Below are 144179 nucleotides of genomic sequence, written 5' to 3'. Positions count from 1 at the left end.
CTGCAGAGACCCATGTCAAGTTGATGGAGTAAGATTCATTGAGCAATTTATGGCTGCGACTATGCAGCGCACAACAAGGCAATCCAATACCGGTCTGTTGTTATTGCCTATACGGCTGGGTGATTGTATATTTAGCAGGCGTGGCCACAAACTCTTACAGATAGGCCCGTTTAAATTCACCAACACACACTCGGACACACTACATAGATGTTGGAAATGGTTGCATTGACTTGTTCAGACAAACTGTAGCAGCAAAAATACAACATATTTTTTGGAAACTAGCGTTCGTGGCAGATGATTTTCTGCACTGCTGTGACCTTTCTGGTGGTCTGAATCTCCACCCTCAAGGTCACCGTCACCCTCACATATCATTTGTGACAACTGTGATGAAAGAGATAGTATACGAGCCCAGCTGAAATACCACTGATCCGACTGCCTTTTAGGCTTGACTATAACACAAAAAGACGTTTCTTTTTTTCTTCTTCACTGTGTGAATTTGCCAGGAGCTGTTTTGAACTTGAGCATCACGCTGCTGAGAAGTCTTTGATGGAAGGACGCGTGAGACAAGCTGCTGGCTCTGTATATTCAGCCTCGATTTGAGCAAACCTAAAAAGCGATCTCAAATGCAAACCACTGGAGGTAGGAAAATATTCCTTTTTTTGGGTGGGAGTCTGACCGTCTTATGTGAAGCTTCACTTAACTCCGGCAGGTCTCAGCACTTCCAACACCATCAGTCTTAAGAGAGTTCAAAATGCCTTTTTTATTCAGTGGTGTCCAATCCTGTGCCGTGGAAAATGACTGCAGGTTGTTATTCCAACTAAACACCGCTTCACACTCTGTGATTTCACTGATTTTATTTCATCTCCACTTCAAGGTACTTATGTGAATAAAGAGCGTCAACTGCTCAATTATAGATGCCACACATCATCGCGAAGACCTTTGAATTACTGCCAAATATGTGAGTACTTTTTGGGACGTGTCTTTGATGTGCCTTCGCCACCATAATGGGGGTTAAGTGAGGGCCTAGGTTGGGTTTCAGAAGTGGAGAAGGACTCATTGCATTCCTAGGTCTTCAGACAAAGATTGAATTCAAGTGAATGCTATGTTCTGTGTTAATTATCTATCTAGGAAATAATGCTGAAATGTGACATTGGGCTTTTCCATAATAATGGTAGTAACATTATCATTTATTTAAATTAGATATTTGTCAGTGTAAATGACACCCTTGAAAATAGCTACTGTATGTTCCCCAAATCCATATGGTTGCAAATGTCGGTCAAGTAGCGTGTAATATTTATTCTTTGTAATGAGGTCTGACTAAAGGAAAAGCTGGCAGTGAACACTGTATTTGTTGGTTAGTTAAATGCAAAAAGCTGGAAAATTACTGCACTATTGCTACATTAAGTATAACTAATTAATTTGTTGGAGGAGAGAACCTGAGCAGCACTGTTCCACGGAATCTCAGAACTAATTATTTCCATTTGTCTTTAACTTACTCGGGCTCCATGGCATTTTCCCAAGGATATGTTTCATCACGGTGAGTCTAGCCTCAGGCATTTCCTTTCTCCAGTCAAGTGTACTCAGAGCAAGCAGTTTGTGCAATGGAATTTGAGCGGTGGAGAGAGAGGCTTTTTTACGGTCAGCTCATAAGGCCTCAATACCTCCCATCCAATACTACTCATCCCTCTTTGGTACAGCTGAGAGTGGAAATTATATAAATTATGATACTTATGAGTATATTGCAGTATGTTTGTCACTCAGAGGGTAGGAAAAAGACACGGCGATGCCAAGGCGAGTAGGTCTTCTGCCAGTAGCAAAATAATCACATTAGTCTCTTTTCATCTCTCCTCCCACCACGTCCGTCTCTGTCTTTTTCACCAGTCATTACGTCTCAATGATCTCCTCACGTTCCAATTCTCCCCCTATCTCGCCCTCCCTGCCAAAGTGACTCTTTCAATGCAACAGTAATTCTCATGAATTATCACTGCAGGCATGCTGCGGTGTCAGAGTGGCAAGACTCGCTCTAACCTCCCCGTTCCTGTAGGGGAGAGTTGGGCTTTGCTGGAACAGGCAGGAGGTCAGAGAGCTTTACCACCCATGAGCTCAGTTGAGAGATGGAGGCAGATCAATTTATTGTGGAGATAAATGTATTGTGGAGATAAAGTGTGATTTTGAAGGACAAAGTTGGTTATATTTGGATTTAAGATTCCGACATCCTCCAACATTATTGTCTTGTCAGGGTAGAAAATCCAATCACTTTTTATTTAAAGTATTAATTAAAAAAAGATTCCTGATTTAAAATTGCATGCATGTGAATTTCCTAAATTGATGTTGATGTCAACACTGGCAGGTATCAATCAATCACCAATCCATGTCAAATATAGTTTGATTTCACTATTAATCTCTTTCAGTCACTGAAAAAAAGTGTATTGTTTTAAAATGCCTATGTTACGCCCACCTGACTTAATTCCTCCCTCTTCCTAGAAGAGGGCTGTCTATCTGTTTCAGGTCTGCCACGCCTGGAGCACCACTGCCTGAGAGACATCACTCAATCAGTGGGCTGGAGATGTATACTCCCAGATTCTCTGTTTTCTCCTCCAAGCTGCGAACAGTCCGACATGCTGTGGTCTGGTGCCTGAGTGAGGCTACCTATACAGGGAGCTCAGTATTGTTTTTCCTTTTGCTACGGTAGGCCAGTGTGACCTGTATGTTCTAGTTAGCGTGGGGGTTTTGGTTTATTGTGTTGGCCTTAGAGACCCTGATGCTTTTTTGTTTCCGTTTTAGTTTTACATCTGTTAATCCATAAACTGTCAATAAATCTTCCTTATTGCTGCGTAAGCATTTCACCTGACTTATTGTTTGCCTCCTTTGTTCCACCCTTGCCGAGGCTGTCTCTCTTATACATGTACCCTGTGTACCCCTAGGCACCCTAGAGAGGCCGTAACAGCCTACTTCCGACAAACGACATTATCATTTTTTTAATACATCTTTCTTCCACGATCATAATCACTTAACACAAACTTCTGCAAATCTGTAGACCATAATCTGTATTTGGCTCCGTCCAAGTTTTTATTGAGCTAATTACTTTCTTTTTATTGTCCATGACTTGATAAACCATGTTATATACTGTACCTTGTTTATAATTTGTATTGCTCTTTTCTGTAGTGTACATCATCAACTTTAACTTTATTGTCAAATTCATCTTGCAGCCAGGTAAAACTCACACAGAAACACAGGCATAAGGAATCAGGTAAATAAAATACATGAATACAGCAAGAGATAACAGGAAACCTTGAGTATGCCGTCACTAAAACCATTATCATCGGCCCCCAGGAAATTAATGGAAAACAATTCATCAGTTGGGTCATCGTGAGCATTTCAAAGTTTGGTGGCTAGTCGACTACGGTGCTTGATAATCCAACGTAATTTGCTTTGTTCCAGTGCCCATTCGGAACGATTGCTTGGGCCCTGGAAGCGCTTCTCGCAGCCTGCGTGAAGGACACTTACCCCTTGTTTATTCCAGGAGTGCTGGACCAGTACTGTACCTCTCAATTCATGCAGCACCGCATTATCAAATAAATTATTCAATAATAGATGTGTGTGTTCAAATGTGTACCGGCACATCCTCCCACACAATGTAGGTTTCCCCCATGGACTAGAACAGAATCTCCCTCCAGGACAAATGGTGTCACAGCAGATACGAGTGGGATTACACGAACTACAAGGATCAGACAATCGCTCCCTCTGGACACAATGGGAGATAACGGGGGAAACAGCCTTGGAGGATAAGAAAAGTGTTCTCTCTGCCGACGAAACTCTGGATAATAGAGGAATCCAATCTGCATCGGCACAGCTTCATAATCCGCCACCTTTTTGGCCCCTGTCCCAGCAGGTGGGGGTGCTTTCCTCATCGCTATGACAACAGTACATCACCTATATACAAGACATGCCTGAGAGGCCATGGTGTCTCATTAACAGATAATGAAACACCTGGTTGAGGGCATAGTGTTGTAGTTCACATTTCCTACTACTGTACATCCATGACACTTTTTCCACTAAGGATGGTTCGGTTGTACCACGAGTCATTTCCGTCTGCCAACTTCTCCCCATAACTTCATTAAATATAGACCTCCATGCCAGCTATGCAGCCTGATCTACTCTGATGGAGCTCAGCAACGGTGTGTCCATTCGACACAAAACCACCTCCAGCCACCAAAGAGAATATCATCTAGCAAAATGAGATTTTAATCTAAACCCAGCCGTCCACTTGATATGCAGCAGCAGATAATAATTCAGTTTTGCATATGAAAAAAAAATAAAATCACGGCTCGGAGCAGACAATCTCATCTTGTGAAACTATTAGTAGCATTGATAAGCAACAGAAGTACGTGATTATGAGATGACGTAACGCGTGCAGCTGTGTGTACCGTAGAACAGCGGCAGTTAGACGGAATTATGATATGAAGAATATGGCAGACACTGTCACATAGGTCGGAGTTGAAATGTTTTTATTTTTAATGATTTAGAATGAATTGAAGTGTGGGGAGGGAATGATAATCTATTTATAATCTATATAGTGTATCATTCAACACCGTGAAATGAGCCATTCTGCATACTTTTACTTTTGATACTTTAAATAACTTTTGCCGATAACACCTCTGTACTTTTATTTGAGTGACATTTTGAATGCAGGACTTGTACTTGTAGTATTTTTAGATGATGGCATTTATACTTTAATTTAGCTTTTAATGTATTATACAGGTTAAGATAAGAGAAGATACATGGTGTGTGTAGCAGTGTATAAAGTAGTTTGAATCAGCTACAACATTAAAGTGATGTATTAATATATCAATAATTATGATCCAACACGTCGTGTACATTAGTCTGAAGTTGAACATTCTGCATAATGAGTGCTTTCAATTGGTGCTTTAAGTATTTTTTGATGGTTGTGCTTTTCAAGTATTTTTCCCTCCTGGAAAGCAACTGGATTACAGTTTCTAAGGGTCCTCAAATGGGTTTTTATGTTAAAATAATATATACAGTGTCGACGCTTAGTTATTTAACTCATTTTACTTATAGTGCACATCCAGTAAGCATCCCATTTCTATATGTTAAAAAATGGGCTGCAAACAACTGTATACATGAAACAAACAGCAACATCCACCAATGACTAGATGATTATTGTTTAGCATAAACCCTACTTTAAGAGAATGCACTTGTTTACCTGCATGTTGTTTTTAAGGTACTTCAGGAGGGAGGACGTGAGCCCAAACCAGGCTGAGACTCTCAACTCTTACTGGCTACTCTTTTCATTCAACAACCCTTTTAGACAAGGACAAGAAGATTGAAAGGAACGTTCGACGTGAGGCAATAGATTAAAGTTGGAAGTATTGCACATTTTCCATAGACAGATTGTGTGGATTCAGGAATTAGAAACGATTTGGGCTAAAAATCAGCACAAATAAAAAGAAAAAAGCAATCAAATAAAGGAGCGACTTCAAAGAAAGTACATTTTTTATACATTGTAATGACTATTTTTCAACCACAATTGTTTCAACACCAACAGCAAAAGTGACGATAAACCTTAAATGCAAAAAGCATAATCTGGATGCTTTTCTTAATACTTTTTCCTACTACATGATAAGTCACGTCGTCCTGCCAGCGTGACAGTAACCTACATACTGTCACGTCTTCAGGACAAAAACTAAGCAGTTACTTAAGCTCCCTGTGAAATAGACTGACAAAATGGAGCTACATTGAAAACGTAATCAGCCATATACCCCGGGGGTGCATTACTGCAAAGGGTTATTAAAACACTCGACAGCCACAGGAACAAATCACATCTTAAATCATTCTGTGGAACAGATTGACAACATACTCCAACAGCACCACAAGTTTTGACGGATTTGGGTGATTTAACAGGACACGCAGCTGACAAATGTATCGCGGGAATTCTGAACCACGGATATATTGTCTCTTATTATTTACAGAAGCTTAGAAAAGGATGACTTGAATGGATATCCAGGGCTATTATGGAACATCTACTGGTTGAGATTCTAGCTGAATTGTTTCCCATCCACAAGTCCTCTATTTTGGAGAGGGAACCCTGAAGGTCGAAGCAAATGTATTTCCGTGGCCCAATCTGAAACTGAACCCCCGCTTGATCAAGTTGACATTTAGCTTGAACACAGAGGTCACTCCACTGCCTTTGTGGATTGGAATTAAATGAGTTTTAGGATGGTGTATATACTCCATTTCTCTGTGGTAATCTGGTAGAGTGCAATTGTGAACAACAAAGCGCCTGAAGAGATTGGACTGGTTTCTCAGTGACAGTCTGTATGCTGGCATCCAAACAAAAAGAGGTCCTTTCACTGATTAATAAGAGAGCCAGAGAACAGGGTTTTGAAATTATATGGTGTAGTCCGTGATCGCCATTTACCTTAAAAGGAAAATGGAACCCTCCGATTTTCTTTCGCTATAAGATATCTTTAGTTTGTGCTGTCCAAATCTTCTATCTCAGCACTTATTAACAATAAGTTGAGTGGCCGCATTGCATTATGGTTTACTGAGACAGCTGCATGAAAATTGATTGGTGACTTTCCATTTTCTGTGGTGGATTCAGTTCTGCACAGTTGTTGAATATCAACTCATTTTGGTGAACCCAGAGAGGGTTGACAAGAAAAGTTAAATTGTTCCTTATGAAACTACAATGTAGCGCACTGGAAATGTGAGTGAGTATGTTTTAAAGGCCGTATATAACTAACAATGTGAGTGAGTGTGTTTTAAAGGCCATATATAACTAACAATGTGAGTATGTTTTAAAGGCCGTATATAACTAACAATGTGAGTGTTTTAAAGGCCGTATATAACTAACAATGTGATTGTGTTTTAAAGCCAGTATATAACTAACAATGTGAGTGAGTGTGTTTTAAAGCCAGTATATAACTAACAATGTGAGTGAGTGTGTTTTAAAGGCGGTATATAACTAACAATGTGAGTGAGTGTGTTTTAAAGGCCATATATAACTAACAATGTGAGTATGTTTTAAAGGCCGTATATAACTAACAATGTGAGTGAGTGTGTTTTAAAGGCCATATATAACTAACAATGTGAGTGAGTGTGTTTTAAAGGCCATATATAACTAACAATGTGAGTGAGTGTGTTTTAAAGGCCGTATATAACTAACAATGTGAGTGAGTGTGTTTTAAAGGCCGTATATAACTAACAATGTGAGTATGTTTTAAAGGCCGTATATAACTAACAATGTGATTGTGTTTTAAAGCCAGTATATAACTAACAATGTGAGTGAGTGTGTTTTAAAGCCAGTATATAACTAACAATGTGAGTGAGTGTGTTTTAAAGGCGGTATATAACTAACAATGTGAGTGAGTTTAAAACAGTAGTTTGACAAAGAAGAATCTTGCCTAAGATCTGAAAACTTTTAAATGGACATGACTAAAGAAAACAGTGAGTGTAATTTAATGCTCAGCAAGTGGACCTTGTATTAAAAATGAATTAATTTTGCAGCCTCAAATTCGACATTGCGGCCGTCGCCATCTTGGTTTTTTGCAATCGAAGTGGGACGAGAGGTTGGAGCAACGAGAGGAAGTACAACCGAACACTAAACAAGACATTTTAAAGCGACCAAAAATGTTACATTTAACTTTAATGAAAACACAGTGTGAAAGGGTTAAAGTTGAAAAGTAAAAACACAGACAACTCCCAAAGCGGACAACTAAATGGACATGCCCTTCACTTCCACCACTACCTTTTCTTCTTACATTTTACAGTTGACATTACAATCATGTTTTTCAGTTTTCAGTGCATCACAAATAGCTATTATTTTGCATTCCTTGTTGTGAATTAAAAAATAGAGAGGTAGTGAGAAACACCATCTCTGTTGACCTCTATAAGAGAAGAGGGCTACACATAACATTACATGGTGACTCAGACCATATGGCAGTTACATAAATGTGTAAATCTCCGGGATGTTGTTGCAGCTTCTCATTTGCAGAAGTTGAGACATTTATTCGCCCTGACAGTATATTGTATGTACGATGAAAACCAAAAGTAAACAGAACTTTGCAAGAGAAAAGAGTTATGTTCACGTAGGTGGATATCTCCCTAATGAATATGACACACTGGACTGGAGACACTTGCTTACCCGTCTTACTTTATCGAGGCAGACATGCGTGATGGCAGCACATCTCACATATCTCATATCTATTGTTTTTCCTCAACAAACCACAGTGGCGATCGCCTTTTTAAAAGTGGGTCGCCTCGCGATATTATATTTAGGTAGAGACAGCCACGCTGTGGACAGATGGTCATCGGTTCTTGTTGCATTGCAGTGCTATAAAAGCAGTGTCACCTTAATCTACTGCACATACTCCCCAGACTCGGATCAAACACACAGGCTCAGTTTTGTTTTTGCACATTGTTTCTTCATTCATTTATAAAGCTTCTGTCTGCAATGTGTCCTAATACTTGTGTGTGATGAACCGTGTTACTAGCAACAAGAAAGTTGTCAACAGATGCCGATGAAACCTCGTTAAGTATCTGCTAAGGAAGAGCTGATTTCATTTGAGGCAAACTGCACCATTTTGGGCCCATTTATAAAGCATTGTTCCGCTTTTGTTCAAATGTTACTAAAATGTCACAAAGACTTGTATGTTTGTGTTGCGTTAGGCCAGTCTTGATCTTGCTCTAAGAATAGTCGAATGCCAGTCGACAAATATAACTAGTGCTTTATTTTTAAATCTATAGGTTCAGTCATCCTACCCCCAGGAGGAAAATGTATACCTTATAACTTGTGGTTTGCTATCAATATGTTTAGAGACAGTTGGGACAACAGCAGTTTTCCTGGTGAAGTATAAGCCTGTCTTTGATGCTCCATCGACGATGGGACTAAATATGTGTAGGTATCATGTCAGATGTCTGACTATTAGTTACGTCTGACCCTGAACCATCCCTTTTTTTCTGAATTCCTTGGTCAGCAAAGACCAAATCCATTTCTGCCACGAGAGGCAAAGAGCTTTTTCTTTTCACAACCCAGTCGACGGAAAGAAACAACGTCCGTGAGACACATTGATGCCTACTCTTCGGAATTGAAACATATATGTGTCGTGAATGGGGTTCTTATCAGCCTCCTTTCAGGCTGGCAGAAACTCAAATGCATACTGGTTTGACAAGGGGACAGGAACATGCGTGGAAGTCCTGCGTGTGTTTGTTTGACCCTTTTTATATCCCGTTCTCATATTCTGAGCCGATTTATCCGGCTCATCTTAAACCTCACCTTATCGCTCTCCTTTTCACGCTGGTCGTTCCCGTGTGCTATTTGTTGCAGACAAGTCTGGTTGGCGATGTGGCTGCGTGGCAGTCACACATACAGTGCATCCGGAAAGTATTCACAGCGCTTCACTTTTTCCACATTTTGTTATGTTACAGCCTTATTCCAAAATGGATTGAATTCATTATTTTCCTCAACATTCTACACACAACAACCCATAATGACAAAGTGAAAACTGTTTTTTGCAAATTTTTGCAAATCTATTAAAAATAAAGAACGAAAACATAACATGTACATAAGTATTCACAGCCTTTGCCATGACACTCAACATTTAGCTCATGTGCATCCTGTTTCCACTGATCATCCTTGAGATGTTTCTACAACTTCATTGGAGTCCACTTGTGCTAAATTCAGTTGATTGGACATGATTTAGAAAGGCACACACCTGTCTATATAAAGGTACCACAGTTGACACTGCATATCAGAGCATAAACCAAGCCATGAAGTCCAAGGAATTATCTGTAGACCTCCGAGACAGAATTGTATTGAGGCACAGATCTGGCGAAGGGTACAGAAAAATGTCTGCAGCATTGAAAGTCCCAATGAGCACAGTGGCCTCCATCATCTGGAAATGGAAGAAGTTTGGAACCACCAGGACTCTTCCTAGAGTTGGACACCCAGGCAGACTGAGTGATCGGGGAGAAGGGCCTTAGTCAGGGAGGTGACCAGGAACCCGATGGTCACTCTGACAGAGCTCCAGTGTTGTTCTATGAAGAGAGGAGAACCTTCCAGAAGGACAACCATCTCTGCAGCACTCCACAAATCAGGCCTGTTTGGTAGCATGGCCAGACGGAAGCCACTCCTCAGTAAAAAGCACATGACAGCTTGGAGTTTGCAAAAAGGCACCTGAAGGACTCTCAGACCATGAGAAACAACATTCTTTGGTCTGATGAAACAAAGATTGAACTCTTTGGCCTGCTTGCCAAGCGTCATGTCTGAAGGAAACCAGGCACTGCTCATCACCTGGCCAATACCATCCCTACAGTGAAGCATGGTGGTGGCAGCATCATGCTGTGGGGAAGTTTTTCAGCAGGAGGAACTGGGAGATTAGTCAGGATTGAGGGAAAGATGAATGCAGCAATGTACAGAGACATCCTCGATGAAAACATGCTCCAGAGCGCTCTGGACCTCAGACTGGGGTGACGGGTCATCTTCCAACAGGACAACGACCTGAAGCACACAGCCAAGATAACAAAGGAGTGGCTTCGGGGCAACTCTGTGAATGTCCTTGAGTGGCCCAGCCAGAGCCCTGACTTGAACCCGATTGAACATCTCTGGAGAGATCTGAAAATGGCTGTGCACCGACGCTGCCCATCCAACCTGATGGAACTTGAGAGGTTCTGCAAAGAAGAATGGGAGAAACTGCCCAGAAATAGGTGTGCCAAGCTTGTGGAATCATACCCAAGAAGACTTGAGGCTGTAATTCCTGCCAAAGGTGCTTCAACAAAGTATTGAGCAAAGGCTGTGAATACTTATGTACATGTTATGTTTTCGTTCTTTATTTTTAATAAATTTGCAAAAATTTGCAAAAAACAGTTTTCACTTTGTCATTATGGGTTGTTGTGTGTAGAATGTTGAGGAAAATAATGAATTTAATCCATTTTGGAATAAGGCTGTAACATAACAAAATGTGGAAAAAGTGAAGCGCTGTGAATACTTTCTGGATGCACTGTATCAAGCAACTGTGGCCATTTTAAAGCCTTCATGCCCATGTTGTGATTACTGAGAGTATTGTCATAGAGAGGCATGTCACTCCAGCTTAGGCGGCTTGCAGGGAGCCCAGATCGCTGTGTAGCTGGACGGCCTCATGCCTGAGTCATTCCTCTGCTGAGTGCACCGCCAGGTTACATCATACCGGCATCACAGCAGCTCTGCTCTGGTGTCTCTCTCTCTCTCTCGCTCTCTCTCTCTCTCGCTCTCTCGCTCTCTCTCTCTCAAACCGCCCCGCTGTAAATGAGAGCACCCACAGCTAGCTTGATACTGAATTACGAAAGAGACAGAGCTTTGTGCATTTGTTGCCATTGCACTTCAATAGCTTTCATTCTAACATAAAAGTATTGGGGACGTAAATGAGTATTAATGATTCAACGGTTTGCTCCTTCCGGCTCAATTTGTCACCTTCAGTGCTAAACTAAAACTGAAGTTTCAAATCTTTTCAAAACCTTCACGTCAACTGATTTCTTCATTTAGTGCTCACACTTAAACCTTCAGTTCAACTTCATTTAGTGCTCACACTTAAACCTTCAGTTCAACTTCATTTAGTGCTAACACTTAAACCTTTAGTGCTCACACTTAAACCTTCAGTTCAACTTCATTTAGTGCTCACACTTAAACCATCAGTTCAACTTCATTTAGTGCTAATACTTAAACCTTTAGTGCTCACACTTAAACCTTCAGTTCAACTTAATTTAGTGCTCACACTTAAACCTTCAGTTCAACTTCATTTAGTGCTAATACTTAAACCTTTAGTGCTCACACTTAAACCTTCAGTTGAACTTCATTTAGTGCTCACACTTAAACCTTCAGTTCAACTTCATTTAGTGCTCACACTTAAACCTTCAGTTCAACTTCATTTAGTACTAACACTTAAACCTTTAGTGCTCACACTTAAACCTTCAGTTCAACTTCATTTAGTGCTAACACTTAAACATTCAGTCCAGCTTCATTTAGTGCTCACACTTAAACCTTCAGTTCAACTTCATTTAGTGCTAACACTTAAACGTTCAGTCCAGCTTCATTCAGTGCTCACACTTAAACCTTCAGTTCTTCTTCATTTAGTGCTCACACTTAAACCTTCAGTTCTTCTTCATTTAGTGCTCACACTTAAACCTCCAGTTCTTCTTCATTTAGTGCTCACACTTAAATCTTCAGTTCTTCTTCATTTAGTGCTCACACTTAAACCTTCAGTTCTTCTTCATTTAGTGCTCACACTTAAACCTTCATTGCTCACACTTAAATCTTCAGTTCTTCTTCATTTAGTGCTCACACTTACATCTTCAGTTCTTCTTCATTTAGTGTTCACACTTAAATCTTCAGTTCTTCTTCATTCAGTGCTCACACTTAAACATTCAGTTCTTCTTCATTTAGTGCTCACACTTAACTCTTCAGTTCTTCTTCATTCAGTGCTCACACTTAAACCTTCAGTGTTCAGACTTAAATCTTCAGTTCTTCTTCATTCAGTGCTCACACTTAAACCTTCAGTTCTTCTTCATTTAGTGCTCACACTTAAACCTTCAGTTCTTCTTCATTTAGTGCTCACACTTAAACCTTCAGTTCTTCTTCATTCAGTGCTCACACTTAAACCTTCAGTGTTCAGACTTAAATCTTCAGTTCTTCTTCATTCAGTGCTCACACTTAAACCTTCAGTTCTTCTTCATTTAGTGCTCACACTTAAACCTTCAGTTCTTCTTCATTTAGTGCTCACACTTAAATCTTCAGTTCTTCTTCATTCAGTGCTCACACTTAAACCTTCAGTGTTCAGACTTAAATCTTCAGTTCTTCTTCATTCAGTGCTCACACTTAAACCTTCAGTGTTCAGACTTAAACCTTCAGTTCTTCTTCATTTAGTGCTCACACTTAAATCTTCAGTTCTTCTTCATTCAGTGCTAACACTTAAACCTTCAGTTCAGCTTCATTCAGCGCTCACACTTAAACTGACACTTCAGCTTGTTTAATTCTTTCAATTTGAATCAGTGTTTTTGGTATTACTCAATAGTTGTGTTTCCGCTGCCACTGCAACTTCTTTCGGTGTTTCGAAGGTTTCGAGATTCTCTTTTCCTTTTCTTTTTTTTCTAGTTATTTTCTTCTTCCGCCCTGGTTGTTGATGATTTCATGAACAATGGATCCCCGAGGCTTCATCTTTGTGATGCCTTGACTTTGGCCTGAGTATGAAACTTTAAAGCAGTTAAATTAAAGCATGCTGGTTTAAATGCCAAAGAAATCCTCTTTGCTCAAAGAGGCAACATGCTGCTTTTGACATTAGGTAATACTTGTTTATAAAAAGAGAAGAAAAGGGAGAAGATAAACAGCTTGAGCTTCACATCGACAGGCTAGCATACGTAGAAGGATTAGCTTCACTAATGGTTCTGTATATTTCATATCAAATGTGATAGTTTTTTCAAACATCCAACACTTTCATTCAAATGACGTTCACCTCTCAGCTTGATAGCGACTATGTGGTTGCAGCCAATAACTAATTTTACGCCCAGCCTATTTCTCCACCAATTGTTTTCTTGTCTTGCCAATGTCGAACAAATTTATTTGTCTACACAGAAAATGTAATTACTCTGTAATTGTCGCGTCTCATTAGATGTATTTTTCAATAATTTCCCAGACCTGTTGTCCTTCTTGCCAGTTAAAAACGAATGGATTCATTAATACAGTGGCTGACAAACTTAATTTAGTTGTAATAATAGTTGAGCAGCTTGAACAGATCATCACATTTCCTAATGCGGGACCACTGTGTTGCATTTCACTTTATCATTCAGGCGTTTATGTGTGTGTGTGTGTGTGTGTGTGTGTGTGTGTGTGTGTGTGTGTCTGCCTCCTGGATCCCCGTAAAGGATGGGGAAATACAAAACTGTCACCTCTCCCCTTGGTGGTGAATGCATTCCAATAAAAGTCAAAAGTAAAATACATGCTCATTTGCTCGTGTCAAATGATCAGAAAGAACTAAATCACATTTATTGACAGACGGAGAAAGGGAGCACGTTTACAGGCTTTGTTATTTTCAAGCTTGACAACCGCAATTACCATTCTGCGTTGCTTATTCCCCGCCCATTACCCTTGGAGACTGAAAGGCGTCACAAAGCTTGACACATGGTGAATGCGAGCCAAAAAATAAATAAATAAATACCTGGAGTGCAAGCAGCTGTGCGAGCTCTACTGTGTTGAAAGCTTGATGAAAACAGTGCTGCACTTGACTACCAATCTACCACACTTGGGAAGGGGTGTCGATTTTGAATGAGCTTGATATCCACTGAATGTGAACTAAATGCATCTCTTGAGTACCTGTCAGCAATGCGAGCAGCAGCAGCTGTGTTACGCTTCACTCAAAGCTTTTTAGAGCATCTCTGACTGGATGTAGAGGTTATTGAATAAGCTCATCAAAAAGTAAATGCTCACATAAATACGCCACAGATTACATTTTCATTTGACACTCCAGACGCTTAGCTGACACTAATCATGAGGAATTTAAAGTAGAGTAGAGTAGAGTCACCCACAAACAAAAAGAATCAGGATGTAATGGTGGTTCATTGATTTTACGATGCACATAGATGGAATGCACGTGGCACCTTTTTAGAGAACATATAAGTGAAGGGTAAAATCTGAAACAGACAACAAACAACTTGTTCTGAATCATTACAACTTGAACTGAACCTCTTTTTTTTGTGAGGTGGGTTAACAGAGTTGGGCTTTTGGAAAAGCAAAGTTCATGTGAGTCCTTCAACAAGACTAAGAGTCTACAGACATGTTTTTGGGGAGTTTTTCCTGATCCGATGTGAGGTCCTGGGACAGGGATGTCTTATGTGTACAGATTGTAAAGCCCTCTGAGGCAAATTTGTAATTTGTGATATTGGGCTATACAAAATAAACTGAATTCAATTGAATTGAATGTTAGAGGGCGAAATGCAAATGGCAGCAATGGCATCCATGATGCTAATATGCTCATAATGTTGTTTTTAGGTATAAAGTTCACAGAAATTATTTTACAATTTGCAATAAACCAAATTTAAGTTGAAATTTAGACCAGATGATGGCGGTCACAGAGATCACAGAGGTGTGCTCACTGTACAAGCATTTTCCAGAGATTTGCTGATGAAGATTATCGAAAATATCGAACTGACAAACAATTATCACTGTTTGTAGATTTAGTTTGTCTGTCTACCAAACACAATGTCACTCAGCAGATACCTAGAAAGCTAGGTCACCAGTCAGCCAGCTTCAGCAGTATTTTGAGATGAATGCAAATACAGCATGCAAAAATGCTGAATGCAAATCCTCCAACTCAAAAAGAGTCACATGAGTGTTTTCTGATCCATCATCTCTTTGGTTGAGGTTTGGTTTAGTAACAGTGCTATGAATTCATAATCGTAATCTACTGAGCCTGCACGTCATCTACAGTCAACAAAGGTCCCACACATAGTTTCGGATTCAAGCTCGGTGCCCTGAGCCCCGACAAATATATATTTTACACTAAAATATCGAACTGACAAATGATCACTGTTTTTACGACAAAATTAAAATAGTTCTAATAATATTTACTATTTCATAACAAGATACCCACTCATCATTCACCAATGTAAAAACATATACACAGGCAGAACCTGTCAGGACGCTCACACTTAGCTGTCGGGACAAAGAGAACGTCTCTCTTCTCTAAAGAGCTCCACGGAGGCTTTCTCGTTCCCTCGTGATGAAATAATTCTGCTCTGTGCGTAAACTTTAAGCGTACATTTTCAGTCCTGCACTGTGGAAACATCGCTTTTTAAATCGCATTAAAACGGCCAAACATAACGTGCAATACACTCGTGGGTCACGGTTTGCCGTTTTTTTGAAAATGTGGTCATCCTAATTTCATCAGATCCATTGCAAGGACAGCTGAGCAGTGAACAGACCTTGAGTTTGGATTCCTTATCAACTGGGTTGTGTGAATGTAGAAACTAGCTATAAAAAATACAACAAATACACATAATAATAGCATCAGTTCCCAAAAAACAACAACTGTTTGTGGTCAAGTGACGCAGCCCTCTAGTGGTGGCCGTAGGAACTATAGCTCCTGCCCATCTGCAGCAAAAGGCCCTCAAGGCTTAATGTTTCCTTCAAGTTAACCAATAAGTTATTTAAACCCAAACCACAACCTTTCCCCAGCTCTAAGCAAATCGTTCACGTGCCTACTCAAACATTAACCATGGCGGTGTGAGATCAGAACACGGTGACATTCACGGACACAATGAACCTCGCTTCACATCAATTTCTTAAACTCAACCTGAGCAGGAACAGAGGCGGAGAGAACAGAGAGAACTTTGCCTGCTCTTTCACATTTAACAGTTTCAAAGTGTGGACACCTTCTTGTCATGTGGAGGATTCCTCATACTAGTGTGCTGACACAGCAACCACTAAGAATACAGTGTAATTTGTGTGTGCGTGTGTTTCTCAGTCCTCGTGCGAAGATCCCGTTTGTCATTGCTGCATTAAAATATCGCTGCACCTCTCCTCCCCTCGCCATCCTCTTCCTCTCCTCTCATGTCCTAATCCTCGTTCACTTCAACGCTATTCTCTCCATGTCTCTCCATATTTTACATACATCTTCTGACCCTCCTCCTCCTCCTGCTCCTACTCCTCCTCTTGCTTATTAGTATTCATGACAGTGTGGCCTATCCATCCCAAAGAAATGCTGTTGCATTTACAAATGTTGTAGCGCCTCAGCCAGCTAATTGTGGATCATCATGATGAAAAATCACCAAGGCTTTCCGAGAGCGTGTGTGTGTGCGTGTGTGCGTGTGTGTGCGTGTGTGTGTGTGCGTGTGTGTGTTTAAGAGGAAGTGTTATGGGGTTTGCTATGATTAAATGCAGAATGACATATTCTAAATGTGGGCTATAACCTCTTCTCTTCAGTGTCCTCACATTTAAGACTGTGTGTGTGTGTGTGTGTGTGTGTGTGTGTGTGTGTGTGTGTGTGTGTGTGTGTGTGTGTGTGTGTGTGTGTATTTGAGTACACTGTGGTTCTTCAGATGGCATCATTAAACAAGCTTTTATTTTCAGCTTAAGCCTGTATACACTACATATCAGTACAGATCTCTACCACTGTGTCCAAAGCAAGATTTGCAAGTACTGTATCATATTTTTTCTGGGTCGAATTTTTCAAATTAGATATTGCATTGTCTGACTTTGGTCCATCAATTTAGTCCAGTGTGAAACCCCTATCGGATGAATTGCAAATCACATTTGTTTGTAGATTTAGTTTGTCTGTCTACCAAACACAATGTCACTCAGCAGATACCTAGAAAGCTAATCACTAGTCAGCCAGCTTCAGCTGTATTTTGAGATGAATGCAAATACAGCATGCAAAAATGCTGAATGCAAATCCCCCAACTCAAAAAGAGTCACATGAGTGTTTTCTGATCCATCATCTCTTTGGTTGAGGTTTGGTTTAGTTTAAGAAACTTAAGAAACTAAACCTACGTGGCTACGGTAGGCCACGGTCACGGTCGTGGTTAAAAGAAACCAACCGATGACGTCATTGCTTGATGTTTTATCCACTCAGAAATGTGTTTTTCTACCGTGCAATGAAGATTACAGCCTAACAGAGCGGCTCCAGGTTTTCTAGTCTCGGCTGACAAAGAACGGACCAATATATTTTGCTCCATTCACCGAGAGAGAGATATCACAGCAGCTCAGAGATCTATTGTGTATTGTCCACAGTAAGCCTTGCAGTCAATCTTTGCAAGTCAGTGGAAGTCAATAGGAAAATAAGACACAAACACACACACCTGCTTCTTTTTGCAACACCGCTGACTAAGCAACTGTGGTCTTTCTTTTTTAGAACAGCTTGTTTATTGGCTCAACTGATGCTGACGATGCCTCTTGCAGCCAAAATGAAATAATTGTGACACAACATGTACAATCTTTTACGCGAGACCTCTGTGTACATATATTGTATTGAAGCTATAAACCAAAAAGTGCAATAGCTTCAATAAAGTAGAGATTTATTTTATTTTTCTTAAACAGTTTAAGTTGCATTAGTCCCCACATATTTTCATCCCAGCTGGTCGAGTAGGGGCTCTTGGTACCCCTTTCAAGTCAGTTTGTGTTCAAAGGTTTTCACATTGAAATGCAGAGCATCTTTTTTAAATAAACGTCTGTGTTCATACAGTTTCCGCTCATTCCATGCAAACTTTCAACGTTCAACAAAAGTACTTGTTTAGCCAAGGCAAGGATCTCACATAGGATACAAACAGTGGTCTCCTGGGTGAAAGTCCTGTGTTTGTTTGACTTTCTTGCACTTTATACCAAGTCTCATTTTATTATCTTATTTATTTTTTGTAATAATCCAATAGAAAAATCCCATTGGCTTTTTGTTGATGGAACCAGTGCGATGCTAACGTCCAGGTTGGCCTCCAAAAACGTGCATCCCTGCAGCGCTCTATAATGAAGTCGATGGGTTACCATTGGAGTTAGTTGAAAGCCTGGTGCGTCTTATACAGACACTAAAGGGTGCCCTGGAGCGTCGGTATCAGACCGATGGACATCAGAGTTTCAGCTCTTGCCCCCTTGTGGAAGATTCAGGGTCTCTCAGATCAGGTGGATCCATTTTAAATATGAATTCCTGCCTCCGTCCATTAGATCTCCAACACTTATAGTAATGTTGAATGTTGTCTATGGGGGTTGTGCAATATGTCGCCTTTGTCAGAAGGCGTGTATGTGCGAGTGGTATGTGTTCGACTGTGTGTGTGTCTTTGTGTTGTTGCATCTTTTTATCTTCTGTGACACTACAGGAAGAAGTTCAGATTCCTCAGAGGACATGGAAAGTATATTTTATTTAATCTTTTCTTGCCTTGCCTTGATATTCAGAATGAGCTGATCAAAACAGTCAATCCATATTTAATCATCATCCAATGTGACCTTTAACTCCCCGTCATCAGCTTTTGTTATAAGCCCTTCCAAACAGCCTTGCACCATTTCACACTTCATTTAACATGGATCTCAAACGCAGTCTCAACTGTGTGGTAATTTTCTTTCATTTCAAAGATATTGATTTACCATATCAAAATATACATTTACATTGCCTCTTAAACTCTAATCTGTATTGGGGATAACTGGATGTAAGGCACCTGAGAATGTCTGATTTGGATAGGTTGATGTAATTTGTAATTCCTCATTTATTAGGGTCCGAGCAACTGACAAAGTCCCTATTTGTTTTACCTGTATTTTAGTTATTCTTATTTTTTTAGCTTTTAGGATGTTATAATTATGTTATGTAAAGTGTCTTTGAGTATCACGAAAAGCGTTATATAAATTAAATGCAGTATTATTTATGTCATTACTATTATGCAAAAAGGTGCATGAGAAAACAAAAAGCAGCCTTCAAGAAAAAGAACAATTCTCCCACTTCTGAGGAGAAAATATAGTGTCAAAGAAAGGAGGGGATTTCAAACAGTGAGATCTACTTTAGTTTGATGCATTCTTAAAAATGTTTTCACAATTCAGTTGATCCTGTACAACAGCTGGCAGCACAGTAGATACACGCTGCTTGGAGGAAACATCTTCTTTGTAATGCTCACGTAATGCTAATCTTCATTCATATATACAGAACGCACCTCTTTTGAGCCTTTGATGGTTGCGGAGGGAAAATCTAGAGTTGAGAAAAATGTTTACGACAAAAGATTCTTTGACATCTGTGATTTCAACACTGAATCAATAGACTTGTTGTCCAGAAGACTGCAGTCTCCCGTATAGCAGCAATCCTTCAGCAGCTGGATCCTCGTGGTCTTTACATCAGTGACATCTGAAGATCTGCACAGCCTGTGATCACAGATGACCCACCAGAGAGGTTACAATATACAATGCTTTGAAGAATAGACATCTACTGAGGGTTGAGTCTTCCATACATTTCTTAATTTATACATCCAGTTGAGGCTTTTGCTAATACGGTGGTTTCTTACATTAACCTGAGCCAGCAGGAAGGAGTTTCTGGAGGGATAATGCTTCTCCGATATTTTGTCTAGTGACATGATTGACCTTTGGTCACTGAAATATGAACAATTAATGAATTAGTTACCACTAAATTTGGTACAGAAATTCATGAGCCCCAGAGCTTCAATCATACTGACTCTTTTTCTGTTGAGGCACCATGAGGTTGACATTTGTGGTCCTTCAAAACTATTGGATGGTGTGGCGGCGGGGCGTGGTTAGGCTCAGCTGCAGAGGGGACGCAGCGAGGGGGTGATTCAGGGATGAGGTGTAATCAGCCTCAGCTGGGGTCAATCTGTGTTTGTGTCTCTTCCCGATAAAAACAGGAGTAGCGACTGAAGAACGGGAGAAGCAGGAAGCAGAGGCGGCGGAGCGGAGAACCGAAGTGACCGGGAAAAGGACACCCGACCCCAGCACAATTTGCAATAATAAAAAACCCTAAGAATTAAATCCAATGTGTTGCCCTCTTTGTGCCTGCCTGAGACTCACAGGGACGACAGAGGAGCGTTACAGATGGATTGCCATGAAACAGACATCCAGTCCGTCGTGATTAATTGCAATAACTTTGGTGATGCCTTACCATTTCAACATCAGATCAAAATGTAGGTTTGTTCAACACTTTGATTTACAATCAAATACCTGCAAAATCCATTAAACATTTTACAATTAACACAAAGTACCTCAGTGGTACTTTGTGTTTAATGCTAATTGGAAAATGTTAGCATGCTAACATGCTAAAATAAGAGGGTGACCATGGTGGTTGTTATACCTGCTAAAAGCATGGTCATTGTGAGCATGTTAGCATTTAGCACAAATCAATCTTAGAGGCTGGATAAAGTACACTCAAATGAGACAGTGTCTATACAAATGTGAAGTCAGAGTTCCCATGCAGAATCGTACAAGTGGAATGTCGCCTGCATTTCTGACCCCCGATAACCTGAACCTCAAAACCCAAGATGTCATTTCCGCGCATCAACAGCCAAAACAGTTGTAGTAATATGCTGTTTATTAGTTATTCTGTCTCATTTGTGTCTCAGTAAATTAGGCATACATACAGTCCAACTTCTATCTGCGGACATGTTGCGGTTGCATGTTGAAAAAAAAAATCTGTTGTTGTGAACTGGTATTGCTAACAATGGCTAATAATAGCTAACCTAAATATAACATTGTGGATGCTGGTGAAACCGTTCCAGAGAGATCTTGGAAACAAAGTAACTTGTACAAAGTAAAGATACTATGACAGTTGGCATGTAGGACTGTACAGAATTTGTATGGCTTTAAGACGGAGACCGTCGCGTTTGCTGTTGTGTACACACTGTTGTAGTGATCCACAATGTTCATGAAGACATCTAATTAACATACCCATTGTCAGTTAGACAGAGCAGTTATCTAGTGGGGATGTCTCTTGCATCAGGTGTAATCGGCACTTTAATCCTAACATGACACCAATCGCTTGCACCGGTGCAGTTAACTCAATGCAGCATGACCAGTCAAGTGTGCAGAGCCTCACCTCACATCAGTGTAGCTGTCAATTAAATGATGGATGATCTGGTCCTTCAGGCTGAGCAGCTGGGCTACAGTGCCTGTGTATTACTTCATGTACAAAATTGTTGAGGACGCCGAAGACGACAAGCCACACTAAGGCTGTGTTTGAAACCGCGTAGTAACATACTGTTCCTTCTAAGTATGATGAAAAATGTAGTGCGTTCACACTGCACAGCATGTGTGCACGAGAAATGTCTGGATGTACACTTTATTAGCAAGAAGAGTATGAGACGTGAGCTTACTTACATACGCAACAGCCCCACAATGGAGCATCGACTGTGGATAAGAAGTGGACGCAGTCTCCGTGACTTCACACTTTGTTTGAATGCCATTTTGAAGCCTTGAGTTTGGCATGTTGAACCGTTGCCATCTTTGATTTTTGGCCTTCGCCATCTTTGCTTTTATCAACCAAAAGTGACTCAAGAGGGTGAAGCTAAATACAAAGCGGAATAAGATGGGGACCAAAAGGCTTCTTGACTGGACAACGTTCTGCGCTGCTGGTGTCATGATTGACGGCGCCGAACGATGACAGCGAGTAGACAATGAGTAAGCATGTGTGAGAAATGATTGGCAGACGTATGAGAAATAAATGGCGGGCTTGAGGGGTATGGTCTTCCTGACAGAACTTGCGCTATACCTCCATGAGTTGAAAGTGAAACTGCAGTCTGGTGATAATTATTTGCGGCTCTTCGAGTGGGAGCATCATCTTTCACATCTCTCATAGTCATTTGATCTATTGTTAATATATATATATATATATATATATATATATATATATATATATATATATATATATATATATATACACGTGTAAAAGGATTTGTAGAAAGTTTGCGATCAAAACCCAGTCGTAAACAACTCTTTGTAGCTGTAAGGATGGGACCTGTCCCATTAATCCCAGTTGAGCCGGGGAAAGCTCCAACGAGAATCTCAGATGGAGCACATATCACCTTCAACGGGATCCCGTTAAGCTTTTATCAGATATCTGTGTCTGTATTCTACCCGTTTCATATCTGATTGACATTTCCTGGCAGAGAGCAGATGTCTATACTAATACATGGTCTTGACATGGGAGTTCTGGGGTTTTAGGGAAGATTAATATTGGCCAATGAAATCTTTCTGCGAGAGAACACAGTAGTCACAAAAAATAAAATGTGTTTGAGTGAAATATTATGATATTTTTGTTTATTTCACTAAAACAGAGGAGCTCTGTGTCCCAAACTAAAGGTTGCAAAAGTCATCCCGGTTGCAGGAAGTGGAAGTTCTGAACAGCTGTGCGAGCAACAGGTTGAGAGGTGAGCGGCCCTCGACAATCAAAGAAGGGGGTTAAGGATCACTGAGTCCTCCCTGTATGGAATTCCTGTTTATTTAGTTTAATTTCAACAGAAAAATATCAGAAGGCAATATTTGAGACCAGAGGCAGATCAGTGCAATTTTTTAAATGCCATATTGGATGATTATACCCAACATTATACTGAGTTTGGTAACGGCCTACTGAGGCGCCAGTGTCTTATACTTGTATGATTTTCAGCCAATTAAAAAAAGAGTTGATGAAGCACGGTCATCAGTTTAGATCACTGGTTCAAAACAACGATTTTCTTTGTGAAGACATAATGGAGTAATGGCGTCACTCTCCCTGTGTGTGTGTGTGTGTGTGTGTGTGTGTGTGTGTGTGTGTGTGTGTTTCCTATCCTGTTTATTGTCTTGCAACCACTCCGATTGGGAACCCTCTTGTGTCATTCGAGGGGATTTGGTTTGTTTGTTCTCACCACGGCAAAGCATTTCTTTCACAGGAAACACACACTCCATTTTCATTTGTCACACCAGAATTTACGCTGACCAAAAATAGGTTTCAGAGCCCTGTTCCAGCCTCACTGTGCACCATTCAAATGGGAGTTACTTATAAGTGAGTAGCTTTAAGGCAAATTCTATATATAAGTGGCCTTACTTTTCTGTGGTGAGATTCGTTCGCTTCCCCAGCCTCAGTCTTTTCCTCCAATGAAAAGGAAAAACCCTGATAAGCAAGTCTTTGAAATCTTTAGGTGGAATAAATCTTCCGTGCTAAGTGGAAGTGTCATTCTCATCAGTTTTATGGAGCTCCACTCTGCGGGGATGACAACTCTTACGTTCGGGGGGTGGGGGTAAAACCAGCGCTGACAATGAAGTGCAAATGACAATGAAAGAACAAAGGAGAATGGCAGGAATCCTTTTCCTTCCGAGCCCCGAAACAGCGACTGAACCACTGTGACTGCCACTTCCCGTAGAGAGTAGATTAGGAGAGCTTTCCTCAGCGGTCTGCACAGCTAGCCGCATGCAGATCTCCTCTGCATGGTGGGCTGCTTCTGTATGAGCTCTGTTTCAATGGCTCTCCCATGTGACTGCCTTACAAGTGAGTGTGCATGTCTGTGTGTGTGTGTGTGTGTGTGTGTGTGTGTGTCTGTGTCCCCTAAGGCTCCAGTTATTCCCCTCCATCTCACATATTCTCACATGCTTGAATTCGGCATGCAAGTCTTCCTACAGCAGTCATATTGAAGCATGTATGAAAGATCCTTTATCCACGCAAGTGCCTTTCAGTCAAGTGTGGGCTGCGGATGCGTTTGTGTGTAACACACCGGCAGGAATTCACACACTCGCTCACCAAGCCGGCACATGCAGCATCTGCTTGCATACCTGCTGTGCGAGCAAGCACTGCTGCCGGCAATTCATCATCGCGGCCTACGTTCCTGCCATCACATCCAATTATTAGGCGATTAGCAGGCACACACGCTCACGACTAACGATGCGGCATCACTTTGCATTCCCGCCCCACGCATCATGACTATTAAGACTTGAGTCGTAAATGACAGGGAGGTAGTTCAGGGGAGGAGCGCCTTTTTCTTTTCTTTTGTGTTAGCGTCTGCCAATCCCACTAAAACCAACCAGACAAGGAGACTCGTGGCTATATGTTCACCTTTCCCCTCTGTGATTTGTTCAATACAGTAAAGTGCAACTTAAATCACATCTATTCATCCCTCACCCAGCCAGTCTGAACGGTCATTCACTATCTAAACAAAGGATGAATACATATCATAAATGCTCCTTTTTTGTGTTCTCAGGGAGACGAGAGAAAAGGCCGTGGATGGACAGTGTGTTCAGCTTCCAAAGAGGCCAGAGGGATCAAGTGTACGTGCTCTTTAATGTGCTGCTGCCCACCTGCGAATCAGACCTCTGGCCTGCACACTGACGCCAGCTGTGCAAGTTTCCTCTGCGAATGTTTGTTTTGTTCATCAAGCTATGCTGCAGGACACGTGTGTTCATGCTCGGCGAGGGAGGGAAACTCAAGCACGGAAGCGAATGTGAGTTGGCTTTAGGAGTTTTGGTCTCGCGTGTTGTGTGGCAGTCGGACTGTTTGACCACGATAAAAGCTTAACGTTACTGATTCATGTTAAATTTGACAGGCTGGACGACAACGTTTTCCGTCTACACAGTCCGAGAACTAGCAATAATCAAAGCAGGGCATCGTTAATAAATAAAACATTTAAAGTGTCAATTTCTCCTTTTTTTTTTTTTAGCTTTTCATTTTCAAAAAGGGGAACGCAGAACAAGTGGATTTTTTTGCAACATGAACATGTATTTCTGTTGGACAGATGGAGTTTATTAAAAGAATAAGTTATGACCACACATACGAAGAATAGCAGCCTCTTCCCTGTTTTAAAGTTTTTAACTTTAGTCATTTAATAACGCATGTTTTTGTCTTTGTGGGACAAATCGGCCTATCAACAAATAGTTGGATAATAAGGCATACAAAGAGTTTTTATTTATTTATATATTGCCTTTTCAAAACCTAGCATGGCTTCCAAGACAATGAGCATCTACAGTTTGTGGGACTACAGGTAACACTAGAAATAGCCGACTAACTAACATTGGTACGGATGCTGCTATGCAATGCTTGCATCTCAGTCTTTCTCTTTATTAGATTTGGGGAAGTTTACCCGGGATGACTTTGCCAAACGTCCTCATCCTGGAGGGTTCTGGTGTCAGCCCTGTCTCAAACATGTGAACGATCTCATCCAACAAAACTGCATTGTGAATTTTGTTTCGAGGGAAATATATTTTTGTGGATTACATTTGCTTTTGATGATGCTAAATAAGTTTCAAATGAGTCTGCGGAAGTCCATATAGGTAGGGGGTCAAGGTGGTGGACGGATCCCAAAAAAACTGGGCTTTAGTAGCCGAAATATAACCAAGTACTTCTGTGGCGATTTTATTTTGTTGCAATTCACAACGTTAAGCACATGTATTCAAATTGTTTCAAACTGTGACTGTAATCCAGGAGAAAAAAACATTTCCCCTGGAAACGTAATTGAGAGTGCAATATAGTTGTATGGGAAAGTAACTTTGTAGGAGACAGGGTTATACGAGCCAGACATATTTAGTTCTGTTGCAACAGAGTTTTCATCCAGCACACAGAGATGATGTTAATCAGCCAGTTATACTTTATTACAACTGGTCAAACCTTTTTGGGCTTCAAGCTTGCACGGACACATGGTGAAAAGAATCATGTATATGTGCACTGCTACACATGATTGTGCAATTATGTTTATGTGTGTGCATTCCAATTGAAAAGTGTCTCATTGGCATTCTATTATATTTCTGTGTTTGCATTTATTTATGTATTCCTTTGTATTTCAGGTTTGATTTTCAAGTCCATGAAGGCTGCTCAATGCCAGTGGGCTCACACTGCACTGCATTTAAAACAAAGCATGCATTCAATAATGCCTTGTGGCTGAATTATTTATATTACATTAAAGGTATAAGAATTGTGTTACGTGTGCAATGTTAGAACAGAAATTGTGTATGCACATGCGTTCCACTAAATTATTAGTTTCAAGTTGATGTCTCATGTTTATGTATCATTTTCAAGCCATTTTTAATGTGTCTTTCTTTTTTTTTCACAGGCATTAGAGCAGATTTTTCCTCTTCTCAAAAGTAGCACACCATCTTGAACTTAACCTCAACTTTCTGACTAATGAATTGAGCTTCCAGGGATATCATGGAAGCATATTAAAATGTAATAAAGTGACATATAAAAACGCTTTTAGCCTGGCTCGAAATCAAGCAGGCAGCAACCTCCGGGTCTGAAAAGTGAAGCCAACGTGGAAGTGCCTTAAACTTGCATTCTCCCTAATGGCGATCAGGGGGCACCCCTCTGGATACAAAGAAGAAGTCTGATTGTATAGTCTCTTGATTTATTCCCTCAGTAAATATTGTAAACATGAGTGTATGGTCTCAATCGCTATTTTCGAGTCTCCTTCAATACAGCGTGATGTTCCTTTAGTAAATGATGGTCCCACTTAGAGTGTGACAAAAAGGTATGCTGCACTTTACTGTGGTCTTGTTGCCATCATCAGATTTTTCTTTCTTCCATTTAGGAAAGCGGATATTGTTTCTATATTGTTGTCTTCGTGCCAGGAGAGGAAGTCCCAACAGGACAATTATGTGACTCGGATCAGAGTAAGCCAATAGGATCAGAGTTGACAGCAGCTATAGTTAGCATGGCCCCAGCAATCAATATAGAATATGTGTCATCTTATCTCTTTTCTAAGCGTAACCTTTGTGTGAATAAAAGAGAAAGTGTAAAGACCAAAAAATTAAACATTCAAAGGATCAAAAAGTATGACTCTGGCCCCAAGTGTTAATAAACGTGCTAACACTGGCCTCTTGTTATTTTGTTCCAGTAATGGTCCCCCGTCTTTCAGCCTCCTGCAGTTTGAAATTAACATATTTTTCTTGCTCTTATTAAAGAATTTCAAAATAATTTTATTTCTGCCAGGAACGAGCGGAATGGATTGCAACGGAGCAGCTACAAGTCTCAACCCAATTAGTGACCTCGTTCACTCAGCACATCTTAGCCCCCCCCCCACCTCCTCTCTTCATCACACTTTCTATTCACTACCACCCTTCATACCCCTCCACCCTTCTATCCCCTTCCTTTCTTCTCCGCCGGACTTTCTATTCTCCTCTCTCCTGTTTCTCTTCTTTTCTCTCTTTGCTCAAATGAGTCAATTTCGCCCCGGGGATGAGACGACGGTGGTTAAATCAGATTGGGGCGAGGTTATATTTGGACTGTGGCGAGAGAGAGAGAGAAAGAGAGAGAGAGAGAGAGAGAGAGAGAGAGAGAGAGAGAGAGAGAGAGAGAGAGAGAAGCATCAAACAGCTGTGATGACTGCATGGCCTATTTTACATCAGCAAATTGGCTGAAAGTGGATTCCCGGGGCACATTGAGCTGACAATATTAGCAATATTGGTCTAATAAAAATCTCAAATCTCATTTGAAGCTGCCTCTCTAATTACCACTTACACACATGGATAATATTAACGGTGAGGTGCGATGATGAGATTTGGGGAAAAACTGCAGATTGATTTGTGACCTTCAGCCCGAAATGATCAATAAACTGGAAATAAACAGTCATCTTTGCAGGCTTGTTTTCAACAGAATAGAAAATAAGAATGGTTCAGTTCTCCTTTCAGATGTTGTTCCTTCACTATTTCTGTTTTCTTCCATCTGCATTGCAAGGTGCCTTGAAGTGTCACCTGGAAACCACAGCGTCGCCTCGCCAACTTCCATGATTCAGACTTATGTAACGGCGTGTCCGCGGGGGGACTTGGCAAAACTCAAACCACACTTTTGATCTGGATCGGAAACCCCTTCTCCAGACCAGATTCAGCAGCAGCGTTCACCCTCCGGTAAGTGTACCAAACTCTGCCTCACGTGTTTAAATACATGTTATAATAGAGTTATAACATGGTAGAGAGAACATCCAACAGGTCCAAAGAGGGAAACATAAAATACTGTGGTTCTGCTGAAATACTTTGATGGAATGAAGTAAGTATGTGTCGTGAGAACAAGTGCCACTGTCTACTTACACTTTTAGCCTCTTTAAGCTTATTGTTTGGGTTTCATTAAAGTACATTTCAGTCCCATCGCTCCCATCCACATTTTTTCATGTTTTTTCCAAAAGCAGCCGACAGCTGTTTTTAGCAAGCAAGCTCAACCCCCAACTGTCAACGTTTGCCACTGGCTGATGAAGAAATACAAATACCTTACAGCTAAAGAGTCAGATGTGTACTTGGTGGCAACCAAAACAGGGCTAAAAAAAAGAGTGAATATTAGACCTATGTTTACGACTTCAAATTAATGTTAATGTTGCTATGACTGCTCGAGGAGTGCCTGACATGTTTGCCAACTTATCAAATCAGTTTAATACTGTATGTCAGAGCTGGCAGTTCTTTTGTGCCCTAGTGGCCAACAAAGGATTATTCCGGCTTTAAATTGCCTTGTGGAAGGTGCCCTACGAGTAAAGTTGCTTTCAATTTAAACACAACAATGTGAAAATGAACCATTGGTGATCTATTTCTGACTTCATTTTGGCGTGTGGTACATCACTTTGACTGATAACTGCCTTCCATACAAAGTACATGACAGGATATCACAGCTAGATGTGGATATTACAGCACTGTTACGTTGGAGTTTGAAAGACGATTTGTGTTCTTCTTTTTATCTGCAACATTGGTTATAACCATAAGGTTTTAGAGCAATCAAAGAGCCGGCACTTCTTCTTTCCGCGGCTGCCATCATGCTATCCTTCATCAATCGTACGGGGAGAACAGACGAGGCAGACGGGACGATTCTCCCGCTGCAGAAAGACAATCCATTGCAACTTGATAAGAATGACATCTTGTTGTCACCGCTTTGAAGGCTTTGCGTGTTTATCCGCTTTCAACAGCCACATCCAAAGTAGCTTATGAATTTCAGATCAACCATACATTATGTATACGAGGAAGTTCTCACTTGCAGCAGAGTTGCATTAGTATGGATGATGACTGATACTTACCTGGGACCGCTGACATCGGTAGATTTAGTGGAGTGTTTGCCTTCAGGGTCGGCCCACTGTAATAATAGTTTATGAGGACAAAAAAAGTCCACTGTCCAACTTTTAATTGCTACATAAAGTCTGATGTGGACAGTTTTACTTTATACGTTAAAGGACGAGGAAAAAAAAGGATCTAATAACTTTGGAGGATACAAAGGGGATTTTGTTTTTCTCTGTTTGAGCCTTAAAAGTGAGCTCACCCTCCGCTCCCTTCTCCAGGTTTTACCAGCTTCACAACAAACAGCTTTTCACACCAAGAAAACCATGACACCACCGGGGAAATGTCGTTTTATTCTGATACACACATTATCAACAGCTTCTCAGGTTGATGACAAATCCCGCTGCGAAAGCCAACTTTGATGAAGTGACGCAGGAAAAAACGCCGGTTGTCAAAAAACTGTTGCCGCCAGAGACTCATCGTTCAATTTTAAGATGCCACACATTTCATCCAAGATTTCATTTTCTGCGTGAATTGCAGAGTGAGAAAGTAATCATACGGATGCGCGTGTCATCATTTAGACCCGTTGTCATCTCAGAATTACAATGTCAATATGTCTGCATGCATCTGTCATCCCCAGATTAGGCTTTCCATCACTGCGGCTCTCATCCAGCAGGTGAAGTACATTATATAACTAACAAAGCATTCAGTCTGAATTTGTTTTTTCTGTCTGTCACGTTGGTGAATTGTACAGCCCTGGCAGCTATTGTCATAAACAATATGGTCAGTGATGTATGGTATGTACATGTAACTGTTCAGCAACAAAATAAGTTTCCACATTCAAATCACAGCGAGGAGATGATTTATTTGATTTGAAAACGGGAACACTCATCAGAATCTGAACACAACAAGAGCAAGATTGATTGTTCTTCTTCCTTCTCTCTCTGATAAAACACTAGTATTAGTGAAGTAATTCCAACCTCTATTTAAGTAGAAATTGCACGTTTCATGCATATAACTGACTGGTTTCTCAAACCGTTATTAGTCACCAACAGAGACAATCATAATGATTGCCATTTATCTGGCACATTCGCACACAGACTAACAAAGATCATGGATCTCATCAGTTAGGCTACGTGTGCGTTCATGAATTTGTCCGTTGTGGAGTTGAGGTTTTTGTCCATTTGTTAAGCTCATGAATAATAATAAGCGCCCCGCACAAAGTAATAGAGGAGATTTTCGATGGTAGTCAACTGTGTATTGTGAGGAGGGCAGCTTGCTACACCTCTCTCTGCATGAGCAAGTGCAAGCTTTTTTTCTTTAGAATTGTGAGTAAGCAATTCATTTGACATTCATTACATGATATGATGTGATGAGTAGGATGATTCTGTTGTATTGCTCACGGTTTAGGGGGTCCTTTAGTCATTTGGTTAAAGCTGCCCACCTCACCCCTCCCGGTTCTTTCATGTGACCAGACACATGACATGGTCAGAAGCTAAGCCGATGAGGAATGTCGTGGCTAAAGCCACAGCTAACTGTCTCTCCTCGTGCATGATATTTTACTTATTTAACAAATCCCCATGAAAAGACTGAACCAACAACATGTTATTATGTAAGTATTATTATGTCTCACAATACTTTCCAGCCAGTCGATGGATTTCAGCCCCAAGCCTATTATTTCCTGAAGGTGTAATTAATAAAATAACAAATACATACACTGTGGTAATTAGCTTAACGTTTCTGAAACAGGAGTTAATAGTTTGTTGTGGTCAGCCGAATGAGGTGTGCTGCAAATCGTTACTGTGTACCAGGAAGTAGTTGTATGTGGGATAGACTCAAAATAAACTACAATGCCCATGTTCATTCACTTTTAATTTAAACTGTGATGGAAGAAGTCTAATTAACTGAAGGAAGTAATAATACCACAGGATGAACAATAGTTCATTAACAGGTGACTACGTATTGTTTGTAAAATCTTTTTTTTAAACTAGTGACTACACACACTGGCATAAAATAGAATTACTCAAGTAAACTACAATTACTTCAAAACTGTAGCCTATTTAGGTTTAGCACATTGGCCTACTATAATGTACTTATTGCTTTCAATAACTGGCTTTTTAGGGATAATTGGCAAAGGTTAGCATGCTATAATGAGAAATTGGGATGGTGAATATGGCAAACAAGATTCCTGCTAAACATCTGCATGTTTACAGAATCAAAGTAATGTCACTTCCTTGTTGGATTTGGTTCTTTTTTTTTGGTTTATATGTGTTTGATGATAACATTAAAAAAAAGATGTCTTTAAAAGATATGACTTTGTCCAAACTCAGACGTGTTATGTCTTTTCTTGATGTACGGTTTGTGAAACATGGAGCTGTAACCGCGGCTGTCAGAGACTTTATACCCAGCCGTGGGGATGCCACGCCCCCGGGGTTTCCACCACTCACAGGGCAGAAGGTGATTAGCTCATCGCGCCTGTCAGTCACGCCTATCCGCCGTTGCTTCCTGTGTGAGCCCGTGGACTCGGTCTGTCTGCAGAGAGTCTCCGGTATGGGCAGGCGCCTCACTCTTCAACTTTTTAACGGAGATTTTTTTTTTACCACCGTTACGTTACGTTTGACACGGTTTATATCACCCGAAAATGGATTTGTGAATGGAATAACCCGAAAGTGAGTCCGCCGTGAGTGTGTTCGACCGTTTGATTCATTATTTTTTGTTGTTCGAGTTGTTGAAGGAAGAGGGGAAAATGCCAGTTGCAACTCTTCTGCCTTTTACCGCGACCCCGAATCGGAAGTCTGCCAGCCCGACCTCTTTCAGGTTGACAGAGAAATTTATTTTGTTATTAGTGTTTAGCGCTTTTATAACCCTGTGTTTCGGGGCCATTTTCTTCCTCCCGGACTCGTCCAAGCTGCTTAGCGGAGTTTTCTTTCATTCTTCCGCGGTGGAGACCAACACCCGCACCGGTCCGGACAGCAGCGACCCGGGTTCGGCTGGAAACGACGAGAGGGTCCTGGCCAAAATAAAAAAAGACCACGAAAAAGCTCTGTTAGAGGCCAAGGATACTCTACAAAAACGGCCCGACGAGATAAAACAAGACATTTTAAACGACAAGGATAAAGTTGCGAAGGAGAGTCTGGGTCAAGGTGGGAACGATGTCAATAAATTACCTTTCGTTGAGTACCATCGCCCGCCCGGAGCGACTGGACACGAGCCCGAGGACCCCGAAGCCAAGGACAGACGGGCTAAGATCAAAGAGGTGAGGATCTGTTGAGCTCGCGCACTCTTCGTTCTATGGAGGAAAACGTCCCGCCAAACTGCCCCCCAAAATCAGGCATTTAAAAAGATTTCCTCGGGTTTATGGCAGTTGATAGACATGGTAAAACATGACTCGGTAGTTTAAACAATCCCCAATACCCTTTTTACAATTCGGCGCATTTATAGTCCACCGAGGTGCGCTATAAAACTATGAAATTTGAACTTTTACATAATGTTCGCTTGTTCTTTCCGCGGATAACCTCGCGGAGAGCGGCGGCGGTGAGCGTGCACCAAGTATACAACTTGTACACCACAGCGGATCACTTATGGGGCCGAAATGTGCACAACATCTAGTAGCGCTTCGCTGAGTGTCTGACAGTACGTTGGGATTTCCTACGTACACCTGCCGGTGAATTTGACACACGATTTTACGGCTTTTTTCAACGGAGTTCGGCGTTGCGTTTTCATTTCCACGAGATTGAACCGCAGTCGGTTCGTGTGGAAAAAGGAGCAATACGTGGAGGATCCACCGCCCCCCTCCGCTATACCTGTCTTGCAAGCTTCCGGTGTCAGGACAATGTGGGGCTGGTACAAAGCCTGCTCTGATCAGTCAACACGGGGGTGGGGTGGGGGGAAGAGACAGTGGCGATCGCGGATGTTAAAGATGGAGATCAGCTTCTCACAGATCTCCATAAATGACCTAGGTTCAAAGTGAACTCCACAGTTGCTAAACCTGAAGATGAGGTATTTTAAGAAAACTTGCGAATTCATGCTTCGTTTGAAGGCCTGTCCAACTATTCTGATTCTCATTTGAGTCATAATTCAGCCTCATAATTATTCACGGAGATAATGTCACAGTGATCCGGGAGGCCCATATTTCTTTCATTCAATAGCCAGTGTGATTCACCAAATTGAAGCCTTGTAGTCTGCAGCAGGGTGATAAAAACACCAACAGGTAGCACGTCCTGCATTATTCTGTTGCACTCACTGCACCGTGTGTGGGTGTTAGGAGGAAATAAGTGAAAAGCCCAGTGGTGAGGTCTCAGAGGGGGTTTCATTTGGCTGCACAGGGTGCTAAGTCACGCTGCTGCATGATCTGTGGCGTTGTGATCTCAGCTCTGTGACACGAAAAATATCCTCACTAAGAATTCCAACAAAATCTAGATGGAGATTTCCCACAGCCCTTTTTGAAGATTAGTTGCCGTACATCTGCTCAGTGAGATGATTTCTATTTACTTATTCAGGTGGTTAAGTGCTCGACTCACGAAGAGGACCATTGAGTGTGTGTGAGCAGATGAGGGTTTGGTGTCCTGAATGTGCGCACGTGGTTGGTGTCAGGCATTCAGATGGACTGATATTTGCCTTTTCATTAAAAATCATTTGAAAAATGAGAATGCAGGTCAGTATCGCCCAGAGCCGATGTGATGGTGGATATGACTTCCCTCAGCAGCCTCTGTGGTGTCTGTAGGGCTGCTGAATACTGACATCATGAAATGCATTATATTATATAGATGTTTTGCTCAAGTGTCTTTCTGGCTGCCAACGCTGTTCTTTATGTACTAAAGATACATAGTTAGAAATGCTGATTGGGGCACGTTTCTGACCTTAAGATGACATCCCCTGCCACTAAAAGGTCACGCTGTCGACCACAGTATTAAAGACACCATGCCAACGAGGGGCCATACCAAGCAGAAATGACAGTTTAACGATAGTGTGTATGCTCCTGCCAACTGTTTGTCATCACATAGGCAAATCCCAAATCTAATGTATTTTGTATTTTAGCGACGGTAGTACAAATGCACAATCCTAAAGTATGAGGACTCAAGCATTCATTTCCATATCTTCTGAGCCCCAAAGGTGTTAATACCAGTGTTTAAGGTAAAATAAGATTATTTCTATCTATCTAACCTAAACTCTAGCACAACCCCACATCCCAAATCTCGTCCCTCCCAGCTCAACGTTCGGTCTTTTGAAGTTCAAATGTGAACTTTGTGACTTTGCAAACAACAACGGCGAGCCGGGAGACAAGTCAACACAGCATTGTCAGAGCAATGTTTCTTCATTTAAGCGTCTTTGAGTGTCTAGAAAAGCGATGTATATAAAAAGTATTATTTTTGTAATTATTTATTTGTCAAGGCAGCAATCTGTGTTTATAAAGTTGCAGTGGAAACACAGATTGCCTCGCTCTGAGCTGTTTTCTTTTAAATGGCCAAATATAAAATTAATTCAAATCTGGCAAAAAAAAACAAACTCTGGTGCCAAAGGCGTCGGACTGAATATTTCCACAAATTGCATTGATGCTGCTTTTTGAAACTGTTCGCAGCTCCAGCATCATCCCTGATGCATTCAGGTCAATACATGTTGTCTGCCTGCTTCTTTTTAAAACATGTTCATTAGCTGGCGATCTGTAGTTGACATCAGTCGTAAAAACAGACCGTGCTTTAAACAGTAAAATCAGTGCCAACGTCATAATTTGGTCGGGATGCACCGATACTGATATTGGAAATCTATTCACTTCAATATTATGTGTAGACTATATACAGTACAAATGTGGATTTTCACCAATTGGCTGCTGCATTAAAGACGTTGACACTTGAAGGGCACTGAGAGGTTAGTTAAAGTGGCATCCATGTTAACACTATCAAGCCGATCACGTCAGGATAATGATTACCACCCTGAAATACTCCGTGACATTGTCCGGTCACCTTTCCTGTGCGACAGCTGCTTGGATTGTGAGGGTTGCAGTTTGTCGCAGAGGGGAAAGGGCAAGAGTGTCCATCTGTAACTAGCTGCATCTTAATCTCAGTTTGTTCAAAGTACACCCACAGTGTTGCAGAAGGGGTCCATGGTTCATGATCTTCTATGACAGGAAAACAAAGTGAAACATCTGGGAAAAACTTCCAACCCAACGAACCAACTAATGAACAAGTTGGGGGGAGTGGGGGTAGAGTGTGATGCACGTCTGTCCAAGGTAAATAGTTGTGGTTTGAAGTGAGGTGTATTTCTTCAGTTCATTCACTTGGAATTACATTTTAACTCTCAACAAACCACATCATCTTGTCAGTGAAGCCGAGTTGATTAATGGATGTTTAAGTAAACGTTGCCTTCCGTGTCAGCAAATATCACTGCTCTCTTAACAACCAGGACACAAGTGTTCCTGTTATTATAATATGGTAGCTTACATCAATATATTGCCAACAAGGTAAACCCAGAGTGGATTTAATAAACCCCTTCAGCTTCACAGTTGGGATGAATAACCAAACGGTCTTGGATATGTCTCGTATGATTAAGCAGCAGTTATGACAAAGTTTTTCATTTCCCCATGTCCCTGGTCACACCTTGAGCCGTGCGTTAGTTGTGGTTTGAGGTGAAGTGTATTTCTTTTTTAGGATTTCAAGTTTTAGGGCGTCCGTTCATTCACTTGGAATGACACTTTAAATCCAAATAAAGCAGTACATATTGTTAGTGTGATCTTTTAGTGTAACTGGGATCACTTGATCTCAGGTTCTTTGTCCTGAATACACCAAAATAGGACGTGGTTAACTTGTGCATAATAATCAAAGTGCAAATAGGCTGTCATAAGATATGTGACAAGACATTTTCAGCTCAGTCAAGCCCTAAACTCTGTTCACTAAGAAGCAGTCACACCAACATGCTCTGGCATGATCCCCTCCACCTTGGGAGGCCCGGTGTTATTTAATGGAAGCTTCTTGAATTATTTGAAGACGAGGCTCTGTGGCAGGCGCCTCTTACTCAACCTCGTCACCTTCTGACTCAGTTAACGGCGCGTTGCGGTCTCAGTGGCGGTCTGAGCGGTGTGTTTGTGACGAGCACGGAGACGAGCTGCGGGGGGCCACTCTGGAAAGGATAGACTAACGGCTTGTTGTGAGTGACCGCCACAATCCCACAATCAGCCAAATCTGTTTGTCCCCTTCAAATTAAAGGCCCTCTGGAGAGCCCCTCTTCCCCACAGTCTAGAGGCCTGTGTATTCGCTTGGTGAGAGCGGGGGGGGGAATAATGAAAACCCCTCGGCTGATAAAAAGGAAAAATCAAGGTTGATGGGGTCGGTCGATGCTGGATGCTAGAACACCTGTGTTATTTGACACAGTAAACTGCTTTCCCCTCCGGTAGTAACATGTTTCTTACCAGCTTGAAGTAGATTGCATCTCAGGGTTGCCACCGCTGTCGAAACCCTGGAATATTATGATATATCGAGCAATGTTTTTCCATCAGGGAATTTGGGAAATGTGTCAACAATAGGACAGACTTCTGTTCAAAATATTCGTTTCACAAGTGTATCAGTGAAATGCGTGTTCATTTAACCACTCGTTTTCACCCATTTAACCCTTGTTAGCAGTCAGTCTGAATGAGGTTAATGGGCAACCTGGTGACCGTCCACCTGACCAAGCTCAACTGCAGGTCAGACACTGCGTGGCTTTGGTTAGAAAGGTGCCCCGTTTCCAGATTTAAACCCAATTTAACAATATTTACAATTAAATGGCATTCATCCGACCCCTTTAACAGAGAGAGAGAGTAAAGTGTGTGTGTGTTTGTGTGTGTGTGTGTGTGTGGTGGGGGTAATTATGTCATAAAATGCTGTGTAATTCTGTGGTTTAGTAGTGAACTTGTGGATTTACCATTGCTGACGGAAGTTTCTTTGAACGGTGGCGAGCAGAGATTAACTTGTGGCTTTGTTCTTTGTGCATAACACACTTCTATGAAGAGGGGGATCCGTGGTGGAGTTCCAGACCGACGACCAAGGAATTGACAAAGCATTGTATTTTGGTGTTTGTCCTATAGTTATGGAAAGTTGTGAAATATCCTATCGCAATCAATTAGTAGGCTATTGACCGCAGACATTAAAGTGTGTCTCTGGAACACACATTAGCTGCCGTCATTTTACACACTTGATCTCGCCTGTTCCTTGTCTACCAGTGTCCTCACAATCCATTTCTAGAGGTTGGTAAATTACCGCTCTCCTGGCAAAACTAACCCACGTTGAATACAGACTCTTTGTCGGTGCCATTAATTAATTTCATTTTTTTTTATGTATCCCTTTTATTGGGGGAAATTCTTCTCTGCATTTGACCCATCCTTAGTTATTAAGGAGCAGTGAAGCGCCCAGGGAGCAACTGGGGGTTCAGTGTCTTTAGGGCTGCAACTAACGATTATTCCGTTTTATTTTTTCTATTTAATCGATGACTCGGATAAAATAACAAACAACAAAGCATTAATTTCCAACCCTTTATTCAAAAAAAGAACTGACAGTGCAAAAAATCTTCACAAAGTGCACAAACGGGTTGCTCCTTGAACATCCCTGAGCTGTTAAAAAACATCCCTGAGCTGTTAAAAAACATACGTATGCTTTACATCTGCCAAATATATAGGCTTTTTAAAAAAAAGTGCAGAAAAATATGTATATTTTTGATTAACAAATACAAGCGGCCGAAATGAGCTTCCTCCGTAGGGTGGCGGGCTCAGCCTTAGAGATAGGGTAAGGAGCTCGCACATCAGGGGGGAGCTTGGAGTCGAGTCGCTGCTCCTTCGTGTCGAAAGGAGTCAGCTGAGGTGGTTCGGGCATCTAGTCAGGATGCCTCCTGGACGCCTCCCATTAGAGGTTTTCCGGGCACGTCCAACTGGTAGGAGGCCCCGGGGAAGACCGAGGACACGCTGGAGGGATTATATCTCCCGGCTGGCCTTGGAACGCCTCGGGATCCCCCAGAATGAGCTGGAAAGTGTTGCGGGTGAGAGGGAGGCCTGGGTCGGCCTGCTGAACCTGCTGCCACCGCGACCCGACCCCGGATAAGCGGGTGATAATGGATGGATGGATGGTGACAAAGCACAGAATATATACATGACAACAGATTGAAAAATGAATAGGCCAAAAAAGTCAAGTGAATAAAAACGTGTCTTTAGTCTTGCAAACTATACCCCTGCTTTACTCCTGTTATTTTAACGAGCTAACGCTAACTTGTCAAGTAAACAGCAGCACCAGAAGAGCCACTGGAGGGACGTTACATTACTCACTTCAAAAGTAGTGCTGAATCATCACCGTGGTGCTCTCGGGCCATGACATGTTGCCTTTGCATATCTTGCAATTACAACACGTTTTCAAAGAATTTAGTGTGAAATGCTCCCAGACCTTGGATGACTTAGGTCGTACTGATTTCTCTGCCTCGCAATGTGTTACAGAACAACGTTGCGGGTCTCTCCGATGGTCTTTCCTCTACCTCTGTTCTGCACTCAGTTTTTTTATTTTTTATACTCCAACATCTTCGCGACTGATTGAGTGGCGTAATAGTCGAATCTTATTTTATCGATTCGTGGTTGCAGCCCTAAGTGTTTTGCTCAAGGATACTTCGACATGCAACTATGGGGAAAGCGGGGGTTGAACCGCCTATCTTGTGCTTACAGGACGACCACTCTCCTCATGAGCTACAGCCGCCCAAGGATACACCGTCCCTGGGTGGGAATTAATTATGACATTTGGTGTTTTAGTCATTAAGCAAATCAGGCTTTAGTTCCACCACTACTCCCACCCCCATGTTACCTTGAAAGAAAATTATCTTAATGATTTCCACGGTCAAATAAAAAAAGAAATTGGATTTGAAATCAATTCCTTCTCTATTCTCGTAATTAAGGCCAACAGACAGCTGCATCTTTACTGGTTCTTCTTTCAATATGTGTCGACAGCCCCTGAAAACTCCTTCAAGGACCCTTGGGAAAACCTGGAATTTGCTCTAAGAACCCCTGCTGAGGCTCTTATCTTTGTGGCAGTGTTTTTCTTTTAAAAATATAATGAAATACGTGTTGTGAGAGAGAAAGAGACAGAAGTTGGAGCTTGTTGCATCTTAAGTATGCAGATGAGATGCAAATGGTCATTTGACCGACCATAAGGACAGTGTGTCTGCAGTATTTACTCCTTTCAGCTCCCCATCTTAAAGCCTGTCACCTCTGTCAGCAACTTCTTCTTTGAAATGCACAAACACACTTACAAAGGGGGATCTGTAAGCAACGGGTTGCACACGCACACACACACACACACACACACACACACACACACACACACACTGTTCAGAGTCGTGGATTAGAGGCTGGTTGTTTGTAAAGGTTTCTCCTCCGTGTCCAAAAGCCAACTGGCGAGCAAAGATGAAACAGACGGGTCACAGATGAGGTTGGAGTCGAAGATCAATTTTGTAGAATTCTTTATTGAACGTGAATCATGGGAGGAAAAGCACAGTTTGCTGGACTGCAGAATTTTGTATAGCTTCGTATATATAGCTTTATACCCTAACCCGCCACATAGAAGTGGGGGTGAGACATACATGGGTGTCATCTTCATGTCCATTTATGGATGTTATTCTATGAATATCAGAATGTGTAGTTCTACAACAAAGCTGGAAATATATACTAATACATTGTGTTGTAAACTGCTACAATTTTACATACAATGTTATCAATCTTAACATGTATACAGGAGATATAACATATCTCTACACTCCCCCCTCCCTCTTGAATCTTTACATCTCTCATCTTTTTCGTTTTTAGGCTACAGTTCATTTTTTTTGTTGCCCCCTCCCACCGTGATTTGTTTTTTCCACTGTGCGTGAGTGTGTTTCTGCAAGCGTGCATTGTTTGCCCCCCCCCATCCCTGCTTCACCAACCTTCTCGGGTTAACTTGGCAGCCTATAAGTCCTATTTTGGTATTGACCGTTTAAACTAATTGCCCCTGGTTCCACTTCTGTTCTGTTGTGTGTGTGTGTGTGTGTCACAGAGTCACTGCTCACCCCTTTAGGTGCTTTCTTTAATTGTCTAATGGCTATAATAGCTGTGGCTGATGACCAGCGCTCCTGCAGAGGGATGTACATGAATGTATTTGTGTGAGTGCTAATGGAGACTGGGAACTCTTTCCAGTCAGTGGAAGCCCTGATAATTATCAAAGGTAATGTTTAGTAAAGTTGTCGAATTCATCAGTTGCTGCGTTTGTGTCAAACCTTTTGTGCCACTAATCTGAATAAGAGCCCAAACGGAATGAAAATGTCTAATGGAAACACTTCAATTAATCTCTAATGGAAGTCGGCACGCTCGGTGGCATTAAAGCGGCGTGGTTTATACTACCGTATATTGAAAGAACGTGCTGGTTATTGGCTTGTTTTCCAGTTTGAGTTGTATAAGTACAGGTGAGGAAGAATAACTCGATCGACGGTCCGTCTCATTCCAAAAGACCCCTCGGTGTTTTGGATCAGAATGACCTTTTGATATTGCAGCTGAGTGGCTTAATTCATTTCAGAATTTAGTAATGTTCTATTCAAGGAGAAAGCTTTCAAATGAAAATACCATCATTTGCATTCGTTCTTGAATGATGATATTGAAAGAAACTTTCACAACTTGGTTGAAGCAGTGAACGGTCAAAGTTATGAATTTGGAAATTACCCAGAGATTGTTGGATACTGCAATAAATCTGGATGTCCACGGTATTCACTGTAAAGACGCATCTTGCTGTACCTGCAGCCTAAGGCCAGGGTGCTGGCTACAAGATCCAATAATGTATATTATAATAGCATAATAAAGTCACAGTAAGTATATAGTCCTAGTGGATAGCCCGTAAGGCTTTAGTTATTTGAATTCCATATATTATTATGGATTGTTACAGCACAGCTCTTTTGAAGTCAGCGTGGATGGACCATGAGTTTCCGGGTTGTTTTTGAGGAGGCTGAGGATGAATAAACTCATTCCAGGTCATGTGTTGCCTCCTGGCTCGGCAGGAGGGAATATAGACTTCAGAGTGACTGTGACCAAAAGGCGGGCCCCAGCATCCCACACACCACAGGCCTGAGATGGTGGAATATGAAGCTTTATTGCCCCTGGGCTGTATCCATCTCAGAGGTACATCTAGCGCTACGTTGCCATTACTGGATCTACCCTTCCAGCTCCGATCCGGCTCATGCATAGTCATTGAGCATTGATTTGGAAAAGCCATGCAGCGAAACAAATTAGATGGATCGTTATCACCATTTCCTAGTGTTTGTGCTGTAGGTCAAGGCGCGAGCAAGCCTTAAAGCGTGGGTGGGGTCTTCGTTCAAGCAAATACGCGATACTATACATTTACATTTGAATTTACATTATACCAACTGAAAGACATGCGTACCGCTTCTCTGGGTTTTCTGCAGTACTTTGCTGAGAGTAAAACCTTTTACACATTTAAAAGAAATAATCATGCTACTGAGTAAAGAAAGATACTGTATTTAAAATCCAAATCTAAAGAAATCATAATGTTTTGGAGACATTTCTTTCTTATCTTTAGAGACACATATACAGTATAAAGTCATGGTTTACTTAATTGATTTTTTTCTAGATGTTTTATCTTGTGATAAATGGTGGCATAAAGGGGCGATCGTAGCCCCCGTTAAAATCCATACCTGTGTTATTGCTTGTCCATAAACATTTTGTAATGTCCACATCTCAGGAAGCTGAGACAACATTGTATTGCGCTTTTCACGTATAGACATCAGCAATTTTAAGAGCATTTTTGTGTGTCAAGATTAGGGTTGCAAAGGGGTGGAAAGTTTCCGGTAATTTTCCGGAAAGTTTCCACGGGAATTTTGAAAAGAGTTTATTTGCAAAAGCATACAACAGGGAACTTAAATGTAGTTGAGAACAAGACTCTGCACGCCTAGCTCAGCTGGACCCTGAATGCAGCTGGTTGGGAACATTGTCTGCCAGAAACATAAACGTAAACATAAAACCTTCTGTTGTTTTTGAACGTCTTTGTCATCAGTGTTGCGTCTGAACATTTCAGCCCTATGCCTGGCAAGTGTGAGAGCGCCCAGTTGTGTAGAGGCCAAGAGCGGTATTGCAGACAGATAGAGATTTCAATTATAGCTCGCAACATATTAAAAAAAAAAACCTGAACTAGTTCATTTTTTGGAGCTGTGAACTTAGTTCAACATTTTGAATTATGAACTATGAACTGAATTAGTTCATTTTAAAATGTGTGAACTATGAACTGAACTAGTTGAAAGTGAACTTTCCCAACACTGTCATTACCTAGCATATTGATTACTTGGTAAACTGAAGCCATGTTCATTTTAATACCAAGTTTATTTGTATACAGTAGACTAACTTTTTACAGCAGTGAGGAGGACGTTGATGAGTTCCAGGAAGAAAGCATTTAGACCTGAAAGGATTCAGGGAAAAACACCCCAAAAGCAATTTGGGTTGGTGGGTGGTGATCATAGGGAATAGACCTTTTTTATTCAAAGTTCATGTTTTTGTTGTTCGATGAAAGAATAAAGTTCTACTCATAAAATGTCAAAAAAGTCAAAACTGTCATTTTTAAAAGTTGTATTATAAATGTTTGCATGCATGTCTGCTTATGACAAGATATATACAGTTAAATTAGCCCAACATTTCCAGTTAATTCCCGTGGAAAGTTTCCAACTTTGAATATTCCCTGGTCATGATGCATGAAGGTAAAAAAAAAAAAAAAACGGATTGAATTTTTTTTATGTACTGAAAATGTGCCAGGGAAGTTAAATGACCAGAATTTGTTGCTCATGTTTTGAGGCTGTGTTGGTTAGAAGCACTTGTGATGGTTTGAAATGCGCCTTAGATCATCCGATGAAAGTAAAACTGTGAGCCAGCCAGACGTCCTCAACAGGCAGCGTAATCGATGACCTCGAAGCTGTAAATGCATGAACGTCACGTACACTCATAAAGCCATAGAGCTGTCTGGCTGCTCCCTTTTAATTATTACAGTAAATAAGTGTTTTTAAGGGAAACGTTGCTGATTTCAGCTCTTTGTCAGGGACAGACTTTTGTGTTTATAGGGCTGGCTCCAGCTGTGCAGCGGCCCATTTCGTCTTGTGCTGCATTATACAACGGCATATTGTACACGCATATTGTAATATTAACTTCAATTTTCTTTGGAGTAAAATAAGTCATCTAGATCAGTAGATTAATTGGTAAACTACTTGATCGGTTTATTTATATAAAATGAGTCGTTCGTGTCATCTCTGCCTGAAACTCCCACAGGACTGAAATTAGTGCCTTTTTAAATAGCTAAATGAATTGTCAATAACAAAATCACCAATAACCCTTCCGGCTCCCTCCACGCACCATTTGTACCACCTCCCGTTTGGTGCTTCAGTCCACTCGCTTCCACTTGCAACTCGTTTTTTTAAGCTTCGGGAGAGCTCATAGCCCGACAACCGTCAAACATAAACTGGTGGACAGACATACACTTACACTATCAAAAAAACAAGTCCAAAGAGAGACGTATTGCTAGTACTGCAAGCACAACATCAAAAAGTAGAAATTAGAAGTAGGACAACAAAGAGAAATGGATTTTCTTTAGGTTTAGGCAACGGGAAGTCTTGTGGCATTTCCTCCCTCAGACCTCCTGCATGGACAGCCTGACATTTTCAGCGAAAGGGGAGCTTTAGTGCTTTTCTTTACCCAATCCTATCAATACACCACAGGTTTTCATGTGTGTGTGTGTGTGTGTGTGTGTGTCTGTGTGTGAATGTGTGTGCACTCCTCTTCCTGCTGTGGGCAGCTGCCTATTGACAGATTCCAGTAGCTCTACAAATGTTATGTGACTTGTTATGTTTTCTCTCTCTTTCACTCGCCGACCCTCTTGACACGCACCAAAAGATCCGACGAACACAGTAGTTATGCTTTTCTAGTGTGTCCTTCATTCATTTGAATGCTCTTAGTATGAACTCCTACAGATAGTGGCCAAGCCCTTTTCTGCTTTTATTTGAGAGAAGGTATTATTTGAGACGTGTACTTGAGCATATGGTACTGCATTTCACTGGGAAGCCTCCCTGTTTTATGCTTCTATTTACCGTGTTAATTCTCTGTTGCTGCTGTTAATGGAAACTCCACTCTTTTCCCCCCCATCTGTTTCATGTTAAAACCCTTCCAGCATTTCGGAGAGCACAAATGCGTTCCCCTTTCGCTACAAGGCTTTATCTGCAGGAAGTGTGTGAGAGCCATTATTGGAGAGATAATCAGATCCCAGATTTTAACCCGGTTGTTATCCGAATGCAGAGAATCCGCAGTAATTGGGATGTACAGAGACATGGCAAACAGAGTTTGAGAGATCATGGGAGAGAAGAATGAGGAGGTGCCAGTGCCAGGTTCAGACAACGCATGTGCTTCCTTTTGGGATCATTAGCAGTCTGTAGGAGGATTGCAGAATTATTAGCATTCCTTATGCTATAGACAGTGTTGTATGCTGAGCAGGGTGGCCTCTCAGTCTCATGGGACTTTGGTCACACACACACACACACACACACGTACGTACATCTATTGCCATTTGTAGTCGGCGCCGTCTTCTCGACGAGTTTGTCTCGTCTTGCTCAGAGCTAACATTAACTAACACTGCTAGCTCATTAGCATCCAGAGGTTATCGGTTTCATTCACAATGGCTTCAGGGGGTACGTGTGATATTAATGTACAAATTGGCATTTAGCTTCAAGGGTGTTTTTAGAGTGGTGTTTAGAGTGTTAGAGGTTGGCAATGAGGTGTTAACATGTCCCGACGCAGCAGCGTCTTGGGTAAAGGCGCTTTAATATCAACTGTCCGTTAATAACTCAATTCTTTAGTCTCACACTCTTTTCTCTTGGTATTCCTGCTTTAGTCATGTGACAGGATCCTACGACCAAGTGTTATCTATCTAAAGGATGTTGTGTCAATGACGACAAGGATGTTTTCCTCAAACTATTTCTACATTTTACAAATCGTCGCTGTTTAGTGAACATCATGTACTTCACAGGTTTGTTTCTCTAATTTCTAAAACAAAACAAACCATTTGAAAAAGACTATTAGAATATCTGGAACTGAATACAGACCAGTGACTAAAAGCATGTTGCACGTGTGTTGACAGTTTAAGAAGTCAATCACATTGTGAAGTCATTGTTTTAAGACCCGATACAATTGAACAATACTAATAATATCCAGTTTGAATCCTACGTCCCTGTATTTATTTTTCAATCATCTCTTGTTGTATGGCAAATCAGTGTCAGAGTATTTTTGCACCAAATCCCTGTCTTTGTCCCTTGTGAGTGGATCCCTCCTTCCTCTTCCTCCTCCTGATCCAGCAACAGGTGAGGGAGGTGTGCGTGGAGACAACAGTTGTATCTGTATCGCTCTAAACTCTGAAGCCTGCCTACTTTTCAGCGGCCCAATCGAATGGGAACGATTGGATTTTAAATTCCTCTGGTGACAGTAGAGAGCTCAAATATTCAGTTTCGCTGTGGACCACGTCACGGCACTGAAGCTTAGGACTCTCTGACTTCAGTTTCATTGGGACTTCAGGGCCAATGCTTCTTCCAATTATTCACTTTATCAAAGCTAGAGGGAGGAGGAACGACATTTGGTTAAATCCATGAGGTAGTTGGAATGACAAATAAACTCAAGCGTCGGTATAACCTGCCCTGGTGTGACCGCACCTTTTATCTGTGTCACACGGGCACGTCCTATTTAATTCTTTACGCCAGCAGCCAGCAACACGTAGCAGCACAAGCTCTTTTCATATTTGGCAAACCGATCGCAACGTGAAGGAATTTGTTATTGTCTGTTCTGGCACAAGACTGGTGTTGCTAGGTGTGCTTCACATGACCTGAGAGAGAGAGTTTGAGTATGTGGCTCACTGTAAAAGGATCACAATTAGGGATGTATGAGCACTTTCCGCGGTAAATACAGTATAGTGGTTTGGTTTGTGTTGATTAGAGGTGTTAACATACAATGTGTACAATTCAAGGTAAATTACTCGTATATTAGTGGATAGACAAATACTCAATACTATGATGTGTTTTCTTGAGTGATGCATATTGTTGTTGTCTCCCTCCCATTTACTGCAGACAGTTTAAATAGCATTGTAAATGCAGAACATATTGAACATTTATAGTCCGCCGCAAGACGACAACATAATTTACAGCCAATTAATGTTATTCTGGGACATTAAAGTGCATTTGCATACAGACTTGTGAATATTTATATACATATATATAATTCCCCCCGCCGAAAACTCTTTTTTTGGTTGTTCATGTTGGCAGTTTTCTTTTTGGGACAGGGTGTGACATTTTTCCAAAATGGCTGTTTTTTTATCCTGCTGACATTCAAGCCATTATGTACACACCTGTCGTTTGGGCTCATTGTGTATCGTCAGCCTATCATGTTTTCTGGTTCAGGGTTATGTTACCATATACTCAGTTTTCATGTTCATTCAGCGGTTCTCTTTTGAAGTTGACCCACCTGTCTCCACTTGCAGAAGCTCGCCTCTGCCGTTCATGAAGAATAAACGGCCTGTGCAAAGGCCAAAGACATCAATTTGTCATTTCACATCCTGCTTAAAAGTTTCAAATTTATTCTTGGCAAATACAAACTTCTAGGTGTTGGCACAAACAGGCTGATTTTTTATTTTTTTTTGGAAAGCCCTTTCGGCTGTGAGCCTCCAGAGGGGTTGAAGTGTTTTGTGACCAGCCCTTGTTGCCCAGGGATGGAGACAGAGGAAAACCGCTCTTAGATATTCAATACCAACGCATCCCAAGCGCTGCGGTGGTCACGGTCCGCTGATTCTCTCTCCTTAATCCAATTCAGTCTAATGCCTGGAATCATAGGCTGTCAATCACATACTCCATTTATTTTTCAATCTCCCTTTCCTTCCTTTTCTCCTTTTTCCGTGTGAAGCGTTTCAGCACTACAAGCTCTACCGGCCTGCATATATATCAGCTGAGGGCCTGAACATCTTTTGGTAGGATGTGAATTTTTTAGGACCAATTTGTTCAATGTTCTACTCTTCCGCAACGACGCCATGTTCATCTTTACGTAGCAATTAAGGGTTTTCTGTTTTGTGAATTCTCTGATAGTCAAGAACTTTGTTTAAGTGTATGTTCATGGATGCTACTTACTGTCTAAGGTCACAGCCATCACTCCCCAATTCTCTCTTTGTTTTGACATTATACAATTAGTCATCTGGAATTACTGCTGTGCTTCTGATTCCAAGAAGCTTTTTTTTCATGTTGCTCAAGAACTCATCCACCGCTGTCACTATTGTTCCACGATACTTTTGTTTTACACACCCCACCCCGGCTGTAGCTCCTGGGGAGACTGGTCGTCCTGAGACCACAAGGTAGCCGGTTCGATCCCCGCTCTCCCCATAGTTCATGTTGAAGTGTCCTTGAGCAAGACACTGAACCCCCAGTGGCTCCCCGGGCACTTCACTGCAGCCCACTGCTCCTTAATAACTAAGGATGGGTCAAATGCAGAGAATAATTTCATCTATGTATATAACTATATGTAATATGACACTAAAATATGGAATTAATTTTTTTAATTCATCCCTTCTGAACTCCGTGGTTTGAAATCTCAGTTTTGATGTGGCCAGTTTGCCTCTTTTCTCCCAGACACGCGTGTTGGCCGTGTGCTGCTGAGTGCCCAGTTCAATTTACCGGGGAGAGAGGCAAGCCAAGTACACAAGCTAAATTATTCAGCGTGCATCCTGCAGCCACTCTAACACACACACACACGTCTAACAGACGTGTGTGTGTGTGTGTGTGTGTGTGTGTGTGTGTGTGTGTGTGTGTGTGTGTGTGTGTGAGAGAGAGACTGGTCATTATGCATTGTTGTTTACTACACATTTTGATCATCATTCATTTAAATAAAAGAGAAAAGGCCAAGGCACAAAATGAGGGAGTGAGAGGGTGAGATGAAAAGGTCTTTATCTACTGATATGGGTTCTTGAAACTCTATCGGGTTATTTGTTTTATTAAAGCTTTTTATGGTTGTTCATTTTTCTTTAAAATTCAAACTAATTTCATGCCCCTCAATGTATTGTTTTGGACCAGAAAGCCTTTGGAACCTAATTTAAAGCACAACAGGGAACCTCAATTTGCTACTGAAAGCGTAGCGGTGACATTAAATGGAGTCTATGATCTGAATAAATGTAATTCAGCTTGATAGAGAACCATTGGATTGTTGCATCAGTCCTTCCTCCATCCCATTAGAGGTGAAGCACTCTGACATCTGATTTTTAGGACATACACACACACTCTTATTATGAACTCGGCACCTGTTTTCATAGTCAGGGGGTGAATGTTTCCTCACTTGATGTAACCATTGTGACCGTGAACCCCGAGTCCACCGAACGGCAACAATTGAAGCAATAATTAAAAAGGCAAACAGAGCAAACTCTGCACCTTTCTGTCCAAATATTATTCTTGTTTTTGTCTGTTATTGACATTTTTCATGCCAGACATATTATATTGTCTGGCATGAAAAAATGTGTGTCAGTCAAATAACATTAATAAAGACTTTGTTCCTTTTGAGCGAGCCAGTAAGCCAATGCCCAGTCAGCATGCACAATACCAAGGCAGTAGTATTTGGTCCTTCCACAGAAGCCGGTGCCCTCATGTTACCCTCTCTGGGCTTTACTTTAACTCTCATATAGATGATCTGGGTAAGGCATTTACGACCCATCTGGAGCTACTGCAAAACGGGTGCGTGACCTCTGATCCAGGTTTGCACCACCACAGGGTTCAGTTCCCGTCTCTAGACTTTTTGGTGTCTTTGTACGATTCGGCATTGCAGAGGACAGAGTTCATTAAGATTATTTGTCTATCATGAGACAGCATGACCCGGTTAATGACCCGGGTCGGTATTTAATTTGACAAATGATCCACCAAAACCCATCAAATTCTCAAGGTGTTGCTCAGTGATGAGCAAGGTCGTCCTTCAATCAGAAGATCAGCGGTTCGATCCCCGGCTCCGCTAGTCCATGTTGATGTGTCCTTGGGCAAGACACTTAACCCCAACATTGCTCCTGAAGCTGTGCCTACGGTGTGTGAATGTTAGTTCGTCCTGATGGGCAGGTGGCTCCTCCCATCAGTGTATGAATGGGTGTGAATGATGTCATGTAGTCTTAAAGCGCTTTGAGTGGTCAAAAGACTAGAAAAGGGCTGTACAAGTACAGGTCCATTACCATCTGTTCCTCAAACAAAATAAGAAGTAAGGATTTGGGCTTCTCCAACACTGCACTAATAGTTACAAATGTTAGACTCTTAATGTGTTTTAGCTGGCTAAAGAAGATTCATTGGATGGCTGCCTAGCTGGTAAAAAGGAGGGAACTTCTGAGGATAATATCTCTTACAGTGAATCTTCATGACTGGGACAAAAAAATAGCCTGAGAGAAAAGGCTTTTGTAAGAATTAATGGACCACAGGCCACTGTTTTTCTCTTAAATGCTATACAACTGGGTGATCTTTGCACACAATTTGCAACATAGAAAAAGTGGTGTTTTTATATTCAGCCACAGCTTGTAAGACCTGTTTAGAAGTGGGCAAATTGATACTGTTTGTTTAATTTAATATGCTTCTAAACACTGAACTGAATTCAGCAGTTGAAAGTAATGCGCTGAATGAAGTATATTCACAATAGACTGCATGTACTCATGTACTTGCGTGGTTTAACAGCTAAAAGCTTGAACCTCTAAATGGTCGGGTAAATTAATGAAGCAAAACATATCTTTTAGATCTATTGAGTGTGTTTAATGTTCTTCAGGCTTTGTATAGGATATTCAGTTGTAAACTCTATTTGATAAGGCAGTCTTTTATTCATAGCAGATTACATAGCCAAAACTATAAAGCAAATTGTGCAGTAATTATGTCTGGGACTACCCAGGTCATACATTTGCGAAGATTAGAAAATGCCATTGCAACTATTATCCCTTTTTTTTAATGTGTGGCTTAAATACTCTGGAGTGGAGCGAATCTAGTTCGGCCCATTTTGTAGTGGAGAAGAGGTATAATTATTACATTATCACAAGTTAAAATATTATCACCCAAAAGATATTTGACACTTTGAATATAGCGGGAAGAAATAACCTCGCATTGAGGGAAGCAGGTGTCTGGTTTATGAGCCCAGGGCCTTTAATCATTTATGTTTGACTGAAATGGATGGTGAAAGTGAAGCGTTATGAAAATTGGACAAACCAGACGGTGTGCTAGTTGGGTGGGTGGGATGTAAATGTTATTGATTATTTCCTCCAATTACTGGGATTGTTCAAGCGATTGGATTAGCAGGTAGGGATTCTCCTGGCTGATTAATAGGCCCGGGGGATCCAACACTTAACAGACATGGAATGGTGCCGAAAAGATCAGTCGCTTCATCATTTAACTGATCTACAGAAAATTAACCAACTGTTTGTTGTATAGGAGGGGTTGGTTGATGGAGGCTATAGAGTTTGTAATTCTGGCTAGCGTCTCTCCACCCCAACCCATGGTACCAATCCCGGTGACGTTTTTTTTTTATCGGCAATATCACAGAAGTGCTCAAAAGCCGCAAAAATGTCGACGAGTAGTTGTTTCTGTCAAACAACCAGAATCGGCAGTTTCCACATTTTCTCCCTCTATCCGGCCATTTCGTATTCGGTGGTTATCCGCCCCCCGCTGTTCCTCCGGACAAGTCATTTGAATGGAGCACAGTATTTCTGGCATTCTCTGCTGATCAGTCCTCGTCTCTCCCAACCTGTTCAACAAATGAGTGATGAGCCGCCGTCTGCCTCCTCTTTGGCCTGCTGTATCGAAGCGGGCAACGGGTGTAATGGAAGGAGGGAGAGGAAAATCAATCTACCTTTCACAAAGTCTTCATTAGTTTGCCTTTTGTCAAGTGGCTGGGTCAAACCAAATTGGGCTGCTTCCCAACAATGCAAAGGTCAAGTCAATAAATGTGTGTGGTCTGATAGGTGTGTGTGTGAGGAGCCGTGTGAGTGCGTGCATGCGTGCGTGCGTGCGTGCGCGCGTACACACACACGCACACACTTACTACCTAGAGGTGTGAGAGGGAGTGTTTATCACTTTGCCCTGAGCCAAGAAAGTCATAGTTAAATGAAAAATGAAAACCTTTTGTAAACCTTGTTAGATAAAAAGCCCAAAATGTATCCATTATATTTCCCTCTCTAGAAAACAGCAGAATTTCAACAGTTGTCGGGGTGGAAATGTAGTTAATTTTAATGTAGCTTTTTCCCAGCCACACTCGAGGGTTATACTCTCAGGTCTTTTCATGTTGTGAACACTTTCAGAGCCATGCCTCTTCAATTTCTGCTCTCTTGGTTCGACATGTGTGTACTCAGTTGTCTGAATTTAATTATATAGAAAAACCGTCCTTGCTCCATAACCCATGGGTCGTCGCTGTTATGGCTCCATTTCTGAATAGATAATGTCAGTAATCATAGCGCCATGAAGTGTTCCGTGTTTCATTTTGACATCTTTTATTGTCAATAAACGCGTTCCCTCTGGAGTGGTGTTTTGCTGCCAGAAACAGTTTTTTAACCAAACAGTCAGTCGCAGATATAGATTTTACGCCTCCTCCTCGATTTCTTCATTCTCCCTTCTTCTCCTCCCCAGACGGCCCTCGGCTAATATTGATTTATTAGTTTGTAATGTTGCGTCGCAGGTAGGCCTGTGCTGTTGACCGTGTAATCAACAATGAGCACTGTTAAGAACCGATCAGTCTATTGGGAACGAGGCTTTTTTACCAGGTCAATCAGGTCAGCGAGTCTTGGCACAGGCTCGGCTTGTTGGGAGCGCTGGGATCTGAGACGCAGACGAGGCCTGATGGGACATTTTTATTGACTTGGATTTTCCTCAGTGGATGATCATCGATCAGTCAATGGTGCACCGTGAACAAAGACATACAATGTATTTGGATTAACGGGGTGACGGATGATAACAATGACTGACTTTGGTATTCTCACCCTGGGCCACACTGTTGCTTCATTGAGGTAGCCATTCAATATCAATGAAGCAACCGTGTGGCCCGTGTCCTGGCCTTCGCACTTTGCTTGGTCTCACTGATAACGTGACTCAGCAGCCACCTTGCTCCTCTGGTCAAACACAAACAGAGGGCTTATGTTTTCCCTCCTGTGGAAATGAACGTTCTCACATTTGCAAAAGTAAAGGACACTTTGAACAAAGAAAAAAACGTGTCCTTGTTACGCCTGCAGCTGCGTTAATTCGGTCTGTACCGAGGGGGGTGGGGGGGGGGCGGAGATGCATCGTTGCCCTTTAGTGCTGCCGTGTTTTGGGGCCGTTACTTTTTGGTCACTACTACAAAGTTTGATCCGACCTCAACCTTCTTGTTCCAGGCAGTTCAACGGGCAGCTTTCACACCAGCCTGAGCAAACCAAACCAATTAGGCAAATGCACCGGTGTCCGCTTAACCGCAACCGTAAGCTCGTTGCTGGCTTGTAGACTGATCAAATCAGCTCAGTTCTACACGCTACAGCCTCCACTCTGCTGGTGAATGGTTTGTCTGTTTTTGAGGGAAATCAATTATAGTCTTCGGAGATAATGATCACGAGCTGCATGCCACTTTTAATTGCGTCCTCTTTGTTGGTACGCGGCTGCTGTGTTGTTATTCTGTTCTGTTGAACAGCCTCGGACAGCCTCGGTTCTTGTCTTGCTGCGAACACTTGGCGCTCGGCATTTCAGAATGAATGGCTTTGGCGCTTTGCTTGCAGGGCTTGTTAGAAAGATGTTAAACGTAACGCCCAATTAGATAAACTCTTAAACCTTTTGTTCTTCTTTAATCACAGTCTTTAATACACATTAAGTTTGTCGCTCACGGTGTAAATTTGACCCAAAATGTCTGGAAGAAGATGCACTCCTTTTTTCATTCATCCGGGGAAGAATTAGCAGGAGTGTGTCTTTTCAAACGTGAGAGGTAACAACTTCTGAGTTTGACACAGTAAGTGCTTGATGCTACGCCAGACTGCTCAAGAGGAAGCTAAATGTGTCTTTCATTATTCACAGCTTTCCTTTTTCGTTTGTCTTACAAAAACTCCGAACATGACACGCAACTTGTCTCGTCGTTGGAGGTTTGTCACTGGGTGTCCTGGCGGTTTCACAAACGGCGTCACAAACTGTTGGCCGGTGGCTGGTGACAGCTGCAGCTGGCCGTCATGGAAATAAAGTACTAAAGTACTTTTCCGTCGGCAGAGACCGCGGGGAGGCTGCATCCTTTCGACCAGCAGTACAATACTGACCCATATATGGTTGCTGAAATACTAAACCACTTGACAAATCCCTCGCTGATCCCTGAAGAACTGCTCCCAAAGCAGAAGGGGTGGATATTGTCTCTTGAGCAGTGGGAACATTTGAGGAGGCGAGGTGGAAACGCGATTAGTTGATTTCAAAACGGCATGGGTCAGAAATCAAGTTTCATGTCGGGGCTGTCGATTCTTTTTTTTAAAAGATCATTTCCAACACAGAATGAGTTGTGGCAACAAAAAATAACTTGTTTTCTGCGGTATTGTTCTGGGAGTAACGGATTGATCTCGGTGACATTGCTCACTTCTCCTTCGGGCTAATTGCATATGAGTTTGAGTATTGCTATGAAACTAGATAACCATACTTCCTTTTGTTGAATTTAGGAGAAATCTACAGATGCACATAGAAAAAGTGTAGTGAAATAATAAATGTATATTTTGTATTGTTTCCACTACTCTGAAAGAAGACTTGGAATCAAAATACCCAACACTTCAAAAGTGACCAGTGCATCAAAGAACAATATCTTTTTTTGTCTCGGCAAGTTGCATCCATTGTTTTCCAATAATTGCAGGATGTTCAACAAGTAAATCAGCTGGTTAACCCACTTAACACTGTCCACTTATTTCATCCAAAGTTATCTTTTTATATGTTGACGCACTGCAGACGAATCAATTTGCACTCACAAATGAATTTCCATGCAATCATAGTGTAACCTTAATGACGATAACAAAAGCCCTCATCACGTACGTGCTGATGAATGACATCATGCAAGTCATTTCCTGCAAATTGAAGTGGAAACAAATGGCTGCCTCGGTGAAAAATTGGAAACGCTACAGCACCTCTCTCACACACACACACACACACACACACACACACACACACACACACACACACACACACACACACACACACACACACACATATAATCAGTGTTGAAATTGGCGGGAGTAAAGATGGTTAGCGCTAGCTGTCCCGAGGAGCTAACGGACAACGTTAGCGGAGGTTGCATTGAATTTCATCGTGATGCTTTAAAGCTCTATTCAGTAAAAAAATAAGTAATTATGGTGTGTTGAAGTGTAATCTTCTAAAATGTAGTTCATGGTCGAGAAACTTGAATACATCCACTTGTTTTGAAGAAGATGTTTTCACGGCAATATAATATAGATCTTAAAGAGGTAATTCTGACCTGTTCAACTTCCAAACACTTAGTTGTTTTACTGTTTTTCACCTGGGCTCTTTGTATTGCGACCAGCTGAAATGTTTGAAGTGTTGGTTCTGACATGTGCTTTAAAGTGAACCTATTTGCTGAAGTGTAACATAATCTGGAACGTCCCCTACACTACCTTTGTGATGATTTTATTGGCCCTCACGTCTCTTTTCCATAACGTTTTCTACATAGGACTTTTTTTCCGAGCCTTTTCACTGGGGTCTGTGTAAGTGGTGTAATGGTGCGTAGAGCTTCTCAACGTCCTTCTTTCCTCTAATATAGAAGCAGCCCCGGGGTCTGGCACATTTCAAAATGTCATTTCTGTTTCATGATGTTTAATGTGTCCGTCCCGTCCTTGGGATTCAAAAAATTGTTCGCTACAATAGATCGCTTTACTCATATACTGGTGGTATCAGGGAAATCTATATCTCTTTATTTGTAATATTTTTTTCTTTATCTTGTTTTTTCCCCCCAAGTTGATCATAGTGAATGTATAATGCACAACTATTTCTTCATATAGGAATCATTTGCTTGTGTGAGCTAGCAGCAGCTCTCCTCTGAGATGGGTTTTAGAGAGAGATGCAGTAATACATACAGTATATCTTTTTTTTTAGAGGTGTACACAGCTTCTTTCATCCCCACATAGAGAGAGGGATGGATATAGAAGGAGAGATTACATTTAGGATAGCATAAACACAGACAGGCCTGGTAAACAACCCCGGAGCAACTGAAGCAACAAATCAACCTCCATGTAACAACTCACACAAGAACTTGATCAATTGGAACCTTTTGGCCGAAATCAAAAGCATGGCTCTCTCTGCTTTTTGTTCTCCTTCGTCATTTATTCCCTGTAGACGTTTTTGAAAAGGCTGCTGATGAGTTGCTGCGCTTCTGCCCAGCTCTTCGACCTATACTCGTGTACTTGCAGCTCAACCTGCTGCAAAGGTGAAAGGGAAGTTAATATCACACGTGTAGTCGTATCGCCCGACAACTCGGCATTCCTGTTAAACTCTCCGCTCTTTTTGAGAGGCGACGGACCAGTTGAATGAGTCATCCTGTAATATTTGATGCAATCTTAAGATTGGTTCTGGCAAACGCCTGCCAAAGTGTAGCTGATCCAAAAATAGGCTGTTCGTCCTCTGTTTTCTTTACACGAGATGAACAGGAAATCACTCGCTTTACATGAATAACTGCATGAAATGAAGAAAAGCTCAACTTTAAAACTTTTCTTTCTTTTTTTCTGCTTAAGCTCGTGTGTGCCTGTATACCATATGCAAATATGACAGATTGCTATCAGCTGGCTTGGTTTCGCCTACTGTTTCCTGTGATGTGCTGATTTCTTAAAGTGTGTTCAAGAGGCAAACTTTGGCAAGACGAGAGCTGTTGCTGTAGTTTTAGCAGAGAGGACGTTGTGCTTGAGTGCAAAGGATATAGATAAAAGTTGCACTAATATCATAACCGCCTATTCTTTGTTGTTCAGCGTGTGACACGTGGCTAAAATCAATTAAATGAATCTCAATTAGTTTTTCAGGATATTTCAGAAGTTTGCTGAGCTATTGCGTGAAATGTAAAAGTGTGTGCGTGTATTCATGTTCCCGTGGTCCATGCGCAGGTCTGCAGTCCTTATCTGCCCAACAACCACATGTCACCTAACTGCCCCCCTTTTTTCTCTCTCCGTCTCACACACTCTCTCACTCTGAGTGCACCTGTTACAAGAGCGTTACTCAAGGCGTGTTCCCTCGAGGCAAAACCATCTGAGGATTCAGTTCCAACTTAACTTTTGCCACAGCCACCCCTGGAGGAATGCTTCCCCCCCCCAGTTCTTGTTTTACACACATTCCCTCGGCATTGAGCACACACACACACACACACACTGAATCAATGCCAGGTTATAATGTTGGGGGGACATTTTAAATGAGACCTGGGTGTTGTTTACCTCGGTGCTCATTAGGGTTGCAAAGGGGCGGAAAGTTTCCGGTAAATTTCCAGAAAGTTTCCACGGGAATTTTGGGAATTAAAAAAAAAAAAAAGTTTATTTGCAAAAGCATACAACAGGGAACTTAAATGTAGTTGAGAACAAGACTCTGCACGCCTAGTTCAGCTGGACCCTGAATGCAGCTGGTTGGGAACATTGTCTGCCAGAAACATAAACGTAAACATAAAACGTTGTTTTTGAACGTCTTTGTCATCAGTGTTGTCTGAACGTTTCAGCCCTATGCCTGGCAAGTGTGAGAGCGCCGAGTTGTGTAGAGGCCAAGAGCGGTATTGCAGACAGATAGAGATTTAAATTATAGCTCACAACATATAAAAAAAAAAAAATGAACTAGTTAATTTTTCTTAGTTCAAAATTTTGAATTATGAACTATGAACTGAACTAGTTCATTTTAAAATGTGTGAACTATGAACTGAACTTTCCCAACACTGTCATTACCTAGCATATTGATTACTTGGTAAACTGAAGCCATGTTCATTTTAATACCAAGTTTATTTGTATACAGTAGACTGGTTTTTTACAGCAGTGAGGAGGATGTTGATGAGGAAGAAAGCATTTAGACCTGAAAGGATTCAGGGAAAAACACACCAAAAAAAAAAATTGGGTTGGGGGGTGGTGATCATAGGGAATACACCTTTTTTATTCAACGTTCATGTTTTTGTTGTTCGATGAAAGAATAAAGTTCTACTCACAAAATATCAAAAATGTCATTTTTAAAAGTTGTATTGTAAATGTTTGCATGCATGTCTACTTATGACAAGGTAAATACAGTTAAATTAGCCCAAAATGTCCAGTTTATTCCCGTTAATTCCCGTTTATTCCCGTTAATTCCTTTGAATATTCCCGGAATTTTGCAACCCTGGTGCTCATCCATGGGAGCGTGCCACTTGGTTTGGCCTTATTGTTGTCTTATGTCACATGTGTCACATATTTGACTCCCCCCTCCTGTGGTGTCTCAAGTTCAATTTCTCCCACAAAACATTTACTGTGGGGAGATTTCTCGCCCCACTTGAGGGAGTGCATATGATTCACATTATTTTTGCTGCATCTGCTTTTGTAATTCTTCTAGCGTCATTTATTTAGTTTTTCTTCCCATTTCTCTCTCCCGAGATATACAACTGACATAGTTTAAGCACACAAATCCGACACCAACATGTCTGAAGAGAAACTCATTTCCTGTCTTGGGTTTTAGTTAGTTAGTTAGTTAGTGGAGTTTGATGTAGAGAATCTGCACCTAAAGGCGTGTTAGGGTTATAGTTACACGGTACGTTGCCTCAGAAGCCCTATTGATTGAATATTTGATAATCAAACTGTAGCTTGCCTTGTGTTGAAGCTAAGTATTCTGGCAGTTTTTTTTAAAGATTTTAACATTTATTTGTCATAAATCTGCATGCTCATTACAAGAACATCAGTATTCATTTTTCAACAGTGTACTTAAGTGTGTTCCTTTTTATTCCCTGCTGCAACACATTAGCATGGCGTAACACAATTAGCTCTCCTGCTGACAGACAGAAAAGAGTTGTAGAGAAGGGAGGATAAGCGTGTGCGTGTGCGTGTGCGTGTGCGTGTGCGTGTGCGTGTGCGTGTGCGTGTGCGTGTGTGTGTGTGTGTGTGTGTGTATCATCAGTGAAGACAACACTGTTATTAGTTCAGTGCCTGAGGCGGATCAATAGGCTGAGAGGAGAGGTGGAGCAGGGGGACAACCGCGAATAGGAATGAATTGAAGAGCGCGAGAGGAGGAGGAGGTGATTATCAACACCTCTCACGCAGCCTTTCTGTACCAAATTAACTCGTCCTCGGCGAGAGGCGTGCGTGTACTTTAGATCCTCCCGCTAGATTGGACCTGATGTCGGTGCCCTAGAAAAACCACGGTGCCAGTTTGCAATGAGATACGGAGAGTCTGCCACCAGATCCTAATAGCGGCGGTCAGCCCAGGAGACCCTGAGCAGTTAATCCAATTAGAGTCAACACATAGGGATCCTGAGCAATAAATCCAATAAGAGTTAACACACGGGGAATGTTCAGCAGTGTGGGCCACACTTCTATGTACTCACTGAATTAGAGAACAGCACGCCCTACCTTTTTAAAAAAGAACACACGTTTTACAGAAGATAAAATGCAGGGATTTTGACGTACATTTTTTTAAACTCATTTTTTGATTTTTTACAACAAAAAAGTAAAATCTTGCCCAACAACAAGTACATTTTAGTATCAAACAATTTAGTAGTAAAAAAAATTGTCACATCTGACTTTGTATTTACTTTTAAATCCCCAAAAGTTCTTTGTTTCCACATACTACATGATTCAATAGACAAGTGGTTTAATACAATCTGTTGATGTGATCTCTTTAGAGGATTGTAAGGGTGTGAACAGACCCAACTGGACTGACGTGTCTTTGATAATCCCGGTGCCTCTGTAAAGAATAACAAACAACTTTCGCTACGCTCATGAGCCCGGGGCATTTGCAAACGTAAAGTTCTCTGCGCGAGCGTCTTGAGCTCGCCATCGTTGAACAGACCCCAGATCAGCTTCCGCCCTCCTCTCCCACGGTGTTGCAGAGTTTTATATTTTAAAGTGACATGCGTATAGGAGCTGTAATTAGCAGGCTCGCTGGCTTTAATTAGTGGGTTTAATGGAGCAAAGCTTTCTCTTGCTGTCGTTTGGACGTGTGTGGGAGTTGTTATACAAATGCAGTGGCTTTTGTTCTGTGTTTATGCATGTTTGAGAGTGTGTTTGTTTAAAATGAGGGCACTTTACCATTGTACTGTGTGTGTCCTTGTACAAATGTAACATATGTAGGTAGAGCACACAGGGTGAGAGGTACCTGTGCTGATTATACTTCACCTATTCATTTCTAGCATAGTTTGGCATATTCCTTTATGCACTGCCATCTAATAACCACTTGCACGAAATCAGAGCCTATTCATGTTCCAGGCTCTTCAGCCTCCATCATGTAACGAGATAAAACATCTTTGATTGAAGCATCGTCAGTCATGCTCACAAAATGTTAATCATTATGTTTATGGTTGTCACTAAGCACCTGCATTTTACCATCCGTTTCAGCCATTTCTTGACATCCTTTTGTCTGGCATGTGACCACGTTTCTTTTTGTATTTGTTATTTGCACTAAGAGAAGAATCTCTATCTGCATGTAAGTCTGAGTGTTTGTCCTTGTGCAGCGTCGAAGTAGGAGCCATTTTGACACGTTACATTTTAATAAAATGTTGGTTAAACATGCCACCATGCTCTCTGCAGACCACGGCATTCATCACAGGCTTATCGGCTGCAGTTCACTTCTGCTGCTCGGTGCTGGATATACGACGATGTTACAACCGCCACGCTGTTTCTTGGCAACGCTTCAGGCTTCTGTGAGCCGAGCCGAGCTCACGGGTCTCGGAATGGCACGCTCCCTGAACTGACCCGCCCTCCGAGGGACTTGGTCAAATTCAACCTACATCTGAAGATTGTTTTCATCGGTGATTTAATCTGTCGATTTATTTTCTGGATTAGATGTTTTGGTCTATATAATGTCAGAAAATGGTGAACAATTTGTTATTCTCAGATATTCAGTCATATTCAGTCACAGAGGACTAAAGAAGCAAGAACATATTCACATTTAAGAAGCTGGAGTCAAAGGATTAAAAAGTACTCAAACCAATAATCTATTTTTTTTTTTTTTTAATTAAAAAAATTGAAGATTAATTTATTAGATGATAACTAATTGATTATTTGATTAATCGTTCAAAGCCATAGCTAACGGGTTGCCTCACATTGCTTGGTGGTCGTTGGTGCATTCAATTCAAACAACTCTGGTTTTTGTATGATCTTTTTCTCTGATCTTTTTAATCCGTAATAATTTCTGCTTTTGTCTTTTTCATATAGTTGTCGATTTTAATTTTGAGGTTTTTTTTAGACTACAGCACTTGTAAGACATCACCTTGGCTTACGGATCTTTTAAAAGGGGCATTTGTGCTTAATTTCCTCACATTTTATTGGCTATATTATGAATCGGTTAATTTAAAAAACAATGTTAGTGGTCGTCCTATTACCTCCACCACTTGTTATCGAGCCAATCGGCCGAAGGAATTCAGCTACCTTTGCCCTCCAGCCTCCAATGGATCTTTTGATGTTCTTATTTTTTCAATGCCAGTTGTAATACAGTGCAACCTTTCACCATGTGGCTATAAGAAACTCATCCATATTTCATTGCCCCTCACTGAAGCTCCTCTCCATGCATGTGCAATGGCCGTGAGACAGGTGGGGGCACTCAATCGGTGCTGGTTTCCTGCTTGACTGAGTTTACCAAAGCGCTTGTTTATTGACTGGTTTACTTGGCTCGCTTCGTTTGGGTCACACCGACCACGTAGCTCATTGACCCTCAGGTTTACCACCCGCTGTGGTCATTTGCGGCCGCCTTTCAAAATCACCACAGTGAAGCGTCGTGGTTCACTCCGCGAGCGTTTGTCCTCCCGAGTGAGCTAGCAAACAGTGAGTCAGCAGCAGTACACAGAATTAACTGTGCACACACACACACATGTTTACACTTGCAACAGGATATGGGTGCTGAGAGCGGGTGCAGTAATGTGATTCCACCCCCCCCCCCCCCCCCCCCCCCCCCTTCACCCCGGAGGGATTGTGCAGGCTGTGCATCAGCCTCACAATCACTTGGCTGAACGCTTGTGTTTGGGGTTTACTATCTTCAGGTCTAAGCTGACATTCACCCTGTATACGCTATACAGTATATGTGTAGTGTCAGTAAGAGCTTGCGTGTGTGTGTGTGTGTGTGTGTGTGTGGACGTGTGTCGACTCTCTCCGTCTGAAGGTGGAGGATAAGGGGTTTTAGCGTGTCTAATCCAAACACATTGGTTCTAGGAAGCTCCAGAACGTGTAACCCGGATTAGCAGGCGAGGCAAATGCCGAACTGGAGGCGGAGCCACAACTGAGGCCGAAATTGAGAGTTGGGGTGCTAGATTGGAAACTTGTGTTCACACTGCCATCAGGCCCCCAGCCGGCGCCTGATGAAAATGAGATGAATTTTCAGTGAATTTCGCCGAGGGAAAATTGGGCAGTTTCGACAGCAGATAATGAGACACAGCGGAGGAAAGTGTTTCTTTTCACAGGGAATTGATTGATATTTGGGTTCAATCAATCAGCCACAGCATTCATAACTGACTGACCGACAGTTTGAATAGATCCTTTGGCAGAGTATGTGTTGAAAGATGTTGTACTCCTTGTTGTTATTGATCTCAGTTGTACAGTTTGCCTTGTACAGTCGAACTGTACAAACTAATTATTCAGACCGTCCTCCTATTTAAAAAAAACGGCTCATAAAGGTCGTCTGTGCTGCTGGTTACGACTCCGGCCACCTGTAGTGGCTGGAGGACTTATAACCGGAGCAAAGGAGGAAGACAAAAACGCAGGACTTTCACCCGTGCCTAAATAAAGTACAGTACAATTATGACTTAGTCACTTATTTGAACCCAAACTTATTTTCTCCTTAACCTAATCACATAGTTTTGTTTCAATTTGTCTTGGGAATCATTTGCAACATATCCTATCGTTTAGCTATGAGGACGTGTTGTTAAAGTCACTCTTCAATCTATGGATAATTAAAACTGGATAATATAAAAGTGTTGAGTCAAGAGCTGACAACAGCCTTTATTTTACTGGCATTAAGTTGAGATGAATCACTTTGTGGTAAACATCGTCTGATATAGACGTGCTTTATGATTTCAGATGTTCACTCAAAGTATCTGTACAGGCGATGCCAGCCTGACTCAGCAGCAGACATTAGTTGATTGACAGAAGGCTTTTCAAATGAGTAATTGGCAGTTTTTTTTAGGCTTGTGCTGAATAGAACTGTATACTTTTTTGCTCTTGGAGCCATAGGAGAATGAACATTTCCGCATGCCAACTTTGTTTTAAACCATTTCTTTCCCCTGACATTTTATGGAACAAATGATTCATTGATCTATCGAGAAAACATTTGTCGAAAAAACGTTACTGCTGTATGTGCTGATAGCTTATAGAAGCTTATAGAAGCTTATAAGTAACATGAAGCACAGAAATGTCCACAATATTTTTAAAGTAGTGTAGAAACTGCGTTTACATGGATCCTTACCACAATCTATCATGTTTATATAATGTTTAATTTTTTTTAAATATTGGCATGAGACCTGAAAATCCAGTATCATTTGAGTTAGAAACAAAACAACACAATTGTGTATAAAAATAACTTAATTCTCTTTGTTACAGCTCAGATGATTCATTGTCCTCTATAACTCTCTCCCGTCTCCTCCTCACCCTCCTCTTCCTCCTCCCCCTCCTCTTCCTCCTCCCTATCAGATGATGAAACATGCGTGGGGCAGCTACAGGCGCTACGCTTGGGGTTCCAATGAGCTCCGGCCCGTCTCCAAGCAAGGCCACTCCAGCAATCTATTTGGTGAGTGAGAGACCGCACGCGCACGCGCACGCGCACGCGCACACACACACACACACACACGCACGATTGATCTTGTCCCTACCACCAGCTGCCTTGGCCTTTTTAGATTAGCAGCCAAATTGGCCGTCAGTTGGAGTCATCCATCTATGGATGACTCTAAATGTCAACTTTATCATATATTTAAATTCCGTTTTCGCTGCTTGACAGTTGTTGGTGTCGGTGCTGTTAATGAACGTGGTGACGGAGGGGCAGCTCATTCTGTCTGGGCTGCTTTTGCCTCCGTTTCACACAACTCACACTCAGTTGTGAAATACATAACACACACACATGCACACATGCACTTTGTTCTGCAGTGACACATCTTGATCCCCCAGTTTGACTGTGTGTGTGTTTGTACAGCAGAAACTAAATTAAACTAGGATAATAATTGCATCTTTTTTTAAAGTCCTTTCTTACCCCCCACCCTCCCCTAGAAAACACCCACACACACGGCTCCTCGTGTGGTCTCATTTAGTTGACTGAGATCGTTGGCGTGGAAGCTGGACTCTGAGAATTTGCCGCCAAAGTAAACGTAAAGCTAAAAGGAGATGATCCCACGGATCTGTTGCGACGGCATGCGTGCCAATGGCAAAGGATCAATACGACTCGTTAAAACCATTTTTAATCTGCAATATATTTGTTTTTTTTGTCCTAATTTTGTGAAGGGACAAAGGGATTAGAGGCTTCAAAGTAAAAGCAGCTCTATAACTGATATTGTTGTTGATGGAGCTTGATGAACACTGCTCTAACACTCAATAATATATTATAATATATATATATATATATATATATATATATATATATATATATATATATATTATAGTGTGTTGTTCATGTCTTCATGTTCATGTGTGTGTATTCCATATGTTTGTACACAGTACTGTAATTCATTCTGACTGATTGGATTAACAAGAGCTGGAATTTGATTTTTAATTTGTCAAGATCCGTTTGTCTCTCTTGGACTAATTATGGTGTGTGTGTGTGTGTGACAGTTTTTTGGAGTAGTGTCACTGCGAGCTCTTGACAAGATAAGATGGCATTCATGTGTGAAAGAGGTAGCTGTGCCTCCACTGCTGATAAGACCGGTCCCTCAACACCAAAATACACTCATGTACTTGATACAGTTTTCCTTCTTCTAATCTTGCCCGTTAACGTCCGGGTGTCACAACAATATGTGTTCTAGATGATCTAAAGTAAACAAAAGTGAACATGAGAGTGGTGTTTTTAAAGTGGTATAAAAGGATTATTTTGAGCTTGGGGGCAGCGGAAAAAGGAAAAGCTTTTAAACGCATCATTGCCTCATAAAAGTTATGTAAATAGTTGTTTATTAACACATGCAGCTGACATAGGTTGCTGCAGGATGACGTATTTGTTAGGCCAACCAGGACATTGGAATCACACTGGTTCTCTTTTATTTTTGGATTATTGCAGAAAATAAGCTCTGCGGCAAACAAACTTTCATCATACGTTAAAGTTTTGTTCAGCATCTTCACCAATTAACGCTGCATTTGTGAGTTTTTAACGCAATCCCCATATTTCAAACTGAACCGTAACTAAGGTGTACACGAGCAACACGTTACGTAGTTGTTGTTTTTTTAAGCTAACATTGTCTAATTAGTTTGCAGAAGTCTACTCCCAAGTTCTGTGATTGGCTCTGGGTAATAGGGTCTCTGCAGTTGTGTGGTTTTATTCAGAGCATAATTAATGTTTTCTGTCTGTACTTATAGGCGCCTCGAGAAGAATCCCTAATGCAGTTTTACCTCCACTGCATTAAAAAAAAGAGAAAAAAAAGTTATTTCTGAAAATCTCGAAATGTGTTTCCGTCTCTTACATCATCCGTTCCACGGAGCTCGCATTATTTGTGTCAAGGTACTATAGCTTAGCGGTTGATTTTCAGGTTGTGTGTGTGTGTGTAACACCATCAACATACAGAAGTGACAGGATGACAGCACGTTGAGTGTATATGTGCTCGGTGTTACGAGGAACGTTTGAAGACACAGACTCGGCTCTTTTGTTCAGTGTATGCAGTAAGATGACTCTTTTGATATTTAGCCTCATTTCTTTGTCTGTCAGCACCCAACTCTTTTTTTTTTGCTCTTCTGGAAACACCTGAGACAATATTTTGCTGGTACGTTGAGGTAAGTACATGTTATGAGTTTTTTTTGGGATCTGCGTCAAGCTTCCACTTTGTATCCGGTCATAAAAAAAGTACTGGCAGGTGGTATATTATATTTTTGAAAGTAGGTATTTTCACTGAAGTACCGTTTGATTGAAATAGATAACTTCAGCCCAAACCCCCACACTAAGTCGATTCCATTATACAGTACGGAGGATTTACAGGCTCATTTTTAATGATTTCATTCTTATGTTTAATGAGGGAATTCAATCAGCTTTGTGTAAATTCCAGAACACTGTTTCATTACCGGAATGTATCATACGTGAATGTAGGAAATGAGAGGAAAAGCGGCTGTGTGAATACTGATTTAGAAATTAGCCTCGTCCTTCTCCCTGTTCCACGCTCTCTCTATCTGGCCCTCGTGTCTCTGCTATAGAAAAGTAAATAGGTTTCAGTTGGCTGCTCCAGCAGACCCACTTCCATCAGTAAATAAGACAGCGTGGCCCCGAGGCCTTGTCACAAACGTTTCCAACTCCTATAGAACATGATGTATGACGATAATATTAGCCTGACCTGGAATATTATGCAATAACGCCACTTTCCAAACCGGCGGCTGTTTCTCCGACACAACAACCTGGATTGCAGGTTCAAACTAAACGGGAGAATTGCTAATTCTATAACTTTGGGTGGAAGGTCCAGGATGCCCACTCAAATGTAAATGTGGTACTTTGTAGTAGACCTACTTCACAAGGCGTGGTTTACCTTATCTTTCAATAAAAGAGCCACGTTGCACTTTGGTGAAAGTAACACATGTTCAGGTTAACGTGTTAGTGTTGCTGGCATCCACACTGTAAAGGTTCAGGTTTTTGTTACCGTTGGACAACTGGGATGGGAATAAAACAAAAATCAGCTGCTCGTTATATTTGATATTTTGATGTTCTTCAACATGCAACTGGAACCTTGATGTTGCAAATACACAGGTTGATGCACAAAAACACAGGTCTATACATTGTCATTTTTTAAGTAGACATTTGCAACAAACAATCATCTTCATGAATTGTTTGACCTCTAATATGTCCAAAATCCATCACAGCTTTCCAAACTTTTTAAATGACTTGTTTTTTCTGACAAACAGTCCAAAACCCAAAGATATTTGGTCTATTACCACTAAATACAAGGGAAAGCAACACATTTTCAAAATTCATGAGATCATACATATATATATATATATATATATATATATATATATATATATATATATATATATATAAACAAACAAACAAACGACTGCAGATTTTTCCTTTTGGGTGCGAGGTTGAACTCAACTCCAACCTTTTAACTGACAAACACTACAAGCGATAGATCTCCCTTAAATGTTGACAGGCAACTATGTTTATCATCTCAACCGACAAATGACAGACATCCAAACATGATTTGGGTATGTTTCATAAAACGGTATTACAAAATGAGTTTTTTCTTTTTTTTTTAAACCCAAAACTTCAAAAGGTAACACAAACTGTAGGAGATGATGAAATTGGATCAAGTTGCTGCATAATTGAGTTTCAAACCTTTAATTTAAGTTAATCACCGATCTTTCAGTTTGTCCAGTGACTGTATTTACAAACTGGACGTAGTCGGCGAGTAAGGCTTTAAAACTGGAAGTCTGGCGTTTTGGCCGACACCATCTTTGTTTTTGTCACGGGAGGGTGGAGCTAAGTACAAAACTTAACAAGACATTTTGTAGGCACCAATATGTTCCAATTAACCTTCATGAATTCATGAAAACGCACGGTGAGAAGATTAAAGTTCCAGTAGGGAAACTCTGAAGAGTCGCTGGCCATTAGAGAGTGACTGTTAAAGCGCTTCGGCATCGGCTTCACCGAATTCAAGCTAATGGAACATAACTTTTTATATTAATTTTAGTTATTTTATCCTATATTATATAGTATATTAATGAACACGACAGGATAGTAATACTTTACCGTCTCTGTGTGCATCTTCGCCTCTAAGAGCTCAACTGTGCCCTAACCCGCAGGAACAGGTACACCTCCACGTTATTCAATCCACAGCGATCCGGAGAGTTACCACCTCTCCGAAATGTCTCGTAATATTTTCGGTTTAAGGAGTAACTGAATTATTTAGACCTCCGGCTCGCATTGGAGTTTTGTAACCGTCCGACTCCTAACACGAACCGTCCGTTTGAACTGACCAGCCACTTGGGTCCTTTCACGCCCCGATCTCACCGGCCAGAGTATGTTAGCCGACCCCTGGAAGATGAATCATTACCGTGTTAAGATCCTCCAGATCAACAGGCGTTCATTCGGAGCTCAGTGTCACGTGAATAGCGTGGCCGGCCCTAAGCCGTGCCCTGACTCCTGAAAGATATTATAGAATTTCATTTAATCTCGCCGCCATTATAAGGCAATGTGCCTGAGGTGGAGTTTGTACCAAGGCCATGGCAATAGAAGAGTCTTCTCACAGAGTACTCTGACAACATGCAGACTGTTTTCTAGAAATGAATAAACGCATCAATCCAATGGCAATACATTTCAGCTGTGAGTGTCTTGCAGTAACATTTCCTTGGCACAGGTCCAGACTCCGCAGTGTGGGTTTTATTGCTCACTGAAAGATTTCAGCCACAACAAAGATAATTTGAGTTTGGACCAATGCCGGGGTGGAAGGCACTATAACGGATTAACATTAGATCCCGTTTGAGCCATCGGTGAGTAAAAATATGAAATCATAGATCAAATGTGATCGATGTGACGTTTCACATCGCAAGTAAATGTGATGCACTCTAAGATGTCTCGTCGATGGACGAGATCGTTAGTGTCGTGGACGGTCTACCAGTTTCACTAACTGATGAATATTTAAAGAAACTTCAAAGTAATGAATTTGAGATTGAAATGTGGTGTTTTGTTTACCTTGTAGACCAATATTTATTAAAAGAGGGACATTATTTGGTTGACCTGTTCAGTCTTAAAAACTGAAGAAATTGAAGCGCGTAAAGATTGTGAATCATGATCCATCTGACTGATGTGATATTTTTGTCATAAAGCCCACTTCTAAAGTGAAGTGTTCTTTATCAGCTCAACTAAATGTACTATTTGTTGTTTCAAAGTCCTCTCTCCACGGACGGGTACTGTGTCAGTATACTCGGTCCTTTCCAGTTCAACTGGTATCGGACGATATGCTAGATTAGTTATCAGGGAAGGAACAACATTATATTTAGTCTCAAATACTATCCAAATCTTCCTTTTTTAAACAAAGACAATATTTTGTAATACGAGTAAATCCTCTTCATGCCATGTCCAGATATATTACCACGGACATGATTTCAGTGTCTTCATTGGCGGCTTCCAATACATCTGCTGCAGTGCTGTTGTCGGTGGTGTTTCCTCGCTCGTCCTCTCTTTAATTGATACTTTGACAGACCCCTGCTTGTGCTCCTCCAGCTGCCAAACAAGCTAGAGGTTAAAGCCTCTCGTTCTAGCTGAGGGCGAGCACAGGGAGGCACTCATGTGTTTAACCAACCAAAAAAAGCAAAAGACACACACACACCGTGGGGACTTTTTCTTTTTCTTTTTTTGGTTGGTCCGTGAAGAGAGGACTTTCCCTGTCTTCTGTTTGTCATCTAAATAAAATGGATTCAGGAAGTGAAAGTATGATTTGTTTTCCGAGCAGTTACTGTGACGCCGCCGCCTCGTACACGAGTGGGTTGCAGAACCTGTTTCACCCATCATGATATATAGCCTCCAGAATAATATCACGTGTGTATATCTTTCTTTTTTCTTTTTTTTTTAAAAGCCTCATGTCCTTTTATACTTTCACCCACATGCTACTCGGGGTGAGCTAATTCACGTAGTTCTTCGGCAGACTTTGGTGAGTCGCTGGGCAGTTGGATGGATCACTAGCTGCAGGCAGTGTGTTGGAGTGAAAGTCTGTGCGATTGGGGCAGGGGGTGGGTGGGTGGGTGGGGGGGTTATTCGCTCAGGCCCAGCCCGCGGTGCTTTAGGAGTCCGTCGACTGAATGGCAGCCTTTGCCACAGATGCCGCCAGGGTTTTCGTGATGATGACCTCATTTTTTCTTTATGTTGTTATTCCCCTCCCGTCTCCTGTGGCCTTGCCTCAATGCCAGAGCTCTCCGTGGCGCTCCTTGCATCCCTTTAGCAGAGTAACGGTATAAAATAGCCGGACAGAATCAAAGTAGGTACCAAGGCCTCCTCGTTCACACTTGACCTTCAAATGTCCGGTTTATGTTGCGCCTTCATTGTAATCCAGGGTTAACGTCAGCTTGGATCGCACGACCACATCAGCTGTTACGGTTTGTTTTTCTTTCTGGTGCCTTTTCATCCCCTTCACTACCATTGTGGAGGAGAGAAGGGTTGCAGCTTAAAGGAATGTATACGTCTCATTTAGTTGCAGAAGCTTCTCCTTTACCCCTAAAGTCAGCATTGTTGCATCATTTCTTGTCATCTCTGAGCTACATGAAAATAATAATGCAAATATATGGCTTGAACCGGATCCTCATTGCAAAGCGAGGCGTCCAGATGCTTTTTAGAACACATTATGCTGTTTCCGTTCAGTTTTCCGCAAGTGTACAGTCACGTCACTTTCCCACGGCTGATTTAATCTTCTAAAATAAGAGCGAGGCATTCACAGCACCGCTAACAGCTTTAGGTTAAAAAATGTCCTTTTTTCAAAGGTCCAAGATGTGAGAATGGGACGGGGTCCATTCAATACCTCTTTTCTATAAAGAAACAAACAAACTGTTAGAGTTCACGTCTCCACCACTAAGCGGACTAAGGCGGACCAGTGTTCAGTGTGATGAAGTTTAGTCCTCTCATTTAGCCACTTTTTACCGCCCTTTTTCAAGACATATAAAAGCTTCAGAATTCACAAGAGGGGTATTCACTGATGTCATTTTATGTAGTAGAACAAAACGTTTAAAAAAAAATCTCTTCAGCTTGCTTTTTTTCACGTCATACAACCCAAAAAAAAAAAACGTCGACATCCAGACGGGGGAACCAGGAAGTTTCATCTCAGGTTTCAGGACTCGCCAGAGGAGCTAAAATATACTGTTAAAATACTGTTATCGTCCACCAGTCCAGAAGCCAAATGTTTTGTGGCGTCTCTGTATTTCCAGACAAGTCATTTCGTTGGTTATGTAATTTGACATTGAGTCCTGGCTGCAGCCTCAGCTCCCACACAGCATTGTGTGTGTGTCTAAATCAGATACTCAATCTCTGTAATTGAAATGGATGGAGTAATTCTGCGCCGGCCTACCCTCGTGTGTGTGTGTGTGTGTGTGTGTGTGTGTGTGTGTGTGTGCGTGTGTGTGTGTGTGAGAGAGAGAGAGAAATGATCCATCACATAAACACACACACCTTGCAACTCTGTGTTGCACACTGAGCCTTTTGTTATAGAGCCTTGAGCCAGCATCCACATTAATTAATCAAACCCGCTCACAGAGCCCGACCAACAATCAGCGCCCATCTCCCTGATGACGACGAACAGGCGCCTCATCGACAGAAGCGCGCCCGTTCACGCACCTCGAAGTCCGCCCGATCCCTGGAAGTTCCCACGCCTGATTTAACGAGGCAGTCGAACCAAAACGATTTCCATAGACGACCTCTTTGCCGTGTGGTGTGTTATCACAGCTTTGCATTAAATCCCCCTTTCTTTTCTTCTTCTTCCCTACCAGTGTCAAACATTTATCAATGCCTTTCACTGTAACCTTGACAAAAAAAGTGTTGCGGCTCGAGTATCCGGCAGCAGAAGCCAATAGGTTAATACACTTTGTGATTGTGTCTTGTGTGTGTTCGTGCGTGCGCATGCTTTCTGCCTACGATAACACGATTAGCTGAGGGCTTAGCCATCACTTTTTACAGTGTAGACTCACCGTGGAGGCGGCTGTTGGGGCTAAATGGGATCACCAGCGGGGCTGAGGGGTGTTCAGACTGGGATCAAATTGCAGGATTAAGGATTAAACCTGGAGTTTGCATTGAGTTATCGTTCCGATATGGGACACGTCGGGAACCCTTTTCTATCTTGAGAACGTTTCCGGGCAGTGAGCTGAGGATGTACTTCAAGAAGGGATTATTTTATTTTTTTATAGAGAATTGCAGTTTTCTTGCTCTTTTTAATATCACTGACACTTTGACTGCTGTCAGTCTCTTGAAGGCTGAGGCTGCTAGTTTTAAGCTAAAGCTGCTGAGTCAGGGTGCAGTGCCAATAATAATTAATCTCACAGTAAAGCTGGAGAGAGAGAGGTTACGATTTCCTTGTCGGGCTAAAGGATCCGTCTTAAAGTTTAGGGCATTATTCACAAAAACAGGTTGCTTTCTCCAAATAGAACTCATATTTTCAGCCGTCGCACAACTATCCTCATTATTATCACGTTGTGTGCTCATTTGCTTGAGGCAAAGCCTTTTTATTGGCTGGTTTGGTCGGCGTGTCAAAGCGAGGCCAGGCCCGACACCGTACACTGTCATTCGCAGAGACCCAACAGGCGAGAATACAGCTATAATAAAGATAATGGGGGACGTGGATTTAATAGAATTATCATAATAGCAGAACTAGTATGTGACTAGTACTAAGGATAAGAGCAGTAGTGGATGTAATAGAATGATAAAAAATAGAATTATGACTGATGGTGATTATTGTAGCAGTGGGTGTTGAGCGGGACTACGGCAACCGGCGCAAACCGTGATCCAGGTGTAACCCCACTGATCCCTGGAAAGGGTGTTGGTAGCAGTAATGGGACATTGATGGAGATGATGGAGATGATGGAGGAGGTGGAGGAGGTGATTGTGTCGTCCCCCGGTAGTCTGGGCCTCCAGCAGCACAACTATAGGAGCTGGTCTGTGGCCCTGCTGGTAGCTATCAGCAGGTCTTTACTTAACTATGATGGCCAATTAAATAAATATTTAAGCTTGGGACTTGGGGCCGAGAAAAGATGGCTGATTATTCCATCAGTCAGTCACGATGCTGCAGAAAGCTTTGTGGGGGGGGCTGAGGGGCTGTGATTTACGCAGCTCTTGTGACCCTCTTGTGACCCGCGGTCGAGACGCGCGGCGGCCGCGAGCACCGCATGAAGAACGAAAGAGACGGGCACGAGCCTCACCGAGGAGCGCCGTGTGACCCGGAGCCGGAGGGTGCGGTCGCGTCGTGCGCGTGATGACATCCACGTGACATTCGCTGTTCTTCGCTCCATGTCCCTTTAAGGCAAAGGACCCCATCCCCCACATCTAGATACTTTATTGCCTCCCACCCACTTAAAATATCAAATCAGTGTGAAGAAAAGCTTTTCATAAGCACAACTGAGCAATACCTCGAGTATGATCTAAAGAGGAAAGTTCATGACTTTATGGGGCTATAGCATACATTCATATCATAACCAATTGATTGGTTTAAGTGATAAGGTATCTATCTTTTCTCGCTCGTGGATGTTGTACGTTTGGTCGATACGTTATTGTGTTGTTCTTTGTGTGTTACGCAGATCTTTTATTGGTGATACTAAGGCCTCGATGAGCTATTCTCGTGGCATCAGGACGTTAGCATATCTCCAATGCGGCTTCAAGCTATCGGTAAACGGTAAAAAACAGCGGATGTAAGAGAATGAACAGACATGAAGATGGGAACCGTATGCAGGATGAGCAGAGCAACACAATGAATTAAAATGTGCTGAAAACACATTTAAACACACTTCAAAATACGGCTTACATTCGGGGGAAGCGATTTATAAAAATTTAAATAAAGAAAAAGGGATCAATGCAGACGTATTGCTTAATCCCTCCCAGGAAGGCACACGGTTAAAAACTGTTATTCCATCTGCTTTTTAGAGATGAATAAGTATAGTTCATGTTTGCAATTTGACCTCTGTCAACTGTGTGTGTGTGTGTGTGCGTGTGTGTGCGTGTAACATCACATTGTTAGTCGCTCTCAATCACTCATGCACGCACCCACAACAACGTCACAGATTACAGCTCGTGTCTTTGCTGCCTGATTGCGTTAAGTGAAGGTTATTTTGTTCTGAACAACCAAACAATGTATCACTCCTCTGACTGACTGACACACACACACACACACACACACACGCACACACTGCAGCGTGGGAAGGAGTGCAATGAATCGATGTCGCGATTGACCAGTCATCCACACTTATAGTTGAACCAGCTAATACTTGTGTTTTTAGCACCAAAATGTTGGAGAATAACACTTTGTACATGACATACTATTGGTGTGTGTGTGTGTGTGTGTGTGTGTGTGTGTGTGTGTGTGTGTGTCTGGCATCTGCCTATGTCAGTGACAAATGAAGCATGGGGGGCTTTCCTTTCCTCCATCGTTCCCCTCTTCACCCATTTTCTGTTCGAGGTAGAAACTGAGGAAGGAAGGAAAAGAGAAAAAAGCAAAGAGGACGAGGATGGATGTAGCAATCAAAGGAAAGGAAAAGGAGATAAAGAGGGACAACAGGAGAGAAGAAGAACAGAATGGTTCTGAAAAGACAAAGTGAATAAGGAGAACCGATGGATGGACAGCTGAGTGTAGGAAGAGCAACAACTAAATGTATTGTGTTTCCTGGCGCACAGCAATGGAGGGACTTCTGTTCGCTAATGACTTTTGGACCTTCTGTCTCACATTTGTTTTCCCTGCCATGCCTCTCCCATCCATCCTTATTCTTTGCCTGCCAACAGAACGGTAATGATGCTTCTTGTCTTCCGAGGACGCCAGCTCTTTCCTTGTTCATCTTCCCATCCATCTCTCCCATCTTTTTCCTCCCGTGTTCGGCTTTTATTGTCAAAAAGGACGAGCATCACACAACCCTTGTTTTCTATTTTGTCATTTAATGCATTTTCTACAGATCCTCTCGGATGACACGATGAAGACAAAAAAAAAAGAATTTTTTTTTTAATTAACTTTTTTAAATTTTATATATATATATATATATATATATATATATAAATGTAAATAAATAAATAAACAATAAAAAGTCTCATAAAAAAAATATATATATTTCTTCATATGGTGCGCTCACACAAGGCAGGGAGAAAATATTCAAATCGGAGAAGGCGACCCTGGAGATCACACAACATTGAGATCCCAGTTCGTGGTTTTCTGGAATGGCGTGTTATTTTTCTTTTTCCCATATATACAAATTCTCCCGCTGTGACAAGCCTACCAACTACAGCAAGTATCACACGGCCTGTCCTCTCCTACTGCTCTATAATAATATTGCATTCTTTTTGTAACACACTTTTCATTCAAAAGAATCTCCCACAGAGCCAGTACATACAGTATGTTGCACACGTGGACATCCAGGTGTGCATGGGTTTAAGAACGGTTTTACTGAAAGCACAGGAATACATTCAGCTCAGCAACACAACTGCATGCTGCAGGCGGTTTTAGTCAACGCTTTCTTCCCGAAGGACCCCTGAGCTGACCCAAGTGCCTGCATGAGCTTTACTGATCGTAACCAAGCATTAACCTCTCACACAATTCAAGCCTCCATTGCAGATACACACATGCCAGGTGAATAAAGGAAATTATTAACAATCAATAAAAATAATAAATAAATGAAAATATTGGGGGTCAATGTCCAGTTCCTGTTATTGTGTTCATTGTGATCAGGGCCCCACACATAGTTAAAAAAACTCTAATAAAAAATAAATAGCCGACAGTGATTTAACACGGTCATGAACGCTGTCCTGAATAAAAAGGTTTTTAGGCTTGTCTTAAAAGAGTCCAGTGTCTGTGCTCCGTCTTTATAGAAGCATCCGAGCCCCTCTCCTCCGCCTCCTCCTCCTCCTCCTCCTCCACCTCCTCCTCCCCCTCCTCCTCCTCCTCCCGCTCCGCGACCACTTGTGCTTTACAGAAGCATCACAGACGCTGCCCTCTGCTGAGCCATCTGCCGCCTCACCATGCTCTCTGTTGCAAACAGAAACAAACTCCTCGGCAGCGCCGCACCTCCGAGATCGTTGGACTCTGCTCTCACAACCTCGTGGGCTTCTGCTTTAATCCTGTCTCCGTTTTTATAGTCCCCACCCTCCATCTGGACGATAACACGAATGGATCTGGTGACGAGCTGATCTGAGCAGATTTCTGGACAAGCTGTCACCCAAATGTTAGAGATCATTTGTAATCTCTGTGATCAGTGTCATCTGAAAGAGCAATTAGATTTAATGCCACATGTGAAAGCGGCAAATCCATCCCATTGGGCGAGCTGGAGCCAGCTAATGTTTGGCATTTAGCTTTAAAAATTATTTGAACGATTAATTAATATGCAGGTATCTATTTGTAGAGATTATTTGACTTATTTCAGCTTCATACAACAGAATTTGAATGTTTTCCTTTCCCTCCATCTTTCATAGTCGATTACAAACAGAACTAACTAGAAACCTGTTAGGTGGGAATGCAACAGCCACTGCTGTAATGTCCCCCCCCCCTCATTTAATATATTCAGGTGTCTGCACCGGCTCTGTGCAGGTGAGCGCATCAGCTCAGACTCACAGGTGTAACCGTGACTCAAAGCTTTTATTTAGGCTCTGAGTCTTTGTTTTCGACAATCTGCGTATAAACCTGAGATTGACCCCTTCCCCCCCCAAAAAATAACAAAAACAAACACAGTGCAGCAGGAGGCGGTTCAGAGTAGTGAGTGATGAGTAAGCAAGCAGCCAATGGCCGTATAAAGCGGGCAAGAAAAGGTGAGTCACCGCAACCACGAGAGGCCCTTGAGCGTGCAGCCATAACCGGGCACCCACAACATGTTGTGGTTCGCTGCAGCAGAGAGGTGAGCCGCGTACAGACACCGAGGTGCACGGTCATATGCACACGCGTGAGCGATTGCATATGTCTCACATTTTTCTTTCCGTGAGCGTTGTCATGTTACTCATACTACTCCCACTGAATCACTCGCAAGGTTTTAGCAGAAAACAATATTTCTCTTTCAAAGAACATAAATGTGTTCAGGATGTCAAACTGTGGCAGATTTAAGATGAATTGAACTCCAACATGAATACTGTGAATTACATTATAACAATTTAAATATAGAAATGTGTCCCGTTGCAGTATATCGAGAGGAATAATGATGTGTATATAACCAGCTGTATGTCTAATAATACTACTACTAATTTAAGTTTGTTTCAAAATAAAAAAACGTAAAGATATTTCATGTAAACACGTGTATCCTTTACAAATGCCACACAACTTTCCACAAGTCGTTCCTTTCCGCTGTACCGTTAGTATTAGTATTCTGGTTGCTCTTTGACCGTCTGCACCCCACACACACACACACACACACACACACACACACACACACACAGGGTGAGCAGGGAGGGGGAAGGAAGCACAGCGACAAGACAATGGACGGGAGGAGAGTGTCTTGTCCTCTGGCCGTCGCTCTGGGGGCTTCACTGGTGTGAAAATGTGAGAGGGATAGAAAACAGGAAGGACAAGTGACTCCCAACAGTAACTGGATCTGCTGACACCTCGGGTCACATGCTCGCTCTTTCTACGCACAAGGCTTGAGGCTTTGACGAGACATTCAACTTGTTTGCGTTTGGTCCATTTCTGATTGATTTCACACATCGATTGTGGAATTCAAATGGCAAATTTGGATGTCGATTTCCGCCACACCTATGCATGATTCTCCCCCTTTACGTTCTTATTATTGTCACGTCATTCCTACGTTCCTCTTCTAAAAGCATTCGTTGGCTATCGGGATGGCCGTCGCTTTGATGTCTGTAAATTAAGTACGGTGCTGGCGGCTGGAGGAGATTAGCTTAGTTTAGCATAAAGGCTGGGAGCAGGGGGGAGGACAGCTGGCCTGGCTCTGTCCGAAGTAAGAGAATGCACTTGGCAACACCCAAAGAGTGACTTAACTCGCACCGTTTCTCATTGGTTAAAACCGTTGTCGTTAAAGAAATGTTTTCCAGACACGGCGTGAGCACAGTGCCACCTCTGATGGACAACAGTGGCCCTCTGCCTGCAGCTGATGATTCAGAGTTGTGTGTAATAGAAAGCTTTTAGCAGCCTTTGCATCCTCCCACTACTTAATGGAAATAAACCCACAGATGTACACAATAACAAACCGGCCTCAGCTGCATCATTGGTTGTCATCTCGACTCCGCACATCATTTTTAAACTCTGTCTTGTACGACTCTGACTAGTTGTTCTGTTGTTATCACTGTTTCAGTGGTCTTTCCTCTTGTTTTTCTTCCCATATCTACTCCCCTGTAGAGCCGCTCTCCTTCCGCTGATGCATTAATGTCCTGCTCCTTGTTCTTTTTTCTTCACCTCCATATCTTCAAATATCCTTTTTTTTTTGTCTTTTCCTGTCCCGTCTCTAAGTGGTCAGATGAGGTCTTGTGTTTATAACAAGTATGTTTGGACAAAAAGCTTTGCTGAGGGATCGGAGTAGCATGTTTAATGATTCATTGAGCTCCCTGGATCACACACACACACACACACACACACACACACACACACACACACACACACACACACACACCACACACACAGGCCGAGGCGTCTGGTAGTGTTGGATTCGTGAAGGTTTGGGTAATGACGGCGCTGGTTTTGTGTGTCTTCCCTCCTGCTATGAGGCTAATCGCTGGAGATGAGCAATACTCCCGACGTTTCATTAGTGGCAATAATCTCTCACCATCTGTCGAGCCAAATAAATTATTCAACCTCCAAACATAACTCTTCACTTCTACTGTTTGTTCAGCGCTTTTCCCAGCGGTTGTCATTCATACTCCATAAAAGGAGCGGTACGCTGACTAACTAGCTTTAAACATTCGAGTGAGCGTCTTCGGAGTTTGTGCTTATTTTGAGTCAAACTTTAAGGTGGTTGTTTTGGTTTAATCCAGCTTCCTTCACAGATTTTTATGATTTATGAGATGATGTGAAACACTCCTTTGAAGACACAACCATGTGTATTGACACATTCTGTAATCTATTTCTAACCTTTCAAATCTATTTCTTTTGCAGGCAGTATAAAAGGAGCGACAATAGTGGACGCTCTGGATACCCTCTACATCATGGAGATGTTTGAGGAGTTTGATGCTGCCACTGACTGGATAGAGAAGAACCTCGACTTTAATGTGGTAAGTGTGTGTGTGTGTGTGTGCATCTCTTCCACTTATTCCACTATGCGTGTGCGTGCTTGCATTAAAGTCGTAAGCAGTAATGGACTTCTGTATGGATCCATTAGACATGTTTTTGGCTCTTTGCCCCTCTGAATTTTATTGCGTTGTGGAAGTGCAATCAAAGTCAGTATTCTCATTTCCTGTCCACACACACACACTTCTGTGATTCCTGGGGTAATGTGCATTGTCTCACGATATGAAAAATCCTTTATTTACATATTTTTTGTTGGGCTCAAAGTGACTGTTTTGATTAAAAATCCAATGTTTTTTTCAATAACGTTGATAATGCATGAAGTGGCTTGTTAGCAGCAGAGCCCATTTGGAGCCCGGATAATTATCTCTTACAATGTAATCATCTCGGCATCAGAAAATTACATTACGTTTTTAAATTATGTCATTAAGGAAAATTTATCAAATTGAAATATTAAAACGCCGAGCAATTTTGAGCATATTATGCTCATTACATTATGTCTTGATTGTACTAATAATCATCTGTTTATAATGCATTTATGAGCACTAGTTAGAGAATCCTCTGATTGGTGTTTGGTCTCTGGATCAAATACAATTTGAATATAATGGTTTCCTATGTTTATTACTTACTCTTGTTTAAAAAATGTGCCTCAACATTTTCAAATTGGGGTTGTGTAACACACTCAACTGTCAATGACTCATCTTAGAAAAGGGGGAAGCCTAAGTGCAGCAACATTAAGGCCTTTTTTCATCCAATTGCTAACCGTAGTTTTTTTTCAGACTATATCACAAACAAGAGCATCCATTTCAACATATTCCAACAAGTCCAAAACTGTAAACATGACTCAAACTGTAAGTAAGTGGGAAGCACATTATGTTTTTAGTCCTTCGCATCTAAAAATGTTACAAACGGCAGAAACTCAGAGAGGCAGACAGGTGGTGATCTAGATTTTGGGATTCAAGCCAAACTATGTTGCTTGCAAGTGCTGGTGGGAAAGCATGTGGTCCAGGACGTTGACTAATGAACAGCATCATATGACAAACTATGAACAACATTGTTGATTTCTGTGAATCACCATTGCAGAAATATTAGTTTTAGTTCACCTTCAGTTACTTATGTGTCAGACGCTGTGTGCATATCTTTTGTTGTTCACATATCTTTGATTGCATCATGACTGAGTCGTACGTCCAATAGCTCGACTTGAAAGGCCTTCTACCCTTGACGTCAATTATTCAAGTCTCTATTGACTGTATTATGGCAGAGAGTCAAGGCTTTGGCAAAATCAATGTTGTTCATCATCATGAGGACTCACACACACACACACACACACCCACACACACACACACACACACCATGGTGAAAAATAAGTCCTAAATCCTACAAAATATGATTTTCTTTCTTTCTGCCAGTGCCTGTACCTCCATCCAAAACAGTGTTGAACACCAGGAGTCGAGTTTTCATTGAAACAACATTATGATTGATGTTTAACTGCTTAAACTTAATAGGAGCACACAAGGACAAATTGCCTCAAAGTTTCCATGTGAACGGTTGCTGATAATTAATGTCAAATTTTAAAAAGCTTTGTTTTCAACGAGGTCTGGTGCAGTGCTCACTCCACATAAAAAACAGCGGCCTGCCTATGCCTCGATTTATTGTTGGCCTCAAATATGAAGTATTGTAGTCAAAAAGACCTTTAGATCAACTTTAAAGCTACTATATGGAATGTTCTGAAATGTTTGTGATTAATTACACCGGTGGTCATTAAGTGAACTGCACTGAACTGCTCGCATGCTCTCCATAGGTGGGAGCATGCATCCATCGGCGCAACACATTACAATAATATCATAAGAAAAAAAGTTACTGTCTGTATTGTTTCTATATACTTCATCAGCTAAGGTTACGAAGCAACCAATGCTAGATTCACGCCGTGTAGCTAAGTTACAGCTAGCTGGCTTAACCATGGTTCACGTTAGCTGGGGAATAAATGGCCAAAGCTAGCCAACTAACATATTTAGAGATAGATATAGTTAGATTTTGCTAGCCATGACGTTAGCAAGAAGCAAGCTACGGTTAGCCCGCTAGCTTTAACGTTGCCTTTGTAACTTTAGTTGATGAAATAATTTGCTAACGGCAAGCTAGCCAATTTATTAGCAAGACGTTCCCCGGGAATCTGGAGGAACTAACTGATGTTATTCACTCAAGCCGGTATTTTGCTACGTTAGTGACACACTGGGAGTTGTGGGAGCAGAAGAAAGGCAAGGCACTCTGGAGCGTCCATAAAATCCTTTTACACACATTGAAAACAGAAGGTCTCCGTTTTTAAGTTAAGTAACATTCGGTTCACACATCAACACATGCAAGTTGTTTCATACTGTATTAATAATAATAATCCATTTAATTTATATAGTGCTTTTCTAGATACTCAAAGACACTTTACATTATACACCGTAGACACAGCTACGGGGAGCAATGCAGGGTTAAGTGTCTTGCTCAAGGACACATCGACTAGGGCGGGGATTGAACTGCCAACCCCTTGATTGAAAGACGGGCATGCTAACCACTGACCCATAGTCGCCCAGTATTGTACCTTTAATCCTCCTTACTGTACTGTATGCAAAACCCATTCACATGTGGAGACACCTCTGCAATCCCCTGTGCATAATCCATTCCTGCCTCACTGACAGTATTTAGCAGCAGTCGTCCCGTCACTCAAACAGCATGGTCACAGCAGGAGGCCCAGTGTTTTCTCCTCCGCTCTGTTCATTTGCTTCAGTGGCATACTGCTGAGCCTTGAAGCTACCTTTGATGCTCCTCACTTTCTGCATATGCTTTAGGATAAGTGCTTTTTATTGGCCAGGCAGTTGTTGTGAAACCACCCTGGGAAAGGACGATTTAAATCGCTCAAGAATAATTTTTTGTGTGCCCGTAAAGAAACGGTAATTATTTTTTAATGAAAATTGTTTTAGACATTCCTCCATACTTACTTGGGAGGTTTATCTGAAAGATTTCAAACAAACAAAAACAGACTATCTCGTCTGACAGCGTGACAATCGTCCTGGAATCGTCCTGGAATCACAAAACTGATGTTATGTCTTATGAACAACTATAAACTGTTGTGGCTCGAATGAAATGATCCAGGAAAGTAAATCTTTAAACATTCTCAGAAAAGATTTAATAGTTGTAAATGCCGCCATTGCCCTGGAGGTTGAAGGGGCCTTTTAAAGTGATTTGGAGACAAAGAAAAGAGGGATGAAAAAAAGAAAGAAGAAAAACACACAAAAAAATGTGACAGTAAAGGACAAAGGTTCATTCACTAACAAAGGGGATTGTTTGAGACTTATGAATACAGAAGTGGTGACAGTAGCCAGGAGTGTTTGTCTCTGGACACTTTGCCAACAGTAACAGAGAGTAACAGATGGAGAACAGAGGGAATACAGATATCTTTACGAAACATGTTTACATCAATACAACAGTCCCAAAGCAAAAGAGCACACGGTTTGATGGCTTTGAATTGTCAGTAAACACACACACACACACACACACACACACACACACACACACACACACACACACTCGCACTAGCATGCCAACATACAGTTTAATGACAGCAGTAGCCAGTGGAAGAAATAGCTTCGCCAAACGTGTGTGCTGTTCATAACTGCTGTGTGAACATTTTCTCCTGCTGAACTGTGGGCTAAAGATGGTTTGTACATTTGTAATGCAAAACGAACCTGCGCACCACATACTGATTGGTTCTCACAGGAATTAAAGAGGAGCGGAGGAAAGAAAGAGCTGCTGGCCAAAAAAGTTAATTGTGAAACCATTGAGGCACAAAAGTCTCTTTTTAAGATAAATTTGGGAATTAAATTGGATCGATCCGGCACTTTCCGCATGAGCCAAGGGGAGTTTAATCCAGCTGTCTGGCCATTACAGCTTTTATTATTTTGATCATCAAAGAATAAATGGTTTTGTTATGACTCGGAATTTGTATCTACATCCGATACAAAAATGGTTATTGACGAATTTGTGATGATGCGATTCAGAGCCCATTTTAAATGGAACATGGCTTCAGTAACCAGGAGGAGTTGGGCCCAGTTTGGGTCACTACCCTTGTGCCGGCTGAGCCGTCGGCATTACTGTGATCTCAGACTTCTTTGGCTTTCTGATACGCATCAGTTAACCTGCACACCCCTAGTTACTTATCAAAAGCGTAGCTTGCATGACTTCAGCATTACTCTCTGCTCTTCTAGGGTTAATGGCTGAAATAGTGTTTTGCCCTTCATCTGATCTCGAACCTGACAAGATAGTGCAGCCCGACACCTCATTCAAGAGTCCCACTGCAGGAGCCATACAGGTCACGATGCCATTTTATTCCTACACAAGCAGCTACGCAACACCTTTTTAGATCTATTTAAAGGGAAAGAGTAAGTGCACAGGGTTTATAGCGTCCCTGAGACTCCCTCTCTCATAACTCAAACACTCTGAAACACAACTCGCGATCATAAGCTACAAAGAGCGGGGGTCTCAGAAAAAGGAAATCTCATGAATTTTCTCTTCGGAGAAAAATATATGTTTAGGTTGCTTTTCTTGTGTCTTTTTTTGTGAAGCTCTAAGATCAGCAGATACAGTTTGTCCGTTGGCACCTAACAAGTAGACCCCCCCTCCTTTTTCTAAATAAATAGATCATAAGATACACTTTCACCCAAAGAGGTCTACTCTGGTGATTATCTCATCGATTCATCTTGCTGTAGCCCCTTAATTAGCTCTCTGTTAGGAAAAGGCTGTGCTCAATCAGTTTCCTGGGCTTCCTTTAATGGATATAACGCTGCAACATCAGGAAACTTCGTCGAGGCCCCTTGCAGGAACGAGATAACGTCACACAACTGCTGACTCATGCGACTGCAGGGTCATTGTCCGGCAGTTTGAAGCGCTAATGGGCTGCTACAAGCAGAGACTGCGGGGAAAACAGCTCGAAAGCACTGAATAATGAAGCTGAAATGTTTCGGTTTCACTCCTCATTTAGACGGAGTGAAACAATTGTGTTCTTTTGCATTTCGGCACGTTGTGGAGAAAATAATTAATATTTAAATAGGAAGAATTAGCAACACAGTCCAACTACTCAATCAATCATCCAGACTTCTGGAGGAGGGGGGTGACAGGACACATTTTGTCTGGCTTATAATTTGTTTTTCCGCAGGACGGATTCTATTGTCCTATCTCTGGTCGACAGCAGAGACTTATGAGAGCTGTCAGTCAAGCACAAAAAACTTCATCTGACTCAGGAATCTGTTCATAAAGACGCAGAGAAAGGGAGAGATGAGGCTTCCATTGTTCTGTTGCTGAGACAAATGCTTTACAAACTTTCATTTTTAGTCATTATTTGTCCCATTCCCTCTGCCAAAAACTGTTTAGAAACAGAGGCATTGTATTTTTAGATGGGCCACACTTTATCACTGCCATTTAAGGCAATGGTTGGTATCGAGGATTCATTTTTTTTTTCTTTTTACTTTGGGGGAAGTGAAGCCCTTTACTGCTGACAGATTGGAATAAGAGTGCTTGCCATCAGCATTTACTTCTTATTTGTATCAACTCTTAAAACAAATCTGCTGATGAACCAAACAGAGTAACTCCAAATGTTGTACATGCATCCATAACTATAATTTAGTATCTACAGCTGTGCTAGTAGCTCTGTGAGGGCCGTGTTTGGGCACAGCGGTGCTTGGAGCTAAATGTTAACGGCCGCACGCCAACATGGTCGAAAGGACAAATCTAGCATGCTGATGTCCCAGCAACTAGCATGTTACCGCGTTCATCACCTCAGTGTGTGTTGCTAATAAGCACAAAAACGCAAAGTATAGCTGAGGCTCATGGGAACGCCAACACTTTTGGAGGGAAAGTCGATGGGGTCACCGTTGTGATTACCAATCCTTATTTGGGAGTCAACATTTCATGGCAATCCATCAAACCGTTCTAACGGAGATGTTTCAGTCAGGGCCATCGTGATGGAAGCAACCAACATCGCCATCTGTTGACCCACTGTTGATTCTATGTCGTGACTGTGGAAAGCCCACGTCAATCTAACCCCAGCTGAAGTGAAACAGGATCCAGGAACATTTCTGTACCGAGTCTGAGCTTTCCTGTTGCACACTTTGTAGGAGGATGCATTTGTATTCATGGGCACCGCTTCTGTAAGTGCTCCTCCTCTCATATATATATATATATTTGTTTTGTCTTTGTTCCCCGCTGCAGAATGCAGAAGTGTCTGTGTTTGAGGTGAACATCCGGTTCGTTGGAGGTCTGCTGTCCGCCTACTACCTGTCTGGGAAAGAGGTAAGAAACGTACCGAGGCCCCGTGAGTAGGAAGGGTGGCGGAGATTGATTGCTCGAATGGGTGCTTTTATGTAGTCGACATCTTTTAGTAATATTTTAATATTTTATAACCCGTGCAGATTCATGTATTCCATTAGCGGGTGCCAAGATACGTTCTCTTTTGAGTGCGGGTCTGTCTCTCTTTGAGTTCGATACCAATTAGGGTTGAACACACTGTGTAGTTGAAGACGGCTGCCCTGAAATTTTGTTCCTCTTAGTTCTTGAATTATGTACTGGATGCGCATTTGAATCTAAGCACACAAAAAACTCAATAGAGTATCAGGTTCTTTATTTTTTTTCCACAGGAATGTCCTTGCACAATCTTGGATAAATCAAAGGATATTCAAAACTGCCATTAATTCAATGTTGCACTTTTAAAAGATTTCCTTTTTTTTTAAGTAAGAGGGAAAAGAAAGTTGGTACTCCATCAGCCTTGGGGTGTAAGAAGTGTGGAAATATTCCTTCCAGGCTTGCCTTGTATTCAGGAAAGAGACATTCAGCGGGTCTTCTCAGTCTACTCGGAGTGCCAGTCTGCCACGACGTGCGAGTGCATATGTGAATCAACTTAGTGACAAAAGGCTGTGAACGTGACATCAGCAGGGTATTGCATTCAGATCCACTCAATATCTTTTCTCCTTTCCGTCTTTTAATTTAAACCTGGTACCTGCAAAGTATTCTTTTGAAAACAGTAAAGGTGTTCAGAGTCTTATTTACATTTTTTTCGACTGTCACAAGAGGGATTTCGCTCCGCTTCACTTTTATCTTCACTGCTGTCGACGCTTCTGCTGCGATCTGATCTTTGAAACGCATACGCAGATAAACAGGATGTCCTAATCTACAGCATCATCGTGGCGGTTAGCGAACCAGAAGTTGAAGAAGCTGAGTGCTTCTTTATTACCAGGGAGAGTGTGGGGCGGGGCTAACACTGGGAGCGAAACCAACCTCAAAGAGCATTTCCCGACACGCAGAGAATTTCTGATTTGTCATAGGCTGCATGTTGGGGCTGCGGCTTAATTCTGCCAACGGTGATAATAACACTAACAGGAACAGTAGTCATTATTGAAAGAACACTCACTAAAGCAAAGTTGTAAAATGAGAATTGTCAACGAGTTCAAAGTTGTGCCGCACTACTTTATTTCTCTTTTGTCGACATCTAACGGCAGAAAATCTATCTTAAGTCTATTATTCAGTCATGATTTTCAGTAACTTAAAGTCACAATGTGACACAAATCATTTCGACTCAAATGTTTGTGTCTCCACAATCATTTCAAACCTAAACGAAACTTTAAGTGTGCCTGAAATATATTTAGCAGTAATGCTGCAACTAAAAAAGTATTTACGTTGTCAATTAACCTGTTGATCCTTTTCAGGTTTAATTGATTAATTTGGTTTGTAAAATGTTGGTGGTTTTGTCCGGCTAAAAGTATGAAAAGTCCGAATAAATCCAGTTTACTCTCACATAAAGACGAGAGAGAAAGAAAAGAAGCACATTTTGCTTCGAGCGATTCATCTGTGAGATCATTGTTCGCCATGTGATGAAGTCTCAATCGAGACCGGTTTGCTCATCTTCATTCATGTTATTATTATTAATATTCTTATTATTATTATTTGTTTGCTTGAATCTTGTCTTGATTCCAAGGCAGGTGAACCACAATTTGAATGTGCGCACTTAGTCAAACCAGTGAAATCCATTTTGGGGTTTTTCAGATGAACAACTTCTTTCACATGCTGAGGTTCAACATGTGAAACCAGGGCTTTAAGCACACTCCTGATAAACAACTCTTACACGTAGTGGAGCTCTACTGCAGATACATTTATGGGCCTGATATTTCTTTCAAATAATAAAACGGACTAATTGAACACTGGTCAGGCATTATATAACTCTGCATTTCGGAGTTGGCAGAGGGAGCGAGAGGGCGAGAGAGCCAGGCTTTCAACGACCACAGCATGTAACCTCATCCGCTCAGGAAGGTGGGAGGTAAACGATGTACAGAGAGATGAATAAAATGAAAGGCTTCCAGTTCCCTTACTAATCAAAGATAAGCGCTTCAAGGAGGCAAGAACAGAGACGGGAAAGATGGCAGCGGGAGACAAAGACGGAAAAATAAGTAGGAAGGACGAAGTTGTCTGGGAAGAGAAGGAAACCTGAAAGAAGTATGGAGGAAGGTGATGATTGTCGGTGGAAAGGAATTGAAGAATAAGTGTGTGGTGTGGATTTATGATACAGCTAGGAAGTTAAACATACATTTGGGATTAAGAAAAAAGGGGGGGAAAGGGAATTAATTTTAAAAAAGGGAAATTAAAAAGGCCATAATTGTAAAGAAAAGAGGACTGGAGAGTGAAAATGTGACAAATGTAAACTTAAGCTCATCCCCTAATAATATTATTAATGGTAACTCGTCAATATGATCAATATCCATTGTTATTATTTATTGATTTTATTCTGTTTTGTATAAGTAGTTTTCGACAGGTAAACTACACACAAATCAGTGAAGTCCATTCTCCAAATTTATTTCAGAATGTTTGAGTTTTCCTCGTTCAGAAGTGGAACCAGTAAGACCAGTGCTTGAGAGACAGAGCGAGAACAAAAAGGGAAGATTTGATGATATCAAGGCAGGAAGCAATAACGCATAAACGTATAGTCACCTTAAACACAACGAAACCCTCAAGTCATGTTCCTTCATGAAGGGATTGTGCATTAACGGATCCTTGCTGTGAAAGATATGCATTCAAAATTCACTGTAAGAGGAGGATTTCATCCTCCATCCAAACCCTTACTTCTGGATTGATTATAATAAACAACAATGCTGATACTTGATGGTGATGAAAAGTAATCCCAATCTCCTTTAGTTTTCTGACAGTAATCTGGTGATGGCATGGATGAGTATCCCAGCTGCCCCCTCATCCCTTACAACCACCCAGATTAAAGTGAAAGACCGGTCACTGGAGAGCCAAAGCAGGGGCTCGAATCTCAGGTGTCTCATGGAACTCATTCAGACACAGCTGCAAGGATTTTAAATCTGAATAAAAAAGATAAAGGGTTTGAGGAGGGGACCGAATTAGGAGCATGAACTGCAGATGTTATCAATGATCCCATTGTCTGCTTTGACAGAAAGGCTTTTCTTTTTTTAAATGTTATTCCAGCTGGTGACTTTACCGCTGAGGGTGTCAACACTTTAAATCACAACAGATCTTGCTTCTGTTCGCCTACCGCAAGTACAGGAACGGTCAGGGACAACATGATCATTACATTGTGTTTAAATCTGATGTGCCAGCACCTCATTAATTCCAGTTTATGCAAAAACATCCTCGTGATACGGATAACTGAGACTTTTCCGACTAATGAAATGATACATTTAAGATGAAATGAAGGAATTTATCAATCATGACATAACATATGCATAAAATAATACAGTGAACAGATACTTTGCCACTTACTGCTGGTCCGCTGTCGAGTTAGATAATGAATGGCCGTTGGCGGACGATGCCACTCTCTGCGGCGCGCTTTGTAATTACGGTTGGCTTTCGTCTGGAGGTACAGAAACTGGCTTTCCTTGTCACACGACCACTGGACAGATCTGCACTTGACTGATTTGTCTTGGCACTCTTTGGTTGTCCTGTGGATTTCCGTGGCACGAACAGGAATTGGCTGATCTTGACCGCCGTGCGCGACTTCGCAATCCCTTCTGCTAATTGATTGGTTTCCATTGAGATTGTATTTCCCGAGTTATGTATTTACGAACCGCGGCACACTCTTGATCTACAACCAGGCACGCATTCATCTTTCGCCGTTATACTTGGCCTTCGTGATTAAAATCATACAATTACTGATTACTAATCCGGTAAAAATGGATTCTGAGTGGAGTTGAAGGGGTCCTTGAAGCTCTCAGATCTAATTATTTTGCCAATGATTTCCGGGTCATTAAAAGACACTAGTGCGCCTGCCCGATGTGATTAGACTTTGATGAGGTGCCAACCAGGCACATCAAAGTGTTCTTAAGAGGATCTTGTGTGTGGTTTTTCAACACTCCCTTTTGTCCCGATGCTGTTTTCATGGGGTAGATCTGACCTCTGGTGTGCTTGTTGAAACATGATACCAGAGTGTATAAAGTATCGACCGCGCAATGAGAATCATTACGAGCAAGGCGTTTGTACTATATGATGATGTGCATTTCCCAGTCCATAGCTTGCATTCATAGTGAGTGTAGTTTAACATAAAAAACAAACCAGCATTAAATGCAGCAAGAGCTGAGCAAAGATCAATGCAGAGAAACCAAGGGGGCGGATTGTGACTGACAGGCTGACAGACAGGTAAACAATTCTCGCTCGGAAGTTTGAGAACCAGCAGGGACTCGGGATGTACTCAGTGTTTTGATATCTCGCTGCGCCATATGGCTGACTGGGTGGTAACTCCAGCATCTGCTCGCTCTTTTACTTCCTTTTCCCACAAGTGCTGGTGCTAACTTTGTTAGGATTTCATGAGAGTAAGGAACAGACGGATTTGCTTCATTGTGTCAAATTTAGCAACAACAACATGTGCATGGGATGTACACATGAATGACCTTTCACCTCGAGGGTTGGCCCCCGAATTAAAAGGTTAGGTTCGCTAGTGTGAAGCAAGATGGGAACCAATTGAATGTTTCGTGTCAAAACAACTTGCGTAGTGTCTGCACTTTCTTCACTTTAATGTTAAAGTGTGATTCATAACTGTTCGCCCTGAGCGAATGAACGACGAGTAATGAATAAAATAAGATTTAGCAAACTATGGGTTTTCTCCTGCATGGATAAAAACCCAGCACCCCTCTGGAACAACATAAGAATGCTCTTAATGAGTGACCGTGACTCAACAAAAAATACTTATCTGTGTGCAACTCCACCAAAGAGCACAAGTCGGAATTATAGGAGGGAAAGCGGTGTCTGACCAGTTGAAATGTGTTCAGTCTCAGTTGCCCTCATTTGTCCTCAATTACCATGCATCACACTGTAATTAGACAAAGACAGAAAAAAAGAGGAAAAAAACACAGAGTCCAAATGCACATGTGCCGGGAGATGCCAAACCGCATCTGGAGGCTGTGTTGAGACGTGCGAGGGAATAATCTAAGAGGCATGAAGAAAGAGGAATGCGGTCCCGCTCTCAGCCAGTGGCTCAGATAACAGAAAATACAGCATGAAGTGAACACAATGTGTATGACAATGGGTTGATGGCTGGCGTGAGAAAGTGATGTTTTACATTGACGGGAGGGAGAATGACTCTGCGAGATGAGGATTGGGTGAGACAGGAAGCTGCAGGGGAATAGCAGGCTGGCTCGCCATCTATATCATGTATGCTGTCGTCTTATTTCTTACTTTTGACCTTAAACTGCACATGAACCCTTTTTATTTATTTATTTATTCATAATCTATAATTTAGACAATGTAGACTTTCTGGGGCCAGAAATAGAGGTGGAATGGCGCACCCTATTTCTTTGGAGCGGACGTCCAGCATTCAAAGTATTTTTATTATTACTTTTCAGTGTACTGGAATATGTTTTTCACCTGCGCGGTTCATACGCTCATACTGAATGCGGCTGGACTTAATTGGAGCCTGAGTCAGTTCAGCCTCCTTTTAATCCAGAGCCTGAACTGTCTTCGCACAAGCACACGTAAGATAACAGACTCACACATGCATGAACAAAGAGGTAGCCAAGAGCAACCCTCAGTGACAGACCGCCCCCTGAGACCGCGATGTCCAATCAGACACCCATCTTTCGTGATACACGCACATCCACGGCTCTTCCATTCACTCCGTCCGACTTTCGCCGTGCAGACGCTGGATAGAAGTGAAGAACAGTAAAAAGGGGATAGGACTGGATGAATACCTTGACATTTAACTGCATGTTTCGTTCGTTCTCGGTGTATTATATTTGTGTTCTCGGCGGATGGAGCAAGGCACTTACAGACAGGGTTTGGGTTTGATTTCCGTCGAGACCCGTTATGTTAAAAATGCATGCAAGCCGTGCGCAGCGCTGAAGATTACTTTAGACCTAAAAGCATCCACCAAATGGTGGAATCGTGTATGACTGTCATAAAAGTTTCTTGTTCAGAAACATGGACACAGGGTTTTTAATGTATCCCTACAACATATAGTTCCTCCCCATGTTCTTGAGGATTCCTGTTTTGGGTTTTCCTCCCAGAGTTGTTGAACGATGATGAACCGATGACTTCAAGCTGCACATACAGCACTAATCTATGTTCATAGACTGGTGAACTGTCAAGAGTGTGGGGTAGGGATTGGCTACAGTCCGCCCATGTTCCTGAAAAGAACTACAAAGGAACTCGGTAGACAGATGGATCTGTGGGAGATTTCCCTCCTTTGCTTCAGTTTTTTTTTTACCTTGTGAACAATGCAGTTAAAACCCAGGAGGCAGCAGAAACCCAGACCGAGATGTCTAAATATTTGATCGTAGGAGTGAGAATGTAATTGAAAAGACTGACAGGAAATAATGAGACCGAGATTTTCACACTGGTTTCCCAGCAAGTTGAGCAAGTTGACTTCTAGAGTGCCGGCTCCGTCAACGAGATGTAGATGCGATTGGACTATACAATATATACATGATGATGAATTTATTCCAAAAAACAACAGTCGGACATGACGCCCACTTTCCACTCTCTCTCTCTTTTCATTTGTTACACAACTATTTATTTGTGTGCACAACCATATGAAATGTATTCCAGGACAGACTTTCTGTCACCCCCAATATCGCGCCTTTTTACTGAACGGAGCATGAACACATTTGTGTTGTTCCCAGTGTGGCATTAACTGTGGCGACTAGAAAGCATTATTTCCGATCTCCTGATTCCATGTTTTTATTATAATATATCATATAATATCGTGCCGTGGTAAACTAATTAATCCGCAGTTCACATGCATGCCAAACTGTTGGGGGGAGGGGTCCGTACGGATAACTGTTACATCTGTTACACATGATGATTTCATGATTTGGATGGATTTGATAGTGATGGATGGGTCCATCTATATGAAGCCATTTAACCAACTTTCTATCAATGCCTGGCTCCGATACAAACGCACTCTCTCACAGTTGGGGGTAAGCTCATCGACACAAAGCTACCCGGAGTCTAATCCCATCTCGGACCTCTGGCTCCACAGGTCAGCACAACAACCTGTACTTCTGACCACCGAAAGCTTAGCCAAACGCACACAAACAAATACACACACACACACACACACACACACACACACACACACACACATGTTGCAGCGCGTTAAGCAAAGCCGATGGAAAACTATCCTCAGGAAATCCCATTCAGTCGGTGAGAAAATTGGCTTTGCTGGAGGGACAAAAAGATAAAAACAACCGCCCCCATCCCTTTGCCCCTTTGGGCCATCTCTGCTATCCTCCTGCTGTGCCTGAGTAAAGCGCCTTACATATCCACACACACACACACACACGGCCAAGTAAAGGTAATTTACCAACCGTGGATAATGAATTTTCTGGATATCTATCTTAATCTCTTTTTAGACTGGTCTAATCTGTTCTGAGGAGAGGGAGCAGGGCTACAGATGGAAGGAGAAGGAAGGGAGGACAGAGTGGAGGAAGTGGTTGGGTCTGACCAATGGGGACACGCACAGTCACACTTTATTGCTGACATGCCGAGTAGTTTTTGATGCAACCTAAAAAAAACATGATGGAGACTTCGCGGAACACAATGTAAAAGTCGCTGTAGCGGCAGCAACAATGGAGTCGCTGCATGTTCGCAAGTCACTTGTACCGGTGCATGCTGGGAGGTTTCCCTACATGCCTACCTTGTGATGCAGTAACATTTCAAAAAAAGTATTTTCTCCAAAAAAAAACATACAACATTTTTCATGATGTGCAGGAGTTGAAAGCGAAAAATCCTCACATTTGAAGTGATCAGTGTTCACAAATCAATAAATTGTTTCAGCACCACCCACCAAAAGTTATATTTTCCATGCCAGAAATTAAATGAATTTAAATACCGTGGATTGAAGTGAAGTGAATTTATCAGGTTTAATAAAAGGAGTGCAAGGTGACCTGTGTCTCTATTATTATTATTATTATTATTATTATTATTATTATTATTATTATTATTATCATTATTGATGTAACTTAGAGATGGGAGCACAGTGTATCCTAATACGTCCCCCAGCAACCTATAAGCCTATAGCAGCATATCAAGGGGCTGGACCAGGGCAAACCTGATGCAGCCCTAACTATAAGGACTATTAAACAGGAAAGTCTTAAATCTATTCTTGAATGAGGTGACTGTGTCTGCCTCCCGGACTGAAAGTGGAAGCTGGTTCCATAAAAGAGGAGCTTGATAACTGAAGGTTCTGGCTCCCATCCTACTTTTTAGGACTCTAGGAACCACGAGTAGCCCCGCATTTAGTGAGCGCAGCTCTCTAGTGGGGCGATATGGTACTACAAGCTCCTTAAGATATGATGGTGCATCACCAATCAAGGCTTTGTAGGTGAGGAGAAGAATTTTAAATGTGATTCTTGATTTTACAGGGAGCCAGTGCAGAGCAGCTAATACAGGAGTCATGTGATCTCTTTTCTTAGTTTTTGTGAGTACACAAGCTGCAGCATTCTGGATCAACTGGAGGGACTTAAGATACTTATTAGAGCAGCCTGATAAAGAGGAGTTGCAGTAATCTAGTCTAGAAGTAACAAACGTGTGAACCAGTTTTTCTGCATCTTTTTGAGACAAGATGTGTCTGATTTTTGAAATGTTACGTAGATGAAAAAAATGCAGTCCTTGAGATTTGCTTAACGTGGGAGTTAAAGGACAAGTCTCGGTCAAAGATAACGCCTAGATTCTTTACAGTGGTGTTGGATGCCAGGGCAATGCCATCTACAGAAACTATATCATTAGATAATTGATCTCTGAGGTGTTTATGGCCGAGTAAAATAACTTCAGTTTTGTCTGAGTTTAACATCAGGAAGTTGCAGGTCATCCAAGTGTTTGTCTTTAAGACATGCTGGGATTTTAGCGAGCTGGTTGGTCTCTTCTGGTTAGATCGATAGATATAATTGAGTATCATCTGCATAACAATGAAAGTTTATGGAGTGTTTCCTGATAATGTTGCCCAAAGGAAGCATATATAAGGTAAATAAAATTGGTCCAAGCACAGAACCTTGTGGAACTCCGTGATTAACGTTGGTGGTCATCGAGGCTTCATCGTTTCCAAATACAAATTGAGATCGATCTGATAAATAGGATTTGAACCAACTTAGTGCGGTACCTGAAATGCCAATCGACTGATCTAGTCTTTGTAATAGGATGTCGTGGTCAATGGTGTCGAACGCAGCACTAAGGTCTAACAAGACCAATACAAAGATGAGTCCTTTATCAGCACTAAGGTCTAACAAGACCAGTACAGAGATGAGTCCTTTATCAGCACTAAGGTCTAACAAGACCAGTACAGAGATGAGTCCTTTATCAGCACTAAGGTCTAACAAGACCAGTACAGAGATGAGTCCTCTATCAGCACTAAGGTCTAACAAAACAAGTACAGAGATGAGTCCTGTGATGCAATTAGGATGTCAGTTGTAATTTTCACCAGTGCTCTCTCTGTGCTGTGGTGTTTTCTAAATCCTGACTCAAATAAACTATTATGATGTAGAAACTCACACATTAATGCATTGTTGTGTGCCATAAGTTACACACTTGCAGATATACGTGATGCAGTGCGTTGAGGCTGTGCACTTGCAACACGTGGTATTTACTTCTGAGGCTGATGGACCAAAACTACTTTTAGATAAGAAACTGCTCAGTGGATCAGTAGACGGAGATAGAAGACACATACGCACACACACACACACACACACACACACACACACACACACACACACACACACACACACACAGCTTTGATATGTGAAAGGTCATGCAGAGATTACTTTGATTGGTTCACTGATCCAGTGTTTCCCCGAGGTTTACAGCTTCGGTTACACGACGGTTACCACCGATGACACCGTCCCGACCGACCGCTGTGGAAGCGCAGCGCCCACCCTACGGTTCCCACTCCCCGGCTCTGTCAGCTCTGTTGCCGTCGGTCACACCGTGTGTGCTGTTAGCATCTTTAGCTACTAGCCACCGGATCAGCCACCGCCATGTTGAGAGCCATGTGGAGGCAATGTGAATTCTGTATTCTGCACCTTTTGAGAAACAAAAATAAAATGCCACAAACAATGAAACTACATTAAGCAGGACATGCATAATAAAAATACATGTTAACCCCCTCACCCTGAAGGTACCTTAGAATTGGCTTAAATTCTTTATCTCACACACTTCCATGCATTGGCTGACGCCTCAATTATACTCCCAAACGCACATGCATAGCTTCGGACACCACGGTTAAATATATTGTACAATTATAAAAACATTTCAAGGTGTTTTGTGATCATTTGAGCCATTTCAGGATATTTGCAGATTGTAGTGTGGATCGGTCGTTCGTAACACTTAACCTGATCCTGCTTTGTAGATTGTTTATGATTCTCCCCACTGACGTGGTTATGAAGCAGTTGTTTCCCAATCTTTGTTTCCCAAACATCTCCAAATTGCCCATATTTAAATCTGTGAGATCCAGACTGTGCACAGCCCACATGATATCAACACACATTTGTGTCTTTGAGACGGATAAAGTCTTGAGGATTACGATGTTGGCGCTATTTATTCATATCCGCTGTAACAGCTTTTGAATCGGTGTGACAGTGTAGTTTACCTTTTTTAACACTTTTTTCTCAACACTTTTCTCTTTTTTTTTAGTGTTTCCTTTTGTTATTTTTGAATCAAATTAATCTGTGTTCAGGAAAAGGTTAGTAGCGTCATGACTTCCACTTGCTTTTCCACAGTCCATTAACAATTCATTTCCTGTTTTTCTTATTCAGTCTCTTTGTGCGTAGTTGGAGAGCTTTCAGTGGATACAGTACGTTCTCTCTAAAATAAGCTGGCTTTGACAGCTGTGTCTATAATTGTATTTGTGAAGTTGTCCTTTGTTCAGTTCCCATTATATGTGTCTTTAATATCTACAACATTTTTCAAACAGATACCTTGAATGATCTCCCACAATGGTGCAATGAAAGCGTTTTCAGTCCAATTTGTACCCAGAGTGGTGCAAAATTACATTTTAGCCAGGATATAGTCACTCACCTACAAAACCAACCTCTGCAGCAGCAGTACGACATCCAGTAATGTCGTTTTTCATTTATATAGAATTTAGCTGTGAACCTCAATTTGCACCTAATCTCATTGGACATGTCAGTGCCCATAGGCTACGGCCCCTGTTCATCTCAACAGTCTGATGTAATGGGATTAGCCTACTGAGCAGACCGCGAATGGGCCTGTAATAATCCACGTTGTGTTATACACACACACACACACACACACACACACACACACACACCTACCTGTTGCTTTCAATCCTGGCTATCTGTGTGTCTAGGATCCTGTGTGGTATTCCCTTTGCACCAGTCAGCTGCATTGTCCCCACAGTCCATAATTGGTACACACTCCTTAACTACATTCTGTCTCAAAGACGTGCACAGCCATAAACACACCGCCTCTCACAGCAGTAGACGGCTTGACAGGTAGAAGATTGGTTTGGTCAACAGGGTCACACATGGGCTGAGTCCTCCTTTCCCGTTGCTTACAAAAGCCTTTACTGTGTCTTTTGTGTGTGTGTGTGTGTGACTTTGCAGCATCCTAAGTAGCTACTATACACACACTCAGAAGAGGAACCAAGCCGTTCCTCCCGCCGTGCTTTGACAGACTGTGTAATTGCCACAGCACACTCTGCTTTATTTCCCTTCTTTGTCCTGTATCTTTAGACACACACACACACACACATAGGGCAGGGGTCCATATTGGTACATATAAGTCATTCATGCTGTGTAACATTTGAACCGCTAACAAACAACAACAGAAGGGCAGAAGCGGTGCTGTGTTCAGGGCCGCCAAATGAGAGGATTTGTTCACGAGTCCAGCACAAAACTCCTCTGGGACTTTCTGCTTTCAGGCTGCAATAGAATGCTGCACCACTGAGTCCTAAAACACAGAAAAGAGTCTGTGTTTTTTTGCACTTCTGGTTGCCTCGTCTCGAACTTGGTTTATTTTATTTTTGAATGGGTTTGTGGTAAGATGCTTGAAATAAGGAGCTTCAGAGATTCTCATGTTTTGTTCTATCCCTGTTGTGAATTCTCAAGCTTTGACGTGTCTGAAGTGGCTAAACGAACACGGGTCCGTTTCTACAGCCTCGTTGTGTTTATCCTCCCTCTAATGCGACCATGGTGCAGTGCGTCTAACTGACTTCTTCGTACTCAAGCTGGAAAAATTCCGATGTCTTTTTTATTGTCGGGGGTTGGCTTACAAAAAGACGGCATCCGTGGCCGCACTCTATGGAGAGCAAACAGACAGCGTGAATTGACAGCATTGGTATCTGAACATCTTTCCTTGAGCAGAAAGAAACCATAAAAACTTAACAAGGCAAACTTGTTCTTGCTTGAAGACAGAAGAAGAGCAACAGTAAGGCCATAACTCACGTCGTATTAACAATAACAAATATGTGACAAGAAGCAACAGGGAATATGCGACTGTCAACAGATGACATTTATCACCAGGAGTATGAGTAACTCTTTATAAGGTTGAAAGAGAAATGTTAGCACCCTCCCCTCTGCCCTGACTGGGTCAATTGTATCATTCAGCATTTGTCACTCAGGACTCAACAGTGGTAAAGTAACCAGAAGATTATGTTTTAGAGGCCGTACATCTCTCTTTTTTTAAACCAAATCGCTGATAGATAAAAATCAGTAAATGTATATCTATGTATTTATTATTTTCAATGTGTTTTTTCAACGTGAGGCAAAGCAACGTTTAAATCAAGCCTGTTGTTGCCTTCCACATAAAAGAACGATCACAATCACTCCCACAGAAGAATACAGCTTATTCATTAAACTCTGGTATCAGTCCAGTACTCGGTACCGGCGGATACCTGAAGCCCAGGTGTCATTTATTCACTGAGTCGGGTGAATGATTTCTTTAGTTTTTTGTGTGTGACCCTGATAAAGCCAACTGTAGAGCCACAGGACAGAAAAGGGTAGTGGGGGGCGGGAATACAATTTTAAATGTTTTAATATCTGAATTATTATCAGAGTGCCTCAGTCCTTCTAAAATCAGCACAGGATATATTTCAACTTAGAAAATAAGACGTGTGCAGTGAAGGATTAAAGAGTTTCAAAGCTCAAAGAAAAAGCGGCTTTAGATTGGAGCAAAAAAAGCTGCCATGCTTAGTTTTTGCCATCGTCTTATCTTCCCTTGCAGTTGGGAGTTGTGTGTAGATTTGTGACGAAACATTCTCAAGATAAAAGTAGCTGCAGTATTTTTATCCCGATGATGCAACATTCAGGCCGAGTGTCGTGAAATAAGACCACTTCCTGTTTCACACCGGCAGTCAGTGTTTACGTTCCTGTGAATTCATTCATGAGCTTTTTCTTTTACCTTCGGCAGGGCCCTTAAAGGGACACTGCGCTGTTTTCTTGAATTTATTTCTCGAGACAAATTGCATTACAGAGCGTCATTTGAGAAACACGGGCTGGGAATCGTTGCTCTGCTCTTTTGAATCTCTCTCAGGGTTATTCCTCTCTTCCCAAAACAAATATGCTAGTGTGGAAATCATGGAAAATTCTCTTTTGGAGTATCTGGGGACCCCCGTGTGTGACAGGGAGTTGATCGGCAGCGAGTTATTGTTAGAAACACTGACATGTCCCCGGAGTTCATGTCTGGCTTTGTTTCTTCTTCCTGTCAGCTGGCCTGAAGGGAGTCGGGCTGCTTCAGAGACCTCGCTCTCATTGGACCATATCTCTTCCCCCCTTGCAAGGGAGATAAGGCAAATAAGCAATTTGCCTTGTTAATATACTCTCTTACACACACACACACACACACACACACACATCTCTGTGTGCAGAACAAGAGTCTCTCCCTCTGCTCTCACATTTGAGTCACCTCTATCTAATCGCAGATGAGCAGTTGACTCCGGCGTGCCTTTTGTTCGGCTTTCTCTCTCCGCTCATCTCAAACTTGTCTAGTGATTCTTTCAATTTTTTTTTGTCTTATTTTACATTTTTGTATATTATCTTCTATCCTTGTCATTTCTCCTCTGTGTGTTTCATTTTGTCCTAAAATTCATGAAAAAGGTGATTTTCTTTTTCTTTCTTGGTTTACCTCTGAGGAAAGGGATTAAATTAGTTGCATACAGCATGTATTGTCGAATGAATCATTACTGCATCAGAGGTGGCTGTGGTTTAGTGAGTTTGCGAATAAGAAGGGGGCCCCAGTACCAATGCCAGTAACAAAAGTGTTTAGCCAGTGCACGGGCCGACTCCACGCAGCCCCGTGTTGTAGGTCTGCCTCAAGGCTCTTGCACAAAAAAGTTCTGGTAAATGCTTTGATTAAAAAGCTATCGACCCAAACGGTTTCTCTTTTCTCCCTGCACCGGCTGTGAAATACCAAGTCTCTACTGTTGGTGTGGTGTACTCTTTTAATACTTCTTTTGAATTACAGCTCCAGCTTGCGTGCCGTAGATGTGGCATTCAAATGTAGCCGTCCTTTGCTCTGCTCGGCAGCACGAAAAGATCAAGAGTGTCTTTGGGCGCGGCCGGAGGGCTGTAGGCTCTCCCATTAGACTGCATCTCTGAGTAGAACTGAGGACAGGAAGCTGCAGTGTAGCATGCCGGGTTTAAAGGATGGATCTGGTGGTAGTGGTCTTATTGTCCCCAATCCCACAGAGAGACTAACACCAACTATTGATCTGCGAACAAAGTTCTGTTTTACTTTATTCCTGAATACCATGGTGTTGTTAAAAACACATCAGCCACAGCCCTCCACTGGGGGCTCCTTCATTACCATCAAACGGGGCCCTGTAGTTCCCATATATGCTAATTAGAGCTCCACATGTGTAGTAACCTCTGTTGCAAACAGTCCCCTACAACCGAAGGCTTGAGACCTGGAAATCGATCTCGGCGCTCCATCCTGAAGGACGACCCAATTCCTCGGGTTCAGGAGGTCTCAGCGAGGATACGCCGGTGTATTCTCTGCGTGAGTCTTATCCGGCAGCCCGTGACGAGGGCCGAGACAGCTGACACTCGAGAGAGCCGTGGCCCCACCTCGTATTGAATTGACGTTTGCTTTGAAATGACTGCGCCAAAGCAAAGGTGTCTCATTTTGTTAAAATGTCTGTTGCCACGACCCCCGTGGGCGGAGCCAAGAGACGTAGAAAGAGGACGAGGAAAGGAATCAAGGTTTTACAAACTAGGAAATGGGAATAGGCCCCAGTTTCTTTTCTTGTATTTATTTATTTATTTAATGACTGAATTTTTATTTGTTGTATTACATGTAGAAGGTTACACGCCTCCTTAAGCAGCAGTAAAGAACAACTCCAGACGCAGAGCTCTTCGGGTCGGCTTTGGCTTCAACCCGACCGTGTCCATAATGTCTCGTCTGTGCTGGGAGACAAAACAAATCCAAATTCGGTTTGGTGAAAATGCGCCGAGCCCTGCAGCTGTCTCCTCAATATTAATGCGCAGTGCCTCCAAACTCCTCACCAGGCAACTCGCTGCTCTATGGGACTTACAGGTCAATTACATCAGATAGGATTAGTTATCAAGCCTGTGTGTGTGTGTGTGTGTGTGTGTGTGTGTGTGTGTGTGTGTGTGTGTGTGTGTGTGTGTGTGTGTGTGTGTGTGTGTGTGTGTGTGTGTGTGTGTGTGTGTGTGTGTGTGTGTGTGTGTGTGTGTGTGTGTGTGTGTGTGTGTGTGTGTGTGTGTGTGTGTGTGTGTGTGTGTGTGTGTGTGTGTGTATTTATATACACCCACGTCTGTCTGTCCCTTCTGATGTTCGACTGGTGCTTTTAAGGGCTAACACAGCAGGCTTGTCTTTCTAACATGTCTAACCTGGCTTCGAAAACGAAGGAAAGTGTGTGTGTGTCTCAGTATGTGTGCACGCCGTCTAGCTGTTGAGATCTGAGTCTTTTTCTTTTTTTTCCTTTCTGCAGACGGCACTTTGACAGGTAGCTTTGTTTAACACTTGTGCTGCACGCTGCCTTAAAGGTCTTTGTTCTCCACTCAGCTTGTCTGTCTGACTGCCTAACAGCTTTTGTTTTTGTTTTTCACACAACAATAATTCTTTTTCTTCTCTTCGCTTGTTTTTTTGTTGTTTTTTTCTTTTTCTTGACCAAACCTGTTTCATTGTCTCTCTGTCAACCGCCCTGTCTGTTTTTTGGGATTTCTTTCTTAATTTAAAAAAACCGTGAAAGCACCTTCCTTTGCATGATGACTTACTGTGGACGCTAACCTGTAACAAGTTGCCCCGACCTGGTTCACGCTCGGTGCTCTCATACACCATGCTTTTATCGGTAACAGATAGCGGTTGGATATGATATAACGCCACAGTACCCACTTGCTCAGCACCGAGCAAAAGAGAAACAAAGCTCTGGACGAGCCGGGGAACATAGCGGAACAATTAGCAGCTAAATACACAGATATAATTCTTCCGGGTGGTGGGGACCAAAACTGAGTTAAATTCATCAGGAAAGTTCTCCCTGCCACTCCCTGGACTGCGGCATCATTATTTCAGTTTTTCATCTGTGTGTGCTGGATGTCTAAATAGTCAGCTAATTCTAGTTCTCCATATTAACTTTATACAATGATAATGTTGTAATGTTGTGTAAACCGCTCATTCTGCAGCCTCAAAGTGGCTTGAAAAGTGAACAAATATACAGCTTTAACTTCTAGGATTGTTTCCCCCAGACCTAGCTAGTCCTTTATTTACTTAATATGCCGTGCTGTTCCGGGTGAAACGATGTATCCTGTTCTTACACGTAAAGACATTATTTGTTTTCTCATGAGCAATCCTCACAAAATGCTTATAGACAATAATGGACTGATACCGGAGAGATGGTTATGAAAGAGATTTCACAAAAAGCACGTGTGGCGGATTCACGCACAAAGCAACAAAGAAAAGACTTACAGTAGTATTCAGGATGTGCCACTTTGCTCTTATGTTCCCACATTGAGGGTTTCACTCATGCGTTTCACTCACATGTTGGTACCTCGCCAGTCCCATCAGTCAACTGAAGTTACAATTAAATTTTATAGCCGGGACAAAATCTCTTTATTGCTCACACACTGACTATATCCTTTTTGGCTCGACTTGCTCACAGTTAAAGTAAATTCCTCAGATCTGTTGTGTTTTCAAAACAGCCCGAAGGCAGAGACATTCAATTCTTTAAGCCGTATTAATTTGGTTGCCTTTCGTCTAAATGTACCAGCCGTCTGCGTCCAAACAAAAACTGTTCTCTGTAGACTCAAACTGTCACTTGTGTTTTTTGTTGGCACATGTTTTGAAGATGTAAAAAAAGGCAATAGACTGTTTTAGTAGATTTACATGGGATATTAATACACACAATTTGTCTCTCACACAGAATGGGAATATTACGAGGCAAAAAGGATACGTGATTGTTTTTTGGTTAGATTTTTCTGAGCTTTTGCAACTCAAATAAAGGCATCGACGTATCCAAACGTACGCCGTAGTGTACAACAACATTTCTGTGTTTATTCGTCATGCCCCCGGTTTGTAAAGGCCTTTTAGACTTGAAAGCTTCATTTTTTTTTTTTTCTATCACAGACCTTTACCAAGAAGGCCTCATTTACAGACCTATTGCAGTGACTGACATTTGCAAGAGACTCTCTGACATTTAGACCCAAAATCATCGATTTTAAAAAAAAGTTTGGATTCATTCCCTGCCTTTTCGAGAATGAAGTCTGTTACTGATTAAGCGCGTGTCAACACATGTTACCTAACCTCTCCTGGTAGCTCTTCACAATCTACCTCCGGCGTGTGTAACATACCAAATAAGCTGCGGGTCAATGCTGCGACGCAGGTTTGGGCCTGCGGTAGCTTTGCCAGATGGGGGGGAGGAGTCAGATCTGGCCTTTGGCCTTGTTGAACTATTTAAGTGAATATCTGCTCAGGCTTGTTCTCTGACAACACTGACTCTCCACTGGGACACTTGAATGGCACTTCACTCGGCTCCCTCTACCTCCCTCCTTCCTCCGTGCACTCATTTACTCTGATTCTCCGTCATCTTTCTCATTTCCCCTTCAAGTCTGTTGTTTCAGGAGGTAAATTCTCCTGAAATCGGTATTATTATTATTATTAGCATCAGTTCATTGACTGTGGGCTAAATGTGTGGCGCTACCCTTCCTGATAACCTTTCAGTTGTTTCAAACTGAGTGTTTCAGTGGACTGAGGAGCGCTGTGTTGGTACTACATGGCAATCTGAATGCTTTTATTCTGGAGTTCTCCCCTCATCGACCGATCATCGAACCGCTTCGGGGAAGTTAAGTGAGCTGTACAGAGCAGGAAAACCTTTCATTATTTCAGCTTTCTTTGATCACGAATGTGTCTGCTTCCATTTTGTCATTGTCTGATAATTATGTTTCCATGGCAACTGCTTCCAAGCCTATGAGTTCAGCTTCTCTGGCTCCTGACAACTCACACTTATTACCAGCGAGCTTCGCCACGCATCCATTTTTTCGTGCTGCTGTGGAGGAGTTTCAGGTGAGGTTTCAAATGCTGCTGTGCCTCCGTCCGTCCAAAAGAATGTTCTTCATCACGGTGGAAAAATAGTTTTCCGTCGTACTGTTTTCCCATATGCAAATTTCCACCGCAATCCTCCTCTCGAGCTGCCAGAGCACATGCTTTCTGTTTTGTCAGCCGCCCCCCTCTCAAATGCGAGCCAGAAAGCACAAAAATCCAATCACGAGTGGCCACTCGAGATGCATTTGAGATGCATCCAAATGTCGGGGGTGCAACTGCAATCGGTCTCAGCTGGATCGAGACACAATCTGCGCATGAGGTATTCGCTCAGAACAGATTCCCACGCTCCCACCTGACCGGACCCCTAATTGCACACACAAAGAGATTTCTGAAACGGTGGCACTGCTAGAGGACGTGCAAGGTCCCGTGGCTTTGCCTCACATTTTGATACGCGTTGTGGTCCAGACGTCCAACTGCCAAGGTAGTTTCCTAAAGGATGCGCTGAGCTGATACTAAGGTGCACTGATGTGTATTCTGACAAAATGGACTCCGGTCGAGCATTCAACTTCCCTCCCTCTGCTTGTTGGCCACGTTGCAGTTTTCATATCCCGAGCCCATCTAAACGTGCACTCCTCCCTTTATAACGTTCCTACCGAGACGGCAATCTTCTATGTAAATGCACTTTGCCCGGCTTTCTTTATCTCAATAACGGCGCCGTCAAAAGAGCTGACTGTCAAAAGTGTGCCGAGTCAGCGCCGACCAGACAGCCGAGGAAATGATATCGGGAGTTGATGCCCCTCGTTGCGTGTGCAAGCACATGTGTGTGCGTATTGATATGCAAACGCAAAAAGCGAGGCACAGATTGCTAATATTAAGATGAAGGATGAAGCCAAAGGTTTTTGTTTTTTTTCTCTCTCTGAGAGAGCGTTTTCTAGCTCACTTGTCCAAACGTCTGTCAAACTGAGGAAATGCTTCCAAGGTGATCCCCAAAGGAGATCTGGAGCTTCTGACATCTCTGTCGTCACCGTCGGTTATCGCCGTTTGGCTGACGATGTCTCGAAGGGGATACATTTCTCTGACCTGGGGGGGGGGGCAGTGTAACTTTGAATATTGGATCGCTGGATAGGTCGTGCATTTCTACGCTCTTAAATAATGAGCCCATTTTTGTAGCCGGGTCGAGGACGAGAGAGTGTTTAGCACAAGGCGGAGTCGAGGCCATTTATGTGACTTGACCAAATGCATGGTGGGAAACCCAATGACGTGAACACTGTGGTGTATTAGGCTGCAGTTTGTGGTTACAATAATAATAATAAAATGAGAAACACAAGCGAGGCAATTGTATTTTCTCTTTTATTTCCTACCGCTTTGATAAAAACAAACTTCATAAGGTTGATTATTCCAGATGCTGCATAGAACCAAGAGCCTGGGAAGGTGTCTGAATATTTAGTGCTCAAAAGTCTAATGCTCCAGTAAAGACCAGTCAGCTGCTATATTACCCCCGGGTGTTATGTTTTTTAAAACCATGAAAAGCTGCAAGTTGTCACATTGGAAAAACATAAATCCCAGAATGTTTGTGATTTTTTTTTTTTTTACGGAGACACTTCAGTGATCACAGGAGGTCTTGCCTGCCAAAACATCTCTCTCTCTCTCTCTCTCTCTCTCTCTCTCTCTCTCTCTCTCATATCCAGGGTGTCAGAGTTTAATTATTTGGGACGATATCGTTTCCATATTCTTCCAAAGTATGTGGTTTCCATGTAAAGTAGGATATTTTTTTTATTGCATGTCACACCTCACATTTGCATAGCTGCATAGCTTTCTCCTGCTGTAAGCTGCAGTTATGAGTATGAATCATTTCTGCTGGACACAATATGTAAAGAGGACTCTCTTGTAAGTTACATGATGCACCTTGATGCATTTTGTACAGTTTTTCTCAAATTTGCATATCAGGCAACGTATCAATCAATATTCATACATACAGGCCTTAGCTGTGTTTGACAGTCTCTCCTCTCCTTTCTTGTAATTTTCTTTCCTCTTCCCTATGTTCCTCTTCTCTTTTCTCTTTTCCACCCCTTGCTTTCTTTTCCTTTCCCCCCCCCCTCTCTTGCTTTTTGTCTCCTCTCCTGTCTCTTCGTTCCTTTCCTGAGTCCCTCTTTTCTTTTCTTTCATGTCCTTTGCTTCTGTTTCCTCTCCTTTCCCCTTCTTCCTTTCCTTTATTTTCTCCTTTTCCTTTTCCTTTCCCTTCCCTTTTTTTCTCTCTCTCTCTCTTACCTCTTTCCTTTCCTCTCTTTTCCTTACCTTTCCCTTCCTCTCTTGCCATATGCTATGCTTTCATCATTGCCAATTTGTTTCCTCAAGCCAAGGATTGATTGAAGTTTAGTGTTCTCTCCCTTCATCCTTTGTTTGTGTGTGTGTGTGTGTGTGTGTGTGTGTGTGTGTGTGTGTGTGTGTGTGTGTGTGTGTGTGTGTGTGTGTGTGTGTGTGTGTGTGTGTGTGTGTGTGTGTGTGTGTGTGTGTGTGTGTGTGTGTGTGTGTGTGTGTGTGTGTGTGTGTGTGTGTGTGTGTGTGTGTGTGTGTGTGTGTGTGTGTGTGTGTCCTAAGCTTCTCCAGGCCTTATTCAACCAACACCGAGACGTCGTTCTCTGGCTCACCCTTTCCACATTTTGCCTGCACTCATCATTGCACAGACTTGTTCATTCAGGAAGTGAAATCTACCACTTTTGGACCTTTTTTTCATGCAACTTGAAATAGAACATAATGAAATATATAATCAAATTTGCACTTGAAATAAACTCAATTAATGCGTGGCTGAGGCTCATGTCGAGTAGAGCATCTGGTAGTTAGCCGTTGGTGTTTGAGTTTGTGCTTGAGTGGGTCGATGAGAGGCCTATTGTAGTGTAAATTAGTGCCGTTTTTTCAGTCAGTCCGTTGATCATAACATTAATGAACACATTGCTCGTCCTGACTATAACATAAAGTGTGCCTGTGCATTCATCTCACCGGAGTGAAAATGAAAAGGATAAATAATGATTTGGAGCCTTATCCCCCTGAAAAGTTACCCATGGTGCACCTTGATGCTCAGTTTAGAGGAAAAGCACCTGGCATCAATATGATCTTTCCATCTGGAAGCATCTTTGGATACTTTTCTTGAAGCATCCTTGAGTGCATATTTTTCTGTGACCGTGCGAAAGATAGTATTTGGCCTCATAAATGAGGTTATGATGCAAAAATATAAACATATAAATGTAGTTCATGCCTAATACGTACTTGTGGTGCTGGCAGCCCATATGAAGGTCATGTTGTATGGTACTGGAACACTTAAAAGGGGGCATTCAAGAAGCAGATCGGTAGGCATGAGTCTTTATTGAGAAAAATATTGATGAAGGAGGCACAAATGAACCTTGGGAAATTCAACAAAAATATCTTAAAGTTGAAGGAGAAAAGAAAAAATAGCAGTTGGCCATGTGCATGTAAATATAACTAGGTAGAAATCTTCTAAAAAGATTGTGTGTGCATGCACCATTAAAGGAAGCAGAGAGAAAAGACGAGTTTCATAGGTGGGTGACAACAAGAGGAGGAGGAGGAGGAGGAGGAAGAAGAGTGTTCAGGGTCCAGGAGGAGGAGGAGGAGGAGTCATGCGGGGCTCGCTCCGTCCCCGCAGACGCTGCTGTATTCTGGGCCACGTGTCCCACAAGGCCTGCTGGGTCATTCATCTTAGTTAGGGAGCTGTCCAGGCGACTCTCTGCAGACTGCATCACAAAATCAAGCTGGAAACTTGATTCTGTGAACACACACACTCAAACACACACACACACACATGTCAACACCTACCCATTCCCACATACTTAAAACGTTACTATCCTTGTACAAGCCTTAATTCATGTAATTTATCTTCGTCGGGGCCAATACACACTTGTACCGACACCTGTCGTCTATGCTCAGCATACTGAAAGTGGAGCAGGGGAAGGGCAGGGTTACACCTGTAGGTTATTCTCCCCTTAAACATGAATGCTCAAAATAAGATTCAACTTTACAGTAGTTTCACATCTTAAAATCAAAAGTAAGTGTTAACAGCCTACGTGTTTGACCATTGTTGACACTTCATTCTTCACCCATTTGCCAAAAACTAATCTGAGCTGCTAAAAACGCATATTTTCATTATCGATTAATAACATGAACGATCATCTTCTCTACTAATCATCTAATTGTTTGGTCTAAATGCCTTATACTATTTAAAAATACCTGTGACAGTTTCCCAAAGTCCAAGGTGAGGTGACATATTGTTTTCTCCAACTAGAATGAGTTTACTTTCGTAGAAGAAGTCTATGATTCTAATCCAATGCACCTTTTGTCCAATTCAGTGAGTAAAACCTCACGATCTGCTAGCTGTGTGTGTGTGTGTGTGTGTGCTTAAAACAAATCTAGTTAGGGAGGTTGTAAAAAGATATGCGTTTTTACTATAAAAAAAAAAAAAGGATTTCCTTTGACCAAACATGGCTTTTTTTTACTTCTATAGGACACACAGCAGATCAATTGACTCTTCTTCAGTCTTTCTGTGACCGTTAATTGAGTGTCAACTTGGAATTGGAATCCGTTCATACAGGAAAGACAAAAAAAGATGTGTTGTGTTTAACGCCTCATTGAAAGTCTCATTGTTGACAGTGTGAACCGATCTATACGCTGTCGCGGTACACCGGTCATGTTTGTGCACAAGCTGTATCGGCTTATCTCATGTACTCCCTCAGCCGTCCTCCCTCACTTGTATTTCATTTAGTGACTATCAGCAAATGTCCCACATTGTCTGGACTCCAGAGACTTACTTTAAAAATGTAAAAATAAACAAAAAAACATCATGATTAAATTATTTGAATGTGCTGTGTGTTGTAATGAGGCTTTAATTTGTTTGTGTCTCCACAAGTGATTAGTCTAGAAACCGGTATTTGACCCCTGAGCCACTCAAATCTGAGGTTTTCTATTGAATATATTGAGTGGTCGACTCTTATTGTGGAGGGCAAACATAACGGCCAAACCTTCAAGAGGAGGGAAGGCACAGCGAATGTCCTCCCTCTCGTTCTACTTGTTCTTTTCCTCGCTGGTCTCCGGAGCTTTAACCCATCCTGTCATGTCCTTCTTTGTCTTTGTGATCATTGACCTGAATCCTCTCCATTAGTTCATGTTTTTATAAATGAAGGGTTATTTTTCAAAGAGGTCTGGAGGTAATATGAGCAGTATGTCTCTTCAATCAGGCCTTAGACAACCAGACGCTCGACACTAACGGCGTCTCAAATCTGATTATTTTGTGCCATAATAATGCTACATTGTGAGGAACAAGTCCTTGTTGAAATCGGATAGCAAGCTAACGTTAGCCATTAGTAGCCGGCAAGTAGCACAGTTGGGTTGAGTTTCAAGCTCTATTCAGAAAGAAAAGTATTAGGCAAAAGGTTAACAATACCGTGATGTGTTCAAATGTAATCTTGAATCTTGGAAAAGCTTGAATATATACTGTACAGTTGTTTGGGGGAGATGTTTTCACAGCAATACAGAATTAATCTGGGAGAGGAATTTATGACCGAGCTCAAACTACAATTTTTGTATTTTTTTACCGTGCTATTGAACTGGGTATTGGGAATTGTGTCATTTGACTGGTATTTGTATTGACTACTTACTTTCTGGTATCCCTAAACAAGAGTCACATGGATAGTTGGGTGCCATTGGATCTAATTTTAGAGTGCATGCTATACAGCCTACAGAAAGTGAGCATGCACAACCAAATATCAGCTGTTTTTTATTCTGGGACAAAGTGATTCGGCATTTGGCAGCATAACGTATGAGTGAAAGATCGTGTTTTGACGATTAATTTCCTCATTACTTAGCAGGTGGGAATGATGAGAGCACACAAGTCTTCCTACTTTCACTTCTCTTCATCTGCTCCCGTATTATGAAACTTCTTACTCAGACCTGATCGCAGCATGACAGATGTACTCAGGCCAGAAGTAATAACCATGCACACTTTCTCTCTCTGTGGACATCTCAGTAGTCCCAACAGCCAACTGGTGGCGCCACAACAGTGACTTACTTCCACTAATAATAACACATTTTATGTGCACAAATAAAAACACAACGCTAAGGTAATTTATTTTCCTGATGGCTATTTTGTCAGTGCCCAGGTGTGAAATGTGATTATTAACATCAGTTTTACTAATGGATGAAGCCACGAGGTGTGTGTGTGTGTGTGTGTGTGTGTGTGTGTGTGTGTGTGTGTGTGTGTGTGTGTGTGTGTGTGTGTGTGTGTGTGTGTGTGTGTGTGTGTGTGTGTGTGTGTGTGTGTGTGTGTGTGTGTGTGTGTGTGTGTGTGTGTGTGTGTGTGTGTGTGTGTGTGTGTGTGTGTGTGTGTGTTTGTGTTTGAATTGCTCATTAAAGCTTGTTGGCAGTGTGCTTGATGGCCTTGGACATAGGGTGTGTTTAATTTATTCTCCTGTGTGTCCCTGGGAGTGTTTCTTATTTTCCCCCTCAGTGTGCTTCTGGCATTATTAAAGGCATTAATCACTGGGATGTGATGCCTTGTTACGACACAGCTCCCACACTACCACAGCGGAGCCTGAAACACAGACACACTCACTCACAAATCTTATCTTGAAAACACGATTTCTGCAAAGTCCTTTTGATAATTATATTAGATACAGACCGCTAGTGTGTGCGTGCGGGAGCGTATCAACATATTCATCCTCAAAATCATTTCATGGGATTAAAGTCGACACAACAATCCATGACATCCAAGATGCTGTTTTTTCGGGCAGGTTTTCTGTCACTTCGACATTCCCACGTTCATTTGAATATAATATGAGTAGATCCGCCATTGATCTGTTTTCTGTGGCCAGCTGACTAGTACTAGTTTTAGTTGTTAGGGTGACAACCGGCGTCCGTAGAGCTTTAAAGTCTGGTTTGTGGCAGCTAGCCCAGAGAGAGCGGATGGCTGGCTAGCTTGTTAGCTAGGTAGCTTGTCGAGGGACAGTTAGACCAGCCCGCTGTTTGGCCTCTTTTCTGTGACCAGTGTAACATTAAAGCAAGGTGGAGCTAGCCGTTAGTTTGCCATCTAGCTTTCTAATTCCTCCAGCGACGGCCCTATTAGTTGACTTTATTGAGATTGGGTGCATAAAAAATGAGCTACCAAAGTCCATGAAAAACTCCTGGCATCTTAACAAGTTTAAAACGTATGGACTTTTTGACATTTCTTCTTTTCACCCACAATGTTAAATTCCAGACTGTCATTTTTCGCTCTTGTATCCTCATTCCACATGAATAGCACATCCTGTTCCCTCTCTTCCTCGTCCAGCTCTCGGTAACCTTCCCCTGCCTCCGACTTTTGAAGGAAAAGGCTGTCAAGTGTCCATATTGTTTTGACAAGTTGCCTCCCGTGTCGCCCCGGCTCTCACACCCTGCTGCGTGGCAGATCCTTTGGGAACAGAACTGCCAGCTTGCTGACACAATGCTATTGTAATGCCTCTGCACCACCTCTGTGTATATGACAGGTGTTTCTACACTACACAGAGGGGAGTAGTGTTGTTGACTTAAACGGCTGAATTGGTGCGTTTGTTACGGCTCGCTTTAAACAAATGGCAAAGCGTTATCGACTATATTCACGCAGAAAGCTTGTGAATTGGTTATGAGGCTGGCGGTCGCATAGCACTTACATATTTAAAGTGTGTGTGTATATGTGCAGTGAAAATGCTCTTGTGTAATTGAATCACACAATTCAAGAATGAGAAATGGTTGGCGCTCGTTCCCTTTTGGAAGATAATGCGCCGCAGTTACGACAGGCTTTTGAATTAAGGCTGCCTTCTCAGCCACATCAGATCAGTGCTGCGTTTGATTTGCAAATACAATCAAGAAAGACCTAAATGGTTTTGTGGTGGTCTTGTTTTTTTTGGAGAAATAAGCAAACTTAAAAAAAACTGCATTTGGGTTTAACTGGATCCAAAAGAACTTGTTTCCTCATTAGATAAGCTTCAACAGTGTCATCTTATCTTATGAGGCTGTTTTCTGTGTGATGACAGGTTTGTTTTTTTGTTTTTTTCTAAATCATCAAATCATTTCACTTTTTAACTTTGTCCTCTGTAGTGGACTAAATCTGTGCCACAGGAGCACTCCCACTCTACATCAAGGGTCAGTGATGAAGGAAAATGAATTGGCCATGCACATGTGGACTGCAGTAGTAACAGAAAAACTAAACTGACATCACGTCATTCTCGCTCTTGTCAGTGGACAACAGCAGCAGCCGTTGAGTCGAGCTGCAGAAGCCTTGGCAACGCTGTCAAACAGTCCATCGCCTCTTTGGCCAAACCCCGTTCTATCGTAACTGCTTGACTAAACTCGTGCCTGGAGCCAAATGTGGAAGTACTTCATTTTTACAGGCAACAAAATCGGACACCTAAGAGACACCATCACCCCACTGCTACAAAGCTGTCCGGTCAGATATGTGAACACAAAAACTTGCACCAGGAAATCAAATACAAGGAGCACTTGTTTCTGATTATGGAGTTATTGTGTTATTCGAGGGGAAACAAATGTGGTTTCCCATTGCAGCAGACACAGCCAGGGCTCAACGCTAACTTTTAAAAGGGTGGAGACCAGGCGTCAGCTTTTGGTTGCCGAAAATTAATATACGGTTGCATTTTTAGTCGCCTTTTACGGCAGCTTAATAATGGAAATGGGACATAAAAGTTTTAACATCTTAGAATGAAACCAATAACCCGATTAACACACAACTGGGCAAAAGTCAAATGGTGTGATTATGAGTACCCCATCAGGCATTACTTCTGTTCTAAATAGTACCTCAAACAACAAAAGAGTGCCACATACAAATCATATATATGCAAATAATCTCATGAGAGAAAGGTCAAAAGGCATGGTACATATTTACCAGTAATTCACTTGTATAGGAAATCATCAAATTCTCTGAGGGCTGACTTGTATTTTACTTTCAAGTGCAAGGTTCCGTTTTGTTTTACTTCTCATCAGCAGAGAATCATGAGGCATCCTAGTTTAATTGTCCTTTTTAGCAGCAGAGATGGAGGTAGAGTTGCATATCCTACTCTGAAGAAGTTTGGGTAATGAAGCTCTTCTGGACAAGTTTACTTTCATTGGTGAATTGGTCACAATTCCATTTTGTTGGAGCATAAAATTGGTGTTCAACTGTTGCATTGTACCAAAGGTCCAGTGTACGTGGCAGAAACACTTCTTCTTCAGCTCCAGATCATTCCGTTGTGATTTTGAGATTTAAACCCTTAAAATGTAATCTTTAGTGCACCTTAGCAAAAACCAAACGGGATAAGTAATTGAAACATACATGCAGCTGCAAGAGACAACAAGGCGTCCAGGGAAATGATTTTGACAGGAAGAAGACTGGAAGGAGGGAATAAAGGGATAAAACGAGTAGAATGAAGGAGGGGAGGAGTTATCTAGAGTACAGTTATAAGCTATAAAAGTGTTTTACATACGTATCAATAAAAGGAGAGCATTATATTGGCATTGGAAATCAAGGTTTTTAAAGAATTTGACCTATGAACTTTGACTCTGCTTGTGTAGGAAACATCCGCCTCAGTACTGGAGTTCATCCCCTGGTGCTGTGGTTTGGTTCCTCCAAGTAGTTTATTAAAACATGTTCTAAGCAGAGTAGCCGACACTTGGGAAAAAAATAAAATGTTCTGTTTTCTTGCATTCTGTTCCAGATACATAATTATTTATCAAAATGTCACTTTCGAGATTAATTAATGTTTTGTATTTGTCACTTTCTTCAGTTCCAAAATAACCACATGTGAAAGCGTGTAGCAGAGCGACACATAACCAGGAGTATAATAACGGCTGCAAATGATAACCATTTAGATTTGCAACAAGCGGTCAAAAACAATTATTTTGATAATCGATTATTACTTTTTCTTTTTGTCAAATAACAACCCAAAGTATCTTGAGTAAAAGGTTGGATACTGAATGTCGTGTGCTGTTACTCTGGGCTTGTCTTTCGCTTCGTGGGATGCAGTTTCTTTCTCAAAGGGTTGGTCAAGAGAATGTGAAGTCAAAGCCTCCTCTAATGAGATGTGTCTGTCTTTCTGTCTCTCTTACTCAGGTATACCGGAGGAAAGCGGTGGAGCTCGGTGAAAAGCTGCTGCCAGCCTTCAAAACGCCCACCGGCATCCCCTGGGCTCTGCTTAACCTCAAGAGGTGGAACACACACACACACACACACACACACGCGCACATGCTCACTCTTTCACTCAGGTGGTATTTGAGGCAGCAGGTCTGTTTTTACGGTTTGATACTTTTAAAGAGCTGTGTGGTCTTTCTGTGAGCCGGATGAGCACAAGCTCCTCTCTGTTCCCCTCTCACACGGCCGAGCTGAGATGTTTTAGTTTTACATGACAGAGCGGGCTTGTCGGACAGAAGTGGTTTGGTTCTTCATCCAGGACTAAATGCCAGCGGCTGGCTCTGAAACCCAGCTACCACTCAAAAGACAAACCCAAAGTTTCTGAGTACTCTGACAGGGTTGTAGGCCACAGTCTGCCTTTTATTAATGCACTGTGATACGCTGTCAAGGGGCTGCTGCTGGGTTTGACTGCTGCACACACACACACACACACACACACACACATTTATATATTTATTGTGGAATTCCTGCCTATTAAACAGAGAATTATTCTCAGTTGGTTGTATTTTGGATTCCGCAGTTTGGCATTCAAGTTGAAAAAATGAAAAGCTACTCTTCATGACGAGACAACTGGCGTTGTTCACGATCACATTATCAAATGGCATTGCAGAACTTCATTCACCTTTTTTATTTTGTATCAAAGTACTGTGTATATATATAAAAAGACTAAAAGGGAACTTGGTAGTAAAGTGAGTAGTAAATTATGGATTGTACAGCCAAGAATAGTTGTCATTATGCTTCAAAGAAGTTTTTAAGATGAAGAGCTTCCTTTTCTTTAGACACAGAAACCAGAATTTGCGTCCAAGCTCCGACCAACAATGAATGCTGTGTGACGATAATCTTTTCTTCCTCTTAACAGAGTAGTTTTAGTTGCCTGAACGAAGCCATGCTCTGAACTATTTAACAAGCACACATATAGCGACACAATATGTGTGTCAAAGCGGACGCTCATGGGTCTGCCATCCTCCACTTCCTCTGTCAATCACAGAGAGAGACTCGACACTCTGCTGTTTGTCAGACCTTAATTAAAAGGCAGGTTGTCATGGCGATAAACGTGCTGTGACAAATTACAATAATACAATACATGTCATTTAGCTGACGCTTTTATCCAAAGGGACCTACAATCATGTTACATTCATACACTGTAGACACACCTACAGGGAACAATTCAGGGTTAAGTGTCTTGCTCAAGGACACATCGACTAGGGCGGGGATTGAACCACCAACCCCCTGAATGAAAGACGGACCTGCTAACCACTGACCCACAGTCGCCCTGTTAATTTTCTTTCTGTCTATACGGGTGAATGGACTCTGCACCCCCTCTTGTCCTCCTCTCTGGAGGGAGAAACACCCAAGGGTGGTGTTCGTGCGTGCGTGTGTGCACAGGCGCATCATCGCCTGGAGACCGGAGCAGATTGCTGGTGATGATGACTTCACCTGCATGACTGAGCTATGATAACTTGGAAACACACATACACATTCCCATGCGCGCACACACACACACACACACACACACACACACACACACACACACACACGCAGCACCACAGCGGGTAACTGTAACTCCTGTTTCTAGCTGAACGTTTGCTGCTTCTATGTGTGACATGTACAGATGGAACAAACCAGTCATTTAGTTAAATGCATGTTTTTCAATTGCACATTCTGATTCTTGGTAATGGCTTTTTGAGGGAGCAACATTTAGACCCGCTACACTTTTGCCTTTGCCTAAATTGCCGGTTACACGTGCATCGCTGCACATGTACGTTTACAGTATGGTCGCCCGGAACAATGACTTACAAGCTCTATGGAAGAGAGCGCCGATACAGAGAAAAGCAAGTGAGGGACTGCCAGCGCGACAGGACAGTAACAGGCGTTGCTTTTGAAATCCAAGATGGCTTACACCTTGCTCTCAACACAACACATAGCTCCAACAGTAGCGCTACACATCACAAACCTCCTGTTATCAATAGAATGCAAATTTAGTGGACACAGACCAATAACTTGTATATCGCTTTCTTTTCATGCAGTTTGTCATATGTAAAACAAGTCAAGCTTAACTCTATAAATACACAGCTGAGAAATCAAACACTCTGGTAGAGATTGTGGCCCAAACAAACTCACTTAGCATGTGTTTAAAGTGGCCCAGATTGAATATATTGTATTTGCTGTGTGGCTGTGAGACAGGGATGCAGGGAGAGGCTTCTAGAAGGTTCCTCACAGATGGGTAGTTTGAAATAAACATAAGAGGAGCTCTTCTGAAGCTGTGTAGTTAGGAGCTGTTAGACTGTCTACACAACCTTGACCCAGATTGAAGCGGAGTAAATCTGTAAAACACACAGAGACAAATGCGGCCCAATTATCATCTCTCCTTTCATCCCTGTCTCTCCCCCTATCTGTCGCTCTTTTACTCTGTTACTTTCTTCATTTACAACAACAGCAAACCTTCTTTTTTCTTTTTCTCATCCCACTTGCCTATATTCCCCGTCCATCCATTTTACCTTGAGTGACCCAGTATCTTCTTCAGTTTTCAGGACGTCGTGATGTACTCCATGGCCTTGTTCGCTGTATTCCCTGTCCACAGTTTCTCATCACTCTGCCCTCTAGCTAGCTAAAGAAAAACCAAGAGGGGCGACGAGAAACAAGGCCACAGTTTAAAACGTGTCATTGCTTCGATTGCTCCTGGTTTGCTCAATGGCTCTGTGTTCATTTCAGAGAACGAGATACTTGTCATAAAAGCAAGTCTCTGTCTGTCTCGGCTTACAATTATGTCCGGACAAAAACATGCATGGATTTAGTTTGTTTCTGATTCGAAATACAGCACACAGCAACGTAATCTGAAACAACTCAAACCAGACTTTTGAGTTACGGCGGTGACAACCCGGGTGGTTTCTCTCTCTCTCTCTCTCTCTCTCTCTCTCTCTCTCTCTCTCTCTCTCTCTCTCTCTCTGTGTGTGCTTCAACCCATTGATTGACACTAACTGAGCGTAAAATGCTGTTAAGATCCAATTGAGTTGTCCAATTGATCTGTCTCAGACGGAGATTCTCCTGCCTCAATAGAGCAAATCTGGTGTCTCTGCGGACCGATAGTCAGTGGAATGTTTTCCCCCAAATTTAGCTTTGATAATTTGAATAAAATAATTGCAAAGGCAAAGATTAACTTCACCGAGAGATTCAGTGAAATATTCTGTCAAATGAACACGATTATAGAAAACGTTCCTGTTAGATTGTTGAGTCTTCTCTTTTATTTATCTTGTCTTGGAAAGTATTCATCAAGCACAAATACAGTATATTTAATTCAGTACATTCAATCAAAAGACGTTGCAGTTTAGATGAAAAGGTTCTGACAATTGTGAATCCGTTTTAAATGTACTTGATATTAAATCCAAAAGTAGGCATTAATAGAGAATAAAAAATCAATATTAGTGAATTAAATGCTACTACTTTGCTTTGGGAAAGCCTCAGAAATGTTGACCTTTTTAGTTGTTGCTGCCTGTGAGTAATGTCAGTTGCCTTTTTAGTAATTAAATCAATATGAATAATAAGCCAGTAAGCCAGACAATAAAAGGTTTGGGCAAAACTCATTAAAACATGGTGACTCATTCATTAAATTCAATGCTTTTGGACAATTAATCCCTTGAAATGTTATATTAAATGTTATATTATATAGTAATAGCTCCAATGTCATATATAAAGTAATTGAAACATCTTAAAAGTAGAAATTGGCCTTTCTGTACCATACACGTGAAGTTCCTCCAATATTGAGTTGTTGCTACGAAAGCCGTAGCAGCACTCTGAAGACAAACTGCTTACCCTATTTCTGCTGACACTTTTGGTCACTCTCACTTTTTCTCACACACACGCACACACACACACACACAAACACGTTACCCGGCCGTTATCTGCTTCAGCCAGTATGTCCCATAGCTCTTCTATTAACATTCAGACTGATAAAGCTCTTGCAAATCACTCACTGCACTGCATACTGACTCGCCTTAATGGGATGAGGCTTGTGTGTTGTGGTGTGTTGTGTTGTGTTGTGTTGTCTGGATTTGTGCTGCCCCGAAATTAACTGTTCATTCTTGATGAGCCCACACACACACATTCACACACACTCACTGTAAGTTAGCTGCCCACCGTCACCTACCATGGCAGATTGTACTTAACTCAAATAAAGTCTCAACATGGATTACAACGATGTCATCATATGAATGCAGCTGCATTGTTAAAGCTAACTTGTTTTTTCTTATCTCACAGAATAAAATGTAAAAAAAAGAAAAGTGGGACAGATTTAGTCCTTCAGCTACGGGCTCTGAGGCCAAGGCAATCAATCTTTAGCTCTTCGGGTCTCAGAGTTTGATTAATAGGCCTAGATGGAGAATGGCTCTATTAGTACAGACTAGAGAGGTTGTCACACTGGGTGACCCTGTGAAGTGGCTCTCTTGACATGAAGCCTTTTATTCTAGCCGTGATGGGAAAATTAAATTGCTGTGCTTACTAAAAACTGATGTCAGCTTATTAACATTTAGGGCAGCTGGTTTGTATTTTTATTTAGCGCTGTGCAAAAGTGCAAAAGCAGAATATGGCCTTAGTGCTCAACAGGAACGTAAAAGGGAGCGTTGTCGATAGAAGCAGCAGGAGAAGAAGAAGAAGAAGTGGTAAAAAGTTGAACGTCATGAACTAAATCAATTGAAATTCTATTCGGACAAGTGATCTCATTTCCAGGATACCACTGCTGCATTGAAGGACACCAGTTCTCTAAACAACTAAACTTTCAGATAATCTTTTATAATTTCCGTTTCCAGACACCCAAGACGGTGTCATCTCCACCCTGAGCAAAACAGCTAGTGGTGGGATGTATTGCAGAGGAACAGTGTTGTGTCCCAGCAATACACGTTCACACATTAAGGTTCAGGAAAGCTTCTTGGGACACTTAATGTTGTTGTCTTTGTAGTTACCAGGACAACTGATTTAATTCTGCTTCTTATGGTTGATGGGTTCAGATTTAGTCTTGCAAGGCTGTTGGCGGGGTATACAAGATACCATTGTAAACGTATTACCATTATTATATTTGTTTAAAAAAGTCTAATCTTTTTTATCTGATATTTTTCATTAGGATCCCTTAAACTTTATTTTTAAGAAGTAGAGCTATGCACAGTGAAGGTAAAGTGAAGAGTTTTTTGGCGCTCTCTGGTGGATTAACTATGTAATGTCCACACAGTTTCAAAATTATTACTAATCGGCTGACATACAGCAACAGTCATCACAGATGAACTACTATCAGGTGAAGAATCTGGGCTCTAATGAGTTACATTAGTAGTAATTTGTGGCCTTAATTTCCAATTATATAATTGTTTTGCATTTGGGGCAACTAAGGATGGTTCTAGGCGTTTCTACACAATGGTCAAAAGGGAGGTACCCGTGCAGGTGTTGTTACCATGGCTACAGTTCTAACAGCAAGTCCAAACGGCACACACTCAATCCCAGTATTGGTAGTAACTCTGTCTCACTGCTGAGTTGCTTTTTAACAGCAAAGGAAAGTCTGGCATTTGGGGTAGCCAGAGATTTATTCTGAAAGCAAAGACACACACACACACACACACACACACACACACACACACACACACATACACTCTTGCTCTCAGTGCAGCTCTCTCCTCGACAGTAACCTGAGGGAGTGGAAGGCAGCCATGATTTAAGGCCTCTAATTAAGTTGCTAACTGTGCATCTATGGCAATTTACATTTTCTTTGTGCCTGGAGGAGAAGTACAATAGATTTTAAGACAATAGAGGAAGAGATATTGAGGTGAGAAAAGCAGGAGGGAAACAGAGGTCATGGCATGTTTGAGGAGGAGGACAGACAACAACAACAAAATGGCTAAAATATAGACTTAAAATGAATTGGAGGACGGCTAGGATTTGTCATTTCAAATCCTGTCATAAGAAGATTGGACACCCTCAAAAGAACAAACAAGATGGACAGCAAGAGGACGATGTAAAACCTTCATAATTCACAATGGCATCGATCTTTAACAACACAGCCTTTTCCAGGTCGAGGCTTTGGATCCATATTTGTTTTATGGACCCCTTGAGTTTTTTTTGGCTGAAGAGCAGAGCAGAGACTGTTATGTCATGTCAGATTATTTTGACGGACATTCCCATATAAGTTGGTAAAATGCTCTTGAAACAGTATTCTGAGATACTGTACGTGTCTGAGATGTATAACACATGTTAACTTCTTAGTTATGTCTCATAGGTGCCCCATCATTTGTATACTGTCATACATACTGCAATGGAGGGGCATTAATCTCCAAAGGGCACAAATGCAACCTAAACAACTGACTTTCCAGATCTGTGTGCTCTTAGTGAGTGGGTAGAATACATAAACACATGCAAGTCACTGGATGCTTCCAACCAGTTCATCTGTGGTCGTGTACATAACGTGAACTACCATGACAAAGCTAATAATAGAGAGACGCTGTCTGCGTTTCGGTTGAATAAGTGACCGTGCTAACTGGTGTTTCTCTGCAGAATGGGTCTGGTTGCTCGTAATGACGGCAGCTGTTGAAAACACAAAAAGGCTTCATCTAATTTTAACTGCATACTCGTCTGTGTTTATTACCTGCACCAACCATTTATTTAAGGTTCTACCAGCAACCACAGACACATTTGGCTGAAAGTCACCAGTTAACATGGTCACTCGTTAAGCTGTAACACCTGTCGCTCTGAAGCATTGTTATCCTGTCTGAATCCAGTAGAACTTGAGGCAACTTTTAGATTATTGATCCTGAGACACCAACAACCAGAGATGTTGATGCTGTAAACAGTTGTTATACAATGTTAAAAGCGTTCTGCCTCGTCTGCATGGCTGGGGCAAAACGACACTTCCTCTGTCAACATGCGCACAGCCATTTTTGATGACGTCCGTTTTGGCCTAAAAATGTAAATGAGAAAAGTTTTACCCAAATATCTTTTTCAAACATCATTAATTCCATTGTGGCTGGCTTGATTTCACATCTTAAATATAACCGTTATGAAACAGGATTAGATGTCGGCCTCGCAAATTAATTGAACGCTTTCTGCATGGACTTGATCCTGATAGCCAAACAAACTGCATCATATCAGTCCGATGAGAGGTGGATGATGGCGGCTGATCTCTTTATTTTATAATGAAAGCTCAATATCTGTTTTGATATATTAGTCGAAGCCTTGCATATTCTCATAAAGAAAGTCCTAGCTATAGGTCACCCTAACAGTGTGCTTTTCAGTGTGTCGTATTACACTGCCACAGATGGTATAAGCATGAGGACCAATCTGTCTCCTGTTCGTAAACTGAATAAACTGAGACTTTTTATTCAGCCAGCATGTGATATGAATCTTCATACCCCCTGACTGAAAAATGAAACCGAGTGAGGTCACAAAACACAGTCAACAGGAGAAATTAATTCCCATTTTGCATGAGATATCATTGCTTTATCTTTGCCAGATAACGGCTTCACATTAGTTTGAAAGACATTTGAGGACGGCTGATCAAAGATATGCTCAAACATTGACCACTTTATTGGGGTATGGGTCTGTTGTGCGCCCCACCTCTCCAACACCAATAGTGTTTCGTCGGTTTGGGTCCATTTGGTTTGTCCCTCCCTATTGTCAGTTGTTTTACTGTTGTTTATACAATGCAGGGATAATAAAAAAGTAGGATGTCACTTAAAGAGACAGAAGATAAAATAAGTAATACATTCACGTTAGTTTGAAAGCAACTATCATCCTGTATCTGCTTTGCTTAACAGAGACTTGATGTCTCTGCTGAACGACGGTCACAAGTGACAATTACAGGTTAATACTACTTAATGTCAGCTGTACAGCCCTATCAATTAGCCACTTTATGCAAGTGGTCATACCTGACCTGTTTTTAATCTTTCAAGGGTGCATTTTATTGCTTATTGCTGCAACTGTCATTTGTGAGAGGAAGAGTGTTTTATTTCTATGAAAAGTTACATATTATTGCTTCAAGCTAATTCCCAGTGTGGCCCAAGTAGTTTAATAACTTCGATAGCTGTGATCATTCTTAAATGTATCTTTCTTAAACGTGCAGAACCCCCGGCCAGATTGATGATACACATAACACACCCTTATCTATCCGTCTCTGAGGATTTCATTTCTATCTGCCCTTCATTGGTTTGTGTGTTTGGTTTCCACAGCAGCTTCTCTCCGCTGTCTGTTGTTTTGGTCTCCCTAACAGATTTAGTTTTTCTTCACGGGGCTTTGGGAGGGATCGGACTGAACGGCGACTTGGAAAGATGTGTGTTTACCTCCACGCCTCCACTCTACCTAAGGAAGGGATTTATTGTTCATCACAGGGTTTATAAAAGGATTGAAAAAGATGGATAGACAGATCAAGCCTACAAGTTGACTATGGGGAAGTTTATGGTGTTGTGGAGTTAAAGGAATAATGTTCTTTGGAAAGTAGCTGGAACACTAAATGACACCGTAGATATAAAGCTACTATGAGGAACGTTCTGGTTGTATTGATTTTGGCCGTCCCTGTGGGCAAAAGTGGGAGTGTTTTCCTGAGCACCTTTATTTCCTTCAGAAAACCTCTCCTGTTATGGCAGCAGGGTCTGACCGTCTGCCCCGCTCAGGCCTGGTGGTGGTTCTACCGTGCCTCCATCCTTTCCCTCCAGCGGGTCCATCAATAAGGCCAGCAATCCAGCAGCTATGGAATAATGACACCATCGGCGTTTAGATTGTTTTTTTTTTTTATAATACTGTCTGGCAATGGGTACCATCTCCCGGGGAAATGAAGGCTCCATTTATGGCACAAAGGACGTGCGTCGTGCAACCATAACAGAAAGAGGATGGCGCTTTTCTTTTCATCGTTGGCCATCGGTAGCTTTCCATGTGCGTCTTCTGCAGTTTTTATCCCCAGTAGAGGCGCTGGCAGATAAGGGTTCAGCCAAAGTGACTGCAAAACAAAATGCAGCGTGTCCTGTGTTGTCGGTATTTGCTAAACTGAGGAAAACGGAAAGCAATCCAGCGGTGCCAACAATAATACCAATTGGAAATGCGAGGAGGTGGGGCCGGGTGGGGGCTTTGCACAAATACAACACATTAAACTTTCTGGGCAGGTAATCATGGACTTTAATATCCTATTTTAATGTCTGGATCAGTCTAAATCCAACCAACATGCAGCCCCAATCTTAATCAGATCCACAGTGATGGGATTCTTCCCCACCATGTTATGTTCTCTGACCCTGATATCTGCTCACTGCCTGATGGTGGTCCTCTCTGTGTCTGGTTCACTTGATTAAAGCCAAGGTGTAATGGGAAACAAATTATGGCTTGTGCAGCATGATGAGTTGAAGGGGGAATAATTAGTGTGTGTGGGTGTGTGTGTGTGGGTGTGGGTGTGTGGGTGTGGGTGGCACTTACTCGTAATTCATACTCTTCCGCCTCCTTTTTCTCATTTGGTGGATGTCTCCCGTGTGTGTGCAGCTCACGTCCACATGGAATTGTTGCAGTGCACACATCCTGGTGTGTTTCACAGTGTGGTGAATTGGTAATATGTATTCATGAGTAGTTACTTGAAGCATCGTCATCAGTCTTTATGCTGGAAGTGATCTGTCAGTGGCTCTAATGATCGCTCACACACACACACACACACCCCGTTGCTCGGTTTTCTGTCCTCGTCAAACGTCCCAGAGGTTGGCAACTCTCACATATGGTCGAAGGGTCGAGGCGGCTTCGTCGTCACTCCAGGCAGCATCAGGGGTGGGGGTCCGCGCGCTAGACACCAGCAAAGATATGAAGTCAAGTGTGTGTGTGTGGTGGGGGTGGACAAATGGCACCCATTATTATGACAGATGGAGTGAGGGGTTAGCTTTTAGTGTCGTTAATGTAACTCTGTCCGTATCTTTTTTAAGAATAAATGTTATTCAAGCAAAAGAGGTCTTTCGAAACACCATGTAAATCACAAGAACATGTTAGTCGTCTTCACAATTTAAAGTATGACCCCTAAGTGACCGATAGCCTGACTTTTGGAGGATTTGCCGTCTCTGTTCAGCTGTCAGTTTCATATCGAGACGAGCAGGTTTTCCCCGTGCTCAGGATTTATTTATTTTTTCTTTCTGACATGACTCAGAGTGGAATCTTTTGTCAAAGCGATTGTGGGAGTTAGTACGAATTACTACAAAATAAACACTGGTGAAAACAAGTCACGGCGGTTCTGCCTGTTGCTGAGCACAAGATCGGTGTTTACAAAACTGCACAGAATAATTTGACACGTTAAGCAGCTGTTTGTCTTGTTGTCTTGTTGTGCTGTGTGTTAAACAGAACCCTCTTGTCTCCTCCTCTTTCTATCTTTGTCCAGTGGTATTGGCAGAAACTGGCCCTGGGCTTCAGGCGGCAGCAGCATCCTGGCAGAGTATGGCACCCTGCATCTGGAGTTCATGCACCTCAGCAAACTCTCAGGGAATCCTGACTTTGCACAGAAGGTAACAGACACGCTTGTGAATAGATGATATTACCCTTTTTCCACAGTTAATGGCGGCATCATGCTTTCCACACGCACTCTTTGCATACGTGTCACCCCTTCCCTTATGTCTCCATAGATATATTGATTATGTCAAATATCGAACAGTTTCTGTCTTTTTAGAGTGCTTCATACAAACCTTTTACAGACAATCCCGCGTGTGATGTTTTTAAGTCGAGGAGTTTTACCGATGCTGATACCAGCATCTGAAATGCATCATATGCAGCTTAAAATTCTGGATCGGATGATGGCGAGAATGCAAGTCGCTGATCCAATTCCACGTCATCATATCATTTATCAGATCGTTTTGGCCACACAGGAACAACAGTTACACGATCTGTGCATCCTGCAACAAAACACCTGGGACTTAAAACAATCTCAAGCAGCCTGTTATTTCCTTTAGCGCAACAATGTGAACAACACAACAGTGCGTCGGAATCTGCTTGAGCAGAGCTAGTTAACGTTTCTTGTTGTATTTGTGCTCTCTCCCTCTCATCAATAGGTGATGAACATCCGGAAAGTACTGAATCGCCTGGACAAACCACAGGGGCTGTACCCCAACTACCTGAACCCCAACAGCGGCCAGTGGGGCCAACGTAAGTCCTCTTCCCCCTTCTTATCACAGCCCACTCGGTTTCTTCTTCCTCCTTTAGTGTTGCTTTAAATGCAGTGGATCATCCGTATGAACTGGAAGTAAGCGGGGTTCTTTGGCCCTTTACCGGTTGCAGAGAGAGTAAACATTGAATGCGTTTGCTTCATATCACCTCTCAACGGTGACACACATCAGTGTGGCCAAATGATTTCTGCCCTGTCGCCACACAAACGGTCGACCGGCTCATGGTGAAACCGAGAGAGAAAGAGGTGCATGAATACAGGGTGATTAATGTGAAAATCACTGGCTGGAATCTTTGGGTTAATCATAACTTGGACTTTGAGGCTGATATCAGAAACATTTATAGAAATTAGCATTTGTCTCTTGAAGCATGTCACAGAGGTTCGACCTTTCTTTTCGCAAGATGACGCTGAAACACTAATGCCTGCAAATTACTACTTGTCTGGAATCCGGCAATGCGCTTAATGCTGCTCTTTCAAAGAAAACTGCTCCACACCTGTAATTTGTTCTGACGAAGACCAGAAATGCAAATAGCCACAGGCTCCTGATCCTCTATTACACTTTTAAAGGTGATGAACTTGAACTCAATTATTGTACATACATAATTTATAACGTATTAGAGCTCTCAGAACCACTGACTACTTTTTTATTAAGAACCGTCTTTGAAAGGATAAGTTGAGAAATTGATGCGTTGGAAGATACAAATTAGATTGGTAACTATTTTTAAAGGCTAAAATGTGCTTGTTTATCTTTTAAATTGTAAATATTAAATTGCTTTTTTCAACTTCTATCAGGATAAATATAAATATATATATATATATATCCCTATTTTTATTACATTTAATGGACAAAAACAAATAGTCAGCAGTTTAATTAGTTAGTTTTTGAACATTTAGACAGCTGTGTCATAATAATGATGTCATACTTTGTTTAACTTGCTCTCGTCCCTCTCATTCTATCTTTCCCAGTTTTATACATCTGTCATTATTCTTTCTATTTAATTTACTGTAGTCTAAAAAGTGCCATCTGTTTTTTTAGGTCTAAATTAAAGCTACTGCACCCCGATCTCTATCTTTAAAGCGCGTGTCCGCTCTCACAGATTGTGATTATAGGGTATAATTGTGAATCCATTATCAGACTCTTGAAACCATTTAGCTGAACAGGTAATGATGATCATTGTTGAGTGCTCAGGAAAAAGGAGAGGATGCAGTTAATGAGAGACAGAAGATATTTAATTCGACAAGGTATGTACGGTGTGGTTTGGGAGAGAAGATCCATCAGTAAAAGCCTCTCCTAATGCCACTTGTCACACGTCGGAGACGACTGCCAGCTGAGTAGATGTAATTAAAGTGACACTGACGGGCTGCATATCAAGATCCATTTTCAAGCCATTCTTAAGGCAGCTTTAAGTTATTTTTGAATTAGAGATCAAAAATTTGACTTCAGAACAAACTCAAAGTGACAAGCTTATATATCAAATCACCAGGTTCTCCAAGGAATAGTTTTTTGGGAAATTCTTTCTCGCAGAGAGTTGGATGAGAAGATTGACACCACTTTCTTATCTGTACGGTTAATTTGAAGCTACAGCCAGGAGACTATTGGCTCTTGTCATCACCACCCACAGATTATTTGGCTTTTGTACAGAAAAAAACTGATATAACATGTCAACTTTCCAAGTGGCCCTTTGAACCGGCAGAAACCTCGAGCAGAACCAGGCGCTGCCTCTACCGGTTGGGTTGGCACCTAAACACGACATCAGGAACATCAGATAAACGGTTCCTTTCTACCGCCTACCAAGAAGTGCAGAGATGAGGCAAACAAGGCCAAAAATAGATTAAAAACGGACTTAGTTTGAGGCATACAAAGTAGTCCAGAAAACATCATGTTCTTTGTAATTTATAGTTGTCAGACTGTGGTGTTTGAATGAATTGAAAAGGACACGCGCAGAGGTGTAAAAGGAAATAAAGAATCAGCAGAAAGTGTCATTTGAAATTAGTGCAACTGAATAACTTTTCTTGCTCAATTTGCTTTCATAGCTATTTCACCTTGTCGAGGTGTCGTGTTTCTTCAGACCAGGCACTGTTCTTCATAAAGTCAGGGCACATTTCTCTTGATCCCCACAACAAAAAGAACCCGTTGTGGCTATAAATTAGAAATCTCTTTGATCCAGTTTTATTATTAAGGCTTTTATATCCATTGATATGCGTCAAGAGTTTATTAGAGTCCTGTCTCAAGTTGTTTTTGATACCCAGCCCTTGTTTCGTGGGCTGTTTGTATCTGTGATGGTTAAATATGGACCTGCACCGCTGGTCTACTTGCTTTTATTATCTGATGCATGAAACGTATGAAGCTACTGAAAGCGCATCCACGGTTATAATTGTTGACATTTAGCTGACACTCTTAACCAGAGCCAGTAGCTGTGTTTTCATCCAAGTGCTTTATGCAAATGTTGACATATCCCGTTAGGAATGTTGAATAGAAACAACAGAAAAAATAAATAAAAATGCTTTAATGCTCGTCTTAGCCAGAGCGGGTTTTTCATCTACAAAGACATTATGCAATAGCGATGGGAATGCATTTGTTAAATAAATTATGACCCACGGATGTTTGCAGTCTAATGCTGTCTGAAAAATATCTCTCCACCACGGCTTCATAGAAATGCTGCTGTGTCTTTCCTGTGCCGTACACACATGGAAAAAACCTAGTCATGTTTCAGGTTCTTTTTTTAAAATGTTTTAGCCGTTATGTTGCCATGTGTGGTTAAGACATGCCGAGTCATAGTTTTCACCGTCTCCCTGCTTCAAAGTTTGTATCAGAAATGCTTTTACGAGTGAATCTTCACTGAAATCAGACCGCCCTATTTTAAGCGTGTCCTTGTTTTAATATTGTTTTAATATTGAACTCATAAGAGGGCAGATTCTCCTATTGGCCGGGCGCCAGCCCATCTCCGCCACCTGCCTCTTTTCTTTTCTTTTTGAGATGATCGCTGCTGACATTTAATCTCTGCGCTCCACAGTCAGGGCTGGACTCTTGTTAATGACACATACATATGGATGAGCCTTCACTGACGATCAGAAGGGGCGAATAGAGAAGCGCCACTCGACCGGCTGCCGGCTCGCCTACAATAGCACACATGCATAATAACACTGTATAATATCCCAGGCTGCACTGTAGGTGTGCTGTTTATATTACACACATATATCTTGCCCTCTGATCAATGGATGGTCCAGCGCTTGTAATCTAAGGTGGCATACATGTAGGAGGCCTGTGTGTGTGTGTGTGTGTGTGTGTGTGTGTGGGTGTGGGTGGTTGTGTGTGTGTGTGTGTGTGTTATAATCTGTGTTTGTCGGTGTGTTGCAGATCACGTGTCCGTGGGGGGCCTCGGTGACAGTTTCTATGAGTACCTGCTCAAGGCCTGGCTGATGTCTGACAAGACTGACGAAGAAGGCAAGAAGATGTATTATGATGCCCTGCAGGTAATACACACACACACACACACACACACACACAGAAATCTCTTCCTTGAAGGATGAAACACGAGACAGAAATATTCTTGCCTTCAGTTACAGACTTCACCGGCGCTGCTACGATTGAGTGAATAGTTTAAATTGATGAAAACAACTTACCTGGAATTGCTAGTAGTGCACTAATGTGCCTCCAGCTGACTTCTGTTCAGATCATGGTAACTATGGTTGGTACTGTCGTATAGCTCCAGGCATCCAGCCAAAGCCACCGCAATCAGAAAAAATTGCTTTCCCTGCCCAAGTTGAATTTTCGTTCAGCTCGAGGTGTTCGGGGCGTTCCTACACATGAGGCGCAAAAAGCCCTTTAAAATAATTACAAAGCACCGCCCTAGCATGCCTACGACTTCCCAATATTCTCACTATTGTAGTGTTTTACCATATTCGTTGTTCAAACATCAACCTCACCAGAGTCAGTATCAGTGATTTTGTTTCCGATTCCTTTTGACTGGGAAGAAAGGAAGATTCTTTTAAGACTAGATATTCTTTTGAGAGAATAAATTCTTAACTGTTGATCTAAACTTTCTAAATTGCGATTGTCGCATGTGAAGTTGATGTCTGACATAAGCAAAATATGTTGCCGGTACTTGAACAATGATAGACAGAATATCAATTATATAACAGTGTAGATAGATATTATCTTCTTATAGTTTAATACTTTAGTGACAGCATCTTCCTCCCTGAAATAATGATGTCATTATACTGTTAAATGCATAGAGACAGTTTAAAAAGTTTCTCATGTCTCGTAAAATTATTGACAGCTCCTCCTCTGCAAATGGGATATCAGGGTTGTGTTGCCATCCTTTCAGTCAGAAGTTACCTTTCCAGCTGCAGTCGAACGTTAAATAAATCAAATAGAATAGAAGATAAGAAGGTTCAATAGCTTTTTTATTTAGTATTAATTAACTGAGTTGTAGAAAACCCTTTTAGTGTTTGGGAGATTTCTCTCCCGACGGCTGTAATTGTACAACTGAATAGAGAAATCATCATTTGTCACCGGTATGAATGTCCCTTAAACGCACCATCTGTCAATGGTGTTAAGCACCGTCTCTGTCTCGACCATCACATCGTGTTAGAGCACTGATCTCCTTGAGCTGTAATTTACAATCTGTTGCACCACTGAGAAGTGTGGACCGTTTCATGGATGAAAGACATCTAACATTGCCGTGTATTTCAATTTCATCATCAACAGATTAAAACGTAAACACTACATTGGGCTCCACTAGAAAACTATGAATATATATTCTAAGTGAGGGTTTGAACATAGTGTTTGCAGACCCGGAGCTGCGAGGATGATAAAAAGCAGCTTGGTAATGACACCGGACAACAAACATGAGGTCAGCTCCAGAGATTAGAAAGTGGCACGTTGTATTTATTCCTCCCCGCAGGGCAGATATTAAAGGAATCCAGCAGCCCAAATAACCTTGAAGCTGTTGAAGCACAAGATAATAAAAGCAATAATTTACATGATGCCACGTAATCACCATCAATATTTTCTGGGTCGATTGTGATCGGTGTTTGGCTAAATTAAATTCCTGTTTGAATCATGTGGCTTGGTTTTTTTTTTAGCATCTATCACTACCATTGCCATTCTCTAATCCTTACTGGGGGAGCCAGATGGTGAGTGTGAGCAGATGAGAGATGATGGCACAAACACTTTTATGTGAGCAGGCAGAGACATGCAGCAGTTGAATCAACAGCCTCCTAAAGTGACTACACAGACGACGCGCAGACACGCCGACAGCTTTTCTCTGTTTAAAACAAATTGTCAACTTAAGTTGTGCTGACAAGCGGCAGGTCTCAGCTGGAGAGAGCCGACTCTCCAATTGTTTCTCTGTAGCATTCTGGGGAGCAAATATATTACATGGCAACTAAAACGCAGCATTAACCATGCAGGGATTCTTTACCCATAATCCCTCCTGATCTTCAAGGATTTTAGGCCTTCTTGATTTATTTGCCAAGGAGAAGTCTAGGAAGTGAGAGAGCAGTAGCAGCAGCAGGGTGATTATCTGAGACGTGAATGATCAAATGATATGATAACCCATGCTGGTTCTGCATATAGTCTGTTAAAGGGTCAGTACACCCAACGTACCTCTGGCACTATGAGCAGACCTTGTTGTGAGCTGCGGCGTTCAGATCTGAGGTGTAGACGCATCCCCAGTTCACCAGGCACTAACATATTTAAACTGAATTGAATATTTAATTAATTGCACACACACAGACACTAGATAGGCCGCACATAATTCTAAATGTTAATCTGCTCACAACTAGAATTGTGTACAAATTTCTGGAAATAATGAATGCCCCATAAACCAAGTGCCATTTAAAGGAATACTTGAGCCATAAAAAGACCATTTGTATATCAACTGCTTACCTTGTGTGACCTTTTAATTCCTGAGCTTGAATTCACGGTGAAAGAAGACTCAAATAAACGGCGACAAGTCTTAATGAATTGAAGTCAATGGGAGCTGGGTTTACAAAGTGAACTGCATTCACTAAAACCTGACTATTATTAACACTTCCGCATCATCACTCCCTGGTCCATGAGGCCGAAGTGAGTCCAAAGTGAGTCCAAAGTGTTTAAATACTACAATTTGAGCAACAATTAGAGAATACAACATACCACAAGATGAGTAATTGATATACAATGGTCCTATTGTGGTTGAAGTATAGCTTTAAACTTTGTTGTTCTGGGGGATGCGGCAGATATCTCAAAACTATGTGGTGTAAATCGTCATCTGGTTAAGAGGTATAATTAGTTTCATTACATTTTTTAAGCAACCATTTGTTAGCCTGATCTTTTTAAAATGGAAAAACATGAGTCTTTACTTTATGTATTTACTATGGAATGGAAATAATTTGACAATAAAAATACAGGCAGATTTACCTCAAAATGAGGACTCACGTCTGCATCCTCACTTGTAGGATTTAGGAGTGAGGACCAAACCGAACCCAGGCCTCATAAAACCCTCCGTCACTCTGTCTTCCAGGCGATAGAGACCAACCTGATGAGGAAGTCGAGCAGCGGGCTGACCTACATAGCGGAGTGGAAGGGGGGGCTGCTGGAGCATAAGATGGGTCACCTGACCTGCTTCGCAGGAGGCATGATCGCTCTGGGTGCTGACGGGGCGCCCGGCGACAAGACGGGCCACCAGATGGAGCAGGCTGCCGAGATCGCCCGGACCTGTCACGAGTCTTACGCCAGAACCGGTAAATATGCACTCACAGAGGATCAAGTGCACTTAAATGTTTCATGTCGTCCTTTTTAATTGGTCGCTCTGGTTTTAAGTTTGAAGCCTGTTTTGATTTAGTAGCAGCAGGTGCAAGTTTGGCCCCATTTTCTTCTTTTTTATCCTATTCATCCGAGTAAATGGAAAATTGTGGTTTTAGGCATATTTAAAAGTCCTATTAATATCCAGATCCACAGTTGCTCCATGGAATAAATACGTGGAACCAACTGTGTTTCTTAATACTGGCTTGTGCCATATTTCTAATAGTACTATCACTATTAGACATATCATGCTACCTGACATCCTTACTCTAGAGGAGAAGATGCTGATATGATATCAGCATCGTCTCCTCTGGAGTAAGGATGTCAGGTTTTTGAATGCTTGTCTTAAAAAGCGGTCTTATTTAACAGAACCACATTTTAATCCAGTGCCATATACCAAATTATGTGGGGATGTTTTTATTTTTCATCTTCATCCAATTCCTGTATTTTGTTCAAGTCGTATAATAAGTCATCATGATTCAAATGCAGCCCTGGAGAATGGAGAATTAATTAAAAGTGTAACATTATGTAAAAACATGGATGAATATAAATAATACAAACAATAACTTTAAAAGAAAGAAAACCCGCTGTCACTGAACTCACTGCAGTCTGAGCTGGAGGAGTTTCTGATGAACCTGTGTAGGAATAGCCGATATCCTCGCTGATGGTCACGTTTACTTATGGAGGTTATAAAGAGGCATCAGTATTAGATAGAGACTGTTTCACAACTAGTGCAAAGTTCCTCATAGTAACTTTAAATGTTCTATGTCATAAGGGTCAAATCTGATTATATGCTGCTTTATTTATACACCATAATTTCTCCTCTCTAGCTTTGAAGCTGGGACCAGAAGCCTTTCGTTTTGACGGTGGAGTTGAGGCCATCGCCACCCGCCAGAACGAGAAATACTTCATCCTCCGCCCCGAGGTCATAGAGACCTACATGTACATGTGGAGGTTCACCCACGACCCCAAATACAGGGAGTGGGGCTGGGAGGCCGTTCAGGTAAAACATTTGTTTATCGAATTGAAAATTAGCTTCTTTTTTGTCATATTGCATTTAGCAAGAGCGTGGCAATGTTGAAAGAAACGCATTTTTTAATTTAAGATTTAATGTCTGTGAAGTAAAGTAAGTCATTTCAGATGTCATTGAACGGGTTGGCAGTTTCTCACATGCTCTTTAAAAAAAAAAAAACACGAATCGGGACGGAAGCTTACAGGAGGTCAATTTAACTTGTTTTTATATTTAGCAAATATCCGCCCTGAGGTTGAGCGATATTTTAAGTACATGAAGAGTTTGATTGATGTTGCGAGTCACTGATGTCTTTCTCTCTTCCTGCTGTGCGCCTCTGTCTCCTCTCAGGCTCTAGAGCAGCACTGTAAAGTAGAAGGAGGCTACAGCGGCGTCAGAGACGTGTACGCTTCAACCCCCAACCACGACGACGTGCAGCAGAGCTTCTACTTGGCCGAGACGCTCAAGTAAGACACACACATCTTTACGCACATGCACACACACACACACACAGATCTTTACACAAACATACACACACGCACACACACACACACACCCACACCCTTCACTTCTATCCTCTCATGATGTTGCTGTCATTGCACTTTATGGGGAGACAAGGCCCCTGCATCCCCAAACCGACAGATATGTCACACACACACACGCACACACACACACGCACACACTCTGATAATGTTGTCATTCACTCAGACTGAGCTCCAGAGAGGTTGCTAAGGTCACTGCCAAGACTTCTCCCACACAAACACATTGAGTGAATCTTAGAGACTTTTTCAAGGATCATTTATTGGCATTATTGCGCAACAATAGTGCAGTCGCCGCCTCGAATGCACTCCTGCATTTTCTGAACTTGCGTCAGGAGGAATGTAAACAGCAGCAACAAAACAGCTGCTGGGGAGATAATAATATGGCCGACATCCACACGTGGTGCAGTAATAAAGTGTACCAAAATGTACCGAAGGAGCGGGGAGCTTCTGGCCACCGCATCTGCACTGCCGTCACCATCGCACATCTTTTGGATTTCAGATGTTTTATATCAACTCTACTGGTTCCCAGTCCGGGTTCAGGGTCCTTTACCTTTCAGGGGTTGTAAGAGGGTTAAAATAATAGCATTCACAGCAGTATAATAACATTTCCTCTTCCTTTTCTTTACGTTGGCTTTTTGTTTTTGTAAAATAGTATTAAACGAATATTCAAACAATCTGAGAACATTGGGAGAGGAAAGTGCATCTTAAAATCAGGGGTTAGTAAACATTGCTTCAAGTATTTATTTATTTTACAAGTATGTTGGGGTATAAAGTCTCTACTCGCAGTAGACTGGTGATCAGACAGTGAATGAGATAAAGAGAGCCTTGGATGATGTTTATCTCAGACGTCAAACTGCTGCATTGACCCGCTGCTTAAAGCGTTCGCCCTCAGGAGGCTGTGGCTGCAACTGGCTCTTAAAATGTGTTGTCAGCCACACAGTGTGACGTATTGGGGCGCCAAGGGCTTTCCCTCTCAGGTGACTGAAACAAAGTGTGGAACAAGTATGCGTTACATGTACACAATAGACATAATTGCACACATCAAACTTAAAGCTACAATAACATAACAAGTACACGTTAGCCATTTTTAATCCTTTTGATCCATTCAATTCAAAATGTGATTAACCCAGATACATTCAGTGAGTTCCAGAAAACCAGCGAGCATTAACATTTTGAACCAGATCTGATTTGTAGGTAGTTTATTCATTCCTTTATTTGATCGCTGTAATTGATTATTATTGGCCATCTAACCGTCACCGTCCTGTCGTTACCACATCGGACCTCCTTTCACTGGCTGGCTGCATGTCAGAAGTGGTGTTTTTATGGCACGTTACTATAAATCGTCAGGCATCTCATGCATTTATGCACTATATTTTTTTTAAGCCTGGTTTTGATCCCGTGGATTACATCAAATCCATTTGAGATGCAGCAACAAATCTTCTGCACTTCTTCCTCCCAACTCATCCTCTCTGTTTCCCTCTGCTATCATTGAAATATGTACGCCCCCCCCCCCCCCCCCCCCCCCCCACTCGTTCACCTCCTCCTCCTCGACCATTTTTTATTTCAGACAGCTGTTGACATGAAGTCAAGGTTATTTGAGGCCCTGATGGGGGCGAAGTGCCATCCAATGCAGCTTTAATTTTTCATAGTCGGTACCTCTGGTTACACTGCACAAACGCTCAACGTAAGATGTCTGGATTCCCGCGAGGTCCACCAGGCTGTGACACACTACAGAATCCCACTGAGCATGAAAAAGTAAAAGCGAGCTCTGAATATCTTTTATAGGCATGACAACAATGTTTTCCATCCGAGGGTTATTGACCACCGGCCTGGACGCAGCGATTGCTTCGTCAGTCACATCCACGATAGCAGAGACGGATCTGGAAATATCAATCCCATTTAGCGGCAGAGCCATAAGTCTAATCCTCCTAATGTTACCCGGGGATCTTGGCATCGTGCTGAGCCGCTTCCAGTATCCATCTTTACCGCTGCTGCCAAGGACACGGCCATACCTCACACCGCTGACTGCCTTCAATCACTCACTGCTTTCTCCTGGGGGGGGGGGGGGGGGGGAGAAGAAGAAGAAGAAGAAGAAGAAGAAGAAGAAGAAGAAGAAGAGCCTCTTTAGTCTGTCGCCCCTCGTCTTCGGCCTGATTTGTATTTTTTCCTCCACGTACTCTCCTTCAACAACTTTCTGCTTTTTGGTCTCGTTCTTCATGATGAAATCTCAACCGTCCCAGAACTCCCCTTGTTTACGTACCTTGTTTTAATAAGCTCTGATGACATTGAACTGCAGAATTTCATCACTTCAGTTTTCATAAGCTGGCCTGAACCACACCCGTCGTCTTCTCCCCCCTCCCCCTCCTCTCTCATCTGTTTCATATTTCTTTTTGCAGTACTGCCGGATAAATGTTGCAAAAGCTGAGCACAAAATAATATCTCAAATGTATAAAAACACTGAGCGGTGAACAGTTTAGATCCAAAAATTCTTCAGCTTATTGTTTATTTAATAGTATAATTTGACAACAAATAAAAAGAAATGTTTAACTTTAAATCCACTTGAGCTTTTCACTTTCCTCTCTTCAGCCATATTTAACATTAAAGTAGACTTTATTTGGTGGGGAACCTTCGGTAACGCCATCATTTCTTAGCCTGTTACTGCTATTTTCCAGCTCATGATGGAAATGATGTTTTTTTATACACAATTCAGACATTAAGGGAGTACCTCCCCCTCTAAATGATCATTTCTACATTTGTTCTGGAGTAAAACTGTGTTCTTAAAGCTACTGTGAACAGAGAAAGAAAACAAAATGGAGAAAAGTCTCGATGAATTGATGTATCTGTTTAACATGTCAAAACATCCGTTTACAAGCCCGGCGCAGTATAACCCAAAGCTCAGTTACCCGGGCGTGTGCTCACGACTTCCCGAACACATGCGTGTTATTTAGGACACACATGGATGTAAACTGGTATGGACGAGGCATTGTAGTTCTTCTAATATGACATGTTGTTGTTGTTGTTGTTAAGGGCGTATCCCAGTGCACCTGTGGTCCTGGTGTGAAGATAGAACTCTTGTCTGTAGAAGTCCATTTCAACAGGTGTTAAATGTACTCCCTTATCTCCTTCAGGTATCTCTACCTGCTCTTCTCCGACGACGACCACCTACCGTTCGACCACTGGGTCTTCAACACCGAGGCTCACCCTCTGCCCGTCATCAGGAAGGAAAAGACAGACATCCCCAACGAAGTGGAGTAGTGGACCCAAAACGAGTGCGAGAACCTCTGATCCTGTATGCCTGAGCCTCCAGCTGTCTGTCTGACAACAGTTTAGCCATTTGGAGTCCCCAAAGGTTACAGGTGCCTCTTGATTGGGATTTCACCTTTTTTTTTTTTTTTATAAATTGGATCAACAATCAGAAAAACAGAAATCAAGCCTGAATTCTTGCTGTAGAATCCAGTTTAGTTTTTGCTTCTGTTGTCGCTGACCTGAACCAACATATTTACTGCCGGATCACGTAATAACTCAAGAGAGGGATACCAGACCGGTGTTGTGAGTCGTTAACATGCTCCCATTGTGACAGCGGTACTCTGGCGATGTCTTTACATTACGTGGCAGTTTCTTTCACTTGTAGTTGTTTTTAAACTCATCCAAAGGGGCGCTCGGACCAGGTATCACATTACACGTCGGTGATTTTATTGTTAGTAGCTACGGCTTTTTGTGAAGGCGAACACTGCCGGATCGGAAACCAGTCGTCTCCCCGACGTGGATATTTTGGACCTGAGCTTTGGGCGCCAAAACCCCCGAAAGACTGCGGCTCTCGTCCGAGGATTACAAGGCCGGCCGAGTAAAGGGACGCTTCTTTTTCCTTCTGCTGTAATGCTTCAGTATCTAGACGAGCACCGGTTTCCCAGCGCCAAAGCTGGTGCCCAACACCTCCACCTGCAGCACCACCCGACCTCCACCGTCTTTAGAGAGGCAATATGTGTTTCCTAGAAACATATTGTTGTCTCTGTGGAGGTCAAGGCGGAACGCAGCAGGGCCCGAGCTCCTTTTCATAAAGCCGCTGAACTTTAAAAGACCTCTGCTTCTCTCCCTCATTACCTTGTTCTTCCTCCTGAGTGGGTGACACAGAACGTCGAGCCACGCTAGCGCTGGTTTCTCCCCCCCAACGTTTACACAAAGCTGTCGCTGTCCTTCAGCTCATCTCGTCTTTGGCTCATCTATTTCTTCGTCGGGCTTTTTAGATCCTGGATTTTATTCTCTTCCTCACATTTGCAACCGGTATTTCTAGGGATTGATCTAAATCCATTGTTGGGGTTTTACAGTTTCCTCTGCGGTATTTAATTCGTTGCTATAAAAACAACCCAGTCAGAGATTACAGGGAAAGTAAAATACGACATTGATCTAAAAATACAAAAGACAAATCTGACCTCCAGGTCCACTTGTATTGCTTTTCTCAGCTGTGATGGAGCATGAAGATGGTTCGACTGGAAGATAGCAAGTGTTTAATATTTTCTTTTTTTTGTCTTTTTTCCACTTTATTTTTTGGGCTAAATTCTATGCCAAGAATAAACATCACGCCGATTGAAATTAAGAAGTTTAATGTTGATTCTCCACAAGAATTCTCCTCTGCAAATGTTAATATCCCTAAACTTGTCTGAGTAAACACTGAAAGTTTCGACCTTGCTCATCAGCAAAGCCGCTCGCCGCTTCATCCTGTCTCCGCCCTCCAGCCTGTAGGATCTTCTCTCCTCTATGAGGAGACACTCGACTTCGTTGGTACGAGAAGCCACACTGATTCTAAACAGCTTCACCTTTCTGTCGTTGAAGCGGTTGCTCCCCCCTTGTGTTCTTCCTGTCGTACATTTTCATCACGGTTGCGAGCTCGTCCAAGTCGGTTATTGAGTTGGGTTTTTATGGCACAGATTTCTCCTGATGCCACAGAGAACTGTAGCCGGATAAAACCCTGTTTAGTCTTCAATCGAGTGCCTTCACTGAACAAGGAGCCGGAGGGAAAAGCAGCTCACACAAACACAAAAGATTTTAGTTTTAAATAGAGCTTCAAGTAAAGTCCCCCTGCCTCAGATTAAGGATCGTACCAAAACTAGACACTGATTGAAGAAGAACTTCTGTTTTTTTCATTTGATATTTAATGTAATTTTGGCTTGAAAGTAGCCCAAGAGTCCATCTAAAATAATATCATAATTAAATAGTAATTATTTGATTTCTCCCGAGACCAACGTCTGTCAGGAACGTCATTAAATGGTTTGAGACCAACAGTCACTTCCTGGACTACACTGACATCTAGTGGTGAGATATTCCTACTACAGTCCACATGGGACCTGGGCTGAGACATGTTGGTGGGAACCGCATGTATATCAGTGACTAACTATTGCATCATGTTCTTGACTTCCCAGAGTGTTGAAAAAAGGGTTGAATCCCTCAATCCATGTATACAAATCTGCAATCTTGGTTCTGTAAAAAATGGTCTGTCGGGTTCCTTTTTGCAGGCTTAAAGACATTTCGCCCACGTACCATAAGAGCAAATGTTTTAAATCTAACAAAACGTTTACTTCTACCTGTTTGTAATTATTCAGTAAAAGGCTCAGCCGACCCATGGAGAGACCAACAGACATCAGTCTTTCCCTTCCACTTCAATAGAGTTTGGAGATTCTGAGCTGTGAGGAAATCCCTCCGTACAGACGGCGGTGTCCCCGTGTTTAATCTGGGTTTTTGTTTAGATGCTTTAGATGCATTTATTATCTGTGTTATGTTGTCTTGGAACGGTTGATTTTTGCTATTTTATTCCGTTGTAGTCAACTCGGACTTGGTGGGTTTTGGAGCTGACCCCTAGGTGGCGCTGTGGGTTCACTGGTTCAAGACTAGACCCGTTACTTTTTTTGTTGCAATTGCACATTTATTCACCAAAAGGACATCCTGAACTGATGTTGGTAAAGAACTTAAAGGTCCTATAGGTCTTGCATTTCTTTAACATAAATGACGTTAAGTTACCACAATGGTCCCATCATAATTATATATATATATATATATATATATATATATATATATATATATATATATATATATATATATATATATATATATATATATATATATATAAAACCCACGCTATTGAATTGTAGGTGTTAAAAAATGCAACACCTGGTACCGGTAAAGGGAAACATGTGGTTTGATGCCAGAAAGAAGGACCTGACCTGGGAGTCAAACAAACAGCATTACGGGAGGATAGAAATTGTTTGAATGTACCATCCAATGTGAAGTGAAGAATGTTTTGTATGCATTTATCTTTTTTGTCTTCCTGTGCTTATTTTTTCCCTTTTTTATTTTTCTTCTTCATCTTGGAAAGCACAACAAGGGGAGAAACGTCTTTAGTTTCAGCAGAGACGACATGCCGTTAATGTGGAGACGATCCAAATCTGCCACATGAGGCGAATTCGGACACGACGGAGGCACATTTTACATTTCATTGTTTTCATTTCCGACACGTAAACATGGACATACAGGAATATTCAAGTTCAACCCATATCTGTTGGAGTGCTGGAGGCTTCCTATCCGGCAAATTGAAAAAATGAACCGTAGCTCAAAAAAATCATCCAAATCGGGTTATCAATTAGCCTTTTAAGTCGGATGTTGGAAAGTCCCATTACTCCCGTGTGGTTTCGTGGTCCAGCCGGGAAGTAAAATAATGAAATGATAGATAGTTAGACAGCTGCTGCAGTTTATGCCCCTTTAATGGTGATGGAGAAGTATATATATATATATATATATATATATATATATATATATATATATATATATATATATTTAAGGCCACATAGAGGTGTTGATGAATCGTCGACCTGCATTTGATTGAAGTTCAACCTTCATTTATAATCTTCCAAAGATTGTAATGGAGGGGGTTCTATTTGTTGTTGTTTTCCTACACAAAGAATAATAGAGCATAGATTTGTTGGACCACTTCGGGGATTATAAAGATGTAAAAGTAACTGTGTTGACTTGCAAACCCTCTATTTTGGAACCACGCTGGCTTAGACAACGTCTTTCTTGTGATGTGGACTTAAAGTCCTGATGGGGGTCGGAGTCTTGAGGCTGTTTACTCCCGGAGGAGCTGGTTTGGTGGTTGTTGTCGCTCGCGTGACACTGATGAGGTCGTTTCTCCACCTGAATAGAAAGGACATGCACAATGTACTTGTGAGCCGTCGGTGTGAGATCTGCTTTAGCTTCACGGGGTGCGACGTCGGGGATCTGTTCATTTCCATATGCAGAGTTTTATTTAATTTCTTTCCAACAAGGTTTAATTATTTTTGGTGATTTTCTGAATATTGTGTTGATCAACTGTTGCGTTCCAATGCCGGTTTATTGGTGAATATTAAAGGGGAATGCCAACTGTTCTCATGAACACAGGTCGGTCTGTGAAAATGAAATCATAACTGTTCGTCATGGTGTGCGACCACTAAACATGACTTGTTTTTTAATGGTTGGCGTTGCCCTTTAAAGGTTTGTGTGAGACCAACCTCAGAGAAGTTTCTGTACAAAATATTGCTGATAATCATTCCATTGCACATAGTTTACTTTGCGTTCATATGCAATATCTTAATTTTGTGGGGAAATCTGTTTTATTGTGTTAATATTATTGAAAAAAATGTAAATATTCCATTCCGGCAAATGGGCCGTTCTACATTTATATATATAAAAAAAAGAATCTTCTGAGTTTATGGATTAAAATATTAATAAGCAGCAGACTTTTTAATAAACTATATTTGTTACACTTCTATTGTGAATAAAATAATCTTTTAATACGTGGTGGTTTGGGATTTGTGTTGTGTCTTTTGCACCGGCTGAGCCTTCTTCATTCATCATCCAACATTTAATGTTTTATTATGACTTCAGTCCGTTAAGATCATTCATTTATTTCCACATTTTCTTAAGTTCATGATATTTGTGCTAATCGACTGACTCATTATTGGGACCCACATTTCTTTGCGCTAAATACCTGGAGGGCTTGTTTGTTTTCCCCCTTCAGAAGAAAACCTTTTGCTACACAGAAAATGATGCATTCGGGTTATAGAAACAACAACAACAACAACAACAGATTAATTTTGAATAAATGTCAGTGTGAGTCAGTTTGTGGGCCCGGTCCGCTCTCTCTAAACACTTTTCTTTTTCCAGCCTGAAACTGGATATTCGATATTTCACACTGGGTCCACATGCAAGGACAAGACCAAGCACTTAAAGGACCAGTGTGTGAGATAGAGTGGCATCTAGCTGTGAGCCTGGAGACAGCAACCAGCTGAATGGCCCGGAGAACCACGGTGGCCCTCGGAGAACTCCAGAAGGTGAACGGCTCTCTGCAGAACCGGTGTTTGGTTTGTGAAAATTAAAATGAAAGTTCTAATATTATATTAATTTCTCCCACAGAATCCTACACACTGGCACTTTAAATGTGAGCGTAGAAGCTCATTTTGTACCTCGCTAACAATAAATACAATCTGGAAAAAGCCAGTAAGACCTTGAATTGTGTTTTCTTTTTTGTAGTGTTTGTCATGATACCTTCCCCTGAAGAAAAGAGGCCGCAGACTAATTCCAAATGAGAGATATATATATATACACACGCATACATATTACGTTTATTTGACTTTGTATTGAAAAGCACAAAGAAGCCATTGAAATGTGTGTAGTATTCAGCTTCCCTCTGACTATCTGCCTTCACAGGAAACATAAGAGAGATGGGCATCACGGACACCGAGGCCACTCAGTTTCCTGACTTTTTTTTATCTCCCCGCTGAAGGATTGAGAAGGTTGCTTTTATCTGGCTGAGCCATTGCTGTGGGACACAAGCGGGATAACAGAAAATAAGAAAAGATCATTTGGCACAATTGCTCATCTTTATCATGTCTGCCGTTTATCACATCCATCCTTTATTGCTTTCAGAGGACCGAGACCAATCAAGCCAAGTATATTTCCTATGTTTATTCATGTGGTATTTCACATCCAACATCTTCCGTTTTTGCAGCAGCTGGATGCTCCAGGGAGGACACAGAAGATGAACATCATCTGTTTCTCCAGGCAGCCGTCTTCAGGAGGAGGAGTCAGGTGTTACCAATCTAGACTTGAGGCCAACTGAAGGCTGAATAACCGCCCACTTTTTCAGGAAAGCAAGTGATTAACTGCAGTTATATCTTTATTTAAAAACAGGCCCAGGCCAGAGGCTGGATGCAGGAAGCAGGGGGAAGGAGTCAGGACCAGCTTCAGAAAGTCAGTCTCTGTCTCTGTCCGTTAGTCTCTGTCTCAGTCAGTTAGTCTCAGTCATACAATCAGTCAGGCAGTCAGTCAGTCACTGTCTCAGTCAGTCACAGTAAGACAGTCAGTCAGTCACTCTCAGTCGGTTGGTGTCTCAGTCAGACAGTGACTGATTGAGACACTGATTGAGTGACTGAGACACTGATATGTATACCTACATATGTATATAAACACATACACACACACACATATATAAGTGTGTATATATATATATGTGTGTATATATATACACACATATATATGTATATACACACATATATATGTGGCACCTGTATGGGGCCTTGAGCGGACCCACTTGATGTTCTGGCCGGCAACCCCCACATGAACTGCTCCAAGACGACCTTCTCCACCTCTACCTGTGCCGCTCCCGGGCTGTAGCCATCTGGTGGCATCATTCAGCTGGTGCGCTTACGCAAAGGGCCGGTCCTCGGGCCCCAGCGTTGACTGGCGGAATTTATTCGATAATAAAATACCACATCTCCTCTTTCTAGAGAACAAAGGGTAGACTGCCTTTGTCTCTTCAGACCTTAGAGGATTATTCTGCCTCTTTCGTTGGTAGGTCTGTTCCCAGGCTCAAGCCATCTGATGGTGGCATCCTTGAGCTGGTGCGCATACGCAAAGGGCCGGTCCTCAGGCCCCAGCTTTGACTGGCAGAATTTATTCGATAATAAAATACCACATCTCCTCTTTCTAGAGAACAAAGGGTAGACTGCCTTTGTCTCTTCAGACCTTAGAGGATTATTCTGCCTCTTTTGTTGGTAGGTCTGTTCCTATCTAAACCTGGACGTTAATGTATCAACATACATGTATAACAAATACCACATCTCCTCTTTCTAGAGAACAAAGGGTAGACTGCCTTTGTCTCTTCAGACCTTAGAGGATTATTCTGCCTCTTTCGTTGGTAGGTCTGTTCCCAGGCTCAAGCCATCTGATGGTGGCATCCTTGAGCTGGTGCGCATGCGCAAAGGGCCGGTCCTCGGGCCCCAGCGTTGCCTACCGGAATTTATTCTATAATAAAATACATCTCTTCTTTTTAGAGAACAAAGGGTAGACTGCCTTTGTCTCTTCAGACCTTAGAGGATTATTCTGCCTCTTTCGTTGGAAGGTCTGTTCCTATCTAAACCTGAACATCAATATATCAACATACATTTAAACAAATACCACATCTCCTCTTTCTAGAGAACAAAGGGTAGACTGCCTTTGTCTCTTCAGACCTTAGAGGATTATTCTGCCTCTTTCGTTGGTAGGTCTGTTCCCGGGCTCTAGCCATCTGATGGTGGCATCCTTGATCTGGTGCGCATACGCAAAGGGCCGGTCCTCGGGCCCCAGCGTTGCCTACCGGAATTTATTCTATAATAAAATAAATCTCTTCTTTTTAGAGAACAAAAGGGTAGACTGCCTTTGTCTCTTCAGGCCTTAGAGGATTATTCCTTAGAGGATTATTCTGCCTCTTTCTGTTCCCGGGCTCTAGCCATCTGATGGTGGCATCCTTGAGCTTGTGCGCAAAGGGCCGGTCCTCGGGCCCCAGCG

General features: G+C 41.9%; 1 protein-coding gene across 2 annotated transcripts; it reads left to right on the top strand.

Moving 5' to 3' along the window:
- Window positions 1–31952: 31952 nt before the first annotated feature.
- man1a1 (mannosidase, alpha, class 1A, member 1) lies at window positions 31953–141864 on the top strand. 2 transcript variants are annotated; one of them, XR_004609014.1, is made up of 14 exons: window positions 31953–32693; window positions 63292–63388; window positions 78534–78649; window positions 84912–84992; window positions 113767–113861; window positions 124211–124334; window positions 124875–124968; window positions 128346–128461; window positions 131497–131716; window positions 132608–132780; window positions 133138–133253; window positions 136457–136684; window positions 141519–141685; window positions 141768–141864. XR_004609014.1 is itself a non-coding variant. In XM_034527143.1 (12 exons), the coding sequence occupies exons 1-12, from the start codon at window positions 32184–32186 to the stop codon at window positions 136581–136583; spliced, it is 1869 nt and encodes a 622-aa protein (XP_034383034.1). In that variant the 5' UTR covers window positions 31953–32183; the 3' UTR covers window positions 136584–141148. The 2 variants fall into 2 exon arrangements, 1 of the variants encoding a protein (XP_034383034.1); XM_034527143.1 differs by lacking the exons at window positions 141519–141685; window positions 141768–141864 and having other exon boundaries at window positions 136457–141148.
- Window positions 141865–144179: the final 2315 nt, after the last annotated feature.

Source organism: Cyclopterus lumpus, chromosome 24 (assembly GCF_009769545.1).
Source record: "Cyclopterus lumpus isolate fCycLum1 chromosome 24, fCycLum1.pri, whole genome shotgun sequence".
Classification (NCBI taxonomy): Eukaryota; Metazoa; Chordata; class Actinopteri; order Perciformes; family Cyclopteridae; genus Cyclopterus; species Cyclopterus lumpus.
Note: the sequence above shows the minus strand (reverse complement) of the source record. Positions and strands in the feature narration are given on the sequence as shown.

What these genes read in the sequence shown, in the direction of transcription:
- man1a1 (XM_034527143.1), top strand. Translation starts at nt 32,184, where the DNA reads ATGCCAGTTGCAACTCTTCTGCCTTTTACCGCGACCCCGAATCGGAAG. An exon ending in CCACTCCAGCAATCTATTTG is followed by an intron (nt 63,389 to 78,533) that starts GTGAGTGAGAGA and finishes TTTCTTTTGCAG; the next exon opens with GCAGTATAAAAGGAGCGACA. An exon ending in GGGGCTGGGAGGCCGTTCAG is followed by an intron (nt 132,781 to 133,137) that starts GTAAAACATTTG and finishes GTCTCCTCTCAG; the next exon opens with GCTCTAGAGCAGCACTGTAA.